This window comes from Gossypium raimondii, chromosome 2, assembly GCF_025698545.1.
Source record: "Gossypium raimondii isolate GPD5lz chromosome 2, ASM2569854v1, whole genome shotgun sequence".
In the NCBI taxonomy this organism is placed as follows: Eukaryota; Viridiplantae; Streptophyta; class Magnoliopsida; order Malvales; family Malvaceae; genus Gossypium; species Gossypium raimondii.
The window spans coordinates 46,244,571-46,365,508 of record NC_068566.1 but is presented as its reverse complement, the minus strand read 5'-3'; the positions used below and the strand labels follow the sequence as shown (position 1 = coordinate 46,365,508).

General features: G+C 32.5%; 12 protein-coding genes and 4 pseudogenes across 15 annotated transcripts; 11 read left to right on the top strand and 5 right to left on the bottom strand.

The window, feature by feature from the left end:
* The first annotated feature begins 1,236 nt into the window (after window positions 1–1,236).
* Window positions 1,237–3,128, top strand: LOC128039266 (protein DETOXIFICATION 56-like; annotated as a pseudogene).
* A 15-nt stretch (window positions 3,129–3,143) lies between these two features.
* On the bottom strand, window positions 3,144–5,746 carry LOC105789212 (ATP-dependent Clp protease ATP-binding subunit CLPT2, chloroplastic). Its single transcript, XM_012616491.2, has 5 exons — window positions 5,482–5,746; window positions 5,342–5,380; window positions 5,149–5,258; window positions 3,769–3,948; window positions 3,144–3,531 (listed from the first exon to the last, which is right to left on the bottom strand). Exons 1-5 carry the CDS (start codon window positions 5,703–5,705, stop codon window positions 3,377–3,379), a joined length of 708 nt encoding a protein of 235 aa, XP_012471945.1. The 5' UTR covers window positions 5,706–5,746; the 3' UTR covers window positions 3,144–3,376.
* Window positions 5,747–10,218: 4,472 nt separating this feature from the next.
* LOC128034593 (bZIP transcription factor 60-like) lies at window positions 10,219–11,104 on the top strand (annotated as a pseudogene).
* Window positions 11,105–18,626: 7,522 nt separating this feature from the next.
* On the top strand, window positions 18,627–21,226 carry LOC105789209 (ACT domain-containing protein ACR8). The gene is made up of 7 exons (XM_012616487.2): window positions 18,627–18,970; window positions 19,060–19,105; window positions 19,247–19,361; window positions 19,458–19,525; window positions 19,625–20,191; window positions 20,287–20,391; window positions 20,479–21,226. Exons 1-7 carry the CDS (start codon window positions 18,909–18,911, stop codon window positions 20,842–20,844), a joined length of 1,329 nt encoding a protein of 442 aa, XP_012471941.1. The 5' UTR covers window positions 18,627–18,908; the 3' UTR covers window positions 20,845–21,226.
* A 9,919-nt stretch (window positions 21,227–31,145) lies between these two features.
* On the top strand, window positions 31,146–33,770 carry LOC105789208 (AT-hook motif nuclear-localized protein 1). Its single transcript, XM_012616486.2, has 5 exons — window positions 31,146–31,709; window positions 32,516–32,583; window positions 32,734–32,865; window positions 32,981–33,142; window positions 33,233–33,770. The coding sequence occupies exons 1-5, from the start codon at window positions 31,319–31,321 to the stop codon at window positions 33,461–33,463; spliced, it is 984 nt and encodes a 327-aa protein (XP_012471940.1). The 5' UTR covers window positions 31,146–31,318; the 3' UTR covers window positions 33,464–33,770.
* A 1,563-nt stretch (window positions 33,771–35,333) lies between these two features.
* LOC105789206 (protein cornichon homolog 4) lies at window positions 35,334–38,731 on the bottom strand. 2 transcript variants are annotated; one of them, XR_001132245.2, is made up of 5 exons: window positions 38,202–38,731; window positions 36,853–37,034; window positions 36,368–36,490; window positions 36,164–36,278; window positions 35,334–35,915 (listed from the first exon to the last, which is right to left on the bottom strand). XR_001132245.2 is itself a non-coding variant. In XM_012616485.2 (4 exons), exons 1-4 carry the CDS (start codon window positions 38,271–38,273, stop codon window positions 36,242–36,244), a joined length of 414 nt encoding a protein of 137 aa, XP_012471939.1. In that variant the 5' UTR covers window positions 38,274–38,730; the 3' UTR covers window positions 36,076–36,241. The 2 variants fall into 2 exon arrangements, 1 of the variants encoding a protein (XP_012471939.1); XM_012616485.2 differs by lacking the exon at window positions 35,334–35,915 and having other exon boundaries at window positions 36,076–36,278; window positions 38,202–38,730.
* LOC105789742 (uncharacterized) lies at window positions 35,478–35,995 on the top strand. Its single transcript, XM_012617106.1, has 2 exons — window positions 35,478–35,508; window positions 35,562–35,995. The coding sequence occupies exons 1-2, from the start codon at window positions 35,478–35,480 to the stop codon at window positions 35,993–35,995; spliced, it is 465 nt and encodes a 154-aa protein (XP_012472560.1).
* Window positions 38,732–49,242: 10,511 nt separating the features above from the next.
* LOC105789205 (hypothetical protein) lies at window positions 49,243–52,368 on the top strand. Its single transcript, XM_012616484.2, has one exon. It carries the CDS (start codon window positions 49,398–49,400, stop codon window positions 51,837–51,839), a length of 2,442 nt encoding a protein of 813 aa, XP_012471938.1. The 5' UTR covers window positions 49,243–49,397; the 3' UTR covers window positions 51,840–52,368.
* Window positions 52,369–71,403: 19,035 nt separating this feature from the next.
* On the top strand, window positions 71,404–74,065 carry LOC105789204 (deoxyribodipyrimidine photo-lyase). 2 transcript variants are annotated; one of them, XR_008193783.1, is made up of 9 exons: window positions 71,404–71,841; window positions 72,020–72,363; window positions 72,444–72,684; window positions 72,781–72,938; window positions 73,011–73,047; window positions 73,140–73,198; window positions 73,277–73,401; window positions 73,469–73,540; window positions 73,651–73,728. XR_008193783.1 is itself a non-coding variant. In XM_012616483.2 (9 exons), exons 1-9 carry the CDS (start codon window positions 71,521–71,523, stop codon window positions 73,831–73,833), a joined length of 1,497 nt encoding a protein of 498 aa, XP_012471937.1. In that variant the 5' UTR covers window positions 71,407–71,520; the 3' UTR covers window positions 73,834–74,065. The 2 variants fall into 2 exon arrangements, 1 of the variants encoding a protein (XP_012471937.1); XM_012616483.2 differs by having other exon boundaries at window positions 71,407–71,841; window positions 73,320–73,401; window positions 73,651–74,065.
* Window positions 74,066–77,021: 2,956 nt separating this feature from the next.
* LOC105789203 (uncharacterized) lies at window positions 77,022–79,123 on the top strand. Its single transcript, XM_012616482.2, has 6 exons — window positions 77,022–77,228; window positions 77,453–78,021; window positions 78,100–78,180; window positions 78,249–78,324; window positions 78,440–78,532; window positions 78,624–79,123. The coding sequence occupies exons 2-6, from the start codon at window positions 77,473–77,475 to the stop codon at window positions 78,830–78,832; spliced, it is 1,008 nt and encodes a 335-aa protein (XP_012471936.1). The 5' UTR covers window positions 77,022–77,228; window positions 77,453–77,472; the 3' UTR covers window positions 78,833–79,123.
* A 782-nt stretch (window positions 79,124–79,905) lies between these two features.
* Window positions 79,906–82,554, top strand: LOC105789201 (uncharacterized). 2 transcript variants are annotated; one of them, XM_012616478.2, is made up of 7 exons: window positions 79,906–80,354; window positions 80,686–80,745; window positions 80,840–80,922; window positions 81,651–81,715; window positions 81,801–81,834; window positions 82,008–82,078; window positions 82,184–82,554. In XM_012616478.2, exons 1-7 carry the CDS (start codon window positions 80,063–80,065, stop codon window positions 82,272–82,274), a joined length of 696 nt encoding a protein of 231 aa, XP_012471932.1. In that variant the 5' UTR covers window positions 79,906–80,062; the 3' UTR covers window positions 82,275–82,554. The 2 variants fall into 2 exon arrangements, with proteins under 2 accessions (XP_012471932.1, XP_012471934.1); XM_012616480.2 differs by having other exon boundaries at window positions 80,093–80,354; window positions 80,634–80,745.
* Window positions 82,555–82,566: 12 nt separating this feature from the next.
* Window positions 82,567–83,579, bottom strand: LOC105789202 (hypothetical protein). Its single transcript, XM_052627674.1, has 2 exons — window positions 83,311–83,579; window positions 82,567–83,235 (listed from the first exon to the last, which is right to left on the bottom strand). The coding sequence occupies exons 1-2, from the start codon at window positions 83,368–83,370 to the stop codon at window positions 82,645–82,647; spliced, it is 651 nt and encodes a 216-aa protein (XP_052483634.1). The 5' UTR covers window positions 83,371–83,579; the 3' UTR covers window positions 82,567–82,644.
* Window positions 83,580–88,512: 4,933 nt separating this feature from the next.
* Window positions 88,513–90,731, top strand: LOC105789200 (putative transferase At4g12130, mitochondrial). The gene is made up of 5 exons (XM_012616475.2): window positions 88,513–89,124; window positions 89,435–89,688; window positions 89,820–89,918; window positions 90,035–90,193; window positions 90,271–90,731. The coding sequence occupies exons 1-5, from the start codon at window positions 88,754–88,756 to the stop codon at window positions 90,510–90,512; spliced, it is 1,125 nt and encodes a 374-aa protein (XP_012471929.1). The 5' UTR covers window positions 88,513–88,753; the 3' UTR covers window positions 90,513–90,731.
* A 116-nt stretch (window positions 90,732–90,847) lies between these two features.
* LOC105789199 (uncharacterized) lies at window positions 90,848–95,069 on the bottom strand. The gene is made up of 8 exons (XM_012616474.2): window positions 94,883–95,069; window positions 93,984–94,109; window positions 93,435–93,533; window positions 93,002–93,144; window positions 92,421–92,529; window positions 91,847–91,954; window positions 91,446–91,586; window positions 90,848–91,341 (listed from the first exon to the last, which is right to left on the bottom strand). Exons 1-8 carry the CDS (start codon window positions 94,952–94,954, stop codon window positions 90,943–90,945), a joined length of 1,197 nt encoding a protein of 398 aa, XP_012471928.1. The 5' UTR covers window positions 94,955–95,069; the 3' UTR covers window positions 90,848–90,942.
* Window positions 95,070–105,382: 10,313 nt separating this feature from the next.
* LOC105789195 (amine oxidase [copper-containing] gamma 1-like) lies at window positions 105,383–108,629 on the top strand (annotated as a pseudogene).
* Window positions 108,630–115,810: 7,181 nt separating this feature from the next.
* Window positions 115,811–117,636, bottom strand: LOC105789198 (ferruginol synthase-like; annotated as a pseudogene).
* Window positions 117,637–120,938: the final 3,302 nt, after the last annotated feature.

The following is a 120,938-nucleotide window of genomic DNA, read 5'->3' as shown; positions in this document are numbered from 1 at the left end:
TCCTTACAAAGAAAAGCCAACAGAAAGAAAACCAGGTGCCTCTTCCTTTTTAGGAAAAAGTACCCTTTTTTCTAATATTGGGAAGTGGTGCATAGTTCCTTGAAATCCCACTGATAGCATATCTTACAAAGTTGTATTCTTAGCCCCTTTTACTTCCACTATGATAAGATATGGTAATTGGGATCCTGTTTATCTCGAAAGGCTCAATGTTTTCTTCCCTCTCAGGCTACTAAATTAAGGCAATAACATATAATCTGTTAGTGAACAATATGGCTGAGAAAAAAATTTGAGAAAACCGAACGGAATCAAACCTCGGTGAAAAAGCCATTACTTTCTACAATGCTTCCGTTAAAGTAGCACTCCTTACATTCCTTCTACATGTGATTCCTAAGAATTTTTCACATAAAATACTATTGATTCCATTCGACATATACTCTAATTCCTCTTTTCCACAGATTAAGTAGCCATGTCTCTGCACTTATCTGTAAGAATACATGTAACTGATTTATTCAACCTCATATTCTCCTGCCTAATTGCACGATACAAATGTAGAGAAGTAAACTCAGTTGAATGTAAACTGAAGAAATATGAAGTGATAAGAATATTAAATAAACTATTATTTACTTTAGAAAATGAAAGCAAAAGCTTAGATATGGAGTGGCATAGCTACCCCACTTTTGGTTCCTTATAGCTTAGAATTTTAGTGAAACCCGATTCATCCTCAAAACGCAAAGCAGCTAACAGATGAAGGACCACCGCATTATTGCTTACGCCTTTTACACCAAATCTCCCACCTTCATTATATTAATCCTCCAATCATTTTACCCCTTAGAATTGCAATGCAATGTAAAGGGTAAATGAAAACCAGATGAAAACATGTTGTTTTTCTCTTGAATATTATGTGATAATGTTCTTTATTTAGTTTCCTCTTAAAACTTCTCACATGGAGATGATTTTTCAACTACCCTTGTTTCAATGCTATATTCGCCCTATATGAACAAAAGAAAGCATGCAAAGCGTCTGGTTGATTACCTTACAGGACAATCTTAGTTACTATTTAAGCAATGAATCAAGTGCTAAATAGAAAGGTTAGTTAGATAGTAAAACTATTCCAAAGCAGCAATAGTAAATATTCTAAGGAAAGAAAAAACCACTGAAACGAATATCTCACGAGATATAAAGGTGATTTGTCCTTTGGAACTTTGCCTTATCATCACGCACTTTAAATCAACAGCTCAACTCTCTTTTCATTAATTGGCTGTTACGAACTTGCAACAAATAGGCACCTTATTTGCTCCTTCAGAAACTGATATCCTCACAAAAAACTCGTGCACTAGCAAACACTAAGCCTTCAATTCATACTTATTTAAGAAACCAGATTTCCCATCTTATATATTCGGATTTTGAAGCAACCCCACCAATTTTCTTCCATAATGCCTGCAACTGCAACATCAAGAGTGGAAGAGATCCCAACTGACAAACCATCTCAGTCACCTTCAGTTTCATATCCCACCAAGAAATGGCCGGCCAACCTAATACAGATAATGCTTTCAGAGCTGAAAATACAGAGAGGACTAGCACTTCCTTTGGTGGCCATGAACTTAACCTGGTTTGTGAAGATCGCGGTGACTACAGCTTTTCTAGGCAGGCTAGGGGAGCTCCAGTTAGCTGGTGGCACACTCGGTTTCACCTTCGCTAATGTCACAGGTTTCTCCGTCCTCAATGGACTTTGTGGTGCCATGGAACCTATCTGTGGTCAAGCTTTTGGAGCTAAAAACTTCAGGCTCCTTCACAAGACACTTTTGATGACCATAATCTTGTTACTGTTAACTACACTGCCTCTTTCTTTCCTATGGCTTAATGTTGATAAAATTCTAATCCATTTTGGCCAAAAGAAGACATTTCAGCAGTTGCAAAGACATATCTTTTCTATCTTCTCCTGACTTGGTTGTCACTTCATTGCTATGCCCTCTCAAGGCCTATTTGAGCTCTCAAAGCATAACAATCCCCATTATGTTTAGCTCGGCTTTAGCGCTTGCTTTTCACATCCCCATCAATATCTTTCTTGCAAAAGCTAAGGGTCTTGAAGGGGTTTCAATGGCAATCTGGATAAGTGATCTCATAGCTGCAATCCTTCTAGTCTTGTATGTAGTGGTGAAAGAGATTAGAAAGGGAGGGAAATGGAATGAGGGAGGCTGGTGGGATCAACGTGTTGAAGACTGCCTTAGACTGCTCAAGCTTAGTGGACCATGTTGTCTTACCACCTGCCTTGAATGGTGGTGCTATGAGATTTTGGTCTTGCTTACCGGAAGGCTACGAAATGCCAAGCAGGCAGTCGGAGTGATTGCTATCGTTCTGAACTTCGACTACTTGCTCTACTCTGTGATGTTGTCACTAGCCACATGTGCATCCACTCGTGTATCAAATGAGCTCGGTGCAAATCAGCCTGTTGCAGCCTACCAGTCAGCATACGTATCACTTGCAGTGAGCACAATTTCTGGTTGCTTTGGGGCATTGGTAATGGTGGGTGCAAGAGGCGTTTGGGCTCCTCTATTTAGCCATGAAAAAGAGATCATAACAGGAGTGAAAAAGATGATGTTGCTAATGGCAGTGATTGAAGTTGTAAACTTCCCCTTAGCTGTTTGTGGAGGAATTGTTCGTGGAACAGCTCGACCATGGTTGGCGATGTATGCCAATCTTGGGGGCTTCTATCTCTTAGCTTTACCGTTGGGTGTTGTACTGGCCTTCAAAGCTGCACTTGGACTGAGCGGGTTATTGCTAGGATTTTTAGTTGGGATGGCAACATGTTTGGCATTGTTGTTGATGATGGTAGTGAGAATAAGGTGGCATGAAGAAGCCGATAAGGCACATATACTTGCCTCTGATGGGAATCTGGAAACAGTTAACAAGGTAAATGACAACGAAGTACGAACATCACACGATGATAGGATTGTTAGAGCTTCAAAGCAAGCCACACAGCATAACATAGACACTAACACCAATCTCCAATCTGCTTTCACCCATTAAGTGTAATACAGAGGAATTTTTAATCCTCGTGAATTATCATTCAGGCCTATTTTAATGAGCCTAAATTCTACATATGAAGAACTTGATATGATCTTGAAGAATGTTGCAAACAAATATTTGAAGAATTCAGCACCTTTCTTTAAATGCTGGAGAACGATGATCATGTTCATATGTCCATCCAGAATACAGCTCAAACAAACAAGCTAAACAGGGAAGCAAAATGCCAGGTTCTTTTTTTAACTTCTATGAGTGCATGGATAGGCATGACCGGCAACATCATTCGAAAGATGGATTCATCATTCGAATAACGAGAATAATTACATCTCACAATGAGTACCAAAGGCATGTACTACCCATCTACAGAGTCAGGTTCAGAACTCGAAGTGAGCTCCTTAGATTTGGCATCATTGAAGCCAAGAGCTGCCATTATCTTGTGACCAGGTGATTCCACTTCAGACCAAATGCCAAGAAGCAAATGAGTTGTTGTAATTTCCCCATCACCACCTGCAATTTGAAGAATAAACCACATCAAGTATGGAATAATGAAAACTGAGGAATTCATATTACTACTTTTTCTTCTTCAGTGTACTTTATGAAGTCATAATAAGAAATTAATAGAACCAGATACATCCTTATCCCATATCTTGTAATTGCTTAACTGATTCGTAAACTTGAGCACCTTAAAGAAAAACCAAATTCTGCTATAAAAAGACCTAAAAAAAAAAAAAAATTGAAACTTACCAGATTTTAGTTTCTCATCAACAGCCCAATCAAGTGCCCTTTGAGCATCTTCTGTCAAAGGAGGATGCTCGGGACTGAAAAAGAACATGTCACCCTTTCCTAATAATTTGACAGTCTCATCACGAACCTTGGAAAGAGTGATACCATTTGCACGCAAAAATTTTGCAGCCAGATTAGTTCCTGCCCAGCAAATGAACTTCAAATATGGCATGGTATAACATTTACAGAATTATGAGTTTTTAGAACATCTGATGAATATTTTTGCATTGCAAAGATGGATTCCAAAAGGACCCAAACTGTAACGTATGAGAAATACATGAACTTTGAACACGTGCATTATGCAACCCTGAATACAGCGGCCAAATCAAAATTAACAATTGCATATTCTTTCACTTTCACAATGTTCTCACAAACATGCCCTAATTTTCTTGTCACTTCACTAAAGGTACAGATATTGGTGAAGTACAGGGATTTTCCAACACAACTGATAATAAAATTGACAACAAAATGAAATCCAGCACTTGCTTCTCCCGTCTTTGAAAAACTTCTATTCTGTTCCACAAAAAGAAAACTAAAAACAATGATTTTGCAGAGAACCCATCTTGTACTGCCCCAGCCATGTACATACTATTACTTCTAACATGTAATTCACCATCTTTTTTTGGTACCCTCCATGTCCATTTTACGGTCTATGACCGGGATTGGAGGCTGCCCCTCCCAGTAATGTCATCTCCAAGATCTAAACCTACATTCTCTCCTAGGGAATGCAATGTGCCTTATCATTGCACTCAACACTTGTTGGTATATTATTCACCATTAACAGTACTACAATTGAACAAATATATTCCCATTCACAGAAAGGTTATACTTTTACTTCTAACAGGTTATTCAACATTAAGAGAAGGAAATTAATGACAAATTTGAAAACAATTAACAACATGAAAACTATCAAATACTACTCCCACAAGAAAGAGAAATAGTGCTGTTGCAGTGCATTACAGGGAAATACCAATCTTGTAACTAAATCAATGGGGCAGCTTCAAGCTGTAAAGAGAGAAAAGGTTTCGTATTTAATTGACCAACCAGAAGACAAAGATGTCTCAAAACTTTATACCCCAAAAGCGCTTGCTTATCATGCAAGTATGTTATTAGTACCTACAAAGGCAGTGCTAAAACGTAACATATTACACATTTGCTTGATGGAAACCATGCTAACAACAAGCTTTTGCATCCTATTGACCCACGGTAGCTCACTTCTCAATAACTCTGATTCTCATTTTCAATAATGACTAACATTATCAATTAACACACATTGCCCCTTCCCTGTTGGGACTATTACAAGAACTTTAAATGGAAATGGGTAGCAAAAAATGTGATTACCTTCAATCAATATGCCCATGAGCAACGACTCAGTTCCAGTAGTTGGATACTTGAGTTTCCTAGCTTCCAATTCAGCCATAGCAAATGACTTTATCGCTCTCCTTGACCATCTGTATTTTACTCATTATCTCAATAAAAACAAAAAGGTATGAATTTTATGTACACGGAAAAAAACCAAATGAGCCGAGCTTACTTGGGAACTTTCCCAGCTGAAGCAACCCTATCTGTTTTCCTAAAACCATAAAAATTACATTAGAAAAAACAGAACCCAAAAATAAAAAAGATATTGCAGCTTAGTTAATGAAGAAAAGATAAGGAAAATGAGGATTTTACGAAGTGGGGAGACTTAAGGAGATAGTTGCAGTGATGGTGCGATGGTTGGGCAAGTAGGGTCTGGTTTGTGATGGCTGAAAGGAAATTTTGAAGCCAAGCCAAGGACTTTGTAAACTGTGGGGCTTTAGAAATGAAGGAGGAGAAGTGGGTTTTGATTGGTTTCTGGATTGGGAAATTAGTGAGGTGGTGGAAGATGGATTTGAGAGAGACTGGGCAACTGCCATTTTTTTTCTTTGATCCAGAAACTGGAAAATGAGTGCCGAGTTTGGATAGGCAAGATTTAGTGGATTAAAAACAACTGAAACGGCATCGTTTCCATGCCCATCTATTTACCGAATTGGCAAAAAATAAAAGCAACTATTCAACTTGTACATCAATTTTAATATTTTACCACAGTTAAAATTATACATCAATTTGATTTAACGTACAATTATATATATAAACTTTAATTTGGTGCAGACACGTAAAATTTTAATTGTGATTTAAATATATACTTGAAAGTTTAATTACGATTCAATCGTGTACATTAAAGGAATAAATACATCAATTTATATGTACTTTTTATGTGTTATGTTTATTTTAATCAAAAGGCAAAAACAACTAAATTTCGATTAATTCTAATGAATTAACCGAAATATTTCGATTCATTTAATGGTTAAAATTTTTACATTTTGAATAGTTCGGTTAATAATAATTCGATTCGGTTACTATTTGAACACCCTTAATTATAAGCATGTGTAAAGTATTACTAATATTTATATAAATGTAAATACTTTAATAATTTGTGTTCTAATTTCTTTTTAGCCTAGGAAAGGGTCAAATAAATATCATACAAAAATGGATTTGAGCTGAGATTGGATCCTAAAAGAAAGCCCACAAACTATATTCTTTGGGCTTACTTGAGGATAGCCCATAGGTGTTAGCTTAAATAGCCGATTGGGCATGCTATCCACCTTAATGACTGATAACAATGATAAAACATGATCAAAAAACTTGGTATAGATGAGGATGGCAGAGACTTTGGGTGCTGTGTATTTCATGTGAGATTCATCGTTAGTAACTATATGTGTAAGTTTTAGGTTATTAGTTAGTGTTAATTTAGATTATTCCAATTCTCAGTATTAATTTATCTTAGTCTTAATCCGAGTTTCACCATATGTGGTTTTAGTTTGATTAGTTCGACTTAATTTGAATTATATCAATTCTTAGTATATTTGTGCCGTATACATTATTTGCAAGTGTCAAATTTTGGTGTGGGATTGTGGTGTGTGGGGATCCTCTTTCAGCCTGGGACACAGGCTTCGACCATTAATCGAGCAAATCATGCTCGTCTGACCACACCGAACGAAGAAAAAATGTGAACAATCAAGTGGTTCCCACTTTTATTTTCAGACCTGTTTGGTTTTAGAAGAAGACTAAAGAGGGTAGAAACTAGTGAGTCAATGTCTTTCTTTTGGGCGGTTCGAAACTAGTGAGTCAAAGGTCAAGAAAGAAAGAACCGAAATTTCTTTAGCTCACTAAACTAAGAAGATTTTGGAGCCCTATAGGATAGCAAAAGATCTGCTGCATGTGCACCACTAGATATCATATCTCCTAATGGGCCACCCTTTTCATTAGGGTGATTCCGGTTTGATTTCTTTCGGTTGAATTTTTTGAACTATTCGATTCGGTTTAATTTGATTACTAATTTTTTATATTATTTTTTTATTTTGTACTTTTTTACTTTTTTTAATTAAATCAATTTTGTTTTATGGTTCTATAAGAAAATGATGTAAGATATTTTACGGGTTAACATCGAATTAATCGACCAAACTAATCTATTTTGGTTAATCATTCGGTTAACCGATCTTGTTCGTTCGGAGGTCGGTTAAAATTTTTTTAAAATTTTGGTTAACGATTAATTCCGTTCGAAATTGGGTAATTAACCTAATTAACCGAATTTAATAAATAATATTACATATTATATGTATTAGGCTATTACTAGTTCGGTTAATTTGGTCAAATGAACATTATAAATTTATTTATTTTATAAGTTTTATACTTGTTTTAAACAAAAAAAACATATAAATTTCGGTTAATGGGTTAACCGGCCGAATTAACCGAAATATTTCGGTTTGGTTAATTTTTTTTGAAAAACTTCGATTCGATTAACGGTTAAAGGATTAAAAAGTTTGATTAATACTAGTTCGATTCGATTAACTATTTAAACAACCCTAATTTTAACATTGGTGAGAACAAAATATTATGAGAAAGTAAAAACACCATACTGAAAATGATATTATTATATAATTTGTTAATTTATCATAAGTAAATAATGTTTTATATTTAAAATAAAATTAAAAATTCTATAAAATAAAAAAGAAAATGTGATGGATATATTAAGAAATGTGATTTACATACTAGAAAACATATATATAACTTCATGAGCATATATTATGCAAATATGCGATTATTTAATAAATATAAAGGTAATTACGCATTTAAAAGTGTGTTTTACATGTAGTAAATATGTAATTTAATGAATGTAAATTAAAATTACATACTCAAATATATAATTATTTTTAAAACATTTTACTTCGTCCAAAAACAATACTTAACAAACTCTTATACTAGGAAGCTAATTTTGCAAGGATTTAAACATGTTAGCAAGAAAATACATACAAAAATGTCATTATCGAGCATGAAAATTAAGCAAAACATGTTAGCAAAACGTGTGTCTAATACTCATACCAGTAAATGAAATTAGTTGGACCTGTCTGCCTACCAATTTGTAATGAAAGCTAGAAACAAGAACCAAAACTACAAAACCACGTTCCAAAAATGTACACCAAATTAGGAACATAATTAGCTTTATTGTTAAATAAATCCAAATATGTACTCAGCATTCAAATAGTTTAATTTCTTTTAAATTAATTAAGCAGTAACTAATCACATTGTTTAAGGTAATAATTTATTAATTTTGCTCCTCCGTGGATAGGGCGAGAAAGCATGACCAAAGGACTGAATAAGTAGTTAGGTCATTTCTCTCATGTCACATTGCACCATAATATGATTTGATCCTATCAATCTAAAACTAAACTAGTAAAAAACAGTGGTTAACCAATTATTGCTTCAATTTTGCTCCAAAAAATAGGTATAGCTTAATAAAATCTAAAATTTGATTTTACATTATATAACAACGGGCTAAATATTAAATTTATATATAAATTTTATTTTAATATATCGTCTGTGTTATAATAAACGTCGACGATAGAATAATCGCGAAGCAATAAGAAAAGAAAAATAAGAATATATAGATTTTACGTGAAAACCCTTTTGAGAAAAAATCACGGGCAGAGGAGGAGAAAATTACTAATGATGATAAACGAATAGTTCATGAGGAATTTCAACTACATCTATTTAAGGGTTGAAAAACCCTACGATTCTCAGCCTTTCGCCCCTACAGATCCCCTTATTTTGCCATTGTATTTATTTCTTTAACAAGTGACAAGATTCGAGTCACACAATCTTTAACAGTTTTATATATGAACTTTTAATTGGTGTAATTATACACTTGAAACTTATATTGTTGTTCATATGTATGCATGAAACTTTGATTTTGGTTCAATTGTACACATTTAAAAAAATAAATACATACATTTATTTTTGTTATACCCTTTCCCCAATAAGGCCATGTGGCAGAACAATGAGTGGCTTGGTGAGAACCCAAATAGGTACCCACAAAGCCTCCAACTCCTCCAAGTCGAATACCCTTCAGGTTGAACCCCCTATTAGGCCAAACATGACTAGCCAACTGTGAATTCCACTTAAACCAATTGAGAGGACACTCGCTTTTGGCCTCCAAGAGGCACCATAGAAGGACCATCAAGGCATAATAACCTCATACAGCCTCAATAAGAAGAATGTCCAAGCAGGGCCACATGGTATTATACATGAAGACAATTAACATGTAACGGACCAGCAACCTAGTCGACCACATGAAAAGCCTACCATCCTTATTGTTGGTGACATGGCACCACATGACAAAGGGACCTCCTTATATATACCCCAACACATGAAGAACTAGGGATCTCCTTCTTCCCAAGCATTCATTTGTTACTTAGCATCCTATAGCCTCCTCCTTCATTCTCCCCTTCCTTAACTTCTAGCTTCGACTCTTGGCTTGTCTCAAGTGAATCGATCTCATTGTAACCACCACCTTTTTCTTTATTGATTTCTTCTTCTTATTTTTTGATACACCTCTTGTTGATTTCTTTTGCTAATTCGATAGTGTAGTTAATGATTTGTGAAAAATGAATCAAATTAAAATTTAATATATAAAACCACACAAAATCAAAATTTATGTACATTGCACATTACATCAAAGTTCATGTTTAATTTTAATATGTATCCCATTACGAGAGTCTAATTAGATTTATATTCTTCTATTTGTTTTTTTTAGGGTAAATTACACCAACAGTCACTCAACTTTGAGGTAGCTAACAAAATAGTCACCTTGGTTTCATTTCAGTCACTCAACTTTTAAAAAGTGACAAAATATTCCTTTTGTCATTTTTCGTTACAGACGTAACGGTAAAGTGACGTGGCAGATGATGGCTTGCTTGGTATCATTAACCTTCTAGCTGGCCGGTTAGCATCTATTTAAACAACCATATCAGTAGCAATTTAGGGTTTATACAATAAAATAATAAGAGAATAAGAAGATGAAGAAGAAGAAGAAGAATGAGAAGAGAAAAAATGGAGATGCTTAGAGATAAAACAGATGAAAAACATGTTCCCTCCTCTGTAAATTTTATTAGACTTCAATTTTTCTTTTCATAAATCTTTGGGTTTTCATGAAGGAAATCAATTGGGATACCCTTTTGCTCGAGGCTAATTTACCCAATTTTAAGGATATCTTAGATAATGAACCAGAATAGGTAACGAAACCTCCTCCTCAACCTTGTTTGACCCAGAATCCTGATGAAGAAACGGCGGTGTCTTTATGGATCGGAGAGATCAAGAAGGTTTTGACGGAGGATGATAATTTTGATCATATGGTTGAGACTCAACTTGTCCCTAATGATGATTTCTTGGCTGATTTACTGGTCACCTCTTTGTAACAGCGGCGATGTGGTTGGCATCGACGGTGGTGATTTGTATAAACAGAGCCAGGCCCACACCAACGTCGATAAATACGATCCGATTGCTAAGAAACAAAAAAGGTATAAATTCATATTCCCAATTTATCAGTCTTTGTTTATTGTTCTTTGAAACTTCATTTTGTTTCAATTTTGTTAGTTGCATGTCTAATTTGAGGTAAAGGTGTAATGGCTTACCTGAGGAACTCAATTTCAATCTAGTTTTACTTTTAAAGCTTGATTGATCTTCTCAATTTTCATACAAACCCAAGTATTTTGCAAATACCCAAAACTGAATATAATAAATGGTATTACTGCAATTGATGGATCTAAATGGTTTTTTTTTTTCAGATAGTTGAGAAACAAATGCAGTTGTGAGATCAAGGGAGATGAAGAAGATGTATGTCAAGGATCTTGAGATGAAGAGTAGGTATTTAGAAGGAGAATGTAGACGACTAAATCATGTGATTCAGTGCTTCATTGCTGAGAATCACACTCTTTAGATTTTCTTTTTCTCCTCCCCTTAATCACAACCAATTTCTATTGCTTTGCCCTAAACCAACCCAACCCTTCAAATTTTTTCCCTAAACCCACCTCAAACCTTGACCTATCATCTGCTTCACCAACGTCACAAGTTAACTGGCCACATCAGCTAGTTAGCAGTCCTGCTTGAAAAAATAATAGAATGTTGGCAATGACAATTTATCGCAAAGAAAAAAGAGAGAGAAAAATAAATAACACACAAATTTTACGTGAAAACTCTTTCGGGAAAAAACCACGGGCAAAGGAGAATAAAATTTACTATGTCAAATTCGAAATGATTACAAGAGGAATAGACTATGTCTATTTATAGGCTTGTAAAACCATATTCTAATAGGAGTGTAGTAAGATTGAAACACCTTATTCTAATCAATATCAAATAGATGGAGTTTAATAAGGTTTAAAAAACCTTATTCTAAAATAAAATAAAAGAAGCATAATTCTATAGGGATTTTACTTTTATTTTATTTTACCACTGTATTTTATTTAAATAAGGATTCAGGTCACTTAATTCTAACACTGCTAATGTCTTAACGGGAACTGTTAATCAGTGACTGCTTTGTCACTTTTTTATAACGTTAGTGACTGTTTTGTCATTTTTTTTAAATTTGAGTGGCTGAAATGAAACCAAAGGGACTGTTTTGTCAGCTAACCCAAAGTTGAGTGACTGTTGGTGTAATTTATCTTTTCTTTTCATACTTTGTAGATCAAATTTACAACTTATTTTGAAAAGGTGTAAAATTTTGCTATAGCACTTCTTTGTATAGGAAAGTATGGAAAGATTGATGATATAAGATTTAAGACATTAAAACTTATTTTTCGAGACACTTTTTGATATTTTAATTAATAGTTATCTAAGAGAATTAAAAGAGAGTTATTACTTACCTTTTACCCGATTCAATTCATTATTATTACATCAAATCAACCAATTCAAAAATCTCCATGACTAAGGATTGTCAAACACCTTTCAAATCACCCAATATAGCATAATCATTAAAAAAGAAGGTAAAAGATCAAGAAATTGTTGTTTGTTAGATGGAGCAATCGGAATGGAATTAATCAAGATTTGTCCTCAAATATTTTAAAGGAAGGGGCACATAATGAGTAGGTAATTTGGATTTGATGCCTACTCGAAGAGAACCAAATGACCCACATCCAAAGTCTACCTCCTAATTTGACTTCAAATTTGCTTCAATGGCTATAGTCTTTGACAATTTAGGGTTTTTCTTTTCTTTTCACAACAACCAGATTAAGGGTTTCCAGCTGGCTGGACTTGATGGAATAACTGCTAGCTATTTGCATTTACTTATTCTTTGTTGGAAAGCTCATTTTCATATGCTTCACAAGATTGTGGAAAATAATATGTTAAAATGTATTAATTTCGTTAGGTTTCATAAGTAAAGTGTATTAATTATTTATTGAGAAAAGTAGTAATTTATTTGAAAAAGAGAGTGGAAACTGATATTAATATAAATAAAATAGCGTTGTTGTCATATGCAAGTCGAGTTAATTGATTAAACTGGTTAACTTAAGAAATAATTATTAAATCAGTCAAAATAGTTAAAACCGATTAAAAATCTTTTGAATCAGGTTGAAATTAGTTTTAAGTATATAATAGCGTTGTTATTATTTATAAAATAAATTTTCAAGCTTCTATTTTTATTGTATTTTTGATTTTTATTTTGTCATGATTGAACTAAAATTAATAATCTAATTAATTCAACCATCGATCAAAATTTTATGGTATCGAACAAAAGTGAATGAGAATAAAATAGTTTTATGAACATAGAATTTTCAAGAATTTTAAGAGTTTAATGAAATTTTAAAAACAAATTGAGGTCTAATTAAAATTTATATTTTTTTAGATTAATGAAAATGTTCAAAATTTTAAGAGAACTTAATTACATTTTTTAAATAAAAGGGATAATGAGAAACTTCACGACTTTGAGGAGGCCTAATTAAAATTCTAGAAAAACTTCAAGGGAGAAACAAAATATTCCAAAACTTGTAGGGGGCTAATTAAATTTTTTTTAAAATTTCAATGGAGAAATCAAAATTTCTCGAAATTTGGAGGGGTACCAAGGCCCTATAGACCCCATAAGGATCTGTCTCTGAACCATAATTTAAGTTTCTCATGTACAAAACATCAAATTAAAACTTATATATTGAATTACATATTCAACTAAACTTCATATATAAAATTGGTATTAATCCCTAAACAAATTAACCATTTAATCACATTGTCAAAACATGAAATCCCCCATCATTTAATTAATCATTTAATTAAAGCTTCTCTCTAAACCCCAACCGCCCCTAAAGTGCTTCAACTCTAAGTAACCAAAAAGTGTTTGGTGTTAATTATTTTTAATTATTGTAAATGACATATTAACTATTTTTAAATACTATTTAGAAACACTTAAAAAAATTAAGGTCAATCAAGTAATCAAATGGTTTATTTTGAAAAACCAGCCTTGCAAGGTAAGCAATATCGTATAAATGGCTTTTTTTGTTGTTGTTGTTGGCTTTATGTTTACGTTTTATTTGTTAGCTCCACAGTCTCCCATTATCACTTGCTGTGAAGTAGAAATATTATCAGCCATTTGATTGAGATCTGACGGTCTGATAAGCAAAATCAGTTATATCTGAAATTGTGAATGCCTTATCGAGATAAGGAATTTTTTTTCAAAGACGTAAGAATATTCTCTACACGATTTAATAATGGAGATTTAGGTTACTAATGGGGAAGAAAGACTCATTTCTCATTACTATGGAGGATATCTATAGCGAAGATTTTCTTATTTGATAGTAGCGATTTGGAAAGTCGTTATCAATGTGTTGTTATCACGGAGTGTGTGGGGACATATGTAATAGGACCCATTTTGTTATTTCTTTGAAGCAGTTCGAAGTTGTCATGCTAATGTGAATCCTAGTGATTTAAATGTTTAAATTGAAAAGCTGGTGGCTTGAGGATGAATGATTAGCCGAATGCTATAAGGTAGGGGACTATTTGTGCGATCGCCAACTGAGAAGCAAACCAAATAATATCAAGTGATAAGCGAATGGATATCCACCCGTGAACATCTCTCAAAAGCCTTCACTTGATGTCACATGTTATTGCCATATTGATTTTTAATTGTAATATATATATGGGATTTAATTAAATTTCCTTTAAAAAAAAACATAGCAAGCCATAAAATCTTGTAAGTGATTGAAAAGTTTATATAAACCTCAATTTAGAAGAAAATAAAACGAGTAAATAAATGTCATTGTCTTTTGCTGTTGTGTCTATTTAAGAAAAGACGATCCAATAAATTCCACGTGTTTTGAAATATTTTTCATACTTTTATGAAAAACGATTTAGGAAATTATAATTTTATTTCAATCAATAATTTTTTTAAAAATGCCCACCATGATTGATTTGTAATTTAGTTTGTTTCTATATCGGATGACGTCATTTAATTGTTTAATTTGACATTGTAATTAATTTTGTAAAAAGAAATTTATGAGAAAAAAGCCATACTGTGTAATGGTGGGCAAAGCATATGAGTTGAGCACAGTGAATCACATGGCCAAGATCTTTTGGTTGAGAAGATTTTAGTATCTTTGACTACTAAACGTACAAATAACATGCAATGTGCTATAACGAGTCAAACTTAATTTTCGGAGAATCTTAAATTTTAATTTTTTTTAATTTAGTCCTTAAAATATATGTATTATATTAATCAAATTTCTCTATCAATTTAATTATATAAACTTGTTGAGTGTCTTGCTATGTGTCCTCTCGGTGAAGGGAATCGGTTATTGTTAATTGAAATGACATTTTAAGTAGGCTCCATACATGCCAACACGTATATCATTCTAGGCTTAATACGTGTTCAGCGAACCGCTCACTTGACTTCGCACCATTTTCCTGCGAATACTCAGGAACATGTGAACCTGGCTCGCGAGTTCTCCCCACGAGCCCTTGATGTCTCTAATTTTTGTGGCCCAAATTCCTCCGCATCTACTCTGGTTGTGGGTCAATAGTTCAATATTATATTTGGGCTTCGGGTCGAGAAATGCCATAACAAAACTTACCTATTAAATGTTAACTTAAATATGATATGAAATTTATTATAAATATGCCGATAAAATTTTAAATATATATAAACTTGAACTTCACATATTAAAAAGAAAAGTAACCAATTTAAAAAATTAAAAAAATTCCAAATAAATTCAACGAATGAACATGTTTAATCACGTAGGAGGAAAACATGATTGGAGTGTGTATCGGAGAGAAATGCGGCGCCGCTGTATTGAATCCTAGCCCACATCCTTTTGAACTCCCGCCCTTTTAAGTGTGAATAAAGCAGGTTTTCGAATTTGACGCCAAAATTAGTTGAATAACGGTAAAAAAGACAAAAGCCCCCGTTCCCGACCACCCAAAAATAAACAATTAATTTCGAAGTTAAATTAAATATAAAAATCTTAATTTCTTTTTTAAAGTTAAATTACTAAGTGACCCAGCTGCCGACTTGCTGAGCTGTCATTCACGTTTCGCTTTAGTTTCGCCCCGTACTTGACCCTTCGTTCCTCCAAATAGCCACCTAACTGTTCACTAAACTCGAATTATTTGGACAATATTATCCCAAATTAATAGATGTACAATTAATTTTTTTAAGAATTTTAAAATTAAAACATTCAACGATTCAATATTATGTAACAAAATATAAAAACCATTATAAATAATTAAAATATTGTGAAAATTTTTAAATGCTTTCTTTTTCCTGGTTGTGTGGACATGGCTATATGAGGGCTGATGTGACGCCACCATCGTGCTGGATTTGGTGGGAAAATTACCGCCATACCCAATCCGATGCTGATCCCTTTAGCTTTAGGGTTCCGATTTCTGAATGAAGATATGCCTCTAATTAAAAGTAGATAAGAACAAAATTTTGAATGTTAGGTAGAAAAAAAAACAATTTTTTTATTAATTATAAATAAAAATAATTTTTGAGATTAATGTAGTAATTATCACTTTAATTAGACTTTTTAAAAGGAAATAGGAGATCAAAGTAAAAGCATAATAAAGTTTAACCGCCAATAACTGTCGCTGTTAACAGATGCGAAGAGGTAAAAGGGAATTAAATGCTTTGATTGCCACGTGGCAGTCAGTTGTGTTTTCAAAGAAATGAGACGGCGGTTGCTGTTTCTCATGTTTTTTTTTTCCGTTGACAGTTAACTGTTGGAAACGGTCTAAGTAAACCGGAGAGAACGTGTTCACTGACAACCCAGCACGTGATCTACAGAAAATGGCAACAAGTGTGTGTGTTTATGACAGCATGTCGTAGGGCAATGACTTGTATAATGGACACGTTCGAGTACATCAGTCCAAAAGAATTTAAAAAATATATAAAAAAGAAAAAGGTTAAAATGTGCTGTTAGTCTCTGTATTTTGACAAAATTTGAATTCAGTACCCTTACTTTAAAAATTAAAAATTCAATCTAAAATATCAGTCCACTTAATAAAATCGTAAGTATTCTCTATCAATTTAGAATTTTGGTTAGACTGTGATTGATAAAAAATAAACATGTTAAATTAATAAAAATTATAAATGAAGTTAATGACTTGAACTAGATTTTTAAATTAAAAAAAAATAAGAGGTATAAGGACTAAAACTCAAATGTCATCAAAATACAGGGCTAACAACAGATTTTAACCAAAGGAAAAACACCTCACCACAGTTTAAGGAGTAAAAGACGTAATAAGTCCGAAAGCGTGCCTCCACGACTACGTCTAAACCCATGCGCGCTGCCTCCCGACCAATTAATGGCGTCCACGTGATTTTTTTCCTTTTTCCTTTTTTTTTAGCATTTACAATACTATTTTTAATAATAAGGATTATAGAAAGATAAAATTCAAAATTTAATTTCTAACTAAAAATCTTATAAAATACATTATCTCATTAGTAGATATTTTACCATCTCACAACTTTTTTTAATAAAAATAATAAATATTAAAAATAAATATAAATTACAAATATACATATGTCCGACCAATCACAATATAAAATTTAACCAACATAATACACAATGGATAATAATTCGAACTAATTCAAAATATTCAAACTTTAAAATTTCGAAACTTCAACCTTTACCGATAATACCCTAATCGGCTCTAATAATTTTATTTTACCATATTTGCCCTCTCATGTATCATGCCGTACTAAAAGGAATATGAATATGCTTAGCAATTACGCTCACTCCTTACCCTAATAACAAATCGGTCCAATAGTATAGGTCCGAATCTTCAATTTTACGTCCTTCCTTTTTCTAGATGCGATCGATCTAATATATTTTTTCTTTTTAAATGAAAAAAAGACAGATGTGCCCTTTATTAAAGTTAATCAATATGAAAAAGTTGAGGGTATAAAAGGTATTCGCATGGAATTATAAGCCAAAGTAAAGATCACAAAGATTAGATTACACAGAAAAAAACCGGCCGAGAAACCTGACAGAAGAAAAGCCGATTCGAGAGAGGATGTTGTCACGTGAGGGACGTCATAATTCCGGTCGGCAAAAGTTTAAAACTTAAATTTCAAGCCAAGATGGTCCCCGCTTTATCGACGTGGATAGATCCATGACCGTTGATCAGTGAATACTACTTTTAAAATATTGAGTCAAAGGAACGCAATAGTATCGTGTGGGCATAAGTACAGGTGGCATCCGAGCTGGACTTATGAACTACCAAGATTGGGGATCAAGCGACACGTGGAGTACTAAAAAGTTTGACGAGTGGGGAGTGTTATTGGGTCAGCGCGGGCAGACTTGTCGGGCAGGCGTTACTCACGCCATGTGACTCTCTCTCCTCTTTCAAATTCCGTCTCTTCATTTCCCATGGTCTAATTTTGTTTTTAGTCCCTCTACTATGTTAATATTTTTACAATGTTATTATCAAGCCCAAATTGATAATATTGTTTTTTGGTTTCATAAAAAACTTATATAAATTCATGATTAACTGAACATTATTGATTTTTATCTATTTAAATTTATATTAAGTTCTTGATTAAGTTGGTGTCATAAATTAATCGGGTTTCAATTCAGTTAAAAATTACTAAAACACCCTTTTATATATAAATTAAGTTATATTATTATTATGAGAGTATTTTTATCTTTTACATTTTTATCATATATCAAGCTTTGCCGTTTAAACCAGAACATCATTCATCTTTTGTATGAACTTTTAATAATACATTTGTTACGTAATTTTTACCCACGTCCAGGATGTACCATAAGCTAGTCAGTTTAGATTAACTAATAACACGATAGGAAAAGGACCCAGTTATATCAAATTAAACTTGAGATATTAAATTCTAAAGTTCAACATAATAGAAGGACCTAAATGAAAATTAAACCATTTCCCATCACCCTTTCCGTATAAAAAAATTTATTTATGAATCTTAAAAATACATATATAAGGGGAAGGTTAAGTCTTAATATAACAAAGGCGTGCTTTGCGCTTACAAAAAAAACTTCAATATTCTTTTCCCAGAGACAAAAACGAGGGAAGAAAAAAAAAAGTTTGGTGGGCAGTTGTTAATAGCGATTTAGTCGAAGAACAAAACACAAAGTGCAAGTGTTTTGAGCATAACTGGCATTTAGCCTTGTTTGATTCAGCCAACACCATTTTTGTTTTTCCCTTCTTTTCTACACATAAAAAGGCTTCCTTTTCCCTTTCAAGCTTCCATCTTTCTTGGGGTTCTTCAAAGAAACAACAATCTAAAAAAAATGGAGTGGCATGCCTGTCTTGATGAATATGAAAAGCTTGTTATAAGGATGAATACACCCAGGTTTGTGTTCTGTTTGTTTTTGATTCTGGGTTTTCTTATGTTTTTTTTCTGGGTTTTTTTTAATTTATGTTCTTGTCTGTTTCTTACAGGGTTGTGATCGACAATGGTGTTTGTCCTACTGCGACTCTGGTCAAGGTTAGCTTTTTACGAAACCTTCTTCAAATATTAACACACCGCCCAAAATTTTGACTTGTGGGTCTCATGTTTTTCTTTTGAATTTTCAAATTTTGACTCAATCAAGTTCCTGTTTTTTGGGTTTTTTTTTATTTTGATCAGGTTGATAGTGCTAGAAGACATGGAATTTTGCTGGATGCTGTTCAAGTTTTAACGGATCTGAATCTTTCAATTAAAAAGGCTTATATTTCATCTGATGGACAGTGGTTTATGGATGGTAAGCTGATATTTTTACTTGAAACAAAAATTGATTTTTAACATAAAGGTTTCTCTTTTAGTTTATTAATATTTCTGGGTTTTTTTTAATTTGCAGTTTTTCATGTGACTGATTTGAATGGAAACAAATTAACGGATGAGAGTGTTATTAGCTACATTGAACAGGTAATTTTTTCACAGTTCATTCCAATCACTGAATGCCCTTTTAATTTGCTATGAAACTGATTTTTTTTTGTTTGTTGTGTTTTTGTGTGGTTTATACAGTCCATTGAGACCACTCATTGTGATAGAAGCCATGGATTTAATGGTTTAACAGCCTTGGAATTAACCGGAACCGATAGAATCGGTCTTTTATCTGAAGTATTCGCGGTTTTAGCCGACTTGCAATGCGATGTGGTTGATGCTAAAGTATGGACTCATAACGGTCGAATTGCATCTTTGATTTTCGTTAAAGACTGTAATTCAGGGTCGCCAATCGAAGACTCGCAACAAATCGACAAAATTGAAGCACGTTTAAGGAATGTTTTGAAAGGAGATAACGATATTCGTAGCGCGAAAACCACGGTTTCTATGGCCGTAACTCATACCGAAAGAAGGTTGCATCAAATGATGTTTGCAGATCGTGATTACGAACGGAAACCGATTTTGGAACATAAGTCGGAGTTGTCGGCTGTCACCGTGCAAAACTGGGTGGAAAGGGGTTATTCTGTTGTGAATGTTCAATGCAAGGACCGAACTAAACTCCTGTTTGATGTTGTTTGCACATTGACAGATATGCAATATGTTGTGTTTCATGCCACTATCAAAACATCAGGCGATAAAGCATATTTGGTACTTTAAATTGTTTCATTGTTCATAAAGTAATGTTAACATTTTATTACATGGTTTCGGCTTGTGTACTTAAAACTAGTTTGTGTTTCTTACAGGAATTTTATATTAGGCACAGAGACGGAATACTGGTTAGTTCAGAACCCGAACGACATCGTTTAATCCAATGTTTACAAGCTGCAGTCGAAAGAAGAGCATCCGAGGTATAATTCTATTTCAAGAACGTATCTTATATTCGAAGATCGAATCTTTTGATTTCTAATGTTCATCTCTTTGTGATTTGATTTCAGGGTGTAAGGCTCGAGTTATGCACATCGGATAGACAATGTTTATTAGCCGACGTGACTAGAACGTTCAGAGAAAATGGTCTTAACGTGACGAGAGCTGAGATATCAACCACGAGCGATGTAGCTCTAAATGTTTTTTATGTAACCGACGCAACGGGAAACCTAGCCGATCCCAAAACCATCGAAGCAGTACGACAAAAGATCGGTTTAGGTAACTTAAAGGTCAAGGAACTACCTTCGGTTTACCATGAAAAAGCCGAACCCGAAGAGCAACAAGCTGTCGGGGTCGGTGGGGCGGTATTGTTATCACTTGGTAGCCTAGTGAGAAGGAATCTATACAACTTGGGGTTGATTAAATCCTATTCTTGAATGGAAAAATTGCAAAAAGAAAGATTTGTTTCATTGGTTGGCAAATTGGCATATTCTTTGCTTAAGAGTTGGGATTTGGGGCCCCTTTTGTGTAAATATGAAAAAAGTAGCTGCAAAAATTTGGTGATTGTTGTTGTTGTTGAGATTTTGGGTGGTTGAATGGATAGGGGAAATCATATAGCCAATGTTGAAAGGCAGCTCCACCATTTTTTTATATTTACCCCCCTAGTCTTGTTTGGGGTTTGTGAATTTATGCTATAGATTAGAGAAAAAAAAGAAGATTAGGTAGAAAAAAATATGGTTCATTATTATTACACAACATTTGTACATAAACCACCTTTTTAGTATTAATTAATTATAATGTTTGACTTGTTTTTATTTATTTATTAGTGTACCATTTTGCTTGGATATTGTTTTTGTCGTAAAAGTATTATGGAGATTTTATTAGAAATGAATGAAACTTTTATTAGAAAAATCGATTTATTCTTTAATGTAACATACAAAAGTTTCCATGGTACTTTACCTTCCTATCCAATGTGAAAATCCATTGAATCAAGCACATGGAAAGTGATAAATAAGCAAGTTGGAAATAATCAAAGGAGAAAAGATGAAAATAAAACTTATTTAATTTTCTTTTTCTTTTTGTTGTTAACATCTTGCTTTATATAAAAGTAAACCTAATCTACCCTAAAATTTGGGTAGCTATTAGCATATAGGAGGGGTAGTATTTTAAGTGTCAGCTTAATAAACCAAGCAATCTCTTTTTATGTTTAGCCCTAAATTCATCCAACTACTTTGAATTAAAATCAAGTGGCCTAAAATAACAAATTCAACATTAACTTTTTAACATTCATTTAAATGGGTAGTGAAGGTTAGGTGATTAGAAAAATCTAGCCTAACTTTTTAGATGTATAGAGTTATTATAAAGTCTTCAACAATCAATTAACCCACATACACAAGTAATCATGGTAGAAATTTATAGTGGAATTCCTTTTATTAGGGTTAGAGATAGGGATGAAAATTTAAGTTATATATTTTTATAATTGTTAAAATGTAATTTTGAAATTTTAGTATTTTTTGGGGTTAAATTATAATTTTATTATATATGAATTTAAAATTTTATAAATTTTGAAAGGTCTAAAGCAACAATTTCCCATTTTAGGGGTCTAGGGGCTATGTTAGCCCCTCTCCCTTCTCCCCTATTAATAATAAACACATCATCAACTTAGTTAGAGACGAATACAAGGGGCAGGTTGGGGTCTTGATCCCTCCTAAAAATAAAAGATCGCTTTTTAGTGTCCGTATAAACAACGAAATTAAAAGTTTATATATGGTAAAATCCTACTTTGGATGGATTTGAATGGACGGTGCGTTTACTTGCGGCTAGTGTAAAAACAGCGGTGACGGTGAGACTAGATACTATAGCGATATTGTAGCGTGAGACAAAAAGTAACTAAACGCACTGCACCGCAACCCACCGCCTATCTAAACCCACCCTTTGTCTCCCTCTAAATGAAAAGATTTTTATTTAGTCCCTTCAAAAATGATAAAATTGTAAGTTCATACATGATAAAGTTACAATTTATCTCTCAAAATTTATATAATTTGATTTTTTTCACCTTAAAAAAAATCATGAATTCATCCCTAGGTTTAGTTGAGAATTTAGGGTATAAATTGGTAAGACTTAATCTATGAGATTTTCATGCATAAATGAATGTGAAACAAATCAAATTGATATTATTAACGTTATGTATTTTGGCTAAAGCATCTCTATAGTAAACTAAAATAACTAGAAAACCATTGTTAAAGACCTTGTTCATGCATTGACATGAGCCCTAGCTTGTTGTTATTGTTGTCCTCATTGCTTTGTCTTTATATGAACAGGCAGAGCAGCCGATGATGTAGTAGATTATTGAAGGTCCCATATGAGATTATAAATTATAATTTATCTAATAAAATTGAACTTCAACGATTGGTCCAAAAGTTGGTGCCTATAGCTACTACTAACACTACTAGCTAGAGGGCTCTTCACTATTTTTGCTTTAAAAAAATAATTAATTAAATTGAATCAAATTGGCAATGAAAGTAGTCAAAAAGACAAGAGAAGCAAAAGTAAAAGTCGGCTGCTTGTCTTTACCATGTTTATTTTTATCTGCCTTTCCCGACAAGATCCTCTGTTGTCGAAAGGTTTAATTAATTGAAGGGTTATATAGGTTGTTTCGATTCACTCAACACATGCTGGTAAAAACCTCTCTAAACAGCTGTAAATAGCTGGTCTGTTTCAAAATTTACCCATTAATCTGTGGACTATGGGGGTGTCCCATTTCAAGAGAAAGAGGTAAAATTTCCATGGAACCTAGTGTATTACTAAAAAAATGAGTAATTTAATTTTTATATATTAGATTAAAGAGTAAATTATCCAGTTTATTAAAAAAATTATCTATTTTTACTATTAAAAATTGACATAGTTGATGGAATAACTATACAGTTACATATGGCGTGTCATGCGTGCCTCATGCTGATATATAAGAACTAATTTTTTAACAAAAAGGACTATTTTGTTCTTTAAATTTAACCTACAAAGACTAATTTACCTATTTTTTTAGTAGAGTGGCTAAAATATAATCCGACTATTGGTACGGGGGCTTTCATATTATTTTTACTAGAAAAAGATCTATCCGATCTCTCAATTTAAATATTGAGTAAATTAGTTTTTCTAAAATTCAGAGCTATTTAATCTTTGTAAATTTTAAAAGTGAACAATTAATAATAACATTAATGTTCTATCAATTGTACATATTTTTTATTGATATAGTAACAAATTTAGCACACAGTATTAACAAATTCTATCAACATTTATACAAAATATATAAATCTTAAGGGTTAAATTTATTATTATACCGATCAAAATTATGTATAATTAATGAAAAATATTAACATTATGATTAATTATTGTTCGCTATTCACTTTCAAAATGGGAAAATTTTGGGCGATTTGTATTGTAAGAGGTGGGAAACAACTAAGACATACTTTTGACCTTAAAAGACATGTAGCTGTAGGTATGCAGCACATAGAAATTTGAAGGGGGGGAGTTGAAAAACAGTTAACCGCGTGAGGTTTGGGGTGAGACTTTTAGGGCAGTCCTTGGCTCACATGCCGGCAAGTGCGCCGGTTATGGTGGGTTTGACGCTGACACTGATACTGCTGGAGGGTAGTGCACATGGTTTAAGGCTGAAGTTTGATGGATGATGGCCTGCACTGCAGTAGCTTAGTTTCTCTGATATCAATGGCTCTCCTTTTCATATTAGTTTTTGTTTTTCTGTTTTGTTGGTCTCCTCATCTACCTCTCTTTTCATTGCCTTTGGACTCCAAACAGTGGATACTGACGCTTTAATGCATTTTTTAAAGGGATGAAGTAACATTTAATCCGAAAATTTTGTATTCTTTCTAATTTGATCCTTAAAATTTTTTGCCTCATATTAGTCTTGGAATTTTGCAACTTTTTTCAGTTTTAATTTACGTGATGGCGTGAAACTTTGATATTGTACCATGCTATCACTTGAAAATTTTAGGTGATATCATAACTAAATTTTAGAGTGCCAAATCATCACAGGGATCAAAATTTAAAAGATTACAAAATTCAAAGATTAATGTGGACAAAAAAAATTCAATGATTAAGAAAAGTTGTTAAATTTAAAAACTAAATGTTGGTTTATCCTTTCTTACTTGTTAAGTCCAATGATAAAAATTATATAATTTTTATAAAATTTTTATTCAACTTTGGATTTAATAATCATAAAAAATATTATAAAACACCCAAGAGTTTGAAACTACGAAAAATAAAAACAAAACAAATATATAATAACATTTGAATGAAAAAATGTAAATTTTGAGATTTAAATTCTAAATCTATTAAACGTAATTACGAGTTAATATAATGGATCAATTATCTATCAATGTTTGAAAGTATCAATATTCAAGTCTCATCAGTAACGAAATCTATTACATGCTTAACTTTAAACTCGGATAACGTTTAAAAAAATTAATTAAAAGAATCAAAATTGCCAAACCCATCTTTTTAACTCCCATTGTCCCTACCCACTTTTATTCCAAAACATATTGTCATGGCTTCTAAAGCTTTTGCTCTTCAATTTTACCTAAAAAAAAGACCTCTCCCATGTGAATTTTACACCCAAAATGGAATGCCTCTCTCTAACAAATTATTCAAACTAGACTTAGCATAACTTAATTAGGCAACATTCATTATCCACCAAGAAAACTAAAAATTGGGTTTGGTTCATGAATCTCCCTCTTCACAATTGGAATATATAGGAGTGAATTTTATTTGATTTTTTTATATTATAATTGATCACACATATATATTTTTTATATTATTTTTGTTTTCTAAGAATGGAAATATTTTGTAGAGAGATTGTTTGCATATAAGTCTCTCTTTTATTCTTTGTATTAAGATTCTTTATGCTTTTAATTTTGTCTATGGCTTTTTCTTAGTTGGTGTTACTATTTGGCATAACTAGCTTTCAAACTTCTTGTTTACATCCCCCCACAATGTATACACCAAAAGCATTTTTTATTTCTCTAAAGGAGATTCTTGGCTTTACTTGTCAACCAACTCAAAATAGAATGCCACATTTCAATGATTTTCTAACCCAATTACTGCAAATTATCTCTTATTTTATTGATTATAATACAAAAACAGGAAGCCAACCATTGTTATCTCTCCTTTCTATGGGCTCCTATTTATTTGGCTTCTATATACTTCACCCAAGATTCCAATATTATTTAAATAAAAAGATATTATCAAGCTTAAAACTTCATTACATATTCTGATTATATCTACTTTTTTTTTTACATAATGTTTAAAACTATTCATAATCCCTCCCCAATTCGTAAATAGGAGGATAATGCGTTTCAGCGCACTCAAACCCACATCCTCTTAACAATAATGCCCATACCAATCGAGCTAAGACTCAATCTACGTAATTTAAACTCTATATGTATATTAATTGTTGTGAGTTGGAGTTGTCAACGTTTTGTAATGTGAAGTGATAATTCAATGTGCACTGTGTCCCACTAAAGTAAATATAATTAAGTGTTAATATTCTCCAACCCATCTCCCATTGTCCCAGCCAGCATATATTCCAAAACATACTGTGATATGGCTTCGTAAAGTTTTGCTTTGAATTTTCCTAAAACAAATAATTAATGGGATCAATTTTACAGCTAAATATGGGTGATGGATCGTTGGAACTATTTGAGTGGGAATCGGAGGGGACCAAATTGCATGGGTTGTTGGGTCAGAACTCCTCATTTGATCAAAGCCATGTCTGATAATTTAAAAAATGTGTGGTAACTTTCTAACTCTTTCAATCCGTTATCACTTGTCAAATAAAGAGAGAATAACCCTCAATGTTTGCAGCTTTAGAAATTCTTTAAGTTTTCCTTATTAAAATAATACGAAAAAATTAATTACGAAAATGAATCATTTTGAACAATAATAAATGATGTCGTCAACATGCCAAATTGTATCACTTATAAAAAATAACATTTTAATAAAAATAATATTTAATTTAAAAGGGTGTTGCTAAAAGAAGGCAGCACCCTTGTACATAGAGCTGCTCATGGGCCAGGCGGCCCGGCCCGACGGCGCACCCAAAATATGGGAGGGTTTGGGTAAAAATATAGGCCCGAAATATGAGCTTGGGCAAAAAAACGAGGCCGATTAAAAATGGGCAGACCTCAGCACCACTTTTTGGCCCTGCCCGGCCCGAATTTAATAATAAATATTTTATTTTTTTAATTTTAAAATACTTTTTTTAAATTTTTTTAATTTTAAAATATTTTTAAAATACTTTGTAAAATTTTTTTAATTTAAAAATATTTTTAAAATAATTTTTTTTAATTTGTAAAATAATTTTTTGGTATTTATTTAAAAAAACGGGCCGGGCCGGGCCGGGCCCGGGCTTATGAATTTTTTCCCGGGCCGAAATTTTTTTATGTGCCCGGCCCGGCCCATGAGCACCTCTACTTGTACAATCACCATTTTATTTTATTTTTATTTTATATTTTATAGTTGTTAGAGTTGTATGATTTAAATCCTATTTAATTCATACTTGTAATTTTAAAATTAACTTTTGTTTAAAATTAACGATGTTTGTCTTACATTCATACTTGTAATTTTAAAATTTCAAATTATTATTGTTTTGGTGCTATTTTGATGCAATCATTCTTACCATTTCTAGATTAAGTTGGTGTGACGATATAGTGAATATTAGAGATAATAAACATTATTATAATACTACTTTATAATTTTAATATTTTTAACTAAAATCTTTACACAAACAAGTAAAAATCACTATCTAAAATAATTTATCGTTAAACGATTGAACCCAAGTTTAATGAAATTTTATATATGTTGTATTATACGTTAATAATAGTAGTAGGAATGATCGCAAAGTAATAAGAAGAAAAATAAGAATACACAGATTTTATATGGAAAAAATTTTATCAAGAAAAACCACGGGTTTTTCTTTAACAAGCGAATTGCACCTCAAATTTTTCAGGCCAGATCAAATGGGATTCGGGTCACACAACTCTAACAATATATATACTCTTGATGAATAAATCTTTTGTATAATTTTATATAAAGTTTTTTCTTTTACCCACATTATTGGCGGTAACATAATCTAATTTTTATTATAAACCTAGCAGTCTACATTTACTCTTTAAATCCTAAATTCTTTGAATATATGATTTGATTTCTTTTTTACATAATGGCTAAAACTATTTATAGTTCCTTCCCAACCATTAAATAAGAGGATAATACGTTTCAGTGCACTCAAACCCATGTCCTCCTGTACTAACGACAATACCACTACCATTGACCAAAACTCACTAAATTTAAATAAATAAAAACAAGAACATTAGTATCAATAACTAGAATAATTAGATAATGGGGTTTTTCTTTTTGGTTAAGATAACACATTTATAGTGTTAGGGTGGCATTTGGTCAAACAAGTTTAAAGGCCCAAAAACCTTAAGGGCAGGCCTTATACGATAACCATCGACATGAAATAAGGATAATATTTTCTTTACAAAGTTCAATTCCCATTTGGGCTGAATATGAGATTATAAAATGTACTTGAATCAGTTAAATTATTGGTATGTGACTTAATTTGCCTAAAATTTTTTGAAGATTTGAATTTTCGATCCTTCAGCAGTTGTTTTGTTTGACCAGACTAAATATGTCGAAGTTATTTTCCATGTTGGGGGTCTTTGAGTTTAATCCCCTCCTCCTTCACCACATTGGAGACCAACAAAAAAAGAGTAGTATTGAGCATTTGACCTTTCAATGTCTAGATTGGACATGTATTGTTAAGTTGAAAAAGAAGAACCAAACTTAAAGTGAAAGAATGATAGTAGAAGAAGTCCAAACTAAAAAATGAAAGGTTGGAGAAGCAATGTCTCAAAAATCTCAAATGAAATTGACCTTTTACCATAAAAAGAGCAACTCCTAGATTCTTTCTTTGTCTCTTCTCTCCTTCACATTCACATCATGATAAAATAAGGTACACTCCTTTCCATTGCTCTTTCAATCCACACTTGTTCCATTTGGGCTTCCACATTTTTAAACCATTTCTTCTTTTTCATTTTTCTATTCTGATTTTTCTTTTATTTTTATATCTCATGTCATATAAAAAAATTAAATATACATACTATAATATCATTTAAAAAACATTTATGTTATTTATGTTTTAAAACGAAAAAAATATATAAAATTAGTAAAATAAAAACAAACATACCTTTTATAATATATATATATATATATATATATATAAGTGAGCTTATATGAATCATAAATGGTCCATGAAAATAGAGGTGTCCATTGGCTAAGTCGAGTTAAGGCTCGATTTTTCTAAGTTTGGGCTTGAACTTAGCCTGACCCAAACCGCCCCAAAATTCTTATTATCAATGTACTTGTACTTGTCGTGCATTTAAATTTTTGAATGGATCCGATACCTCTATCATATCAATCTAAAACATTGTCTCTGTTACTATGTATTTAACAGTTGAAAGTTTTTTACATAAAACAAATAGTTAAAATTTTTTAATTTATGCCAAATATGACATCCATGATCTACTTAAATGAAACATGAAATATGACGCTTAATTTATTAAAATATTGATCCTATAAAAAACTATAAAAAGATTGAAAACTACTTTAGTTTTAAACCAGTATAAATAGATCCCTTTCTATATTTTTTTTAATTAAATTTAAATAAACATATTTCTAAAATTATTTTTATTAAGATTCAAACCGGATTCAACTAACCCGTGAACAAAAACTTTATCCAAATCTAACCTCAACCGGACCCAACCAAGCCAATCACCCTTATACACAGCTACATGAAAGTAGTAATGATAAATTAAGTAGAAACTAAAACTTCATTGGAATGCCGGCAATTTAAATTTAATTATTAATTTTTAAAAATAATCAAATAATTTTTATTTAAAAAAAATATTAATTTTTAATAATATTGACATGATAATTTATGTACGCTTCTTATTATTATTTATGATACTATTTATCTTATATGATACGCCGACGAATAAATATTTAAATGAAACAAAATAGAATATTGGTAATATTATTTTCCAAAGTTTCAACCAGCTGACATAGACATGCAATAGGAGCACCACTTAGCTTAAATTTAACCTCAACTGTTATTTTTTATGGCGAAATAATTTAGAATTTATAAATAATTTATTCCAATTTTCTCCTTTCGAATGAGCTAGAAACCAAAAATTAAAAAATTAAAAATAATAAAAAGAGGTCTGATTAGTAAATTAAAGAAATTAAATGATGCTCGTGATTTCTACAATTAAATATTTAAATAATAATTGTCATTATTAATACAATTAAAAACAAATTAATATTCATCGGTTTCATCACCAATATTAATAAATAATAATTAAATAATTTGTGTTCTTATCTTACCCAAATTCTTTTAATATTATTTCTTTGTTTTTGGTAACTTGCTTTTCCAAAATTTGTTAATATTTTCTAGCATTTTGTTGGGTCAATGCTTGTGGTCCATCCCATTAACACATTAATTATTTATTATTTTTATGCAATTATATGATTACTTTCATTTTCCATTAAACTTTTTTTTAATTTTTAATATGACTAATATTTTTTCTTCCATTTTGCTTTAAAAATTGGATTTGGTTGGATTTGATTTCAATATTTCACATTAAAGGGTTTTCAATAATTTTACTTTTTTTAGTATTAAAAATCATTATTTTATTCGTATTTAATAAATATGTTACTTTTAAATAAAACTAAAAAGAAAAAGAATATTGAAAATGATGATTATGCTTTATATTTTATATAAAAGTAATTATTTCTCGTGAAGCCCAGATCTATCCTAGAAAAAGGGAAAATTGAAATAAACATATATAAAGTAAAATTATTTATTTAAATAATAAGATATTTGTTATATCATGTCTGTAAAAAGCACTTTTCACATGGGGTTTGGGTGGGAGTGATGTGTGTTTGGTGAGAGATTATATTTCATACTAAATTTATGAAGAGCTTCTTTTCTTGGGAAATTCTTAATTTTAATTTTATATAATATTCTTAATTTTTAAATAAAAAAGGGTTAAATTGCTAGTATTTGCTTGCCTTAACTCATTCCTCTAATTGTTTTTCCTTATTACACAATTTCTTCAAGTTTTGGCAACCTAATTTTACTTGTTATTCACTCCAAATAATAAAAAATAAATATTTATAAATATATACCCCACTTTCATTGTACTTTAAAAAATTTTGAAAAAGAAAAGGAAAAATCATCTGGCCACTTTCTAATTTTCATTTTAATATATAATTTTTAGTTATCAGATTCCAACCAAACACAAATACCAATATTTAATATAGTAAAATAATTAATCATTACAAAAAATAATAATATTTTTCATTAAAGCCCCATTTATTGAATAATTACCTTTCCCTCATTATTTTATTAAAAGGTTAGGAAGCAAATTAGCTAGCTCAACAATATATATCAATAATAATATAAAATCTTTCTTTTTTATATATCTCATACCATTTTCCTTTTTTTTAAGAAAAAAAATTTACAGAGAGCTCAAAATCATAATCTTTTTTCATTTTTATTTTCCTTCTCAAATCCCATACTTCAAAAAAAATTCAAAAATTTAGAAACCCTTCATAATTTTTCTGTAAAAACGAATTTTAAGTTCAAAACCCTATATTAGTACCATAAAAACTCAATTATTTTCCTGGTTTTGAACTTGGAAATTTGTACTTTTTTGGGGGTAAAAATTTGATCTTGGTTTTAGTTGTTTGAGCTAAAAATCCAAATGTGTTTTTGATAAAAAACCATTTTTGTATTTTGTATTTTTTTTTTTGTTGCAAAGGTGTAAGTTGTTAGCTATGGAGTCAAGAGAAATTGTAACTACAAATACTGCAACTGGTGGAGTTAAGGTGGTAGGATCCGATGCTCCATCGGATTATCATATAGCTCCAAGGTCCGAAAACCCGACCCAAAACCCAACTCCCGGATCCGCTCTACCGTCGCAGCCTCAACCACAGTCTGCAGCTCAACCCGTCCCACCACCGGTTTCGGTGGCGGGGATGCCGTTGAAGAAAAAAAGAGGAAGGCCAAGAAAATATGGACCGGACGGTTCAGTCACTATGGCACTCTCTCCAAAACCCATATCAACGGCAGCTCCGCCTCCGGTTATAGACTTCTCAGCCGCGAAAAGAGGAAAAGTGAAGTCTCCGACGCCGGTTTCAAAAGCTAAGTTCGAGGTGGAAAATATAGGTAAGAAAAAAACACTTAGCCATTTTTATAGATACCCTTTTTTGTTCCAAGTGATTTGGTACTTAAAAAAGTTGGGTTTCTTTGATGTTTTTATGGTGGATATTGTTGTTTCTAGTGTTGGGTTTTTTATGTATTGTGAAGTGGGACCTTAGAGCTGTTTTACTAGTTGCCCCTACTTGAAAGATCTCTTGATAATTGTGTATATGTGTGTATGTGGATAGTGTTTTTTGAAGGATAGTGAGAGTTTTTATGGGTTTGGTTTGGTATGTATAATATGTGAGAATGGTGGAATCTTCATTGTTATGAGTGTCCTTTGCCACTTGGCATCCTTTATACCAAGTGATGGTGAACAGACTTGGTTCTGCTAATTGTTGCCTGGTCCTTACTACCTGCTTTTATGCTCTCTGGGTCACTCAGCTTGTATTAATGTTCTTAGATGTTTGGTGGTATTTTGTGACTATATGTCTATTGTATGAGCTTTTAGAACTAGCAAATGATTCAAATCCTAGTTACTTAAATTTCCCAGTATGTTCCAAGTTCGAACCCTGGAGTCATAATTGATGAGAGTACTTCACCTAAATACCGCAATCTTTGTTGGATTTGAGCTAGGGAATGACCTTATAGGCCTCCATGTTTGTTGTTAGTTTGTTTTGAATCTTGGTTACAGTGTGCTTATCTCTGGGCAAACTTGCTATTTATGCATTTTAAGGACGTATTATCTCTGGGGGAACTTGCTATTTTGCACTCATTATGTCCTACATCGTTTTATCCGGTGGCTGATTTTGTAAGACTTTGTCTATTTGCAGGGGAATGGGTTGCATGCTCTGTTGGGGCTAATTTTACGCCGCATATCATCACAGTTAATGCCGGTGAGGTATGTTGGAAACACGACTGTTATCTTTGAAGTTATGTGTCGAGGTTGCGTGATACTTTTATTTGGCATGGATGCTAAAACTCCATAATTTGATTGCTGGATAAAAATATGATTTGCGTATGTTGGTGATTTTCTTTTTGATTGTTTTAGGATGTCACGATGAAGATTATTTCGTTTTCTCAACAAGGGCCTCGAGCTATATGCATTCTTTCTGCAAACGGGGTGATCTCGAGTGTCACTCTTCGTCAACCTGATTCTTCCGGGGGTACATTGACATATGAGGTAATGCTTTATGTCTAGGATTAGTTATGTTGAAAACTATTGCATGAACATGAAGCATAAGCAATTTGTTGGAGTTATGTCATGCACATCCCTTATCTATGTAAATTTCTTGCAGGGTCGTTTCGAGATACTGTCCTTATCCGGTTCTTTCATGCCAAATGACACTGGTGGAACAAGAAGCCGATCCGGTGGAATGAGTGTTTCATTAGCAAGTCCAGACGGGCGTGTTGTAGGCGGTGGAGTTGCCGGTCTCCTAGTAGCTGCTGGCCCCGTGCAGGTTCGATTTCAACATTTTTCTCCAGTTTTCTGGCTTTTCTCAACTTAAACCGAACATCTAAGTCCCTCACATTTGGCTGTTTCAAACCAGGTCGTAGTAGGCAGTTTCCTCGCAGGGAACCAACACGAACAGAACCCCAAGAAACAGAAATTTGAACCCGTATCTGCTGCCACAGTGATGGCCGCTATTCCCATTTCTTGTGCTGACCCAAAATCAAACATCTCCACATCCTTCCGCGGCAACAACGATACTTGGCCTACCATGCCATCAGATACAACGAATAAGCCTGCTGACATTAACGTATCGTTGCCCGGAATCTAATCTAAAATTCCCTTACGTTCGATACTGACAGCACTGGTAATCCAAAGTACACAATTGATGAAATATCATTCCCAGTCCCCACACATTTGATGTTGTTTTATTTATGTGTAAGCTCATCGATAATTCTCACAGGTACCACCAGCATGTTCATTTTCATTTTGGGTTTTTTTTTTTTTACCCTATTTATTTTCAAACAATAGTTTTTAGTTAGTGAGCTGATTAGAGATAGGGGTTTCCGCCATTGTTGTGTCATGTAGAATATTTTTAAATGTAATGTTTTATCAAAAGAATTGGCCTTTTCTTGGAATTGGTGAGCAATTTTTTCAGTTATTAATCAATGAATAAATTCACATTAAAAAATCCTCATCAATAGCATTTAATAGTATTAATAATTTAGATAAAAAATTCAATCTCAAATTTAAGCATTAGACTAAGAAATAAAAAAAAAAAAGTCAGATGCGAAAAACCCTAATCGAGCAATCAAGATCCATTTGTTTTCGATGTAAACTGAAAGCTATAAAGTATAAATCAATCACTAAGGAATGATTAGTTGCCATGGAAAATGACTTAATGGTTTTTTGGTAGGTTAGGCTTTATATATCAAATATTTTACTTGTTAACTTCAAATCAAATTATTTTATATCTCAGGAGAATGAAATTATTTAATATTGACCAAAATCTGCTTGGGTTTTGGATTTTATCTAATCTTATTTATATTTGCAAATGAATAATTCAAGTCTATTTAATTTGTCTCATGAATTTCGCAACTAAATTTATTTTGGTAATTGGCAACTCGATCCATTTTGATCCTTGAATCTGGATTCGGTTGAAATTTGATGATGTGACCAATGTTCTTGGAACATGAATGGATTGGTCAACCTGACTAATTGGATTGAAAATCGACCGGTATATTGGTCCAAATAAAAGGGTTGAAACATAAACCGATTGAATCGAAAATTGCTTAAAACTAGTAAAAATTGAAAATTAAAAAAAAAAGTAGTTGAATAGGTTGATTAGGTTTAATATTTTTTATGATTTTTAATTATGTATTTAATTATTGTTGGCCTAGTCATTGAATCGATCGAACCGATTGAATTTGGAACCAATAGTTTGACTAGTTCAACCACCGGTCCAATTACTAGAACATTATATATGACACTCTAAGATTGTGTCATATCATCATAATATCAACATGCCACTTTATCAAACTTTGATATTTTTCAAGTTCAAGGACCAAAATAAATCTAGTTGCCAAGCTTAGATACCAAACTAGACCCAAAAAAAATACAGGTACCAAAGTGGTCTAGTTGCAACGTTCAGGGGCCAAAAATTAATATTATCCCAAAAAATATCATAATAAAAACTTAAAAATAGACCAAATTAAACTAAATTCAAACTTTAAATATTCGGTCCAAACTTAACACATATTTTAAACTGATTTAATTTTCTTTCACAAAGAGCTTCATATGTCCAAATCCTTGGATAAATCTTCCAACATAGCCTACTAATAATCTGAATGCTGTCGTTGAATGTTGACTTCTTGATCACTTAATGATGTAATATATTTATATACAGCTTACGCGTAAAGCTTGGGTTTGACTTATAATTTAGTTTTGTACAAAGACATAGTACTTGGAAACTTGAACAGCAATCAATTACAAATCTTGATCTTAGATTCTTCTATATCCGCATCACATTCTTCAAATACCTGAAAAAGAACTAAACTCACAAGAAACCAAATCTAGATGGTCTGTCAGATTAGTTTAAGATTAAAAGTTACAGTTGACCATGTTTCATGTTGTACTTTTTTTACCTGTCTTAACAGACAACATAAACAAAACTTGCAGAGTAACTTCCTTAAGATCCTATCTTATGCTTCAAAGTCTTCATTACTTGAGAAAATAAATTAATAAACAAACCCCCATTACTTGTTCGGGGAAATCACCTCTTTTTTTTTTTTTTCCTTTTAAACTTCTATAAATTGTATCCCTCATAACAAAAGGGACAACCAACAATGAATACAGACACAGACAAATATATGTTCTGTTAGTAGACACTTGAATGAAGCTCTTTTGTTCATGTTTGATTCTCTTTGTAGTTTCCCTTTTGTTGTTGAGATCTTTGTCTACCCGCAATCTCGAGTTCTTGCATAATCCGGTTTCTTTGTTCGTGTTGTTTAACGCCATGCTTATATCTGTAACTTTTTCGAGTCATAAACAATCTACGAATGAAGTTGATGGAGAATTCACGTATTTGGGCTCGTCATGTGAAGTGGGGGCTTCCTTTGATGATACTCAACAGTGTGCAGATATGGTTGATGTATGCAGAGATGATACCGGTTGTTCCGACGGCTATTATGAAGATGATGATAGTGACAGTGATGACAATGATGGTTGGTTTGCTGAAGGAGACTACAGTGATGATTTGCAGCGAAGAATCGATGACTTCATAGCTAAGGTCAATAATGGATGGAGGGAAGAATGGTTAAATGAAAAAGATGATCCGATAACTGAATGGTCTGAGTCGAGTTAATTCAAATGAAATTCGAAACTACTATTTGTTTGAATAAGTAGTATAAACGACTTATATTTGATGTACTGACAAAAACCGGATGCTGAAAATATATTTTCATCTAAAATCAACTGAAAATCTCCCAATCTTACAACTTCGAAATTTATGGTTATATCAGTTGCAACTTACAACAGAAGAAGCTGAAACAAAGACATCAAATGTAAACAGCCGATGCACGTTCCGATTAAGAAAGCTGCCGGGGTCCGGTTAATCATCTTCGTATTCTAATGCAGAGAAGATAATCCTAAACAAATACATATACAAGTTCCTATGTTAGCAAGCGCATGTTTAGAGGGAAGAATTTTGTGTATTTGTAATAACAACAGAACTTACCAGAATAAGGAGATAAATAGGAGAATGACGAGGTAGGCGAGTTTATAGTAGCGTCGGTTCTTCTCCCTATTAAGTGAGTTAAATATCTCCGTGACATCGACCAGGTGTTGTTTCAACATGTAACTGATTACAACAGAAAGTTCGGGAAGACAACCATGAGCACGTACAATTAGAACAGCCCTCAGAAAATCATAAACCTTAACAGCACGATAGCGCCATGACTAACGCATGCAATAAGTTAATTTAACCTAATGCACGACGAGGGAGGATCGAAATACCAGCAAAGTGAAGGAATATAACACAAGTTCCATTGCTACCTATATCAATTGATGCATGTCTCTGTGCACAAATCTTTCGATTATTCACGGTATCAAACAAGTTCTTCGAACTAAAGAGAATTGATCAACCAGTCGGGGGCTTAACCGTGAACTGAAGGTAACAAAAACTATTATTCGAATTAGAAGCAGAGAGAAAAAAGAACTTACACTTTGACATTGTAGTATAAATATGGAGTGCATAACAGTGACATGACCCAATGTCCTGTTACTAGATAGAATAAGCATAAAAATCCTTGCACGAAGAATTCTGGCAAGACGACTTTGTTTATCCGAGATGAAGAGTCGTACGGATTGATGTAATCGAACTCTAAATCAGCCAAGCATGTGAGCTGCAGCAAAATTCATCAAAGCTTTTAAGTTTCATACTAAGTTCTTATATATATACACAGAACAATCAACCAATGAACATAGTTTAAACCGGACATTTTGCTCCATGACTAAAAAAATGGATAAATTAGTTCATCTATGTTAGATTAAAAAGCAAATTGATCATTTCTGTTAAAAATTTTAGCTAAAAAGACCTCTCCAATCCCTCTAAAAACAATTAGAACAATTTAATCCCTGTCAATTTCAAAAGTGACCAACTAAAGAGAATTAATCATGGCGTTAATGTGTTCTATCAATTGTACAAAATTTTGATTGACATAATAACAAATTTAACCTTCAATATTATCTATTTTGTCATTTTAGCCTTAATTCTAAAAATCCAGCCTCAACATTCACTCAAATATTGTCGGATAAATTTGTTAAATTGGCACCAATTTGATAGAATGTGTAAAATTTGAGGGCTAAATTATTATATCAATCAAAATCATGTACAATTGATGAAAAATATTAACGTCGTGATTAATTGTCCTTAATTGCTTACTTTCGAAATTGATAGGTATTAAATTGCTTTGATTTCTTTGAGAGGGATTGGAGAGGTCTTTTTACCAAAATTTTATCCATTTATACTATTAAAAACTTAGGATTGAACAACCCAACAGCAACACGGGACATGCTACATATACCTCAAGTTGAGGTATAGAGACTAATTTTTAATAGTAAAAATAGATGACTAATTTGCTATTTGATCTATTGTACTTATTTTTTGAGTGAAAGGGCCAAAATATAATTTAACTCTTAGTTCAGGGCCTCTATGCTATTAAGCCACAAAAGAAAGCCCCAAATTGGTTCTACAGATTTAACTTCAAACCCTAGATTCTTCTCAAATAAATTCACAAAAATATAAGCTTTTTAACAACAAAATTCAATACACCCAGACAAATACATCCCAAAAATACCATCTTTTGATCTTTTCTCTTTATCTCTGAACAGAAAGCACTAAACTTTGCGTTTATTTAAGTGATTTTGATGCAAATAAACAAAGAAATCAACTAAATAACAAATACCCACGAAGCTAATACCAAAGCATAATGTAAAATTCAAACAAAAAAGAAGCAAACCCAGGAAAGAAAAAAAGAAGAAAGATTGTAGGGTTTATAAAGGAAATTGACCTGATAAATGAGGAGAACAATAATGGCAATGATGATGAAGAAAGAAATAAGCCATATGAAGATATCTAACATGGCTCTCTTTTTCCCTTATTCCTGTCCTTGAAGATGAAGCTTAAACAGGATTTGAGTATGGTGGGTGATCAACAGGCAAGGGTTTGTTTGCTTAACTTGTCATTGACATTATTAGGAAGAAATAGAGAGGAAAGGTGTTCCGTTGGCTTTGCTTGTCTCAGAAACGATTGAAAGATTCGAAACCGATAGTAGTCAAAAGGAAAGTTAAGTGTCTGTCTTAAAGACTTAAAAGGTTGAGAGTAGAACAGTAAAACTTTCTGGTGTTTGTGCCGCCATGGATATAGTTGTTGCCCACCAACAATGCCATTCCTTGAAAAAAATGGTTATTATAACCTGGAAAAATGCAAGATTCGACATTAAAATAATATAAAATTATTTTATAATGCAATGAATGATAATCTTTCTCTGATCATCAAAGCTTTGGTTGAAATTCATCATCTTTGCTTGTCTCTTGATTGAGTTGAGTTTGAGAATTTTATAATGCAATGAATGATAATGTGAGTGGGTTGATTTTTGGATACGTTAATTTATTGAAATTATTTTATGGACTTTTTTAATTATTTAATAATATTTTAATAATTTTTCATGTTATTGACACATAATTTTAATTTTTTTTATTCTGAACAATAAACTCTAAACATTAAACTTGAATCTTGAACCTCGAACCTTGATTCGTGTTTAGGGTTTATGGTTTTATGTTCGAGGTTTAATGTTTATAGTTTAAAATTTAAGGTTCTAGGTTTAGGGTTTATGATTCAATATTTAGTGTAAAAAATTATCAAAATTACATATGAGCGACATGAAAAAATTGTTGAAGTGCTATTAAATAATTAGAAAAGGACCACAAATGATGTGATGAGAATGATTCATAAAATAATTTCTCTTTAACTTGGATTTTAAATTTTGAGGAGTTTAACTTGAAATCTAACATAATCCTATCGACTCCAATTCTATTCAATTTAAGTTTAAATACAGAATAATTTAAATTTAAATTATTTCAAATTCGAATGAGTTAAGTGAATTTCAATCGAGTACCTTTCAAGTTGATGTTGAAGGTGTATGACAAATTAACCTTAGACTCAAATCAGTTAGGTTAGATCAATAGACCAAACCTATACAAAGTAGATAGGTAACCTTGATTCAAAATCTATATGTTGGGCTAGAAAATCAAGCTTTTTGGGTCTAATATTTTCATAGCCCTAAAATTGGGTTTATTGGACTGAACAATGAGACAAGCAAAAAAATGAAAACTTTAGTATATAAAATTTGGTATAATTGTCCAATCTTGTTAACTTTAAGTGAGGTCCAGATGTAAGTAATCAAACCACAAGGATTTCACCAAAAAATAAAAAGGGGTGGGTCCAAATAAAATCATGTAGTTGATCAAAGCCAGCTGGTTCATAATTTTGCAAAAACAAGTTTCAGCTCTCAATAGGGTATTTGGGTCCCTATCTAATCCCCCACCTTTTATAAAGAGAGGGGAAGAGGGGGGAAATTGCTAATGACTTTTCTCATCATTTCCCAAACTTTATGCCATTCTTTTTCATAGCATCATTGTGTGGGGTGAAAAAGAATTGTTCATCCATAATTTCCACGTGGCATAAATCACTAGGTTAATCATGGACCCTTAGCTGAACAATGGGGTCACTGATAAAACAATTAGAACAAGAACAACCAAGTTTTGTTTCAATTTGGTCCACTTTGTTGATTTCCCGTAATGAATGAGACTTTGAGGAATGTGTTTTAATTTAATTAATTTTGGGGTGGGTTCTTTTTGGAGAAAGTATCTGCTAAGTCATTCTATTATAGGGATCGGATCGAATTAGTCCCTATATTATTAAATGTATCAATCTAATCCTTATACTGTTAAAACGACATAAAAATTATTATTATTTTTAATTTGAAGAACCATAAAAAGCTTTTAAAATTTTAACTTTGTTAATAGTAAATGACATTTTTTAAATAATTAATATTAACTCTATTGAAATTTGGACTTATTTGATTCTTTTTAATAGTACATGGTCTAAATTAATTCATTTAATCAACATATTTATTATTTAATTATTAAATGTAGTGTTTTATAAATAGTCCATTTGTGTTTTTTTTCAAAATTGATTACTACACATAAATTAGATGAAAATATATGTTTTCATGAAGTAATGATTTCATAAAATATTTATTATAGGCTGCAATGTTTACTTCTTCATTTTCAACAAGGGCTAAAATGAAAACAAAAACAAATACTATCTTCTTTATTTAATTCCTTTTAAATGAAATTTAAGGTTTGGAATTTTCATAATTCAATAATGACTCAAACATTGGAAGGAAGAAAGAAAAAAGGAAAAGAAATCTTTTTATAATTGACATCCCTAGAAGGCAAAACTTTGAAGGCAAAAACATAAACATTGGACTTAATTGAGTTTTTCTAATTTATACTAAAATCCATTTGAAAATTGAAAGCAATTGACATTTTCAAAATAAGATAGCAATTATACATATTATTTTCCATGATTATTTTAGTATTTTAATTTGCACAAAAATTTATATAGGTAATTATTTTATACACTGTCAATGAAATTAAAAAAAAAAACAAACGAATTTAGGATGTTATCGTGTGTTTTTTTTTGTCTTTTATTTTATTTTATAAGGAAACACGACAACATCCTAAATAGGGGTGAAGTAAAAATTTTATAATAAGAAAAATTGAATTGGGAAATTTTGAGAGTCCAAAAAGAAATTTTACTATTTAACTAATCATAATAATGTAAACTTAACGGTCTAAGAGACAATATCACTAAGGGTAGGTTTGGATAGACGATAGGTACAGTTTATAAAGCAAATCATTCAAGATTCACTTTAAAATCTAATATAAAGCAATCTTATATAAACATCATCTTAAGATGTTTCTTTGAAGGATATGGGATTATGAAAATCTTTGGATTCAAATCCTAATTGATGTCAAAAGAACCAAAAAATGACACAATAAACTATAGAAGTACCACAAAACTCTTGTATTATACCCTAAATTGAATTTTAGCTCTTTATTAAAAATTGTATTATACCCTAAATTGAATTGCCCCATGTATGTTAGATGAGTGAGCAATACAACCGTTCTACTAAAATTTGGTGTTTATCTATAAGGTATAATAATAAATTTAGCCCTCATTACGCATTTATTCAATTTGACCCTATTGTTTTATTGAAGTAAATTAGAAAATTTTGAAACTAATAAGGCTAAAGGATAAAAATGCCTTAGTAGCAAAATAAATAAAAACAATTAAGCCCATTTAAAATTTAAAATTATTAAAAATCATAAAAATTATAAGCAAAAGTTATTAAAAAAGTTATAAACATTTTAAAATTATAAATATTTAATTAAAAATAACAATATTGACCTATTAAAATCTAATGGTTATAATATATTTTTAAAAAATTGTCATCTACTCTTTTAATGAGTCGGTATTGTTATTTTTCAATTAAAAGTTCTAATTTTTAATTTTAAAAGGGCTTAGTTGATTTTTTTTATTTTGTTACTAATGCCTTTTGACCCTTTAGTCTTATTAGTTTCAAAATTTCTAATTTACTTCTAATAAAAGAGTATGGGTCAAATTGCATAAATGTGTAAAGGTTGATGGTTAAATTTGTTATTATTCCTTATATATAAACACCGAACAAACAGATACAATTTAATAGAAAGACTGTTTTGCTCACTCATCCGACGTACATGGGTTAATTTGTCTATTTTTCAATAGAAAAACTTAAAATACAATCTAGAATATAAAATAGGAGTTTTGGTACTTTTACCCGAATAAAGATGCTAAAGTAAATAAATATTATTTAATTGTTAAATGTAATATTTTATAAATACTTATTGTTTTCCTTCAAAATTGACTACAAGGCATGATTTAGATGAAGATAATGTATGTTGACATGAAATAATGGTTTCATAAAATATTTATTATAGACTAAGATGTTTACTTCTTCATTTTCAACAAGGGCTAGAAAGAAAATGTATATTAGATATTGTATTTAATTCCTTTTGAATAAAATATAAGGTTTTGAATTCAAATTTATAGTACGGAGTATGATGCTAATTTTTCATAATTCAACAACGAGTCAAACATTAAAAGGAAGAAAAAATAAAATTCTTTTTATGGGTGACATCCCTACAATGCAAAATTTGGAGGGGGAAAACATAAAACTTTGGACTTACTTGAATTTTGCTAATATATACTAAAACCCATTAAAAGCAATTGATGAGGAAAGTTTTGACATTTTCAAAATAAGATAGCAATTATACCCATTTTCCCCATAAAAGAACATATATGTTATACCCCTACCCAACTCGGACACATGGCATCACAATAATCTGTTTAAGAAATACTCATGAATGGCCCTTCATCTCATTCCTGTGGCAACCATCCGCATGCTTCACGAGAAGATCACCCGTCATTAGCTACCTGTTAATAGTGGATCCCCTATTAAACCACCTACGGTTAGTGAGTACACACTCATCAAAATAAGACCAACTAAGCAAAGGGAATGTCAAAGCCGTCCTACAATTGCCAACAACCAGCATATAACGACCTTGCCACTAGGCCAACCACACGTTTGCCATACATCGAGATTGTTGGTGTTGTGATATAATTGGAGAGGAGACTCCCTACCTATAAATACCCCAAGGCGCGATGAATGAGAGATCGACTCCTTTTAGCAACCCTAGTAGCATACCTAGCTCACGATTTCCCCTATTTCTCCTTCCACCTTTTCTCTCCTTGTTTACACTGGCTTTTCGCTTACCACAAGTGATTCGACTTTCTTATCTCTATTACTATCTCTTCCTTGTCTTGCCCTTGCTAATATCCAATATCAACAATATATATATATATATATATAGGATAATTATTTTATAAACAATTAGTGAAATTTAAAAAATAAATCACATCCTAAATAAGGGTAGTCAAAATTTTATAGCGAGGATCAAAATTGAATTATAAATTTTTGGGGATCAAAATAAAATTTTACTAAACATAACATTGTAAACTTTAAGTGTCTAAGAAAACAATACCACCCCTAATCCTAAATTATCTTGTAAAATTATTTTATTACATTAATTATTCATATATATACTTGTAAAGCAAACATATGCACATTTAAAACCCAAAAAATGGCTCCATATAGAAAGCTAAATGAAATGACAAAGGCTACATCAAGACCTATATGTATGTAGTTCAAAGTTGAAATTGATGTCAAAAGGAAAAAGAAAATAGACAGAATAATCATGATTAATTTTAAAAGAATTGAGGCCAAACATAATGATAATCTGTGCTTCAAACATTGTATTTTGCATTTGTTGAACATTAATGTAGTAGTGGGGTTTGGTAGTAGCTAGGAACATCAAGTATGAATGTGTAAGAACACTGCTAAGTTTGAGTTGATGGGTAAATATTGCCATCATTAATTAATTTTCTTTTTATGTAGATGGATTCGATCAACAATGTGTTGTTTTTTCTTTTGACTTTTTGCCCAATAAATAGATGAGTCGCTAATGGTTTTTATGTTGGGTTAAAATAAAAATAAGAAACTTTGAAAGGGTTAAAGTTATTAATTTTTTGGAGGACTAAAAATATATATTTTTCATTTACCCAAAATTAGAAAGATTAAATTGAACTATTAGTTTTAAGATGTATTAAAAGTGCAATTACACCATTTAATCAAGGGAACAAAGGGTCTTACCCTAAGCTTTGTCCTTGTTTTTTTTTTTCAGTACTATTATTCTCCTGGTTTTAAAGCATGCTTTATATTTCATAGTTATAAACATGAGAAAGAAAATGAAATAGGATTAAACATATGATATAAATGTCAAGAATACAATATTATTTTAAAATTTATATATTAAAAATATTTTATATCAAAATTTCTATAAATATAATACTCAAAACATGATCATTATATAAAAAATAAAAAGAAGATATTTGTTAATGCAAGTCACCAATAAGGAGGAGATGACGGTGGAGAGAAATGCAAATTCATCTGTAACAGGCGAAGAGCCAGAGTAAGGAGAAGAAGAAAGATTGTTGGGGTTGTTGTGTAGGGTTTTTTTAGAGTAAAATGAGTCAACCATTGGTCTCTCGTGCACTCAAGCTTATATAGGAGGTTACCCCCTGTCTTATAGTGTCATGTAGGCGACAGTATAGTGTCCTACATGGTTGTGCGTGTTGGTCAGATGGTAGAGTAATTAAGGCCAGTTGTCTTCATGGAGTGTAATGCGTGGTTATGCTTTGGCATTCTCATCCTTGGTGTTGTACAAGAGGTGCATAGCAAGTTGTCTCAAGGCTGCCCCATACAAATGGTTGATACGAATGGCTCCTTATTGAGAGTTGTATGTAGACTGTTCCTGATAGAAGATCATTTACGGACTGTCCAACAACTTGTCACATGTCACACTGAAATAAGGACATAACAACAATAAAGATGCATAGTTGATTGTAATGAAAATTTTGTTTTTATCAAATACTTAAATTTTTTTTTTAAAAATGGATATTTTTACATAAATGGATTTCCAATGATTTAGAAAGGAAATTATATTTATTATTCCATTGGTTAATACATTAACAAATTACAACCAAAAGTAGATAGAAAACATGTGAAAGTGTCACCAAATCTGCTAACTACTGAGGAGGTTTTCTCCATTAATAACAAGTCAATATTGAAAACACCCCACACATACAACTTTTACATAAAACTTAATTTATTTATAGATGGAAAAATTGATAATATTTCCTTTTGTAGGAAAGATAGTGAACAAAGGACAAATACCTCCAAACAAAGAATAAAAGTTTAGAAAACGACCACTTTTGAACCATTTTTTTTTAGGAAATTATTTAAGACTAATTTTTAGACTCCAGGAGTAAAGTGAAGGTCAGAATTAAATTATGGGTTTTGAGAAATTAAAGTATAATTTTTTCGTTTATGGACTTATAATTTCACTATTTTGAAGGAATGAAACATAAATTTTTCATTTTAATGGGCCAAAATATAATTTCATCATATACTAACTTCAATCTTTAAAAGTTTGAGGAACTAAAGGTCAAAAATTAAATATTTTTAAAAAATTATTATTTGACTGGTGGAAAGAAATTTCATTTTACAAATATCGTTAAAATAAGGACGCGTGTCTCTTAAGATATATTTAAGGTTTTAAAATAAATAATTTTAATACATACATCATCTTAATATTGCATGTGAATACTGTATTCAATACTAACCCTATTTTTATTAACTAAAAAATCCAACACTTTTTTCCCTAGTTTCCACATTTTTTTTCGTGAATAAATTTGATCATTTAGAAAATTAATTATGCTGTCATTTTATTATATAAAAACAAAAGGGTAAACTACACTTGTCTGTCTTATTTTGGTCACTTTAATTTTTCTCTCAATTTATCACTCCAAATAAGATAATTGTGTGAATTAGTCATTATCATTGAAATTTCCATTTTCTTTTAACGGATTGTTGACGTGACACATTGCTCGATTGTTAACTTTTGACTAAAGTTTAGGGAGAATAAGATTTGGACTAATTATAGGAAAGTCCCTAAACTTTAATCAAAAGTCAATAAAAAATGTCACGTGTCAATCACTCAATGTGCTAATGTGCCAAATTAGCAATCCGTTAAAAGAAAATGCAAAATAAGACATAAGTATAGTTTGCCTCATTTAAAAAGAATTGAAAAAGAAATTACAGTGACTAATTCACACAACTATCTTATTTAGAGTGACTAAATTGAAAAAGAATTTGAAGTGACCAAAATAAGACAAACCCTATTTTTAGAGGGACCATAAGTATAGTTTACCCAAAACAAAACTACCAATTAAATCATGGTATCTAAAAATTGTAAAGAATTCAAAATTGAAAAAAGGTGGATGACAGTTGGGTGACATATGGTTTTATTGTTTCAATGGAAATAAAAATTGACCTTTTCCTTCTCCTAATTAATGCCTTTTTATATAAAAAACAGCTTGCTCCATTTAAGGACCAACTAAACTTCATTTTAACAATTTAATCTTAGCCCTTTCCCATTAATTTTGGGTTTAATTAGTAACAACCTTTGTTTTAAAAAGATATGTTTTCTTACTTAATCTCCTCCCCCACACTAATGACAATACATTAGGGAAACAATTTCCATGTTTGGAAAGAAATTTTAACTTTGATTTTTCTTTTTCTTTTTCTTTTTACCTCAAACTTTAAATTTACTTGATCTAGAAATCTTAATGAAACTTTGGCATCTTTTTAGGTTTAAATATGCTATAAGGACATATATATATATATTCTTGCCAAATTTAAAATTTATTTTTACATCTTAAATGTAAGATGTTGAGTTATTTATTTTAAATTTTTCGGTTTAATAACTCTTTTGGTTAATGAGATTGGCATGATCAAGTGATATTAGAAAAATCTCGAGGGTTCGGAAATCTTGGTCACTTAAATCCTAATAAAGAATATTATGATAACAAATTTGGCTTTTAATACACTTTAGCCTTAACTCGTTTCTTTATTACTTTGTCTTTTAAGTTTTAAAATTTGGTTAAATTGTCTTTTTTAGATGAAAAAATGATTGGAATGTTGAAATTATAATAGCACGGACAAGGGAACGAGTATGTCAGTTCGCATGTACTTCATAAAATTAAAAAAAAACTCATGTAAAATCATTTAAAAACAGAACATGTAAAACTATTATGCATGCTACCATGTTAATGATGTTAAAATTTTAACAAATTCATAAAATTTTTCATTAAAATATGTAAATTAGCTAAAATTTGAAGGTAGATAGCCAAAGTGATCAAAAGAAGAACATAGAATTAAGACTCAAGTGACAAAATGAATAAACGTTAAGGCTTAAATTTTGTCTTATACCAACACATTCTAAGAACTAAGCTCAAAACAACATATTTTTGGAAATTAAAAAAAAAAGTTGTCATCTTTTTCCTTGCCAACTTACTATTTTTGTCTCGATTCAACCTCATTAATCGCAAAATAGGCAATATTAACAATTGGGCCAATGATGTTAAATTTCAAAAAAGTATAAAAATTCAATGTCTTAAAATTAATACAATGATTAAATTTTAAAATTTCTTAAAAGTACAAAGACTTTTGACATATTTAAACTTTTTAACAACTAATTTTTTTAAAAAGAAGTAAATCGTTAATATTAATCCTTTAAAGATTATAAAATATACAACATGACTCCTTTATTATTAATTTTACAATATAAAAATAAAGATTTCTCAAACCGGTCCCTAGATGACAAATCTTCCAAAATTTCGTTCCTTGAATATAAATAATCCAATTGGGGTATTTTGTACATGGAAAAGAAAATGAATATACAAATATTGATTTATTTTTAGATTACAATCTGAAATGCATGATTGTGTCTATGATGACATCACTTAATGTATTTGTGCCATGATTTAGCTTTATTACAAAAATTTAAGTTGAAAAAGAAAGTAAAAAGGTTATTGATGTGATTAAATAGCTAATTTGAAATTCTTAATTCTTTTGTTCTATTTTAATCAATTTACCTTTTTATTGATAAATGAAGGAGCCTCCCATCAAAATCAAATCAAATTTAATTTTCCCATTAAATTTCAGTCATGAGTGTATGACGAGGAATTAATTAGTAACCCATGTGTTTTGAAATTAAATATAAATAAAACCATAATTACTTGCTACATTATTTTTAATTTTAATTTTAAACAATATTTTTGAAAATTGGTGGTTGGATCCATCTATTTGATTGAATTATCTGGTTTAAATTAAATAAAATTTGGTTCAATTATTTTTTTTAACCTAGTTCAACTGATTTGTACCGATTCATAGGTCAATTAGTTTTTGCCTCTCTTCGGATTGATATCTCGACTGATTCTTGATCCAACGAATATTTGGTGTCAATGTACAATCATTTTAACTGAACCCAAAATGTTCCAATCAAATGATACAACCTCTTGTTTTGAATCGACATCCCAATTGTTCTCAATTCGATTCCCAAACCATGACTAAACATTTCAAGGTTCATGGGTGTTTCAATTAACATTATCATCTCAAAGATTTAAGCCTGAATTCTCTTTGGTAATGAAATATATCTTACTACTACACAAAACACTCATCCATTATCACGATGCAATATTATCATAACATGTAATAATATGATGAAAAATAATTAAAAAATACAATTAGTTAAATTTTATAATAAATTATTTAAAATAAAGAAAAATGAAAAAGTGAAAAATACCAAAGCTTGATTATATAGGGGTAGGGTGTTTGGTGGAACTTTTTCAAGGCCAAGTTTTGGTTAACTTTGGTCAACACTGTCCAAAACCAAGAAGGAAAAATGGTTGAAATTAGGGAAAAAAAATTTTCATTAAATTCCAAGGTTACCCTTTTTATGTCCATATTCTGTAATTAAAAAAACACATACATCAACACCAACAGGTAATAAAAGGAAACCCATTTTAACTCAATACTGCTATACTTTGTTTGCCCAAAAAGAAAGAAATATTTATTTATTTTTCAAATAATATATTAGCAAAAATAAAATAAAATAAAATAAAAAAGAAGACAAGGACAAACAAGACCCCAACAACACAAAAAAGAAAAAGAAAATAAAAAATAAAAAAAAGGGGGATGAAAAACATGAAAGTGATACCAAAACTAGAACCCTTTTAAAGCGCGTGAAGTATACTCTCCAATCACCTGTTGGTGACAACCAGTGTCAGGTAGTAAATGTTTTCGTACGTTTGGACTTTGGTGTTACTTTCATTACACCAGTTTACATCAAGACATCAACATCTATCCCTTCTTTCACTTGTTCCCCACGCTCATCTCGACGGCGCGTTGAAGCGCGTGGTTATATAATTCTTTCTCTCTGTTTCCCTCGTATTCTTTCCCTTTATTTTTTTTCTTCTCTTACCTTACCCTACGTCCCTACCCATTTCACCTCTCTTACTTTCTTTTTTTACTTTGAAATTTCAAAAAAAGAGAGAGAGAGACTCAATAACAAAAAACTGCATGGAAAGTCGCCGGGAAATCAAGATCCGGCCGTTGCCGGTGGATTTTCCCGGTTAAATGCAAGAACCCTTAAAATGTTGTCGTTTATATAATCAGAAGCGTTGCCAAAATTTCTTTGTTTTTGTTTTTCTCATTTCGAGTTTATTTGCAATGGCTGCCACGACTAATACGACAACTACTCCGCCGGACTCAGTGTCGGCCGATGAATTAGCTGCCAAGGCAGTACACAAGAGATACGAAGGGTTAGTCATGGTTCGAACCAAGGCAATAAAAGGTAAAGGAGCTTGGTATTGGGCTCATCTTGAGCCCATGCTTGTTCACAACACCGATACCGGACTTCCCAAAGCTGTGAAACTCCGGTGTTCTTTGTGCAACGCCGTTTTCTCAGCTTCCAATCCTTCAAGAACAGCTTCAGAACATTTAAAGCGAGGAACTTGTCCTAACTTTAACTCCCTTGCTAAACCCATTTCATCTGTTTCACCATCTCCGACAGCGATGATAACTCCAACAGCAACACAAAGTAATAGAAAACGAAGTTCATCTTCGGTTACAGTGACAGCCGCTGGTGGTGTCCTTGTTGCTTCGGGTTCTGGTTCTGTTTCAGGTTCAGGTTGTTCTTATCAAGCTACTCCTTTGGCTATTGTTGACCCATCAAGGTTTTGTGGGGAGTTAGCTTATTCACCCTCACCAGGGGCGGTTGTGATAGCAAGTGGTGGAACTGGAAACTTGTTACCACAACAACAACATTTGGTTTTGTCTGGTGGAAGAGAAGATTTAGGTGCTTTGGCTATGTTGGAAGATAGAGTGAAGAAGCTAAAAAGTCCTAAAGCATCACCTGGACCAACTTTAAGCAAATCCCAAATTGAGTGTGCTGTTGGTTTTTTAGCTGATTGGATGTATGAATGTTGTGGGTCGGTTTCATTTTCAAGTCTTGAACATCCAAAGTTCAGAGCTTTTCTTAACCAAGTTGGGTTACCACCAGTTTCAACAAGGGAGCTTGTTGGGTCTAGATTGGATGTTAAGTACGAGGAAGTGAAAGCTGAATCAGAAGCAAGGATTAGAGATGCCATGTTCTTTCAAATTGCAGCTGATGGATGGAAAGTTAAGAACTTTTCTAGTGGAGAAGAAAGCTTGGTGAATTTGACTGTGAATTTGCCTAATGGGACTAGTTTGTATAGAAAAGCAATTTTCTTTACTGGTTCAGTCCCTTCTAAATATGCAGAAGAGGTCTTGTTGGAGACATTAACAGGTATTTGTGGGAATGCTGTTCAACAATGTGCAGGGATTGTTGCTGATAAATTCAAGTCTAAAGCTTTAAGGAATTTAGAGAGTCAGCATCATTGGATGGTTAACCTTTCTTGTCAATTTCAAGGTTTCAACAGTTTAATGAAGGACTTCACCAAGGAACTTCCCTTGTTCAAGACAGTGACAGAGAATGCCTTGAAGGTTGCAAATTTCATAAACAGCACCAGTCAAATCCAAAGTAGTTTTCAAAAGTATCAATTGCAGGAGTGTGGGATTGCTAGGTTATTGAGAGTGCCTTTGCGTGATCACGAATTTGGACCGGTGTACACAATGGTTGAAGATATACTGAACTCTTCTCAAGCACTTCAGTTGGTTCTACTCGACGAAACGTATAAGTTGGTATCCATGGAAGATCCAGTTGCTAGGGAAGTCGCGGAGATGATTCGAGATATGGGGTTTTGGAACGATTTAGAGGCGGTGCATTCGTTGGTTAAATTGATCAAAGAAATGGCTCATGAGATTGAAACCGAAAGACCGCTTGTTGGACAATGTTTACCACTTTGGGATGAACTTAGAACCAAAGTGAAGGAATGGTGTTCAAAGTTTCAAATTCCAGAAGGTCCGGTAGAGAAAGTGATCGAAAGGCGGTTCAAGAAGAACTACCACCCAGCTTGGTCCGCCGCGTATATTCTCGATCCTCTTTATTTGATAAAAGACATGAGTGGAAAGTACCTTCCTCCATTCAAATGCTTGACACCAGAGCAAGAAAAAGATGTTGACAAGCTCATAACCAGGCTTGTATCAACGGAAGAAGCTCATATTGCACTTATGGAACTTATGAAATGGAGAACTGAAGGGCTTGATCCGGTATATGCGCGAGCAGTACAAATGAAGGAGCGAGATCCCATCACTGGGAAAATGAAAATTGTTAACCCGCAAAGCAGTAGGCTCGTATGGGAAACGTATCTAACCGAGTTCAAGTTCCTCGGAAAAGTTGCAGCTAGGCTTATATTCCTACACGCAACTTCATGTGGATTCAAATGCAACTGGTCCATGTTAAGATGGATAGCAGCTCATGGACATTCAAGGGTAAGCATTGAAAAAGCTCAAAAGTTGATATTTATCGCAGCACATAACAAGCTCGAGCGGCGCGATTTTTCCAGCGAAGAAGAGAAGGATGCACAGCTTTTCGCATTAGCAAACAATGAGGATGATGTGCTAAATGAGGTTCTTGTTGAAACATCCTCAGTGTGACCTTTTTTTTCACCATTTTAGAAATTTGATAAAAAAATTAGGATTTTTTGAAATTCTTTTTACTAGTTTTACTTATTTTAGAAGATTTTAAGAGAGTCAAGTGGGAAGGAAAAAAGGGACTGATTGTGAACTAAACATTGTATATTTCCCACCACTGTTGAGCTTGATTTTGGGGCTTTTGGATTTGCAAAAAAAAAAAGTCTTCTTGTTTATTAAGAAACACAAATGCTGCTTGAATATACAAGTTCAAGAACAGGAAGAACATTTGTAAATTCTTTTCCTCTTTGCATTTTTGATTAAACAAAATAATATCTATAAAGGGGAAAGATTTATTTCGGTATGAACGCGAAAAAGTGGTTCCTCGTCTTGGCGGATTCGCCATTTTATTGTGTTCTTTGATGTAGTAATCAATCTTTTGAAGACAAATGACCTTTCTGTCTGAAAAAGGCTTTTCTTTATTTAGATGAACTGAAACTTTTTATAATTGATATAATGGAAACATAACTGGTCCCTTGTTCTTTCTTTTCAATATTTATTTGAAATTTGTGGGTGCTTTGTATGATTGATCATCTCATTTCCTTTAGCTTGATCCACACTCTTTGTTTATACAAATTTCACACATGTCCGATTTCGTTATCATTTGCCCTTTTGAGTGTATGGTAAAATGATTGGGAGGAAGACTAATTCTAGTCTTTGGTACTAGAAATTTTGCTGCTTAATGGTCCATTACATGTGATATTTAGACAGGTTCCAAGCTTAGGTTCGTTCTTGCACCAAAGACAGGTCATTTGCCTGGACCACGCTCGTATCAGTCCAGCAGATACCCGAATTCCATAAGGTTTCTGCCTTTTGTATGTCAAGGTGTGTTTAGTTTCTATGACTTGTGATGCAAGTAAGCATTTTTTGTTAGGTTTTCATTTCTTCTTTGAATGCACTTAGTATAAGGGCTTCCATGATATTTTTACTCCCAAATGTCTCTTTTGGTTTGGCCGAAGCATGTGACTTAAGATATTGTCAGGCCGGAGACACCACCGAAGACGGTTGCTTTTGGGCAGAAAGAAGTATATGTTTGCCCATGAACCGGTTGGGTGGACACTGCAAAGGCGACGTGGGACAGGCAACCTCAGAAGGACACCGAAGACCAGACCATTCTAGCTGGAGAACCACTTCTAACTGTTTCCATCTTATCATACAAATCTCCTGTTTTTTTGTCTTTGGGGGAGATTAGATTGTCCCACCATGGAAGAAGTGGAAGTCTTTTTCTAAGCTTTGGTTTGTTCCCCCCCACCCCCCCTTTTTTTTACAGATCAAATCATCTTTGAGGGGTAACTTGTCTTTTAAACATTCCAAACCTCATAATGTACATGCAATGTTATTGGTTAATGCCATCACCCCATGATTGCAAGAAAGGTCTTAAAAGAGGACCCTCCAAAACACCACCATGGAGAAGAGATCCTACATTGGTTCCTCCATTACTTAAGCCATTTTTACCATATCGTCACTGTAAAAAAGTTGGGTCAGTGAGAAAGCTGTGGAAGAGGTTACAACAGGTAGTTTTTTGTGTCAAAAAAAGGGAAAAAGAAAAGCAAGCTCAAAAGAGTAAAGGGCATTGAGTTGCAGAGCAGATATATATATATATATATATATATATATATATATATATATATATATATATATTGTAGATATTAAAGGAGGCAGATAAGGAGTGAATTGAAAATGGCAGGTTATCAACCAAGTTGCACTTTCTTCTAATTATAGTAAGCTAACACTGTTCAATGTTGGAACCCTTCATGCAAACCAAATATGGATTGTTCAAGAAACTATCCAGCTTTCCCTTTTTTTTTTATAATGTGAAATTTAGCCTTTAATATTTATATATTATCAATTTAGTCCTTATTTTTAAGCTAAATTTAGTCTTTTTTCTCACTACTAACTTTTTAAATATATTTTAAACAGAAATATTGATTAATACATTAAATTTTAAAACACAATAAGTTTGCATGACAATTTGTGTACTTCATGCTATTTTTATAATTTTATTTTTAAATTATTTGTTGACTTGACATAAAAAACAAATAGTAATATGCCACGCTACTATAATTAAAAAATCAATATTTTAGTAAATATTTTCGTTAAAAACGATTTCACTTTAAAATGTTAATTACTAAATTTAATTAAAAACTAAAGATTAAATTAAGAGAAATTTTTTGAAAACTCTCCCTCTTGGTGCATAATGCTTCCACAGAATTGGATTCACCCCCCACCCATCCACAGTTAAAAAAGCAAATATGGTAAAAAAAAAGTGAAGTAAATTTATGTTAATTACTGTTCTATTTTACCATAAAATATATACAGATATTGTTGTCGGCAAGAATTGTTTAATGCTGACTGCTCACCAAACTCATCTACTAATCTTTTCTTTTTCTCATCGTATGGTATGCTTTACTCCACTCGTTTTTTTTTTCTTTCTGTTTGGTTAAAAAGAAAAGAAAAGAGAAGAAAAGAAAAGGAAAGAAAATATAATGATTAGTATAGGACGACAGACACTTTTCTTTATACAAAGAATCTTTGCATCTACCAATGCTTAATAATCATCATACAACACCCTCTCTTTATATATATTTGCACTTTATTCTTGGTTTTACTCATTGAAGTGCTCATTATTCTCTTTTGAAATTTTCTCAGCTGCCCATTAGCTACCTCCATTAAAATTGTCTCAGCTTGGTCAGTTTTTTGTCTGCTGCGTCTTCTTTTATTTTGGTGCTCTAATATAAATCGGTTGATTAAATTTGAAGTAGAGTGGAATCGAATTTTTAAGTAGAGAAAATCTTTTCGATATTATTTTTCTATTCATAAACTCAAAGTTAAGATTATGTTTAAAGGATATTGAGTTCTTTACCACTCGACTTAACAAATGTTTAGGGTACTAAAATAAATCCTAAACAATAAACTTTAAACCTTAATCCTTGAATCCTGTACATAAAATACATTACTTTTGTTATACAAATTCGAGATCATGTTTAAGGGTACCCAAAAAAACCCTAAACCTCAAACTGTATATATAAAAAGGCATTTCTTTTACTATACAAATTCGAAATCATGTTTGAGGGTACCAAAATAAACCCTAAAACTTAAACACTATGCATAAAAAGACACTACTTTTACAATACAAATTCAAGATCATGTGTACGGGACATCGAAATAAACCCTAAATGCCGTATACATAAAAAGACATTCCTTTTACTATACAAAGTTGAGATCATGTTCAAGAGGCATCGAATAAGTCCTAAAACTTTATACGTCCAAACAAAATCATACAAAATTAAGGTCATGTTTACGAACACTAAAATAAATCCTAAACTCTAAATCATAAACTTTAAATTCTATACTATACAAATTCGGGACACTGAAAATAACTCTAACTTTTAAATCCTAAACCTTACTTGTCTTATATAAATTCAAGATCATATTTAAATGGATTCAAACTTTAAACTTTATACCTAAAAAAAAAAAAAAACCTTACTTTTATTATACAGGATTGAGAGGGCATTGAGTTGTTTATCAATGTGCCTCATACTTGAGTTATTTTCAGTGACTGTTCCCTCACATGGGGATATTAGACATATAATAATAAGCCATTGTTTTGAGTAAAATTAGATTGTTTGATATTAGATTTTTACATACTGCCAAAAAGCCTTACCTCTTTATGTTTCTTTTACCTGCACCCTCAGTTGAGTTAATTATTTATGTCTTCATCTGTCTAAGATATGAACATTTTTTAAAAAAATTTATGTACTTTTTTGCAATGTGGTCCTATGCCTATAGATCCCATAATTCATGTATATAAAAAATCATGATTACTTCTATATTTTGGATGTTTTTATTATTGTTTAAGAAATGTTGATTTCAAATTGAATTCCTACCATTAATTCATAAAAAATTATCAAAATATTTGTAAAAATAGGATGCAAGTCGAACCTTTGAAAAATCAAATTAAATTAGTATGAATTTCTATATTAATTAATTAAAAATTATTATGATTTTTATTTTCATAATTACAGCTCAAACTCTTTAAAACAAAATTAATTAGAGTCAACTGTTTAGATCGCAATTCTCCAATTAGAATCACTTTTACATTTAAGAATTTTTCAATACTTACGCGTTAAAATAATGATGTGTCACATCATTAAAATAATTAATTAATTAATTAATAAAAATGGGGGTTAATAATGATATGGGTGTGTGTTACATATAATTCGACGGCACGTGTCATAATCATGTGCTTTGTATGATGGTTATGTTACCGTACGGTAGGGGTCCATGTGAAAGAAATCATCATGATGGGTTCATTTTTAGCCCCAACTTTGATGAGCTACGATACGCATCAGAGCCGTCTATACCTCTGGAGAGGGACCACGTGTACGGCCCTGATGGTTTTATAAAAATTATTTTCAGATGTTGACTGTCGGCACACAAAGAGCTCTCAATTTAAAATTAGGCCCCCCACCTCACCGCAAACAAAGGTATAATAAATTCAGTTTTTATTAAATTTGTTATTTAAATATTTTTATTCCATCAACCACATCTTGGCATTGTTGGCAAAATATATAAACTCGAGTTTTTCATACCTAATTGTTATGTATGAATTTTCAATTTCACTATGTACATTTGCTAGTACGATGTGTGAATTGTATTGAGATATACGTAATTTGGTGTAACTTTTATGATCATATCTACTTTTCTTAGACAATACTCATAGCTTCTTCTTAACCAATAAATAGAAGGATAATGCGTGTTAGTGCACTTGAACCTATGTCCTCCTGCATTGAAAACAATGATCATACTAATCGAGCTAGAACTCAATCGACTAAATTTTAAGTTTTAAAATGAAAGAAAAAGCATAATTACTCTCATTTAATTAAATTTACTTTTTTTTATAATATGAGAACAAGTAACTCATAAACAAATCGATTCAAATAGAGAAAATTTGGTTCGTTTTTCTTTTCAATTTAATAAAGTAAACATTTATCTTAAAATTGGACAAAATTTCTCATCTTAATTTCTCAACCTTTTTGGGTTTACATTAGACATGGAATTTAGCAACTAAATTTAATTTTGGTTCATCTGATGATATGATATTTTGACATTCACTTGATGGATTTAGAGACTAAGTTGAAAAATTACAAAGTTGAGGGGCTAAACGTTGTTTTACCCATTTTAATAATAGGTTATATAATTTGGGGCGTAGTGCGTTTGGGAAAAGTAACAAAAGGAAGAGGGGAAACCTTGACGCAACTAAAAAAAGACTAGAGTATATAATAAAATTGAGAATAGTCACGTGGTCAACTACTGTGGGGGATGATGATTCATGGGATTTGGATCTTATTGGTCAATCTCCGTACCATCCACGCCACCCTCTTTTCCACACCTTACGTCACTTTTTTTTTATGAGATGTTTTTTAATTCGATATTGCACGTTTTATTATTTATATTATTAGAATCCATTCTAGTTGGATGACTTGGATCTGCTTATTCATTCGCTACACATAAAACAAATCCTTCCATTTTTATTCAATTATAAACCATTTGATTAAATCGATAATTAATGATGATTGTTGATCTTGGGAGAAAAAAAATCGATTAAGTTTTAGCTCAGTTGGTCGATTGAGTCTCAGCACAGTTGGTATGTATATTATTATTGATGCATGAGGGGTTATGGATTTGGGAGGAGTTATAGGTAGTTCTAAACATTATATAAAAAAACAGAACCTATAATGAAATTATTAAAAAGAAAAACCCGGACCCGTTTTCGTTTATGTATGATGTATGACCCCTCAGAACAAAATGTATGATGTATGATGATGGGTGAGGAATAATAATACCTTACTCAATGCCGTCAATTTAGTGTAAAAGTTACAACTTTCAAATCATGTGCTACTAACATTTAAGGCAAAAAATTGGCAATCAATGCATGGTCTCTCATATGTTGTTGGAATTATTTCGGATAGGTTCCTAGTTTAGATATCAAACAAGGGAGAAGTTAAAAATTCTTTTAGGAGGTTAAAATTTTCATCATGTGTTTTTATAATTTTTAAAAGATTAAATTAAACTTTTATCATTTTAGGGAGTCAAAGTGTAATTTTACTTTTATAAGTTTAAAATTTTAAAAATTTTAAAGGACTTAAATGGAAAATATAGCCAGCTCCTAGTTTTGTCCCTAATATCAAATATGGTTTAGATTATAAATAAAATGAAAACATTTAAAACAAATTTATTAGGGAAAACTTATTTTCTCAATCAAATTTGATTTGAAAATTTATCGAGAAAAAATGAGTCATAAATTTTTTAATTAAAATAAATATTAAGTATAATAAAGCAAGTTTTATAAAATTTAGGTGACTTAATAATTAGTCGTTGACTTTGTCAATGCATCCATTTCTTGAAATGATTTTAATTAGGTGGATGATATTAGATTTTATATGCATCTTGACTCGAGTTTAGAGATAAGTTATGTTATTTACTTGAATTTTTGTTGTTAATGTTTGTTTTGGTGATTTAATTTTCAAAATTTCAATTATGATTTAGGAATAATAATGTTAATATTTTAATTGAATTTAGAATGTTTAATTTATGTTTATATCATTATTGTTATTTATTTGTGTTTATAGTTTTTCTTAAAAGATTTTTTTTTCTATTTTCTGATTATTTTTTTAATTATTTTGGATGATTGAAGTGGCGGTCTAACTGGTTCGATCACCTATTGAGTTCTAAAAACATTGTCGTCTCCTATTGAATTTAAATAGAATAATAGTTTATCTAAATTTAACCATATTTAAATGAATTGTTCTTTTATTTTATGGATAAACCATACCAATCATATTTGAAGATGACCATTTAAGTCACTCTTCTATTAACTTGCTAATGGACGTCAACGTGGGCCGTTAATTTACTTTTCCACGTATCCACTACTATTCAATAATCACTAACTCAACTATTCCTCGAAAGAGGTTGGCTTGGAAGTTGCTTGTTGGGATCTAAGGATCGATTTCATGCAAAATGAAGGGTAAACAATGGGGGTGCTATAGCTTTTTCTTTGGGACTCTTTTCGATGCTTAATTTAGGGGAGGAAGATGATGGAAATAAGGAGTAACTGTAAGGTTAAAGAGATGATGAAGGTGAATGAAAGCATACTAAAATCATTTTTAGGATAGGATTTTTGGGATTAAGGTGTAATTTTACTATTGTATTACATAGAAACTTTACAATTTTTATAAGGATTAAATGAGAATATACCCTTTTTTTGGCAGCAAAGGCCCTTGCCTTTCCCTTTAGCATCGTCCTTGATCATTGCATGTGATTAATTGGAGTAGACATCCCCAGTGAGACAGGACTGTGCCTAAAGCGTTTTTGTTGGTCCCGTTTTCTAATTTGTGAGGTATTTTTTTATATTATAATTAATTATAATATATGATAAAGATCGACTGGATAAACAACGAGATAGTAAAAATGAAAAAGAATTAATATAAACATTTTACGTGAAAAACTCCTCTAAAGAGGAGAAAAATCACGAGCAAAGAAAGTTTTGATTTTTCACTAATTGAGTAAACAAATAAGAGTACACTATACAGAAAATAAACCTAAATGTACATTACCCAAAACCTCGAATAAAAAACTCAAAATTTTAAGGAGCAAACCGGTAAATAAAACCCTAAATTTCATAAGACACTCACAAAAGGGGTATAAAATATTCTCCATAATTATCACGAAAACTCTCACCAAAACTTATCTGCGACTATATCTTGTCGCCTAAAAAAGAAAGCCCTATAGTTGATTGGCGTGTCTAAACAAGGAGACAACAGCTCCTTCAAATAGGCTTAGATTAGACTTCTAATCATCCTAAAATATTTCTGGAATAATCAGAGTCCAATTTGGAGAAGAAATTCTGTTTGAAGTCTAAAACGTGGTTACCAAATAGGAGAACACGTTGTGACTTCACAACATCTCATTCTTCTCGTCATGTCGTCCTGACATCAGGCTTGTTTTGACATTTCTTCGAATGCTCGTCGACTCTAGTCCAAATACTTGCAATGTGTCTAATAAATACGAGTCACACTCCACAATATATATCATCGTAAAAAGAAACTGATATTTGAGTCTCTAATAAAGTATATATATTGTAAAGTAATTTAACAATTATTATAATAATTATATCAAACATTCTTAAATAATTGCACCCATGTGACCGTCCGGGGAATTTCGAGACAGACTCAATATGTTGCAACAAAGAGTCATACATCATCACAAGAAAAAGTATCTTCTTTATTACTTTAATTAAAACAATTTTTTAAAAAAATAAAAAATTAAAATCATTTTTCAATAGAATAAAATTTCAATCATAATAAAGTAATAAAAACCTTCTTTTTTGAAGCTTAGCTTTCAATTATAACCAACCAACCATATTTTATTTTCACTTAATCTCATAACTAATTTGTTTTACTTATTATTTTAATTACAATGATTAAACAAATTTTTAAGCTATTTTTTTAGTTATAGTTTTACCAAATTTAATGTTATAGTAGATTGGTTCACTAACTGTCCATAAATATTCAAATAAAAATTGGAGTTTAATAGGTTAAAATATATTTCTTTTTGATAATCGGGCTTTATGGTTGTACCTCTCAACAATGTCGTTTTCAAGGTTTGAAATTAGATATTTGTTTTCGAAGTACAATGTGCTTTACCATTACACTCAACCACTTCTTAGTGGTTAAAATATATTTTAAGTCTTTGGGTTCTTTATACATTTGGAATTTATTTTATTTTTATTTTAAGGAATGTAATCTCTTTATTTTTTAGATTTAAAAATTTAAGTCCAGTTGTTAATTCTAGTTATTTTTTTTTGTTAAATTCAAGTTTATTAAAATATATATTATATTAAATGGCTTCTATTTTTTTGTCATTTCTTAAGGTATCTATTGGAGCAAGTCCAGTAACTAATCATCCGCATTCTGTAGACCCATTAAGGGAGTAGATGTTGGTCACGAGTTTTAAAGCTGCTTCATACCCAGGGCGAGGATCGAACCCTGGACCACTGGTTAAGGTAGGAAGTATTATTTTATTTTAAATTGTCACACCAACTAATTTAATAAAAGAATGTGAAAAATATGAGGATTAAATTTTGAAAAATAAAAATAAAAAGTAAATATCACAAAATGAGGTTAATTTTTAGGAGGAAAGTGGGATTCAATGACTTGTTTACTGGGGTGTGTTGAAAAAGTCCTTGGTCTCCAATTAACATTATTTGATTGACCAAAAATTCAAAATCCCATATTTTACTTTTTACTTTATTTTTTAAAGAAATTCTAATTGTCAATCTTGGTTGATTTTATTATTATTTCTTTATGAGTACAATTATTTTAGTGGGTCCACAAGTATAGTAACATTAGGGGTAGGATTTGGTAACCCATTATTTTCATCAACTTAGAAGTTAGACCTATATATCCCCTAATATTTAACATTACAAAATCTTAAAATGTCCTCTACTTCCTAGGTTGAAATTCTTTCCACAATGGTATTTTCGTCATTTCCAAAAGAAAAAGGTTTTTGAGAATAAAAATATTTATTGGTACTGCTAACTTATTAGCCAGGCTTAGAAAATGTTGGTAATGCTGACTTATTAGGGGCAAAATGTGAATTTTTGTTATACTAATTTATAATATTATAAAATTTAAAGGGATAACATAACAATTTCCCATTTTTTAAGGCCAAGCAAAGGAGGCATCCTATAAAAAGGTAAATTACTTAGTTCATCACCTAAGTTTTTGAACACTTTTATTTTAGTCACCTAAATGAAAAAACTATTGCCATTTCAATAATTAATCGTTTTAATCACCCAACCATTTTCTTATTAATGATGTTTGATGTGGAATTACACTTCATGTCCACAAAAGCACTCCTTGCTGGTAAATAGTTTCCAAGTAATCATGTAATTTTTTTAAAATTCATTTTATTTCACCTATTTTTATCGTAAAAAACCATAACCTAGAAAATATTTTTTCCATAAGGTTCATTGTCTGCCTCGTGGGAAAATAGGGAAATGAAATTAAAGCTTCAATGACAACAAATTGGTTTACCCAATGCTATCCCAATGTGCTATTGTGGCTTGCCAACTTCCTTACTCATAGCTGGGGCCATATATGCATATTCAGCCCCTAACATAAAGTTTTTGCCTTTCTTGTTCTAATGAATGATCACAAAGAAAACGAAGCAATTTTAGATCTCACAAGAGCACTAGCTTGCAAGCCAGACCACATTTTTGAGTTGCTTTCCATGACTCGAAGGGTGATCATGCATCCGTAGTTAGAGACTATGAAGCAGCCTTATGTCTTGAACCCAACCACTTTGATACTCTTAAGCTATATTGTAACATCCTCGTTATGCCTCGGAGTTAGGAACAATATTAAGTTGGGTCAAGAATATTAGAGAATTTTATAAAATAGATAAAATAGGAATTTCGAGTAATAGTATAGAAAGTAGTTAAAGCTGATAGAAAATTAGAAATACTTTCGAGATGAGAAAAATTAATTCAAGGTATTGACTTAATTGTAGGAGAATGGAAAGTGTTGGGGTAAAAGTAAGAAAATCAAAAGTTTAAAATGATTACATTGAATTAGAGGAAAAGGGAGGAAGAACCAGAAATGAAATATTTACCAAAGTAAAGTATGAATCATGCATGGTATTGTAGAGAAAGTTGAAGGACTAAATGATAATTACTTAATTACTTTTGGCATGTACATAGGTAATGTTGGTTATAAATGAAATGTTTTAATGGACCTAAATGTAGAACTTGGATACTTTTTTTAATCTTAAAAGTTTAGCCTTAACCAAAAGAGTTTATGATGAATTATATGATTATTGAAATTGAAATTGAAATTGAGCTTATGTGGTTGAATTGTGAATTGGATTGGTTGAATTTTGAGTTTAGTGCAAGGACTTAAGTGATATAGATCTGAAACTTAGGCAAAATTTTCCCTTAATTTTTCAAACATCGAACCATAAAATGGTATCAATACTGTCAGGGGTATCAATACTTTGAGGGAGGTATCGATACTATGACAAGGGTATCGATACTTTTGATTTTTGCTAAATTTTTCCAGACATCGATGCTTAATTTGATATCGATACTTGGGCTAGGGGTATCTTTACCCTATAAAAAAGTACTGATACTTTGATTCCAAAAAGTAGCTTTATACTTAATAAAATTATTTGAAACAAATTGTTACTCGAAATTTTACCGGAATGAATTCAATATAGAAGATTAATTGAGAAGTCTAAGTTTGTTACATCGCAATATTCATTAAATAAATCTAGAGGAACAAAATACATCTGTTGTTGCTTTGACAACAAATGTAGCATCCTGATACCTTGACCTAGTGGCCGGATCGGGCAAGTAGGTCAAAGAGCAATAGTGAGAAAATCATATCCCCATAAATCATTTCCTCTCTTCATTGTTCATTGCAGGCAACCTGATATTTGCCATCCTTTTTCTTTTTTTGTTCGATTACCAAAAATGGGACACCGTTATTTGTGGACATGTCCTTGGAAAATTTAGAAGCATCGCCATTATTTTTGGATGAGGTGACTGGTCGGTTGTCACACTATTGATCGTGAAGTTTCATGAAAAGATTCGAGTAACGAGATTTCATTTTGCTAGGTCAAGCTCCTTGAAAGCTGAAGAATTCGAAGAGATGTAACAACATTGATGAAGTAGAAATGCCTCGTCTTAAACCCTTGTCGAGTATATATATTTGTTGCTGCTGAGGCTTCAATTTCGTTCCCCTATTCTCTCACGAGGTAGACAATGAACCTTATCAGGAAAAAAAAAAACAAATTTGAGTTTAGGATTCTTACTTTACAGTAAAAATAGGAGAAATAAAATGGATTAAAAAATACATAATAACAGAGAAATTATTTACCAACAAGGAGTGCTTATATGGACATGAAGTGTAATGCCACATCAAATGTCATTGGTGAAAAAACGATTGAGTGACTAAAACGATTAATTATTGTAACACCAATGATTAAATTGAAAGCTTTTTATTTTGGGTGACCAAAATAAAAATACCCCAAAAGTTAGGTGACCCACTAAGTAATTTACCCTTAAAAAGATGTCCTTATTTAAAGACGTAATAAAATAAAGATATGTCATTATTTTTAAAGACGTAAAATATATCTATATAAAATTAGCTCTCTAACTCAATTTAACTAAAATTAAATTATTTTGAGAATAAAAAATTAAAATTTTCAAAAATAAGAGACGAAGGTTGAAACTTAAGGTTTATTGAAAAGAAAATGATAAATATTAAAACTATATATGCAATTTGATCCAATGTGCATTGTCATATATGAACATTGATTTTGTGCGATTTTATACATAAAATTTTAATTTGGTTCAATTTTCATAAATCACTAACGATATTATGAAATTAGCACCATTTTATGTTGATATATTTATACACAAACAATTATATTCATTCAATGTGAAATAAATTTATGTATTCATTTTTTAAATGTATACAATTGAATCAAAATTAAATTTTCATGTACACATATAAACCACAATTTAAGTTTTACGTGTATAGTTAGATTAAATCAAAGTTCATGTATCAAATTGCACATTAAATTGAAGTTCATATATAAATTCTCAAAATTATTTTCATCAATTCTTTACCCAATGAAGAACAAGGAATTAATTTAATTAATTGTAAGGATTTTTTTCTTTTCTTTTAGCTTAGCTTGGAAGATTCGAGATTATATAATCAAAATAAATTTAAGTTTAGAGACTATTATTAAATATGGGTTATTTGATATTGATTTCATTAAGGATAATTTGGAAACATCAGTCATTAAGGATAATCAAGTCAAGCTAAGTTTGAGTTTGGATAATTTTCTAGAATCGAAACATCAGTCGGCCAAATTTTTAAATATCTCTATTTCAAAAATTCAGATTTTTCAAGTTCAGATGTTATGAGTTTGAATCAATTTCAAGTTACTCATACAAATCATATGAGGTCGGATTAAATATATTCGAATGATTGAGTAATTATCATGAAATCAAATTGATACATATTAATCAAATTAAGTTTTTGGGTCCGGATTCGAATTTGGAATTTAGATGTCCAACCATTGCCACAACTGAGTAGCTTATGGGTTGCTCAATTTGTCAGCATAGGGTTGCATAATTTTCTTGTTGAAAATTGTGTCCTCCTTTTGCTATCTTTTACTTTTTAAGTTGTTGGGATAGGGTCACAATGACTCACAAACCTTGACTTTCTAGCTGAGAGATAATATATCAGTCTTTTCTTGCTAAAGTTTTTAGATCTTATTTCTGTACCAATCACATATCAAGTTTTGGTTAAAATATGCTTATAGTCCCTCTACTTGTATTTCTAAGAATTTAGTCCCCTTTACTTTTTAGATTTCAAAATTTAGGCCTAACTGTTAATATTGTTAATGTTTTTTTAGTTACAACATCTTTTTTTTTTCATCGCATGGCTGTTAAGTGAGTAGTGTTTTTTATTTCAAAATAATACAGCACCAAATTTAACAAAAAAAAAAAAGTGTTAATAATTAAACTTGAATTTTAAAATCCAAAAGCGAGAGACTAAATTCAGTTCTTAGTCTACATCTACCGAAATTAATATATATGTTCAAATTCAGCATTAAAATGTTTGGTCATGGTAAAAACATATTTTCATCTCTTTAAAATTATAGATCAATAAAATGATACTATTATATTTTGACCCTCCAGATTTATAATTTAATCCGTGATCTCAAATAAAAATTTTTCCTTGATATTATCTACCACATGAACCACTTCAAGACTATTAAGAGACACACATATATAGTCTTTCTCTATCAAACTATATTATTTTATTTGTAGAAGCAAATTCAAAATAAACTAAACTACAAATTATTTGAATTCAAAGCAATTCGAACTCGAAAAACTTAAAGCACCTTGCATTTGAAGTAACCAAAGTTTGAAATGATTTAAATACATAATAATTTAACTTGAAATTTTTGAAAGTCAAAGATCTGAAATTCATATGCAATACCAAAAAAAAAAAAAACAAACAAACAAACAAAATGAACCTAAAATAATAGCGTAGCCAACGTTTTTGACTTGTAATGTTGTAATTATTTAACGTAGGGAGGTTGCTTGTCTAGGCTTATTTCAAGTTTCAACAGATTTGGTGATGTGGTATTGGGTGTTTACGAGTGCCTAGTCTCTTAAAATGAAAAATTTTCTCTTTAAATTCTCTAAAATTTTATAAGTTTTAAGTTAATATATGAAAATTACATTTTAACCTCAAGAATGATAAAATTATAACTTAATTTTATAAAAACAATAATAAAATTATATTTTTAACTCTAATAAATTTTTAATAAATTTAATTTTCTCCAAAAGTTTATGGTTTTGCCCTCTATATATTTATTACTTAACGATTCAACATATATGTGTATATATATAGCTTTTGACTGTTTACCAATGTTTTAGAATTGAATCAGTGTTGAATTAGTCAAATTATTAGTTTTGGTCCATTTAGTTCAAATTAAATAATTATTAATTTTCTATAAGAAATTTAAAAATTATAAAATTTAATTTAACCTTCACAAATAAACTTTTTTCACCTCTCTTTAAAAAGATACCTTAATTTTTGATCCAATTAATCCAACTAACCAATATAATCCATTTTAAGCAACTGGGAAAACATGGAATGATAAAATTAACTTTGTCAATAAGCACATTATGAACTAAATCAAGATTCTCAAGTTATAGATTAAACGAAAACCGACAATGATTTGATTAAACAGATAAAAAAACAAACAAAACCCAACAGAAACTAACTGAAAGGGTTTTGTAAAAAAAAGTTTAAGTAAGGGATGAAATAAAAAAACATTAATTTCATATCATAGTAATGATTCTAAATAGTTTTCCACCAAATCATGATTTCGTTTCATAGAAGAAAAAAAGAACCCTAAAGCCCCTGATAGCTTTACAAAACCGACCAAGAAGAACACAAATGTCTAAAAGTGTGAAAGATTTTCTAGCTGTAATGAAAGTGACAGAAACCTAAATGGAACATGGAATTTACTGCAGATTTCAGGCACCCGACTTAATAAAAGTGTATGATGTTTTGAAGTAGATATAGCAAAAGTTGAAATCTTTAAAGCAAACTGGATGTGTATGATAACGACATAGTGACAGACAACATTGAAAACAAGGAGCAAAGCAGCAAATTTAGTCATGCTTTATGTCGGATTCTGATTAAATGCTGTATGATCTTCAGCTGAGCTTGCAAGCAAAAGCGACGGGAAATTATGTGATAGGTCGAAATAATTTTATTTTTTTTTAATTTTGAAGGTTGAAGTTAATTAATAAGTTGTATCAAAATGATTTAAATTGAAAATTTCGTTGACACTGAAAAAGGTAATTTTTTTATTAATGAAGAAGGCAAGAGATTGTATTAAATTATTATTTAAAAGGATTAAAATTATAATTATACCACGAGAAAAGCATGTTTTGCGATTGTAAAGCTGTGCTTAGATTAAAATAAAATAAAATAATTAAGATAAAGAGTTAATGTGAAAGAGATCCTTTGATCATGATGGCACAACTACTATCACAAAATTTAGAAAAACAAAATGCATAACTTGGAATTTACAACCCAACTTTCGATTCAATTTTAATTTAGTCAACATTATTGTTATTGTAAGGTTGGAATGTGTTTAAATAAATTTTTTTCTAATTTAAAGGTTGAAAAATTATGTGTAAAAGTAAGTATTGTATCAAAACTTGATTTCATATTTTCTCGGTACTCATTTAAATGAATTTAAATAATAAGATTATTTGGTATTAAACTTTATAAATAGGATTATGTTGTGGATCAACCCATATAAACAAAAAAATAATAAAAGTGGAGAAAAACGAATATAAATATTTTACATGAAAAACCCTCAAAGAGGGAAAAACTAGGAGCAAATGAGGCATTGGCTTATCATTAATGGAGTAAGTAAAATGAGAGTACAATGAGAATACTAAAACCCAAACCTCGAATACAAATCTCACACCCAAAGCTCTGACAAAAGAGGTTTCACAAAATTCTCTTAAAGTTGCCACGAAAACTCTTATCAAAACTCATCGGCTACTACATCTTGTCGCCCGCAAAAGAAAATCTCTGTAGTACTACATCTTTAATTATCTCTTAATTGGTCTCTTTTAAATAGGCTTAGATTAGATTTCTAATCATACTAAAATATCACTGGAATAATCAGAGTTTGCTTGGGAGAAGAAGTCCTGCTTGGAGTCTAAAATGTGGCTACATAACTTAAAGAAATCGTCGTGACGTCCCATGTATGCTCGTCACGACGTTGCCGCCACGTTCATTTGGAGTTTCGTCACAACGTCGCTTGTCTTCTCGTTGCGATGTCACCTTTATTTTACCTCTTTTTTGGTAAATCGTCGAATGTCTTCCTAAGTGTCTGCAAAACTTCTAATAAATGCGAAATACATCCCATATATTAGAAGGGTAACACATATAAATTTTGTAGTAAAAAATAAAAAAGAAATAACACGTGATAATTTTTTAATTTGTGAATTTAAAAATTTTATTGTGATTAAATCAAGTCACATTATCAATTAAAATATACACAAAACAATTTCTTTACTTGTAAATTTATATAAATTTATAATACATTAAGTGCATAAAACAATACACATAAATTTTAGGCTTAGCTACTATTAGTGTCATACATTATAAATATTATTTTTAAAAGTTATAGATTTTATTTTTATATGTTATAAATTATAAAAAGATGTTAAGTTTATAATATAACATCACTCCTATATTAACCCTCTAATAAAAATTAGGATAAACTAAATTAATAGTCTTTCAATTATGTATTAATTTTCATTTTCATCACTCAAGTAAAAAATAATAATTTTATCATTAATATTTTTGAGATTATTTTTATATCACTTGACGGTTAAGTGATTAACAAAATGATGACATTAAATTTTTTAACTAATAAAATAATAAATTTAGTTTTTAACTTTTATACTTTTGTGAATTTGACTCTAATTTAATATAAAAATTATAAAAAATAAGATTCTTTAAAAGTTAGAGATTTCTATATATATATATATATATATATATATAGAAAATTATGAAATACAAAAATAATAAATCTCAAAACTATATACAAGCTTTGATCAAATATGTAATTTGATACATGAACTTTGATTTGGTACAATTGTATACATGATATTTTTTTTGGTACAAGAAGAAGGATAAAAACTATAACTAGGCAAGGCGAGGCCAAGCTATTCTAGAGCAATCATCCTGTAGCGGTTGAAGAACTTCATCTGGCAGTTGTATGTAGATATACTACTCGGAGGTCTTGAGGATGCCATTGATGCTAAACCATCGGCTACCCGGTTATCCTTTCTAAATACATGTGTAACTCGAACCATCCAAGATAGTTGGAATAGATCTTTAATAACTCGTAACACAGCTGGGCAATGCTGTTCTATTGAAGTTGCTTGAATCAAATGAATAGTTGCAGTACTATCCATCTCAAGCACTACCCTTTTTAGCTCTAGATTCCAAGTTACTTGTAGTCCCTCAAAAGCACCCCAAAGCTCGGCATTGAGTACAGAACAACAACCAATATTTTTAGAAAAACTAGCAATCCAATTGCCATGTTGGTCATAGATTAAACCACTAGTTGAAGCATTCCTAAGCACATTACTAACAGCACCATTGGCATTCACCTTATGTCATCCATCCTTAAGTGGAATCCACTTAACTAATCTGCAAATTTTAGTTTGTCTTTTCTTCAAAGAACTCGCCATCTCATGATTAGAATCAAGATAAACATCTCTCTGTAGCTCTTCTCCAAGACACTATCACATTCAATGAAGAAAAACAAAATTGTTTCTTCTAATCTATTTTTACAAATTGCAATTTTGATCCCTCTTCTTTGTTCACATTTAGGATTTAATTTTTATATTTTACTTTAACATAATTTGTTCATCTATTTTTACAATGACATTAGTTAATCCATATAGTTAATATCCTTAACAATTATAGTTAAAATATTGACGTCAAATTTTCTTTAAAATATCTTTCTAGCACACATGAAAAATTATTTCATCATGATAAGTTTGAATTAGTATTTTCTTTAAAAAATCTACCTTAATATTTTGACCAAAATAATTAAGGGTGTCATATATTTGGATTAACTAATAATATTATAAAAGTAGAGGAATCAAATTATGTCAAATTAAAGTATAACTATTAAAATTTAAATTTAAACATAATAAAGGGACCATAACCATAATTTAACCTAGAACAATTTGTACTCGCAATAATTTGTCATTTGATTTGATATTTTTAAAAGTATTTTTAATCAATAAAAATATTTTCACCCATTATGATTAGATTTAATTGCACAAACATCCCCAAATTATGACCCTCATTTTAAATTGGTCTTTAAATGACATCCCCAAACTATGATTAGAGTCATTCTAATTACAACTCAAGCTATCAGGGTTATATCATTTAGGTCCCTAGACTACTAAAAATCGTTAATTTAACCATTAAATGGCATGCTAGATCTTATGTGTCATAATATTAAATGAAAACTTAAAAAATGAAAATTGTAAAATGATGTTTTAAAACCTTAATTTTACGGTTTGAAACTTTATAGAAACTTTATCGTTCACTTTTTTCCCGTTTTGCTTTGTTTTTAGTTTTAAAGTTATACACCAACATTCTATTTCTACAAAATTTTTATTTTAAAGTCAATTTGCATAAGATTTTACGTGTCATTTAATGGTTTTAATAACAAAATACCTAATTAATATAACATTGATAGTTTAGGATGTAATTAGAATGTTTTGAAGTTTATAAATTTAAAATAATTATTTCAATAATTATATATTAAAATTTTAATAAACATATGATATATAATTATAGGTTAAAATATGTCATAAGTCTCTATACTTTCAAAATTAGAAGTTTAGTCCAAATACTTCTATTTCATGGAATTTAGTCCTTTAATTTTTAGTTTTTAAAAGTCAGGTCCAATTGTTAACAGTGATATTTTTTTGTTAAATTTGCTACTATGACATTTTAAAATAATAAACATACTCACTTGGTAGTCATGTAATTAAAAATAACTTTGTAATTAACTTGAATTTAACCAAAAAAATTAATAGTGTTAACAGTAGGACCTGAATTTTGAAATGTGAAAAGTAAAGGACTAAATTCCATGAAATAAATGTACAGGGACTAAATTATTAATTTCCAAACGTACAGGGACTTGTGGCAAATTTTAACTATAATTATATATTAAAAAACAGTTGAAGCCTATAGTTCGCGGGTAAAGTTAATAACCAAATTAAGTCTATTTCGTGACTAAGTACCACGTGTCAGATTTCTATCTTATCCACGTATATCGTTTCAAAACCACAACTTCAAACGGTATCTGGTTGCCAGCTTCCCTCCAATTTCTCTTCATCCTCAATCAATCCCCCCCGCCTTGCTAAACTACGCCCTCCACCCTACTGGCGCACTTTAGCAAACGCCCTTCGCTTCCCTCCCTCTTTATCCTCTCCATGGCTTCTCTACCTTCAGCTTCAACCAAACCAACCTCCGTACAACTGGGTCGGATTCATGTCCTTAAGGAAGGGTCTCATCCACCGCAAAATGGTCCCGTTGTGTACTGGATGTTTAGAGATCAACGGTTGAACGACAACTGGGCTTTGATCCACGCCGTTGATCAAGCCAACAAGGCCAATGTGCCCGTCGCTATAGCTTTCAATCTTTTTGATCAATTCTTAGGGGCTAAAGCAAGGCAATTAGGGTTCATGCTTAAGGGTTTACGTCAATTACAGAAAAGTATTGAACATACCCAGATTCCATTCTTCTTGTTTCAAGTAAGTGTTTTTATGGTTTTTTTTAATTAAACCCATTTTTTGTTTTAGGGTTTTGGCAATTATAGTCCAAAGTGTTTCACCAATTTGTTTTGAATGTTCAAGTAAATTATGTATTAAGTGAATGGCTTTATTAGCATTGTTCATGTAAAAGGTTGTGAATTATGTGTTTATTCTTTAGGGAACAGCTGAAGAAACAATACCAAAGTTTCTTGGAGAATGTAAAGCTTCACTTTTAGTTACAGATTTCTCACCATTAAGGCAGATTCGAAAATGTAAAGATGAAATTTGTAAAAGAGTGAGTGATTCAGTGACTATACATGAGGTTGATGCTCATAATGTAGTTCCTGTTTGGCTTGCATCGGATAAGCTGGAGTATAGTGCTAAGACAATTAGGGGTAAGATAAATAAACTGATTCCTGAGTACTTAATCGATTTTCCGACTCTGCAACCACCGAATAAGAAATGGGACAATGCAACGGATCGGTTTTTAGATTGGGATGGTCTCATTGCCGATGTTTTGAGGTTAGAAATTTGTACATTTGGGTGGAGTTGAGATGAGAGTAACTTTTGGGTTGATAATGCTGGTGTTTTTTTATGGCCAGGAATGGGGCTGAAGTACCTGAAATTGAATGGTGCGAACCCGGAGAAATTGCAGCAATGGAAGTATTGATGGGAAATAAAGATGGTTTCTTGACAAAAAGGTTGAAGAGTTATAGTATGGACCGGAATAATCCTTTAAAACCGCGAGCTCTCTCTTGTTTGTCTCCTTATCTACATTTTGGTCAGATATCTGCACAGAGATGTGCCTTAGAGGCACGTAGTTTTCGGAAACATAATGCTCAGGTTTGTAGCAATTGATTCTCTAATCATTCTATAGCTTGCTTTTTTTAATGTCTGATCCATGGTGTTCATTGTTTCATCTTACTTGCTACGCTGAAGGCAGTTGATACGTTTTTAGAAGAGTTGATTGTGCGCAGAGAACTTGCCGATAACTTTTGCTATTATCAGCCGAATTATGATACTATGCAGGGGGCATGGGAATGGGCACGAAAGACATTGATGGACCATGCCTCTGATAAACGAGAACATACTTACACGTGAGTGGTTTTCTGTTGTCTTGATCATTCACTTTGTTTCGAGTGAATTGCAAATAACTCTTGAATTTGTAGGATGGAGCAATTGGAGAAGGCACAAACGGCTGATCCCGTAAGCAAACTGTTGACTTTCATTGTGTTCTTTGCTATGCCGAGGGTTTTTGTTTTCGCTCTAAGTTTTTATTATTCTGCCCCTACTTTCAGCTTTGGAATGCTTCACAGCTTGAGATGGTTCATTATGGGAAAATGCACGGCTTTATGCGGCAAGTGACTTCTCGATAAACTCTACTTTTTTCTTTTTTATTGCAAGTTGAGAATGTAGTTTGCATATCTCTTCTCAGTTATTCGGGATGCGCTTGTTCTAAATTTCAAAACCATATACAGCATGTATTGGGCAAAAAAGATTCTGGAGTGGACAAAGGGACCTAAAGAGGCACTTGAAATATGCATATATCTAAATGACAAGGTAAGTAATGATGCATTTTCCTTCCTTTGATATCAATGCAAAAGTGACATGAAACTCTTCGTTGCAGTACGAAATTGATGGGAGGGATCCAAATGGTTACGTTGGTTGCATGTGGTCAATATGCGGCGTGCACGACCAGGTTTGTCTTTGTTGTTTTAGTTTCTGTCTTATGGTTTGATTCATGACAATGCCTCTTGTTGCCTTCTCATTCGTGCTATCCTACATTTGTTTCACTGGCAATTAAATTAGGGATGGCGAGAGAGACCCGTTTTCGGGAAAATACGATACATGAACTATGCTGGATGCAGAAGGAAATTCAATGTTGACGGATACATATCTTACGTCAAGAGACTAGTTGGTGAAATCAAGAAGAGAAAAGCAGAAAGCCCGGTGGGTCAAAAGACAAAGCAGCCGCGCAACGAACAACATTAACATCTCGCTGCCTGTCTGTTGTGAAACTCTTTTATCTAAACTCCATGGTTGTAGTACCACTAACCATATTGTGTTAGAAATGACAATGACATGCTAGGCTTTGTTGGTTTGGTAGGAAGTGAAAATCATTATTAGTTCATGAAATGTATGATTTAGTTATGATTTTTCATTTGATGTACTGAATTTTGGAATAGTTTGGGGTTAAGCTAATTTGAAATGACTTTTCCTTTAATTAAGACTAGTAAATATCTGTGATTTATAAATATTTGTACATGAAATGTCATGGTGTGTTGGTGTAGTTAAAGATCTTGCATGTGGTTATTAGTGTTTATTATTTATAGTGGTAATAGGTAAATAAACACGGGAGTTACGTGAAATGGTGAGGTCTCTCTTATTTTAACCGGTGGTTGAGGGTTTAATTTTCACCTTGCAGTAACTTCAAAACTCATGGTTAGCGTTTACCCCCTTAATGAGCCTACTGAATGTGAAACTCCAATACCTCGGTCAACTAAAAAAAAAAGAAATCAATGATTTATGAATAATTTTGGCTAATATGCTAAAAGTTCCCTTAGACTAGTTTGTTTTATTCATGTAAGGTCCTTAAACTAGTCCCTATTTTAATTTTCAAGGACAGAGCAAACTATCAATAAATTTGCTAGGGAGAAGAATTTGGAGAAAAAAGGAGGCAAAGAACCTTGATGTACACATGTTCATGGGCTCGATGGCCCGCTCGCTTCGGCCATATTGGGCAATAATTTTAAAATATTTTTATTTAAATTTAAAAATAAAATATATAAATATTAATATAAAAGTTTAAATTTAATATCAGTCTTGGGAACTTTAATTCAATCAATTTCAGTCGGTATAATTTTTAAAAATTGAAATTTTAGTTTTGACGCAAATCACCGTCATTAATCGATTAATTAGATTTTCAATGAGTAGTATGTAGAATTAATAAAGTAACATGATATTACACATATGCTAATATATTTGCCGTATCAAAATTTGAAAATAACATAACTTAATGATTTAACTATTATTATTTGGTGATGACCAACATTTTAAAATTTGAAACGTCTGAAGATTAAAAATATCAAATTAAAGTACACGAACTAATTCCACAACTTTTATAAAGTACAAGAATTCATAGTAGAATATAACCTAATATAAAATTAATTTATTATTATTTTTAAATAATGAAATAGGTCATTTTGACTGATCAAACTGGATCAAGCTCAAGTTAAGACCTAAAATTTTTAAGGATTGGACCCCAACTTGATCCATTAACATCTCTACTTTAACTCTCTTTTTTTTTAATGTTTTTAAAATTGAATCGCTTGTCCGATTAAAAAACATTAAGAATTTCAAAAAATGAAAAAAATAAAAAAGCTCAATTCAACTGATTCGTGTCAACTCTCAATTTATCTGATTTAAAATCATTCTTCAAACAAATACTTAAACTGATTTCCAATCTTACCCATCTAACTAACCGATCTAGGCAAATTCAAACATCCTTAATTTTTTTTCTTACATAAACATCCTTTCTTATGATAGTTATGATAGTGAAACTCCATGGTTTTGTGTTTTTTTCTTTAATTAGCATGAACTAAATTTATTTTTCTAGGGCTACAATGGATGTTGGCATTTCGCTTAAATTTTATGTAATCTTTGATCTATTTTCTTAATGAATTTGAGATTTTTGTTGATTTTAAACTTTATGTATCTAAATTCACCATCTTTTTAGATTGAATTAAGATAAGTAATTCTTGAAAAATAAAATCGAAGAGACAAGATGAAGTTGTTGTTAATCAGAGGTATACATGATATGGACCAGCTTGTGAACCATGTATTCATGGGAGAAGGCTGAACAATCATGTAGTCCTAAGTTAGGAAAAATATTATGCTCCAATCATGTAGTCTTATTTTTGAGGCAATGCCTAAAACTATCGATAATGTGCTTTTGTACACTCAAACGTTGATAATGTGCTTCAGTACACTCGAACGCATGTCCTCTTATATTGACAACAATACCCATACCAATTGAGTTAATACTCAATCGATCATTACCATCATTATTATTGAGAGTCTACTAACTTAAGTTATTGTATATCTTATAGGTTAAAATCTAAATGGTTAGTTTATAGCATCACTAAGCTTGGGGAGTTATTGACTAGATTGTTCGATAAGGACCAGCCACAGAGGTAGAGTTAGGAGGCCGGCCTAAAATGAAAAATTTTACTTTTAATCTTTTTATAATTTATACAAATTTAAATTAGTATACGGTAAAAATAATAAAAAATTCATTTAATCATAAATTATTAAAATAGTAAAATTACATTTATGCTATCGTACATATATACAACTTAATTTCGCCCAAAAAAAAATCTACTTCTCTCAAACCAATTAATATCCCATTATGGTATTTCTTAATGTTTTCACTGACCTATTTATCTCCTAGAGTAACTAATAATTATGATCTCAAATAATTGATCTAGTTATTAGCCTTAATCTGGTTTTATCCTATTTCAATTATTAAACAATTTTACTATGATCTAGTTTATGCTTAATGCTTTTATTATCATTATTTTGCATTAATGGTTGAATCCATAGTTTAAATTCATAATTGAGTGTATAAAGGAGGATTACTGAGTTGGTAAATCCTTAATTGAATTGCTGAGATTGTTTTCAACATCAGTTTTAAATTGTCAAAATAATAACACCTATTTTATTTAGGTCCTCCTATTCTTCTTACCAAATCTATTTGGACCTTAAATACAATTTCAAAATTTAACCATATTTTTACAATTGACAAAAAGAAATTATAGTATAAAAATAGAAGGTGCATCATGAATAAAAATAGGGTTTACATCTCCCATATTTAATTATCAATTTTAGTAATGGAATAAATTTTTATTATAGGAATAAAATTTTATTATCCTAGATACAATTCAAATATTAATTTATTACTTAATCATGAGATATGATGCACCGGGTGTTCACCTTATCTCTTAATCGGGTAATTAGAGGTTTGATACTCCTTTATGAGAATGAAATTAGGGGCAAAATTAGTAAATTTTTTAGGTCAAAATTAAATTGTATATTTCTACAATAATAAAAATATAATTTTATCATTTTAATAATATATATGGCTTCACACGTGGGCATCGAGGTGTTAATTATTCGGGAGAACTCGGCCATCTACTAGAACTTTCCTTCCATCTCTTTCGTACAAAATCAGAGAAACCATAAACATATATTTCTAAAAAAAATCCTCAAAATAATCCATACAAATAAATAGACACTTAAAACCACATTTCGATCATTCATCCTAGCACTTTGGGTTTTCGATCATCTCCCCAAATTTGCCTGAATTTCCCCGCTTTTTCATTTCAAAGGTACCATCTTTCTCTATTTCTTTTTGGGTTTAATTTTCGTATATGTTACGATGATCACGTTGTTTCTTGTTAATTATGTATTATCTTTCAGTGATTTTTTGCGTGAAAATGTTCCTTTAAATGGTTGGTTTTTGTGGTTTTTGAACGAAATTATCGTTTCTGGAATGGGGTACATGATCGCTTCATCTTTTTGTATGTAAAAAAGTTTTTAAATTCCGTTGCAGAGTTTAGAAGATAAAAGAAAATGCAGGGCGGCAGAGGCGGAAGGGATCCATTCTTTGAATTTGGTGGTGATCCCTTTGGTGGTTTTGGGGGTCATAAAAGTTTACTATCCAATTTCTTTAATGGAAGGGACCCTTTTGATGATCCTTTCTTCACACGTCCTTTTGATAGAATGTTTGAATCAAGCTTCTTTGGCCCTGGTCATAATCCTTTCCCTGATATGCACCCATCTGGGTTCATTGAACAACAAGCCCCAGAGCCAAAACGACCAAGCGGTCCTATTATCCAAGAATTAGATTCTGATGATGAAAAAGAGATGAAAGAAAATTCCAGAAAACATGGTAGGTCTAAGGATGAACCTCATGTCGAGGTACCAGATGATGAAACTGAACAATCTGAGAGAAGGAATGGGCATTTGCAGTATATGAATGGCTATAATGGTTCATATCAACGACAGCAGCAACCACCTCAAACTCGTAGCTTTACGTTTCAAAGCTCCACCGTTACGTATGGTGGTGCTAATGGGGCTTACTATACTTCATCCAAAACAAGGAGGAGTGGAAGTGATGGGGTAAGTATTTAATGATATGTTCATTTATAAGCCCTTGAATTTGTTTTATGTGTTTTGCATTACATTGTTGTGGTGTAGATTACCTTTGAAGAAAGCAAAGAAGCTAACACAGCTACAGGTCAAGCAAGCCACCGGGTTTCAAGGGGACTTCATGACAAGGTACCTCTCAAAATGTTATTGGCTATTAGTGTGATTGTAGAGTTAATTTATGAGACTTTTCGATGTAGGGTCATTCGGTTACGAGAAAGCTGAATTCGGATGGTAGGGTGGAAACAATGCAGGCCTTGCACAATTTGAATGAAGGTAAGATAAGAACAGTTATATGTGACAGTCGGGTATGTTATACTTGTTTGTAGAGGCATGTATACTTGTCCAGGGCAGTTAATGTATATGATCCGAATCTGTGAATGTTACACAGATGAGCTTTCTGGTTTTGAAGAAGCTTGGAATGGAAATGCTAGAAAGCATTTGCCTGGCTGGTCTGGAAGTTCTAATGTCCATGATGCAACAGGTAAGATTCGTCTTCGAATGCATTAAGCATGCTCATTTTCGTGTTACCTAGACTTTGTGATTGATTTAACCATCTTGAAATATTGTCTCAGGGACAAGTTGGGGTCAGAATGGGCAAGCAAGTCATGGAGGATGGGCACTTCCTTCTACCGAGCGTTCTCAGCAGTCGGGAAAAGCAATGATGGATGCCAAAGACAGTGCAGGGCCATCACGCGGCCAGAATTCTACAAAGGCGAAAGGTTTGGGAGCCCTTAAAGATAAGATTTCTCAGACACTAGGGAAGAAAAAGAACCAAGTTTGAACTTTGAAGCACTGAGTTGATCATCTAGAGAGTTTATATTGTGTTCTCTCATATAACATATCAACATGCCCTTTTTTGGACATAACTACCTATCTAGTTCTTCAGTTTTCAGACCATCGATAGCATATCTTGGTCATGTGTCTGTTTCTGTAGTACAAGACCTTTTGGTGTTGTGGTGGTTAATGCAGAGAGGTATAGACAATTTCTGCAAATGGACACCCTTTTAGGTTGTGTATGGATATTACAACATTATAATATGGATTTTTTAATGCATAAAACTTTGCCTTTTCATGGTTTCTTCCTTGTGCATTTGTGTTGAATATTAATGTGATCCTGTTGTTGAAAGCTTAAATGGGTTAATTGAATTGAATTGGAAACTTAACCTGTGCATAAATTTTAAATATTACACTAATCTCAAAATAAATTGAATCTAGGATGAATTATATGAATACTTGAATCTAATACCGCATATGAGGTATCGGTACATTAGCTCACGTATTGGAACATGTACCCGCGCGATTAAATGTTTGAATTTTGGCACTTAAGGTATTGCAATTTGCCCTTCGTTTTGGTTAAATTCTCTCATTATTTGAGTAATTTAATTCTTGTATTTTTATTTACTTTTTAAAATTCTTTTATTTTTAAATACTAAAATTTCAGTTCGATTTTTATCAAATGATAATTATTAAATTTATTAAATAAATTTGTGTTATTTTTAAAATTTGATGTGTCAAACATTTTATTTTATTATATGTGTAGTGTTATGTTAACTTATTAATTTTATATATTTAATATTAAAATTTTAAAATTTAAAAATTATAAGAATTTAGATAATCAAATAGGAGAAAATAAACTAAATTTATAATCAGAAACATAATATAAGATTAATAATTAGAATAATGAAATGATAACAAAACACAATTGTAATTTTTTCTTCTCATAAATTTGGGTCAAGTTAAACCCGAGATAAAAAATTTACATGAGGTCCAATCTATTTAAAAAATAAATTTCATTTTTTGTTTAATCCTAATTTTTGAACCTACAATTTTACACAAATCCTTTCATTTTTCAAGCTTACCACTGACTGAGTTCACTCAAATACTCCCTAAAAATAAACCCGAACCCCAAAATTCCACAAAACCCAAACCAGAAACAACTGCTGTGCAGAAGCATTTTGGACCACAAACTCTCAAGTTTTCAAAGACAAAAGTGCCATTTCTAGAGTTCCAAATGTCAGTTATTAGGACAAGTGCTAACATGATTATGAAACAACTCCTCCATCACCCGCCGTTATCTTTCATCTCATTCTCCGGTCGGCCGCTACTTCCCTGTTCCCGTAACCCCATCATCCGACTGACGCCCAATCGTGGAATCAGTTTTAGTCCCATTCGTTGCGCCGCACCCGACGCCGATGCCGACAGAAAAGTCTCCGCTCGTCTCTCGCAAATGCAGCAGCTCCTTCAGGAAGCGGAAGAGCGAGCCAGCTCCGCCGGGAATGAGCCCACTCCTCAAATCACTTTGGGTAACTAATGATATTCGATATGCTTTACTGTTATAGGGTTTATTTCTGTCAGAGGAGAAGTCGGGATTTTTTTTTGGATGGCCGAAATTAAATTAAAAATTTGAATGGACCTGAAGTTTATTTATTTTTATTGTAAGCTTTAACCTTTATAATCTTTAGAAAGGCTAAAATCACAATTTTATCATTTTAGGAGCTAGAGGTTGAACTGCAATTTTATCATGTATGAATTCGTAACTTTTTAGATTTTAGAGGGGCTAAAACTTCAATTTTTCATTTTAGGGCAGTTACAAAGAGCCAAAAAACATTTATGGTGCTGAATTCTTGTTTACAGATCATGTTACGGTGAGTTTTGCAAGGAGTGGTGGCCCTGGTGGTCAAAATGTAAACAAGGGTATATTGTATATATCTTCTTCATGTTTGAGAATCTATGTCATCTCTTGTTGCTAAGATTTATAGTGGATTTACTTTTGTTGCTACATGTGCAGTTAACACCAAGGTGGACATGCGGTTCAATGTAAAACAGGCTTATTGGCTTAGTGACAGGATTAGAGAGAGGATTATGCAAATGGTTTGTCACTGCCATCTATTATCTTTTAAAGAATTTATGATATTGCTAATCGTTTGCCTTCGAGATAAGAACTGAAATGAAGCTGATTTGTACTTGTGCATTGATTTTACTTTTACAACCCTGTGATTTTATACTTGATTCTCACATAATCGAGAAAAGCTCCAAGGTATCGTGCCATGGCTGTAAATGAGAAGGCTTTAAGCAATGTTTTGCCAAGACTAGCAGAAGCAAGCAACTATTACTTCTTTTTCTTTCTCTTCTATTTATAGCTTGTCCTGTTCGTGGAGTTATGGTATTATCATCAAGCAATGTAGCTTTTATACAGTAGTAATTTAGAACTGTTTGCTGAGATCATAGCTAAACCAACATAATAGTAGTTATGTGAAGTCCGTGGCTAGTTCAGGATTGTTTAAGGGAACTTAAATGGTACTTTTGGTTAAGTCTGCTGGGAATTTGCGTAAGGTAGAAGAAAAAGCGTGACGATATGGTCAGAGGTCATAAAAGTGGCAAGAAGAAAATCACGCTATACGGACGAACGTGCAAATGAACTGTAAACAGCATCAACATGGATGAAAGTGCTTGAATTTGGAGTGCTAACAGTGCTTTGTTGGTTTCAGAGATATGACCTCGATTGTACTAATTCACATTTGCTTGCAGTTTAGATTTCCTTTCATCTGGTTATGTCCAGGAATTCTCATTTTTCAATAACCTAAACTCACTATGAACAGGAAAAGAACCGTATAAACAAGGATGGAGAAATCGTGATATCATCAACCAAGACTAGGACGCAAAAGTTTGTTTCTCTCTTGTTTATTTTTGTTGTTCTGTTTCCTTTTAGTGCGATATGTATGTATTCATTTGAATTGAACTTTGTTCAGGGGAAACATCGATGATGCTTTGGCAAAACTACAGGTTCGTTAACAGTCTTTCTAATGCGTAGCATTTGGTTGTTATCCATCAAAGATGCAATTGAATTGAACGTAGTGTGAGATATTGGCAGTTGTATGATTTGCTGTTGATCTTTTGGTTTCTGAATATGGTGATGACGTGATCATATTTTCGTCCATTTTGCTTGAACCAAACAGGCAATCATTGATGCTGCTGCTTATGTGCCACCACCTCCATCGGAAGAACAAAAGAAGAAAATCGCAAAGATGTATGATTTCATTGCATTTACAAGTGCACATGCGCAGCTGTTTTACCTGTTTGGCAATACCTGTGCCAATTGCGAATTTATTTTGTGTTTCCATGCTTCTTGCAGGGCTGCAATTGGGGAGCAAAAACGCCTTAAAAGCAAGAAGGTCCTTTCAGACAAGAAAGCATTTCGAAGAAGCCGGGACAGTTGGGACTAAAATGTGGTGTCACAACTCTTCAAGTTCATAGTGTCTGAAGATCATTGAATCTCAGCCGAGAAGTAGACGGCTGGAATGGAGCCTGAAGGAGTATTTTGTCCTTAAAGTTATTCATGGTTAGGCAAAAGAGCTACCATCTCTTGATGTAATATAACCATATATCCAACATAGGCTACCGAGACACATCATTGTGTTATAGACATTACACACCAAATTTTTTGCATGGAAACCATTAGTGATTTATTCAATGAAGTTAATATGAATGTTCTAAGGTCTAAAATCTCTCATCATGTTAAGAATCAAGAATCTAAATACAATTCAACAAGTAAATGAATGATCTCCTTTTCAAGAGGAGTAATTGGACATTATTTTACTTTCGTATGGCAAATTCTTCCCCCGTTCGTCGATTGACATGCTTGATCCACCTCCTTTTACCTTCTCTTGAACTCGAATTTCCAGCACAGCTCCCTACATGTGCTATATCCAATCCTTCCCCTACCGGAAGAAAGATGGAACGTATGAGCCAATGCGATCCATCATTGACAACATTTCTCCAACTGAAACTTGAGGCACTTCTGGAATTAGTGTTCTTGCATACCATAACTGCCCCCTTGTTACTAAGCTTTGCTAGCTTTAATACCCTGGAAAAGCGATTCTGCTGACTATCCACCACCAGGAAATCTATGCCGTTTAATCCACTCATTAACTCCTCAGGCTCGCCAACAATCACTTCCGGTGACATGCCGGCCACTTCCAGGACTTTAACGTATTCTAATCTCGATCTTTCATCAGGAACTATACATACGTGTCTTCCATTCGTGTGTCTACAAGCAACAGTTAAACCGATGCTTGTCGCGGTACCTCCACCGTGCGACCACGCCTCCACAATGAAGCTCGCATTCCACCCAGCAGCCATTGATGAAACAAGCTCCGCTATACCAGAATCATTACAAACACCACACTGCAAAACAAAAACAATTAACCAGGCATGAATGAAATAAAAAATTTCAGAAAATTGCTTAAATTAAATGCTTACAAGTTCAACAGTATCAATATAAGCCTTGGCTGCTGTCTCGGGACACCAAACCAGCTTCATTTCTTCAACGATTTTCAAGATAAATCCGAAAATGAAAAGAACAGTAAGGTGTCAGGTTTTATATTGGAGACAAAACAAAATTTTATCAAAACTGATACGTGTTGAGCCGTTTAAAACAAAACAAGACAAAGACAAACCCAACGTGTAGATTGTTTCCACCATGACTGATGTGAAACAACCTGGTTATTTCATGACCTTTGAAATTGTCTGTTTCAATAGTGCATTCATTGCAGATAACCCAAATGATCAACGGATATTTCGAAGCAACATTACTCGGTGCTGGGCCTTGATTCTTGGCAACTTGGGTTAATTAAAATTGATTATTCAAAAGAGATGAAAGGGAAGTATTTACGCGGCTTAGCCTACTTCGAGTAAAATATTTAAAGTTGGAAGTTAATGCTAGCCTGTTTAGCAATGGATTAATTAGTGTTTTATACGTACAATCTTGCTTGCTGCTTGTTTTCATGTTTATTAGCCGCTGTCTAGATACTTTTACATGCATAATTTTCATTATATTGATGTCCTTTTCTTTATGTTATCATTCCATAACCTAATTCGGTATATATAGTAAGTCGTCTAACTTTCACTCTTTCACACTGTATTATCTATATATTCAATTATTTTTTTTATGATTAATATTTTAGTAATTTAACGGTTGATATTTTTATTTATCATGCATTAAAATTTTTGAATTTATTCATGATCTTTATCATATTAATTTAAAAAAAACATCTATATTAATATATATTTAACGGTTGAAATTTTTATATAAAATAAATAGTTAGAAAATTTTAATTTACTCTAAACTTGACATGCATAATTTATATGAATGAAACCTGAAATATGACGATTAAATTATTAAAATATTAATAGTATAAAAAATTTTAAAGTGCGTAAAACTATTCTATATATATAAAAGAATATTGAATATTGTCATCATGTAAAAGTAATTGTCTAAGCCAAATCAAAGTTTTCTACTTAAATATACAAAGATATTTTACTTCGATGAGTTAATTCAGATTTTAACAATTTTAGATCATTTTAGTTTAAGTTAATTTTGAGTTAGGGTCAATTTGAGTTTTAACCATTTTAGGTATATATCATTTTGATTTACTTGTTTAAATCATTTAGATCCGGATCATCATATTTAAGGGTGAAGTCAAAAATTTTGAGGGATAAATTAAGTTATATATTTGTATAAAAGCTAAAATATAATTGCACATTTTTAATAGTTTATATCTTCGAAAGATCAAATTTTTACGAGTTTGGATTGATAATTAGAAAGGTGTAGGTAGACAGCAATAAGGCATATGTAGGGATGTGATTTTGCTTCCATGTGAATGTGATGTGAAGATGATGGCAGCCCATTTATTGGTAGTGTGAATGTTGGATTTTATTTTTGGCACGCAAAATAAATAGAAAGAAAATATCTATTGAATCATCTTCACTTAATTTAATCATAGTCTTCGTCATCCCAAAGCAATAAAAATTCCATAAATTAATAATAATTAAATATAAATTAATTTAATACTACCATATCAACAATGTGTTATTGTATGTTTTAATTAAATTAATGTTACGTGTCAATTAAATAATAATTAAAAAATATTACTTTATAAATTAAAGTATATCATTTTTATTTTTATATAATTTGTAAAAAATAATATTGATCCCTTATTTATTTTTATATTAAGTATTTGTTAAAATGATTTAATGTAATTTAATTAGTTCCCTAGTGGAGGCGAAACAATGAATTTAATGATTAAGTTTTTGACAAATATTAAGGGCTAGTTTGGCCATGCTTTTGAAAAGTGCTGTGGAAAAGTGCTTTTGAGAAATGTTTTTGAAAAATTTAAGTGTTTGTAGCATTGCTGTCAAAAAGTGCTTTTAAGAAATAAAATGTCCATTTTAGACATAATATTATAAAGTAACAAATATGTATTTAAATAATGTTTAAATTAGTTAATATTATGATATTTTAGTAAAAATATAAAAAATAATTTATTATAACTTATTGTTAATATTTTAATATATAATATTAATTTTAAATATTTCTAAGTAATTAATATTAATTATTTATTAAATTTAATTAGAATATATAAACTATATTTAAATATTTAAATATAATAATTAAATATTTCATAAAATCAAACAATCAAAAAATAACTAAATACTAAAGCATAATGATCAATTAAAGAGAAGAAGAAGAGAAGAAAAAGATAAACTCACCGGTGGAGAAGAGGAACAAAGAACCAGAGGAAAAAGTAAAGTTCAAACAAAAGAGAAAAGGGAAAAAAGAGAGTCTTCTAACGTCTATTTGGAAGAAGAAATAGTAAGGTTAAAAAAATAAAATACTAGCCAAAAGCACTTTTGGGCTGAAAAAAGTTAAAAATTTCTACTTTTTCATCTGTGAAAAAGCATGTAAATAAGTTAAAATTTTCTACAATGACGTCGTTCTTTATTGTTTTTTAGAAAAAAATACTTTTTAATAGAAAAACTCATCTATGAAACATTGGAGAACACAACCTAAGTCTTTGTTATTTACCAGTAAACTATAGAAAAAGATTAAAAAATAGCGGTTGAAGTTGAGTATATAATATGTGGTCGTTTTCAGTGTTGATATTAAGTACAAAAAAAAAATGAATTTTAATGATCATGAATTGGATAAAGCCTGAATTTCACTAAGCTCCAAAAACTAAACGATTTAGCTTTGAATACCTTGCTTGAATAAGCTTTGCCAAGTCAAATGTTCTTAATTATTGGATAATATTTCTAAATTTGATGTTTATCACCACAAATGTTGAAAGGATTTCTTATTTAAATATGCTAGAATAAATTGTTTTGGAGAATATTTCGGTATTTATAAATGTCAAAGTTTATTTAATGTAAGATCTCTTTTTAATTTTTTGTTGTGGACACTTAAAAGAGTCGAAATCTTTGTATAATTTTTTAAAAAACTTAACCTGATCTATTAAGATTTAGTTTGAATTGAATTTTTTTTAAAATATTTAAAGTTACTCAGCACTCATGATTGTCGAGATTTCTTTAAAAACTTAAAGAAACTCCCAAACCTTAATTGGTCTTTTAAAATAAAAGAAAATCTCATAAATTTAAAACAACCTCACCAGTCGTGGGTGTTGAAATCTTATCCCAATTGTTTCTTTTCTATACAAAATCCTAAAATCCTTTATACATCTTCTATACTATCTTGTACACCTTAAATTTTCTACATTTGATTCTTAAAGTTGTATAATGGTTGCTTCTTATTGAAATTGGAACAACATGTCGCTTACCATGCAACCATAATGGAAAGATATTTAGTGTCTTGATATCGTAGTTAATTTTCGACTCAATATTAGTACTTAAGAGGTGGTAATTTTCATCACGTTAGTCAAGTTAGGAGATTTTACTTTCGTTTTAGCATTTATTTTTGTTTAGATTGAACGATAGACTTGAGATCCATACGTTTTCTCTATAATAACGCTGGAAGATGTAGTGTTATTGATGAGTTTTTTAGTCAATGAGCTACTATTAACGGGAAAGTTTGATAATAATTTGGCAACTATACTAGTTGAAGTGTTCAGAAGGGTACTGACTATAAGTTCAACTCCAATGGTTTTACATGGTTAAGGAGGTACTTCAACCAGCTCCCACAACATCCAACTCCTTTTAATATTGAGCGTCTTGCTAGAGCTTACATCCTCCCATTGATTGGAGGTGTGATGCTGCCATAAAAGTTTAATAAAGTTCATTCAACATAGCTCCCATCTTTAGCTAATTTCCTAACAGTTGGAACATACAATTGGAAGGAAGTCTACGATTCTGACATGCCTTTTATCAGTATCATGGTAATTGGATTTGCTATGGATACAGAGAAAAGAGGAGCGCAATTTGTTGTATGTTTCGGGCCAATTGCCTTGGGCATATCTCAGAGGTTGTAGAAGATGATAATTTTGCACCATACTCAATTTAGGCTTACGGTAATCCATATCTATATCGACTGAAAGATCTTCCTCACTTTCCAAGAATTCATGCAATCTCATGGCATCGAAAGAAGAACATGAAAGTGTGTGGTGAAGCTGCCAAAGTTGGCCACTTGATGAACGAAGAAATCTGTGACGTCGTGATTAAGGCAGAGGCCATGCTGCTTAAATTGCTTAAGCTCTCGTACTTGGTGAACTTACCCAAGCTACACAACTTGTGCAACTCCTAATATAATAAGGATGTCTATGCTTGATTTGTCAAGCATCGATCTTGAATTTGTGTAGTTCAAACACCTGTAGATGTTAAGGTCATGCTATATCTGTTTAGAATCTATATCAACTAAGTATAAGAATTCAAAAAAGAATCCTAAAAACTGACCTCGATATTCAAATAAGATCATCTCATTAACAACAAATTATCCAAATACAAATTTGGCTATGAGTTTAAAAAAAAAACTCCTCTTCCATTTTAAACATATTTTTAAAAGTAAATTAAAAAACCTATTTAAAAAAATATTTTTTGACGATATTGAAATAAAATGCAATGTACGTTTGAATAAATAAACTTAGTTGACGTGACAATATAATATATGGGTAAATTACACAATTGGCAAGGGCGAATCCAATTTTTTAAGGGTTAAAATTGGATTACAAATTTTGAGATGTCAAATATATATTTTATTATTTTTGAAAGGATTAAATAGAATATTTTTCAATTTTAGGGGCCAAAATATAATTTTCTCTTATATTAATTTATAATTTGATATTTTATAGGAGATAAGATTGCAATTTTCTAAATTTTTTGGGAGGGCCTAAAAGTTTGCAATTTAAGCATTGTCGTTACACATTTTATTATTTTAATTATCGTCATTACATAAATTTATCATTTTAATCAATCCGTTGTTAATTTACCATTAAATACACTCATTTTGGTCACTTAATTTTTAAAATTAATTTTAGTTTAAAAAACTAAAATTTTATAAGGAATAAATCAAATTCTTGTAAAACCCAAGTCTTCTTTTGAAAAAATAAACTTAAATCTAAACAAAAAAAAAATTTAGTGGCCAACTAAAATGAATGTATTTAATGACAAATTAAGGAAGAACGAATAAAATGATAAAAATATATAACAACAGTTTCTAAATTGTAATTTTTTTATTTTTGGTTCCAAAAACTTATCATCTATGTACTTTACCCTAATATATGCCCCAAATCCAAACATTTCCAAATCTCATTCAGGAAATTCGTCGAACATCTGTTGTGTGTGTACTTCGTAGTAATCTTGCTCCAAACGTGTTTATGTCACGATCCTAAAACTTGAACGAAGGCTACGTGTGAACCTACATACCAACTTATAACAAATATTACGAACCAAATCTTCATCCCAAAACGACTTCAAAATGAACCGTTTCATGCCTTGTCTTCTCATCCACCATCGTCACCTTCACCAACTTCAAAATGCCGGTCCTCTTTGCTCTCACTTAAAGTCCCGGTCCGTAATACGATTCTCGGGACCCGACACCATCAAATTCCTTCAGGGTCTTTTATCCAACGATGTACGGAGGTTCGGTGAATCCCCAAATGAAGATAACTCGCCCGTAGTTCCGCCTATGTATGCAGCTCTTTTGACTCCTCAAGGAAGGTTTTTGTATGACTTCTTCTTGTATAGACAATCCCGGCCGGAGGAGAAGCTGGACAGGAATGGGTTGGTGGAGATTTTGGCCGATGTTGATGGGTCGGTCTTGGATGAGTTGTTGGCTACTCTTAAGAAGTGGGTAGTTTTAGTTTTTCTTAAAGATTGTTTATTTATTTATTTATAATTTTGATTGAATTTAGATTTTCAAAGAACAATTTTTTTTTTTTGTTGTTGTTTAAAGAAGATAAGTAATTAGTATGTTCTTGTTTTTTTAACTCACAATCAGCATGAATTCTATATTGTTTGTTGAATTAAATCTAAACTTTTCTTGTATCTTTTAAGGCATTGATCATTATACCAACTAGTGTGATGTGTGCTTGTCTTTTATAGTAATAGGAACTCTAAAATTGCTGTTATTGCTTGTTGCATTTACTTAATGTTGCAGATACCGGTTGAGGTCTAAAGTTGATATTGAGAATGTGGCAGAAGACTTCTATTGCTGGCAGAGGTATGGTCGGGGTCTGTCTGAAAAGACCCCATCCGTTGAAGAACCAGTGGCAGCTTCAGTTGGTTGGAGGGGTGGCGACGATCGTTCTGGCAGTTCAGCTTCAAATGGAAATGATGTTGGATGGCAATGGTTTAAGGATCCTAGATTGGATTGTCTCGGTTTTAGGGGAATTTTCCCATCTGGTACCACGCGTGAGTTCACCGAACTTTCATCATTGGCTTTGAGATGACAATCAGTTTTAAGATATGTTGTTTCGTAAGAGTCACACCGCTCATGCATGCTACCTATTTGTCGCTTATATGTATTATTTTCTCTGTTGCAGCACCTTTAGTTGAGTCCGATAAAGAAACGGATGAAGAGAAATACCTTTTGTGGAGATTAGAAAAGGGAGTTGCAGAAGGCTCAACTGAAATTCCAAAAGGTGCTTGTTTGATTTTCTGCTAATGGTATACTTAAGTTTCTCGAATATTTCTCGCATGTTTCAACTTCGATTTTATAGTTTGCATCTGTTTGTGACATTGTTATTATGTTGTTTAGGGGAGGCAATTCCACTTGAATACAATTTTGCAGGCCTAAATGCAATCAGCTTCGATAAAGGGTGCTATGTCGGGCAAGAGCTTATAGCTCGTACACACCACAGGGGGGTTATTCGCAAACGTTTGCTTCCTTTAAAGTTTCTTGATAATAACGGAAAAGGTAATCTCCCTTGGGTAGGATTTGACAAAGTTAATTATCTTTGTGACAACACGGCTAACACCTTTCTGTTATTTCAGAGGTAGAAAGGAAAGTTACTGCTGGTTCGGAGGTGATTAACACTGCCTCCGGTAAGAAAACAGGGAGTGTGACCACTGCATTTGGTTTTTGTGGAATGGGTGTCTTGCGGCTAGAAGAAGCCTTCAAAGGGTCTGATTCATTGACAATACTGGGACAGGAAGATATAAAGGTTGAAGCAATTAGAGCATCATGGTGGCCCTCAGAATGGTTTCGAGATCAGCAACATACAGCAGTCGCATAGACTGCCTTACATGCATTGATAAGTTAACCAGGTTTTCGGCCTGGCTTGGCAGTTCACATGGTACAAGACACCGGAACAAGGGACTCCTCCATGTGTCCGTGCTTCATAGATTATAAATTCTTCTGGAAGAGAGCTTGATGCCATTTTGTTTGAATTTCAGTTTAGCTGTAACTTCAAGAAATAGAAATGAAGGCAAGAAGAAAGTAGAACATTTGCAAATGCAAATCTATTTTTCATTGAATTAAAATAATGTTTAAATATAAATTTCAACCACCATAACCTCGGATTAAGTAATTATATTACACGTGATTTCATGATCAATAAACTCTTAAAAATTATCAACTCAGTTAACAATACTCAAATAGCTAAAAAAAAATGAGAAAAATCAGTGAACAACAACGAGAAAGAAACTTATAAGTTATGTTCTATTTTACACCAGTTTTCTGAATTTCCAAACATTATTTTGAGTAATGTACAATGAACAAACATAAATGGGAAGCAATGAGAAGATAAAGAACTCCCAAGTCAACTGAAGGAGGACTCCGATGGCTAAAATGTGTTGATCCCTCATCAATGTTGAATCTTCGCGACCTATTGAAATGACTTTTGCACTACTGAGTCGCTGATCATATAGGCCGTGATATTCTGAACTTTCAGGAGCCGGAGGTGACTGGCTTTCTTTGGAAGTACTTTCGGGATTGCCCCCATTGCCGTTTGGTTGGTCATCATGATCCTTCTTTTCATCATTCTCCTTGCCAGGGCTCCCACCAGAGCCATCTTTTGGAACCAAATCTGGCTTAGCTTCTACTCCAACTCGTCTAAGGTGCAGCTGCCACGTTTAACACACCAGTAGAAATAACAGGCTTCTGAATATACTGACAGTACTAAACATTATGAGACAAGTCATGTATTTAAGCATTACACGTTATGTACCTGAAGATGTAGGTTAACTTCATCAGGGCGGGAAAGAAATGGGAAATCCCCGCCTGTTTTCAGATAAGCTCGCCTAGCAGCGGGATACCTCTCACCGAGCTGATCTTTGAGTTCTTGAGGAATTGAAGAGTAGTCATTTGTCTACAAGACCACATAGTCAATGTTAATAATAGAGCCATCAGCTAAAGCTTATTTTAAGCATCCAAGTAACAATGAAGAACTCAACAAAAATTTATTATAAAATCACACTTAAAAGGAATTACAATATATATTTCATTCACTTTTAAAGGAAAAAAGGCTAATGATGTACGTAGGAAATAACCCTTGTTTCCTATAAAAGCATGAATACTTGAAATATGTTTGTGTACAAACCCATGAAAAGTGAGTTTCAGACAACTTACATCCATTATGGTAATGAATGAATCTGAAAGTAGAAGAGGTCCAACTGAAGCATTATCAACTGTGAAAGCCAACCTGGATGCTAAGTCATCTCTCGAGAGAGTTTCGATCTGAAATGGTTGTCATATATGGCCTCAGATAGCAAGAGCATGATACATAATGCAGACTTATAACTGAAAAGGCAATAGCCTATAGTAAAGTAAAAGCGTTCAGAATTTCACTGAACATAAAGATGATACACGGAGTGAGATCCACCTTACCTGATTACATTTCTAAATTGATAGAACAAAGTTAAAAATCTAGCAAAACTGTGCTAGTATTACATCTAGCTTACGGAAACAAGAACTTTTTCTTGCTAGGACGACCAATTCTAACAGCAGAAGAGGATGTGAAATGCATTGTACATTTATAAACTACCAAGCGGAAGACTAAAAATGCATTGTACATTTATAAACTTGACGCAAGATTGCTTCAAGATCTCATGTGAAAACTATATGAAAGCAACACGTGCCTCACACAAAATGACGGTCACAATAAACCAAAAAAGAAAACTGGTCTATGTTCCTAGAAATTTACCTGTGAAACAACGAAATCTACAGAATCAGCGATGAAAGGTTCTTGAGGTCCATTGTGTATTCCTGTTAAGATGTATCGTTTCAACAAAAAAGATGGGGCCCAACCAACACTGCATGTGACAAGGTAATATTTTAGGAACACTCATTTTTACAAGAAACAAGTAATAAAGATCATGAAAGGAGAAAAAACTGAGCAGAAACTAAAAATTATTGATTAAACTTAATAGTTAATATACACCTACGTATAGCAATAGGTAAACCTATATCACAGGCAATACTAGCTCATATAGAAAAAAAAATATGTAAAAGCAGAGTGAATACACTTTTTCATTCACCCAATAAATGCACGCGTAAAAGCAGGTGGTCAATTTACAGGAATTGACTCATTGCAAGGAAAATTGTCCTTTACTTGATGCCACACTAAACTGCACATGAATAGTTATTTGTTTTCAAAATGCCAATAAATTTAAAGCACGCTACGAGGCAAACCTTATGAAATGATCACTGCATGCACAATCCAACAAATAAAACAACTATAATATAATCCAGCCTAGAGTTGATAAGAAGAAAGTAGAGACATACATAGGTGCCCAACGCATTGCCGCTGAAAAACTGCTTGTCTCCAAAAATGCATTTGATAGAATTAAGGATTTAACCCGTCTAGGACGATGTTGGGCAAAAAGTTGAGCTAGGAGGCCTCCAAGAGATGTGCCATATAAATGTATCTGTAAAAGATATGTTACTCAGTTTACTACGCAAATGCTAGACTTCAAATTAACAGCTGCTGCCATAAACCAGCAAATTGGGATAAGATTGCGATTTTAGAACCATGAAACGAACTTACTATGAAAGTCATTGAGTAAAATATTGTGTCACTTTATGTAGGCAGCCTATTCTTCATTCCGAAAGATATAAAACGAATAATAAATATCAAATATCCGCAGAAAAGGGAAAAACAGATGCTGTAGGCAGGGAAGGAATGAAGGATATGCCATAAAATTAAATAAGTTCTTACATGGTGAACATCAATGGCATCCAAGAACTTTTCGAAACTTTGAATCCACTCTTGATGATTCCAAACACATGGAATATCAACAGAAATTACCCGATAACCCTGAACATTTGTGAAATTTAAACTATTAGACGAAACAAGTAAAAATACATCACCGTCATAAACATAATGTTTGGTAAGAGACCATATAGTTATTTGAAAATCCATCTACAAGAAACAAGTAAAATGTTTCCACCAACCAACAAATGAAATGGGAGCCTTTCAGGCTGGCAGTGGTTATAAGGAATTAGGAACCAACTCTCCAACACAAAACAGAAGTTACAGAACTACAAAACATCCAGTATATCTTAATACTAACAGCAATAAGGAGACAAGTATAGCAGCCATAAAAAAGAACTGATAGCCCATGAAGGTTTCCTTCTATTGTTCTTGTGGGTTTAGAGAGATAAAACAGCCTATCTCAGCTCCCAAAGGAATTCTTCCAAGAACTAAAACAAGGGGAAAAAAAGTACCAAGATATTATCAAAGAGATTATAATAAATATCTTACAACCTTCATGGACAAGGACATGATCTGTTTGTAGTAGACATCTGCTGTCCCAGCAGTTCCAGGAAGACATATAAGTGGAGGAACTACTTTGGGACCAAAATCATAATATCGCCACTGCTTTGTGCCAATCTGTGAAAACAATATGAAACTTCAAAAATAAGTATAAGAAGTAATAGCAGAGACGTGCTGTGTGTCTCCTTTCGAGACACATGCTAAGCAATATAAAAACCAAGAAGGACTGGTCAACTATCCTAGACTTGAAAAAAAAAGCATAATACTTATCAGAAATCAAAATGTACCTTATATGACCAACCATATACTTAAAAACAGCTGCCAAGTTACACCATAGAGAAGATAAGGAATCCAAAATCATAAGCATAGAAGTTTAAAAATAATAACAAAACTTCAGCAGCATTAAGGAAAACCAGACAACTACAAACTGGTTAATAACTTCTCATAGAATCAAAATACATTCTTCCCCAGTGAAATAACAATGTCAACTAGTAAACCTGGGCAGATAAAAATTCAATAATTTACATAATCCAAAACCAACCCTTCAGATATTAAATTGAAATCCCTTAAAAAAAAATTTCTCAATGGGGAAATCAAAGTTCATATGGATCAATGGCTTAATAAAGAAAAGCACATTCACAGATGAAACAAAATTAATACAACAGCTTGAATTATAAATTTATAAAAGTAAAACATAGAATTAAACAAATTATAGGACAAGCTCGAACAACACTTGGCAATTCCGCAATCGAAATTATCACCAACATGACAACCACACAATAGACCATAGCTAAAACAAAAACATACCCAGTACCACAGTAAGCGTAAACCATTAAACCCATGATCAAAATTTTATAAAAATTACAAAAAACGAAATAAAAAAAAATTACAGGGATCTTGTGAAGAGGGACTTGGGACTTGAAGTGGATATAATCTCCGGGCGCCGAGTAGACGCCTTTCATTGTTGAATCCACTGACTCTTACATTAATTCCATTCGATTCTGTTGTTTTGAATCAATCAATTAAATCGATATTCGATAGACGATCCCCCCGTTTTTATTTATTTATTTGTCCCTTTTATTATTGTTTTCTAACTTTCTGAGTATTAGCTGTTCTTTCCAATTAGGTTAAACTATTAAAATAGTCACTTTTATTTGCCTTAGGTTACATTTTAGTCATTTATGTTTGAAATGTTACGTTTTAGTCACTTACGTTATCGTGTTATAACATTTTAGTCACTAAGTCGTTAATTATCGACAATGGTGTAACGGTAAGTTGATATAGCACGTTAAATCATCATTTCAGACGAAAATTTTAGGTTAAATTCTACAATTGGTCCTTGTATTTTTTCATTTTTAACAATTTAAAATTTTTCTTTTATGATCTTCTAATTTTTTTTTTCCATTCTCTTATGCTTCTCCCTCTATTTTCCTCCCTTCTTCATTTCTTTTAACATAGTTTTTCTATGCTTTCCATTTGTAACTAGTCCACAAGCTCGCCTCACTCGAAAAATTTAACTTGTTCAAAAAAATAAAACATAGAAAAACTTCGTTGGAAGAAATGGAGAAGGGAGGAAAACAAAGGGAGAAGCATAAGAGACTGGAAAAGAAAGAAAGTTAAAAAACATAAAAGAAAAAAAATTAAATTGCTCCAAACGAAAAAATATGGGAACCGATTGTATAAATTAACCTACAATTTTTGTTTGAAATGATGATTTAACATGCCACATGTAATAGCCCGATTTCAGGTCTAGTTGGAACAGTGGTTTCAGAACCACAAATTCGATGAGAAAAAAATTATTTTAAAATTATGACATGGGTTGCATTATGATAGGAAGGTTGCATGAAAATACTGATATGAAAATTTTATCGATTTAGTGATTTATTAAGGAAAGAACCTATTCGTATAAAATATAGAATTTGAATTCTAGAAGCTAGAAGGGTTAACTAGCTATGAAATTGTAATATCCCAAAAATTTCTACAATGAGAAAGTAAGATAATATCCCGATATGGAAAAATAAGGAAATAATGTGATAAAAGGGCAATTGATTTATGTCAACATTGGGAAGTATATTATGACATATTAATTCAAGAAAGGATTAAATTGCAAAAGTGAGAAGATTTGTTACCCAAGAGTAAATACTCAAAAGTTTAGGGGTTAAAGTGTAAATATGAAAAGTTTAAGGACCAATAGTGTAAATATTTTAAGGGTAGAATAATCTAGAAACTAAGGAAAATGGATGAATTGAGACCAAATTGAATAGATGAAGAATTATGAGAGACTAAATTATAATTTTACCAAATTAAGTGATGACTCAAGGATAGAATTTTAAAAGATCTAAACGGCAAAATGGTCAATTAGAAGAAAGAGAAATCTAGAAAATAATGATGATGTTGGAGATATTTTAGATTAAATAAATAAATAAATATTAGTTTATTAATATTTTAATTAGATTTTTAAATGATATTTTATTATTTTATTATTAATTTATTTAGTATATATATATGGAAGAAAAGATGAAGAATCATCTTCTTCCCCATGCAACTAACGTATGAAGAGAAAAGAAGAGAGAAACTTTCTTTTCTTTACAATTTGGTCCTTTACCAAAAATTCACCATTTTCACTTAGAAATCAAAAGAATTTTCATATCCATCAAGAAAGAAAGATAACAAGGAGACTATGAGGAGCTAGAATATCAAGTTAGATTCAAGAAATAGAAGCTGGAGGAGGAGAAAAATCAAGTTAAATATTGAAATCAATGGCATAAGGTAAGAACATCAAGATTTTTATATACTTTTGAGTTTGATATTATTGAAAAAGTAGAAAATTAATGTTAAGGAAGAGTTTCATTATATAAGGTTCTATATTCTTGTTATGTTTTTAAAGGAAATAAGAGAAAGTGATGGAAAATATTGAAGAGAAAGGAAAGGAAAGTGTTATAAATTTAGTTATCAACATTTTACACTAAAATAGTTTTGAGACAGCAGCAGTAGTCTGACTTTGAAAATCTACTAAAAATCCTATAAATTGAATTAGAGGTGAAAAAATATGAAATTAAAGCTTATTAAGTCTAGTTTCTTATAAAAGAAATGGTGTAAGAAATAGAATTTTATATTATAAGATATAATAGATTTTGTGAGACAAGGTCAGAATGATTTCGGGTTCCCCTGTATTGACTTTGGAAAATCATCAAAATTGGATAAAAATAATTAGAGGCTTAAATTTATATGTTTAAATACTTAATAAGTCTATTTTCAATATAAATAAACGGTAACATCATTCTAATTCTGTACGAGGAGATAATTAATTTTTAGTAAAAATGGGTCAGAACTGTCAGATAGCAGAACAGGTATGACTTTAAAGAATAAACTGTACTTATTCGCCAAACCAAAAATTCTGAAAATTTTATAGTAAGAAGATATGTGAGTCTAGTTTCAGATAAAATTAGCGGATCTTAATTTTGAGTTCTGCAGCTCAAGATATAAATAATTTAGTGACTACGACTCAAGTAGACAGCTTTGAATGAATATATAAGTAAATGGTGAAATTATAGATAATGTTACCTATAAGCATGTTATATACATTAAGGATGTGGAATGGAGAGGAGGAGGAGGAAAATATATGATTATTCAACTAGCATGAGTTTTCATTAAAAATGACCAATTTACATGTTTTAGGTTCAGGGACTAAATTGAACAAGTGTGAAACTTTAAGGGTAAATTTGTAAAAAATGTCAAAAAGTGACCAAATTATATGAAATGAATTTTTATTATTTAAATTAGTACATTGAATGAAATATTAATTTAGATCATGATTGGGTGGAAATTGAGAAAAATAGAAATTTTTCAAAATATAACTAGATTTTGGTATTTACGCAATTTAGCGGTTAAATTCATATGAACTATATTTTGTATAATTTTAATTGAAGTGAATGCTATTTGGTAATGAATATTATATATATGTGTGTGTTTTATTATTGGAATTGAATTATTATTGGTAATATGTATAATTATTAGATGTTTTGAAATAATTATCGGAAACTCGATTGGATTGGAAGCTTGTTGGAGATATATCACATTATCCATTGGTTCTATCTGTAATTTTGGATGATTTGATTCTGGTTATAATGGCATGTACAAGTTAAATTGGTTAACATTAGCTCATTAATGTTTTGATTTTGATGGGTTATAAATATGAATGCTAGATAAAAATGCAATGTCTGCAAATTAATTAGTAAACTCCGGTAATGCCTCGTACCCTATTTCGGTGTCGAATACGGGTAAGCGATGTTACACCACATCAGTTTACTGTTACATCGTTAACAGAAACTAACGGCTCAGTGACTAAAATGTTACAACGTGATAACATAAGTGATTAAAACGTAACATTTCAAACATAAGTGACTAAAATGTAACCTGAGCCAAAAAAAAATGACTATTTTAGTAGTTTACCCTTCCAATTATTATTCCTTTAATTTTTTTTCACTTGGCTTAATCTCTGATTTGACGCTTAAGTTTCTCATTTTTTTCTAATTTAGTACTTATATTTTTAGTTTAATCTGTTACTTGTATTAAATTTATATATTTTGGTCCGGGCATAACAACGGGCTGGCAGGGGCCCCTAAAATGAAAAATTTTCTATTTAAGCTCTTTAAAATTTTTAAAATTTTAAATTAATAAAGGTAAAATTTCACTTTGACCCCCTTAAAAATGATAAAATTTTGATTTAATCATTTAAAAAATTTAAAGATATAAACTATTAAAATGGAGAAATTACATTTTTACTATGCAAAAATTATAATTTAATTTCGACTTTCTTTGCATTCAGAGCCCAATTGTTTTCTTGTTTTGAGAAAAAAACGGGTCATATATCCATGAAGGTGATTCATACAAATGATACACATTGAGTAGTACATTCACGAAAGCTGAAAGACTCTAGCAAAGTAAGAAAAACCAAATAAAAAACAACAATCAATGACCCCAAACATGACAAAAATCCCTACAAAAACTATGAATATTTCCGCTTAGCGTGCGAGACACAATAGGTTGAATGAGTTTCGCATTAAAAATGGTATCTATATTATTTTATATAAAAACAAATAAGCTCAACTTAGTTGAAAGTTGATCGACTACGATGACTGATCTTGGCTTGTTAGTGTTGGTTTACTTGCTGTGGGGTCTAAAGGAGGATCCCATGTGCCTCTGATCTCGGGTTGTTCGTTCCTCTGCTTCTTGGGATGTGTTTCGCCATTATTGGCTATGAATGATTCCAAGTGTGGGGAGTCTGTCCTTTGGTCTGCTTGTTTTCTCTCTAATTTTCACGTTGCTTGTCCCAATGTTATCTCCTAGTTTAGCCACTTTCTGATTATCTATTTTTTGGTGGTAACTATCCTCGGAGATTTTAGTCTTTTTGGTTTTGCAAATTTACTTAATTAGTATTCCCTTACTAAAGATGCAATATATTATTTCTCTGCATGCTATCTTTTTTCAAAATAAATTGTTCATCATGGAACAGATACATTCACTGTTAAAAGTTTTAATAATTGGAAAAAAACTTAATAATAGAAAAAGGTGGGCTTTCTTGAATCATATTGGCCAAGATCCATGCTCTTCACATAATAATGCTTAGAAAAATTGTCAAGATTTTTTAAATCAATCTCAGTACATTGGCAAGGTTATCGATGCACAAAGTTTAGATAAAAAAAAGGTAACTGCTTACAAGTCAAGACTTCAATTGATGTTGTTCAATGGTTAACTTTGCAATGATGTGCTTTTAGAGGTCATGATGAAACTTCTAATTCAAGAAATCGAGGTAATTTTGTTGAATTAATTACACTGTTAGCTTCCTATATTAATAAAGTTTCCAAAGTTGTTTTGGACAATGCTCTAAAAAATGCAAAATGTACTTCTCATATGATCCAAAAGGAGATTTTACATATTCTTGCAAATAAAGTGCGTCATAAAATTCGTGAAGGCATTGGAAATTCTAATTTTTTTATCATTATCAATGAGGCACATGATGAATCTAAAAGGGAGCAAATGGCTATTATTTTGAGATATGTTGATGAGAAATGATTTATAAAAGAACATTTTTTTTTTTGATATTGTACATGTCCAAGATATTGCACCAATAACTTAGAAAGAGGAAGTATGTGTTATTCTTTCTCGGCATTGTCTTGATGTTCAAAATATCTGAGGTCAAGGATATGATGGTGCTAGCAACATGCAGGGTGAATAGAACAGTTTGCGAGCATTGTTTTTAAATGATTGTCCCTATGCATATTATGTTCATTGCTTGGCTCATCGACTCTAGTTGGCACTAGTTGCTCCTTTCGAGAGGTAATTCCTATTCATAATATTTTCTATAATTTGAACTTTATTATTAATATAATTAGTGCATCTTGCAAATGCCATGATCAATTACAAGTTGCCCAAGCAATTGAAATTGCAAATATGTTGGCAATTTATGAACTTGAAATTGGTAAAGGACTTAACCAAATTGGCACTGTGAAACGAGCTACAGAAACCCGTTGGAGCTCTCATTTTAGTTATGTTTGTAGCTTGATAACAATGTTTGATGCGACTTGTTCTGTTCTAGAAAATATTATTGAAAGTGGCTTTAATTATTCTATCCGTGGGGATTCAGCTGTAGCATATAAGAAGATTACATCTTTTGATTTCATTTTTATCTTATATCTAGTGTCACATCCCAAAAACCGAGTTAGTTAAAGCTGGGTTAATGAACCAAGAATGGTCACATCCAAATTTTTTTAGATGACCTTATTACATTTGATAATAAATATCGATTATAGTGATTGAATAGTGGTGGAGCTGTCTTTGATGATCTGAGTTCAAATCCCTTCCCCCTCGTTAATTTCTATTTAGTGCAAATTTGTTTTAAACCTTTAGCAAAGGTCATCCCATGCTTTTAAATATTTTTTTTTGTTAAAATGATAACAAGCAAGTGAGTGGTCAAGTCGTTAAGAGCTTAATTAATTTCCTAAAGGTTCTATGTTCAATTCTAGATTCTTTCCTTGTATGTGAGTTAACTTTCACTCCCATGATCCCCTTTTTGCTCATTTGTCCCCTCAACATACCACTCTCTTCACCTTTACCTTGTGTGATTCATTAAACCTAGACAAGATGAAGAACACCCTTTTGTTCCATCTTTTCATTCTTTTCCTTTTCATTGCCATTCATCTTCTTTGCTCTTCTATTTTCTCTCTTCCTCCCCTTTTGCACCACCTTGAACCACCATTATTTTGATTTTGGTTTCATTTTTTCCACTATTAGCCACCACCTTTCGACCTCAAAATCACTCACTCCATCACCCAACCTCGTCTTCTCTTCTTCTTTTTGTTCCACCATCGCCCTTAGTGTTAGCCTCCACCACTATGGCAACCCCTACGCAACTCCTCTCTTTTTCTTATTTTTCTCTGTTCTCATTTCTCCTCTTTTAAGTGAGTGACCGAACCCATATTCTTTTCTTCTCCTCAGTTGAACTCCCACCTCCGTCTCCGGACCACCACAGTTGTCGCCGCTGTAGCACCACCGCTGATGATTATGTAAAAAAAATCCTGCACTATTTATTTCACTTATTTTCTTATATTCTAAGTGTTTATTTCATAAACTTACTCTTAATCAACCCCTTTTTTTAGATCGTTCAATTTTTATTGATCGAAATCAAGACGATCCATCGATCTCTCTTTTTCGACCGAGATAGAGTAAGTACAAGGGTTGAATGAGAACCACTCCTCCCTCACTATTTCTCTCTTGACTGAATATTCATAAGAGTTATTGTGAGTTTTTTCCTTGTTTATTAACTTTTAGTTATGATGTCTTTTTGAAGGGCTAATCAACATCAACACGAAAAATTGTCAAACTCGTAAAAGGAATCACGATTCTTAATTCACAAGGGTAAGTGTCAAATGGGAGATTCGTTTAATAAACTTATCTCTTATGATGATCATGGTAAACTTTAACGAAGGACTATCGTTTGTGTGACTAGGTGATCCATTGGATAGATCCAAGTGTAGGCGTTTTAGGGAGTTGTAACACATCAGATTTACAATCAGGTGTGGGTTCTACATTAATTAAAAAAAATATGAAACTATGTTTCATGTTGTTGAAATTTTATTAGTATTATTAAATGGTGCTTATTAAGAATACTCTATGTATTCGAAAAGAGGAATAAAAACCCATCGAATTGGAATATCCAAGTAAGTGAGACTAAATTGTTGCTTTTTGTGATTTGTATGATGTGTGATCTTGATTATTATTATTGATATAAAATGTATGAAAATCTCACTCTCATGTTATGTGATGTTATGGCATATGTGAGTTTCATATGATTTATAAAATGTGAAATATTGATATATATATATATATATTGTGTAAATATGTGATCAGCATGTTAAGCATGCCTATGTGATTTTAAGTGATAAGTGATATAATGAGCATGTCTCACATGCCAAAGTGAAAAAGTGATTTTTGTGGTCATATCACATGCATGGTGTGGGATATGTGAAAGGATGAAGAAGTGACAGTTTATCTAAAAAGTGGTGGCTTGTCCACAATATTATAAAGTGGCAGTTTATTTGCATAAGTGGTGGCTTGTACACAATATTATTAAGTGGCAGTTTATCTGCATTACTGTGACACTATTCACAAATTGGAGTGTTTGGATGGACGAGTTCTGGGGAACTCGATTGTGGTGTGTACCGATGATGGGTAGGATGTTTTAAATAAAATTACGTAAATATTTTATAAAACAACATAACTATGGTCATATGCATAAAGTGAAATATTTACTTGATTGAACATTATGTGTTTAATTACATTTATTTGTTAAAAGACCCACACTGGGCTTTAAAAGCTCACCCTTTTAGTGCTATAACCTTTTAATACTCGGACATGGAGCTTGGATTTAGCATTCGGTGGGGCCTCTCGAATGGTTTATTTTATGGATTTTTAAACTATGTGGTTTCTGTTTGTGGACTTTGGACACTTCTTTTATTTTGGGTTGTTCGTTATTTTATAACTTAGAACTGCTATGCATGCATAAAAAAATTTATACGATTTCAAGTATTTTAAAATATGGAGTTCATTTAAACTATTTACGATTTTACGTGGTTTAAAACAAAATTATAATCCGTAATTTTCTAAGTAGTTTTATGAAAGTCCGCTGCGAAAGATTTTTACCCAAAACCTTTTTAATAAATAATTATAATACAAAATATTTATTTTCAAATGACTTAAAATGACATTATAATATAATGTTGCACTTTACTATTTTTTTCAAAGAAAAAAATCATTAAGTATTTAAATTTTTAAGTTTTCAGAAAACACCTCAACCCTAGTCAATTTCAAAAAGTAAATAATTTCAAGTATTGTTAATGTAACTTCCGAGATTTGGCCATAACGTCTAGGCCGAATTTAGGGCGTTACATCTAATGAAAGAGATAATGAGTATTACAGATATTCTTTGTCAACATCTATAACAAAAATCCCTAGATATAGTAAATGTTATGCATTTAGTCTCAAACACCAAAACTTTGAAACAAAAGTTGAGAGAAGATGGTTGGGACAATTTGTTGGAAGTTGTGAAAACATTTTGTGAAAAGTACAATATTGAGGTTCTTGATATAGATTCTCCATATGTGGTAAAACATGGTTGTCACCAACATATTGATTTTAATATTATAAATTCTCACTTCTTGAGCTAAATAGTAAATTTAATGAACGGACAATTGATCTTCTTACCCTTAGCTCTACTTTGGATCCTAAGGATGCTTATAAATCCTTCAGTATGGGTTATATTTGCTGTATTGTGAAAAATATTATCCTTTTATTTCTCTGAGTAAGAGAAAGTAATCTTCAAGTATCAGCTGCAACATTATAAGTAAAATGTTTCAAATCATCTCAAATTGTAAAATTTGTCCACAATTTCTAATCTTTGTGAAGGATTAGCAGAGACACATATATCAAAGGTATATTTTCTTGTTGATAGATTAATTCGTCTTTTGTGGACTCTTCCTGATTCAACTGCAACTACAGAAAGAGCATTTTCAGTGATGACAATTGTCAAAATAAAGTTTCACAACAAAATGAAGGAAGAGTTTCTTATAGATAATTTTGTTGTTTATATTGAGAGAGAGATTACTGAAACTTTTGATTCAGTCTTTATACTTAGTGATTTTATTTCCTTGAAAGAACGTCGTGTACATTTTTAAGTAATGATATGTTATTTCTTTTTAATTTTTGGAATATTGATTCTTTTGAATTGATTTTTTACATTTAAATCGATTGTCATGTTGGAATACTGCTTTTTTGAATCGATTTTTTATATGTTTAATTCGATTGTTATGTTGGAATATTGTTTCTTTTGAATCAATTGTCGATTATTACATAACACGTCTAATTTTAGCTCCCCCCCAAGATTAACATCCTGGCTCCGCCATTGCCCACATCTTTTGCATAATACAATTCAATAAACACATAATAATTGAAATCTAAATCATGCAATTAGAGTAAAACAATGAATTTAACATACCTTTTCTTGCAATAAAGATTTCTTTTAAATCAAAATTTGACAAGGTCACTAACCTTGATGCAACTACATTTGCCAATATCCGTCCTCAAGGTACCATGCTTGTACTGGCATGTGAATACGTGGTGACAGACAAGTCTTTTTTAATTTCTCATAAAATGTGAAAATAAAACCTTAAAATTGTTGGCGTGTGAAGATAAAAATAAACTTATAAGAAATTAACGAATACTTCAAGGCGTGTATCAATGTCACTTTCTTTAATGTTCTATTCACCCCCACCTATATTATGGTGTGCAAAAGAGTTACTGACAAATAAATCTCAAGGATACAATGAAGCCCAATGACTGTCTAAGTTTTACACTAATAGAAGCAGTCCACTGAGCATTGAGCAGAGCATAGCAACGATATTAATTTCTATAAAGAATTTTTGCAGTAAGTCTTTATAGAACAATATATGAATGCAAAAGAAGGTGGCAGAAATAGAAAAAAACTTTATTTCTATATTTTTAGGTATCTCATACAAATGAAAGTTGACTCTTATTTATAAAAGATCTTATTTCTCTTCATAGAGACATTATTACCTAAGTGGACAGTTATATCTTAAATAATAAATATAATTATTTAATAGATATCTAAGGAATAATTATGAATAATTATTAATAATTAAAAACATAACTTTTGAATTAAAAAAATAACTATCACTATAAATAATAGTAATTTTTAGTTAATAACCAAATTATAACTTCTTATTTGAATCACTGCATATAATTACAACAGGTACCGACGATGATAAATGACAAGTTCTGTTAGTTAAGGCCACATAATCATGTGGCCTTGGAAATTTCGTTTTTCATATCACAACCGAAGCAACAATAAAGGCTTTGCCACTCTGATCTGAATTACCTTTAGCTTTTAGGGGAAATTATGGAGAAAACTTCATGTCTTCATTTCTGTTTCATTTCATGCTTGGTTTTATTCATTATTGTAGGTTCATGGTACCGTTCTAGCATTTCATCGTTGCCTGGTTACTCACTGCAAACTCAAAAACCGATAGATCACTCAGCTAAGACCCCTTACCATCCACTTGATCCTCTTACTGTGAAAGAAATCAACAGGGTCCGGACCATCCTCTCATCGTATGAACCCTTTTCATTTACCTTCCCTACTATTCATACTATACTGCTCGATGAACCAGACAAGGTACAGGTTCTGAAGTGGAGAAAAGGTGACCCATTTCCACCACGAAAAGCACAAGTTTTGGCTCTGCTGAATGGCCAGTCCCATGTGCTTAATGTGGACTTGGATTCTAGACGTGTCACTGGCCATGCCATCAATCCAAGCTCAGGCTATCCGGTGCTATCTATGGACGATATTTCGGCGGCGTCTAAAGCACCTTTTTCTAATGCGGAATTCAACAAATCCATTGCTGCCCGTTGGGTGTCATCATCAGAGTTGATATGCTTACCGCCTTCGGCAGGCTGGTTTGGGCCAAATGAAGAAGGCAAAAGAGTTGTAAAGGTCCTGTGTTTCTCTAACCAAGGCACACCCAATTTCTACATGAGACCCATTGAAGGGCTCGTCATGACGGTGGACTTGGATACGTTGGAGGTGCTGAAATTCTCTGATACGGGCCGAGATATCCCCATTCCAAAAAGTGCCGACACAGATTACAGGTACACAGCTCAAAAGAAGGAACAAAAAATGGAACCATTGAACCCAATTTCCATAGAACAACCAAAAGGACGAAGTTTTAGAGTTGAAGATGGGCATATAGTGAAGTGGGCCAACTGGGTGTTTCACCTCAAGGCTGACCACCGCGCTGGTTTGGTGATTTCAAGAGTCATGGTACGGGACTCGGAGAATGGTGAGCTGAGGGATGTGATGTACAGAGGGTTCGCTTCAGAATTTTTTGTACCATACATGGACCTTGATGAGTCCTGGTATTTTAAGTCGTATATGGATGCTGGTGAGTATGGTTTAGGGATGTCAGCCCTTCCACTTGTGCCACTAAATGATTGTCCAAGGCACTCTTATTACATGGACGGCATTTTTGCTACTCCCGATGGAAACCCATTTGTTCAACCCAACATGATTTGCCTGTTTGAGCGCTATGCCGGCGACATCAGTTGGCGACATTCAGACGGCCTACTCACTGATTTCCAGGTAATAATAACTCCAACAATAGTAACAATAATAAACCCTGGTACTTTTAAAATAAGCTTAACTACGCGAAATAGGCCCACAAATTATATTATTCTTTCCACTTAAGTACTAAAGTTGTTCGGGGGAAAATGTACTTAAATAATAATTCCTCTCGTGTTGTCTACAACATCCAATTAAAAACGTGTCATATATTGTATGCTTATTGCTTGATATGAATTTGAGTAAATGGCAAAATAATTGATAGTATAGAAAACACTTTTTACCAAAAAAAAACTTTTAAGAACGAGAGCCTTGCGACATGTTTCAAAAGTTGGTTTCTATCTACTTTTAATGTTTAATTAAGATATAAAATAATCTAAACTTAACACGATTCTATTTAATCTAATAAAGGTGAAACTTTTATTTTAACATCGTTATAGCTCTATAATCATACCAACTTCATAAGAATAATATGAATTTAACACAATCCTATTTAATTTAATAGAGGTGAAACTTTTATTCTAGCGTCGTTGTAGCTCTATAATCATACCAACTTTATAAATAATCATTTTAAAGTAAAAAAATTAAGAGAACTTGATTTTAGCTTTTCAAATACAGAGAGTAGATTGCAAACATTATAAAATTATAATAAATGAAAACATATTTTAATTTGTTTTTCTATTTCCATTATTGTACTTGTAGATTAGGGAGGCAAGACCAAAAGTAACTCTCGTTGCTCGTATGGCAGCATCAGTTGGGAACTACGATTACATCTTTGATTGGGAGTTTCAAACAGATGGTTTAATAAATGTTAAGGTCATTCCCTTATGCCATTAATTTTCATCAACTTCTTCCTCAGCAATAGTGTTTGCCATTCATTTTGTATGATTTAACTTTGTACAGGTAGGGCTTTCAGGAATGCTAATGGTGAAAGGCAGTCCTTACCATCAAGCGCCTAACCAAGATGCCATGTCGGGTCCTCTCATTTCCGAGAATCTTATCGGAGTAGTTCACGATCACTTTGTTACCTTTCACCTCGACATGGATATCGATGGGGCGAACAATTCGTTTGTTAATGTTAATCTTGTTAAGGAACGGAGTTTACCAGGGGAATCCCTAGGAAGAGCTACTTGAAAGCTAAGAGAAAAATAGCTAAAACTGAAAAAGATGCACAAATTAAGCTTATATTGTATGATCCCTCAGAGTTGCATATGATTAATCCTTCTAAAAGGTCTAGGCTAGGAAATCCAACAGGATACAAGATTGTTCCTGGAGGAACTGCAGCTAGTTTGCTTGATCATGATGATCCTCCACAACTAAGAAGCGCCTTCACCAACAACCAGGTAAAACCCTTTTATCCTTTTTTTGCTCTTGAGTTAATGATTTTGCACTCTTTATTGAGCTCTTTTTTTGAATAGATATGGGTGACCCCTTATAACAAGAGTGAACAATGGGCTGGTGGGCTTCTAACTTATCAAAGTAGGGGAGATGACACTCTTGCTGTGTGGTCTGAAAGGTATAAAACTCGATAAATGAATCAATTGTTGTAATGCATACGTTCTACCCTGATTTTCTGCTTTAATCCATCGAGAACAGGGATCGTTCTATTGAAAATAAGGATATCGTGTTGTGGTACACATTGGGATTCCATCACATTCCATGCCAAGAAGATTTCCCTGTAATGCCAACAGTGACATCAGGGTTTGAGCTAAAGCCTGTCAATTTCTTTGAAAGCAATCCAATTCTTCGAGCTGCCCCAGCTTTTGAGAAAGACTTACCTGTTTGCAGGTCTAGTGCTTCCTCTTGAAATCTTGATTACCACTTGAAAATCCCTTTCTCTCTAACCATATCATCCTAGTTCATGCCTGGAGGAGGATACTTGTGGGTGTTAAAGAACAAAGAAAGAAAGCAAAACAGAGAATTAGCAGTATATCGAGTCTGCTCTATATTTCATTTTTTCAAACTTTACAATATATATGAATGATTTTACAAGAGTACATAAAATAAATTAACCAAATATGTGAATCATTACTTAAACACATAAAAAAATCTACCAACTAAGGTTGATTTTATCTAAAACAAACACGCACTCATCACTGGTAGCGTGCACCAAAACAACTTCATTCTAACTGCGGATACAGTCCGCAGGCACATTTCACGAATATACTCCACATTTCTTCAATCCCGTCATACAGATTGCAGCTTCATGTGTCCGCAAATTTGTTCTCACTTGACAGTCCGCCAGACTTGTATCATATAGATTGTCTACATAATGTCAGTCCACGAGACAGTTCGTTAAATAACAATCCGCTAAGTGATTCGCATTTAAACTGTTCGCCATTTGTACGAGCTATTGCATGATTGGCCATCTCACAACAATGCTGCAGACAATTAATTTATCTCCCAGAAAGAAAAAAAATCGTATTATTATCAAGATCAAATGTATTATAGTAATATATTATTGTCTGGAAATTACATACATATGGAATTATAGTTTTTTTAAAATATATTTATTTCCCTAAAAGAAAAGGATCATATTTTTTTTCTTTCTCAACAACAAAAGTGAAATGCATTTATCAAATACTTTATATTAATTTTAAAATCAAATTTCACGAATGTAATTTTTAAGAAAAATTTAAGGTAACATTTTAAGGTAAAATATGATGTAAAATGAAATGTTATATTATCAATCAACCGAATTATATTTTCATATCTCTACAAATTTAGATCATGAGCTTGTGAATTGAATTGGTAGATAGCATGGCATCCAATCGAAGAGACCTATTCCCCCGAGGTTTGGTACAAATTGGGAATCAATTGGGTGATAAGCCAAGTAGAGCACTCTTTGGTAAGTCGGGTTGGACAATTATTCAATGGGAGGAACAATTATCAAAAGCTAATTATTATTGTAGCAATTTGGGCAATTTAGCTCTCAAGGAATAGGTTGGTGCATGAAAGCAAACAGCAAACAAGTTTTGAGACTTTTACCTTTGTATTGGGTTATGCTAGAGAATTAGAAACATTGGGTTATGCTAGAGAATTAGAAACACTAACAAGGGAACAGTTAAAGCTTAAGCCAACAAAGTCAATAGGGTGGCGACCTCCTTTGGAGCCTTTTGTTCGGGTAAACTTCGATGTAAGCTTCAACAAGGATCTGGAAGGATTAAGGACATGTATTATCATAAAAAAAAAAACGAAGGATTTATTATGGACACAACTTGTTTATGGAATCGTTACACACTTGATGTTCTAACTGCAGAGGCCTTAGCAAGTACGTACCTAAGCAATCAGAATCACTCAGGAGATGGGTTTCCGGTTTGTGGAAGTAGAAGGCGACTCCTTGGCGGTAATAAAGAAGCTTAAAGCGACATGCATAGACAAATTGGTGACTAGTAATTTCATCTGGGAAGCGAAACAAATTTCTGCGAGCTTTAAAAGAATCAAGTTCTAACATATAAAGAGGGGGAAATCGAGTAGCCCACCTACTGGCCAAGGAAGGATTTCGGCGAAAACATGATTGTTGAAAGCTGGACTGCAATGCAACATGGAGCCAGAAGCATGCTACTATCGAGATCGTGACTATCGAGCTCAATTTCATTTTGCTTGGTGCGCACGAATGGTTTTGGACCAAATGAAGCAACCGGCATTCTTGTTTTGTTTTGTTGTAATTTAGTTCGGTTTAATTGCAACTAGCTTTAATAGTTAGTAAGATTAAGTTAGTGATTAGATAGTTGATGTAAAAGCGATATGTCACTCATTTTGTATTTGACTTAAGCTTACATTGGTTGTAAATTAGTGGAGGCGAGTTAGATTAGTAGGTAGCGTCAAATGAACAAATTGTAACTCCTTTTATTTCAAATTTTGAATGAAAAATGTAATGTTCGATTACAACTTTCTTTGAGTATTCAATTTTGTTCATTTTGCTTTGCTTTGCTTTTTCTTTGCTTGATTCTTGTTGCTTGATCTTGCAAACACCGTATTGTAACTTTGTTTGATGTTTGTCACTGCCATTGTTCCTACAAATGGTATCATGAGCCGAATCTTTGAGAGGCCATTTTTGTACTTTGTTGAGTTTAAATCAAAACCATCAGCAAAGCTTAAAATCAGAAAGGATCGAAGCACTTAAAATCAGTTTAGCAGAATGAGTTTCACTCCACCACCTCCACCAGTGTTCACTGGTGAAAACTATCACATTTGGATAGTTAAAATGAAGACTTATCTCCAGGCACATGATCTTTGGAGTGTGATCGAGAATGATGCTGAACCACCTCCATTAAGAGCCAATCCCACCATTGCACAGATGAGGCAACATACTGAGGAGCGAGCCAAGAAGCATAAGGCTATGGCCTGCTTGCAAAATGGAGTCTCTGATGTGATTTTTACTCGCATCATGGCCTGTGACTCACCAAAGCAGGCTTGGGAGAAGCTGAAGGAGGAGTTCATGGGGACTGATAAGACAAGGCAACAGCAAGTGATTAACCTCAGGAGAGACTTTGAGAATTTGAGGATGAAGGAGTCTGAGACCATCAAGCAGTACTCAGACAGGATAATGGCCATTGTCAACAGCATTAGGCTCCTGGGAGTGGACTTCACAGAGAGCAGAGTTGTTGAAAAGGTCATTACAACTCTCCCTGAGAAATTTGAGTCAAAAATCTCTTCACTCGAGGGACTTATCAGCCATTTCATTGTCTGAACTGATAAACTCCCTGTATGCACTTGAGCAAAGGAGGGCAAATAGGCAGGAGGAGAATCCTGAAGCTGCTTTCCAGGCTAAAGCCAGTGAAGGCTCGAGTGTGAGTGCAAAAGGCAAGAAGCCTGGCATAATAGAAGGGTCAAGTCGGAAAAGATGAAGCAAAAGGGTGTTCCCACCATGTGTTCATTGCAAGAAGACAACACATTCGAGAAAAGTATTCTTTGGTTTAGGCGGATATTGATGTAGAAAGTGCAAGCGGTTTGGCCATGTGGAGAAGGTGTGCAAGGGCAAACCAATGAAGGCGCTCTGCAACAAGCTAGACTGCTTGAGGACATTCAAGCTCGGGAGGAGCATGTGTTCACAAACAACTTGCTTTGTTGGCACAACCAAGGCCGCAATGATTGGCTACTAGGCGGTGGTTGCTCACACCATATGGCGGCAGGCGAGAAGGTCGTTCAAGGGCCTGAGATGTAAGCTTCCACTCGAGGATTAGAATTGGAGATGGCAAGTGATTGAGGCTAAGGGCAAGGGGGCGGTGTCTTTGGTTAGCTCGGTTCGAGTAACAAGTCGATCACGGATGTGCTTTTGTACCGATTTAGACCGAATTTGCTTAGTGTAGGCCAATTAGTTGAAAAGGGCTATACATTAGTTTTCAAGGATGGTTGTTGTCTTGTTCAAGACATGAATGGTCTAGAGTTAATCTCGGTCTCTATGGTGATAGATGCTTCATGTTGGATGTTAGCCAAGTAGAAAGAAAGGCATACACCTTTTACGATAACACCGATTTGTGGCATAAGAGACTAGGCCATGCCAATTTTAGATCTCTTGATTTGCTACATAGGCTGAATTTAGTTGATGACATTTCAAAATTGAGGTTAGTGGGAATGTTTGTGAGGTTTGTCGACTTGGTAAGCAAGCTAGACTACCTTTTCTCACGACAGTGCTTGGAGAGCTCAAAACAAGCTCAATTGGTGCACTCGATGTTTGTGGCCCTATGAGAACACCTCAATCGGTGAGAACAGTACTTTGCCTGTTTATAGATGATTTAACAAGGTTGTCTGGGTCTACTTCTTGAAGCTAAAGTCGAAGTGTTTGAAGCCTTCGCAAATTCAAGGCTTATCTTTGAAAATCGGTCAGTTGCAAAATTAGAGCCTTGAGGATGATAATGGCTCTGAATATGTGTCGAGAGATTTGAAGCTTTGTGTGATCTTGGGATTCACCATCACCACAATATCTATACTCCTCAACAGAATGGAGTCTGTGAGAGAAAGAATAGGACTGTGCTGAACATGGCCAGATGCCTCTTGTTTCAAGGCAAGCTTGAAGCAGTTTTGGTGAGGCGATCAACACCTCAGCAGTATCTGCTCAGCAGATCGCCAACTCGAGCAGTCAAGGATAAAACTCCTTTTGAAGCTTGGCATGGAGTCAAACCTGTGGTAACACACTTAAAAGTGTTTGGCTGTGTATGTTATGCACTTATTCCAGTAGAGAAAAGGACCAAGCTTGAGAGCAGAGCAACTCCAGGAATCTTTGTTGGCTACAGCAGCAACAAGAAGGGCTATAGAGTGTATGATCCTACAGCAAAGAAGGTCTTAGTCAACAGGGATGTAAAGTTTGATGAGGAAAAAGTGTGGAATTGGAATGGTGTTGAAGCTGACATGTCTGAAATGGACCAGTTGGACTTGGTTGCTGAACCCATAGAAGAGGGACCAGGAGAAGATGTTGTAGATGACATACCAGTGAGGGGCACTAGAACTTTGGCTGATGTCTATCAGAGGTGCAATGTTCTTTGTGATTGAACCTTCAGACTTTGAAGAGGTGCTAAGAATGAAGTGGATGAAAGCTATGGAAGTCGAGTTGGAAATGATCAACAAAAATCGACTTGGGAGTTGGTGAGCGCACGAACACAAGAGGGTCATAGGAGTTAAATGGGTGTACGGGCCAAGTACAATCTTGATGGCTCATCGAACAAGCACAAGGCCGGGCTTGTGGTGAAGGGCTACTGATCAAGAATATGGTGTTGACTACCTAGAGACTTTTGCTCCAGTGGCAAGACTGGATACAATTAAGCTGCTGTTTGCTTTAGCAGCTCAGAAGCAGTGGAGAGTTCACCAATTGGATGTCAAATCAGCATTTCTGAATGGTTTTCTCAAGGAAGAGATCTTCATCGAGCAACCTGAAGGTTTTGAAGTTGTTGGACATGAAGACAAAGTGTACAAGTTGAGAAAGGCCCTCTATGGTCTGAAACAGGCACCAAGGGCCTGGTATGACAGAGTTGATGCTTACCTGACCAATCTTGGATTTGTGAAGAGTCTTAGTGAACCTACCCTGTATGTTAAAAGGTCAGAACATGAAACCTTGCTGATTGTCTCCTTGTATGTAGATGATTTACTTGTGACAGGAGCAAAGTTGAGCTCATTGATGAGTTCAAGGTCCAAATCGACAAGTGTTTGAGATGACAGATTTGGGGATCATGACTTACTTCCTTGGCATGGAAGTGCACCAGTCTGATCGAGGTATCTTCATCAGCCAACACTCATTTGCTTTGAAGATCCTAGACAAATTTTGCATGCATAACTGTAAAGCAGTCAGCACACTAGTGGCTCAAGGAGAAAAGCTGACTAGCAGTAGTGATAAGTAGAGGGTTGATGAGAGGCACTATCGAAGCCTAGTTGGTTGTCTGTTGTATCTAACAGCAACCAGGCCAGACATCATGTTTGGTGTCAGCCTGTTATCGAGATTCATGCATTGTTGCAATGAAGCACATTTGAAAGCAGCAAAGAGGGTCCTTAGATACATCAAGGGCACTGCTAGTTTTGGTGTAATGTTTGAAAGTGGGAACCAACTGAAACTAGAAGGTTACTCTGACAGTGACTGGGCAGGATCCCTTGATGACATGAAGAGTACCTCAAGATACTTCTTTACACTTGGATCGGGGTGTTTTCTTTGGAGTTCAAAAGCAAGAAGCTGTTGCTCGATCCACGGTGAAGCGAGTACATTCTGCAGCGAGGAGCGATTAATCGAGCCATTTGGCTAAAGAAGCTGCTTCATGACCTTAATGAAACTCAAGATGAAGCAACTGAAATTTGGGTGGATAATCAGTCTGCAGTTGCAATAGCCAAGAACCCTGTGTTCCATGGTAAGACTAAGCATTTTAAAATCAAACTGCATTTTGTTAGAGAGTCTGAACAAGCAAAGGAAGTCAGCCTTGTGCATTGCGACTCGAGGGCACAATTGGTCGACATAATGACCAAGCCCTTAGAGGTCTTTCGATTTGAATCTTTGAGAAGTGCAATTGGAATGTGTTGCATCTGGTCCAAGGAGGAGTGTTGAAAGTCGGATCGCAATGCAACATGGAGCCGAAGCATGCTACTATCGAGATCGTGACTATCGAGCTCACTCATTTTGCTTGGTGCGCACGAATGGTTTTGGACCAAATGAAGCAACCGGCATTCTTGTTTTGTTTTGTTGTAATTTAGTTCGGTTTAATTGCAACTAGCTTTAATAGTTAGTAAGATTAAGTTAGTGATTAGATAGGTGATGTAAAAGCGATATGTCACTCATTTTGTATTTGACTTAAGCTTACATTGGTTGTAAATTAGTGGAGGCGATTAGATTAGTAGGTAATCTGTCAAATGAACAAATTGTAACTCCTTTTATTTCAAATTTTGAATGAAAATGTAATGTTCGATTACAACTTTCTTTGAGTATTCAATTTTGTTCATTTTTGCTTTGCTTTGCTTTTTCTTTGCTTCGATTCTTGTTGCTTCAGTCTTGCAAACACTGTATTGTAACTTTGTTTGATGTTTGCTGCTGCCATTGTTCCTACAATGATGTCTGGTGGATCGAAGAAGCTCCGACGGTGGTTCAAGAGGTTGTGGGGACAGAGGCAAAACATCCATCATCCTAGCTGAGTGTCATGAAACAGATGTCTTGAGCAGCTATAAGGTCTTATTCATTCTCTAGTAGATGAGTGATTGTCTTAGATTTGATCTAGTTTATCATTTTAATATGTGATCTGAGATTTCGTACTGGCATGGAGAGGTCCCTAATGTAGAGAAGAGGAAAGGATTTGGTTTTCTTTAATTGTAACTGTGGTTAAACCTTATAAACTCCTTTCACTTCTCTTTTGAGGTAAGAAAGCATCCAGTAACTTTCCATAGCTTTGACATTTACCACGAAACCACCTCCAGTTCACGTTCGCCTGTAGGTTTTCGATGCACACTGAGATCACCATCACGCCTGTCCTTTATAGGGCAACTAGCTGAGAACTTATGAGGATATGGGCAATTTAGATATTGTACCTAATTTTCTGTAATCGAGCTGAATAGTAAGAATTTAAGCAAATTCAAAATCTTGAGCACAAAAATGCATTTTAGAATAAAAGATTTGTTGATTTCACTTAATACACAGTATCATTGTATTGCTGTAGCGTCGGGAAAGAGCTCATTGCTTATGATGTATAATAAACACATTATTCTTCACCATATAGCCAAACTTATTACTTAGAATTGTTGCCTAAACATGACAAAGAGGAAATAAAGTGGTATAAAAGAAATACAATAGTAAAGTTACTTCATATAGTGCTGGAGATTTGATGGTCTTGGTGTAGGAACAAGAATTAAAGGCTTCTTTTTCTTCATAATAATTCCAAATAAGCCAATCAAGTCATTTTCTTCACCGTCGGCCAACTTCCAATCATAAGCATGGATCATTGCCGCCAAGGAGGAATACAACATCTTTTCACCGAGAGATACTCCGGCACACATTCTCCTTCCAGAACCAAACGGCATGTAACGGGAATCGTTTCCTAAATAATCGAGCTTCTCATGATCAGTCAAGAACCTCTCAGGCTTGAATTCTAAAGGATTTTCCCAAAGCTGTGGATCCCTCTGAATACACCAAATGTTTAAGAAGACCCTGGTGCCCTTTGGTACGCTATAGCCACCAACGTTGCTTAAGTCGCCCGGGCAACGGGGTACAAGGAGTGGCAACGGTGGGTGCAATCGGAAGGCCTCCTTTACTGCAGTATCTAGATAGCGCAACTTAGGCAAGTGAGTCTCATCGACGGCGGCATCCGAACCGACAACATCGTCTATTTCTTGCTTCACCTTTTTCATTGCTTCAGGATTTGCAATTAGTTCAGCCATTGTCCATTCCATCATGGTTGATGTTGTATCAGTTCCACCCACCACAATGTCCTGATTAAAAAAAAACTTATTAGCATCCCAAGAAAATAAGGTAATAAAAAAGAAAGATGATCTATGCAGTATGATAGATGAAGAAGCTTACCAAGAGCAAGGCCTTGACTTAATTCATTGTTATCGATATTCCGCTATCGTTCTTCTGCTTGAGGTCCAAAAGAAGCTGCAAGAAGTCTTTTGCTTCAGTGTTTCCATCTTCTTTGCACAATTTGTTGCTAAAGTTCTCTCTTTCTTCAATCATAGAGTTGAAAAGCTTATCGAAAGAATTAACGATTTTAGTCATCTCCTTCTCCAATCCCTGTATGTCAAACCTTGCAAGCACCGGGAAAATATCAGAAACGTTTGGTTTTCCAAGTATCACCATTATTTCGGTTATGAGATCTCGAAATTGGCCCCAAACGTCGGCCCTTTTCGCTCTCCTCCTGTTTGCCACCCCACAAAGATGCTCATCATCGCATTGATTGATGTTAAAATGCCGTTTCACCAAAATCAAGCGGCTTGCCAAAGACTTTGAGCAACATTTTGTACGCCTTTAAGCACTTGTTCCTCCTTAGACCATAACAAGCTTTAATGCTACTATGGCTAAGCATTTCACGTATCAAAGCACTTTTCTCTTCATTCTCCAACTGACTCTGTAAGAATCAAATACAATATCATTGAGGCCAAAGGTAATAATCTTTGCACAAACGGAGGATCCTCTCCGAAAATGTGATGTCGTTGTCACGAACCACTTCTTTCGCTAGTGGTGCCGAGCTAATGACTACACATAATTTGTTTCGAGCCAAAGCTTGTAGATGGGACCGTAAGTCGCAGCCAAATCAGTAAACACTAAGTGAAGATTATCGGTTCAAGATATGGAAGATATCCCACTATTGGCAACCCACGGGGACCCGTGGTAATGGGGCGATGTCTTTCTTTGGCTTTCTTATGGTCCATCGTGCCACAATGAAATGCCCAATATGGCTACCAAAATGACAAAGCTACGGGAACAACATTCCATCTTTCGGTGGCTAGCAATCAATGACCATGAATCGAAATGAAAGCTATTTGCAACATCTTCTTCCTTCTTGAGGAAAACCAAGAAATTTTAAGTTGAAAACACGAGGTAACCAACCGAGAACGCAATAATATTCTTTGTGAAGTGGCCATAATTTATAGTACTCCTACTACGACGTAGTACGAGCCAATGGTCTACTTTTCTAAAATAATGAAGTTAAAGCACGTAGTTGTAGACTTGTAACTTGCTGAAATTCAAGTCCAACGAGAGAGCTAACCACGAGCATACACTACACCAGAACATGTTTTTAGCGGCGTTTTTTTAGGCCTTTAGCGGCGCTTCTTAACGCCACTAAAGGCATTTGCGGCACTTGAAGAAGCGCCACAAAAAATGCCGTTAACGACAACGTCGCTAACTTTTGCGGCGCTTACAGAAAAAAAACGCCGCTAAAGATCATGTTCTTTAGCGGCGCTAAGGAAATAAACGCCGTTAAAGATTATTTTCTTTAGCGGCGCTTATTAAAAAATGCAGCTAAATATCATGTTCTTTAGCGGCGCTTAGGAAAAAAGCCGCTAAAGATCATGTTCTTTAGCGGCGCTTAGGAAGAAAACGCTGCTAAAAGTAATGTTCTATAGCGGCGCTTGGTCAAAAACACCGCTAAAAGTAGTATTCTTTAGCGGCGCTTATTTCACAAACGCCACTATTTGATATGACTTTTAGCGGCGCTTTTTTAAAAAACGCCACTAATTTTGGGATTTTTTTAAAATAAAATTTTACATTTTTTCACCCTCCGCAACAACAAATCAAAACAACCAGATCTAAACTAACCAAAAACAATAAATTTATATAATATTTCAAATTAAATGACAAATAATATTAATTGATATAAATAAAAGTGAATTCATACTTTTCTTTACAAAAACGTTAAAAGTTAAAATGATAAAAATATTTATGCAACATACACTATGACGACAGGAGTTGCGACTGCTGAAACATCTTCATCATAATCTGAAGCTGTTGTTGAAGTTCGTCGTACTTTTTGCTCTGCTCTGCTTCTCTCGATGCCATATCTTTTTGAAGTCGTAGCTATAGTTCTTCATATTTCTTTTGAACCTCTGCTTCTATCGCTGCTTCTCTCGCTGCTTCTCTTGCTGCAACCTCTGCTTCTCTCGCTGTAGCCTTTGCTTCCCTCGCTGCCGCCTCTGTTTTAAGTTGCTGAAGTTCTTCATATTTCCTTTGAACCTCAAATGTGGTTGCTTGTATCTGAGCCATCTGGTCTTTTAACCTCTGAACTTCAACTTGAGATTGACTCCTCGAAGCCATGTATTGGTGCGAGCTGGATCCAAAATATTGGGTTGGGTTGATAAAAGATCCTTGAAATCGAACTCGACCATACTTTTCAGGACCCAAAACTTCAGTAATAATCCAGTTATCAATGTCTTCAAGATGAACAGAACTATCACTAGAAGCAATCACTTCGTACTCCGTCTTTTGTTCCTTTAGTTTTTCCTAAAAGAACGCAATATATATTAAAAAAAACAAATGCAATATAACAATAGTCGCATTACAAGCAATGAATTAAACCATTAGAAAATAAACACTATAAATAACTAAAACAAGTCAAATCGTATTAAGTAAACGTACCATAATTTCACCAGCTTCAGGAGTCATAGCAGATCCATCTTTCTTCTTATGTGTAATTTCAAAAAGTTGAAGGCGTCCAACTTTTTGACCGGACGACCGTTCCTACAATATAGTAGTAAAAATATTATTTAATAGAAAGTTATACATATTTGAGAATATTAAAAATTAAAATACCTCCGCCTCACTACACATGCAAAACTTCTCGACCTACTGTGTGTGAGTGAATTTTTGTTCTTTGCCATTGCTTTTTCCAACTCGTTCATGATCCTACGTTATAAAATTTTTAGTACGTAAATAGTAAATACTATAAACTAAAATAATTACAATAGTTTGGAAGTACGTCATACCTCGCCTTTCTCAGAATGCCAAAATCTAACCGCATCTTCCCATTGGTACCTCAACATACCCGGCGGGACATTTTGCAATTTCTCATCGAGGGTTGTTTTTGTCTTATAATAATTTTTCTTCAAAGTACTTTTATTGTCTCTCCATCTTTTTCCCAATGCCTTCTTTACATAAGCATCCGAGACCTCTAAAGCAAACCTCGCCTACAAAAAACACAAGTTAATAAAGTAAATATAAATGAAACTATTTCCCAAGCATTACAGATGACATTAACATTTTGTTACCTTAATATTATCGAGGGCTTGGTTTTTGTTGCTATCGGGCATTTGACGCCATGACTCGTAGTTGATAGGCAACATATTCACATTTCGTGCTAAAATGCCCATGTATCCTGCTAAAAGTCGAGCTTCAGATCCAACAGGCTGACCAAAACTGTTTCTGCATACCTTGACATGCTCGACTGGATCTAACTTGTATAACTCTCTAAGTAGCGTACGTCCTCGACCTCTACGCGTCCAACCATTTTCACCTACAAATGGTATATTATAATATAAGAATTTAAAAAAAAATCAATTATAAGTCAACACGCATGTAAATTAAATGTAAAATTACTTTGAACTTCCGTAGGATCCTCAGGTATAATCGGAACATTCGAAGATCCAATTCTTTGTCACATTATTCAAGACTATTTGTTTCATCGAGTTTGGATCATTTTGAACAATGCTTTCCCTTATAATTTTTCTTCTAGGCATTTTATCTGCAATACACATAAAATGTAATTAAACTTAATAACTAATTACAACAATAACAACACATATAAAATAGTTGAAATATATAATAAGACCAAGATTTAATACTAATGTAAGTTATATAAGTTTAAAAAATCGTAAAATCTTACTACATCATTATTCGTAAATATCTTCATCGGTATCCTGACGAACCCATTGAAATTGTGCACTAGTACTAGGGATATTATCGTTTAAGTTTTGCTCTGGAAAGGGCAAAGTTTCTGATCTGTCGTCGATGTTATCTCTACTTCCACTGCCCATGTCAAACAAGTCTCTAGGGATGTTACGGAGTACAACATACCAACCCTCATCAATTGGATCTTTTGAGTAAAAAACTTGTTTGACTTGAGATGAGAATACATACGGCTCATCTATCAGTTGTTGTCCTGTGTGAATCAATCGGTCAAAGTTCACCATTGTAAAACCAAATTGATCTTGCTTAATTCCACGAATTTGTATTAACATCGCCCAATCACCCGAAATAAGATAACTTTCCATTTGCCGTAGTAATCCAACTCAATTATGTCAGTAAGATGTCCGAAATATTCCACATTTCCCTCGACAGGATTATTGTCCCTAGCACT

What these genes read in the sequence shown, in the direction of transcription:
- LOC105789212 (XM_012616491.2), bottom strand. Translation starts at nt 5,705, where the DNA reads ATGGCAGTTGCCCAGTCTCTCTCAAATCCATCTTCCACCACCTCACTA. An exon ending in TCCTTAAGTCTCCCCACTTC is followed by an intron (nt 5,381 to 5,481) that starts GTAAAATCCTCA and finishes TTATGGTTTTAG; the next exon opens with GAAAACAGATAGGGTTGCTT. An exon ending in TCAGCTGGGAAAGTTCCCAA is followed by an intron (nt 5,259 to 5,341) that starts GTAAGCTCGGCT and finishes AGTAAAATACAG; the next exon opens with ATGGTCAAGGAGAGCGATAA.
- LOC105789209 (XM_012616487.2), top strand. Translation starts at nt 18,909, where the DNA reads ATGGAGTGGCATGCCTGTCTTGATGAATATGAAAAGCTTGTTATAAGG. An exon ending in ATAAGGATGAATACACCCAG is followed by an intron (nt 18,971 to 19,059) that starts GTTTGTGTTCTG and finishes TGTTTCTTACAG; the next exon opens with GGTTGTGATCGACAATGGTG. An exon ending in TGGACAGTGGTTTATGGATG is followed by an intron (nt 19,362 to 19,457) that starts GTAAGCTGATAT and finishes TTTAATTTGCAG; the next exon opens with TTTTTCATGTGACTGATTTG.
- LOC105789208 (XM_012616486.2), top strand. Translation starts at nt 31,319, where the DNA reads ATGGAGTCAAGAGAAATTGTAACTACAAATACTGCAACTGGTGGAGTT. An exon ending in GTTCGAGGTGGAAAATATAG is followed by an intron (nt 31,710 to 32,515) that starts GTAAGAAAAAAA and finishes GTCTATTTGCAG; the next exon opens with GGGAATGGGTTGCATGCTCT. An exon ending in GGGGTACATTGACATATGAG is followed by an intron (nt 32,866 to 32,980) that starts GTAATGCTTTAT and finishes AATTTCTTGCAG; the next exon opens with GGTCGTTTCGAGATACTGTC.
- LOC105789742 (XM_012617106.1), top strand. Translation starts at nt 35,478, where the DNA reads ATGAATACAGACACAGACAAATATATGTTCT. An exon ending in CACAGACAAATATATGTTCT is followed by an intron (nt 35,509 to 35,561) that starts GTTAGTAGACAC and finishes TTCTCTTTGTAG; the next exon opens with TTTCCCTTTTGTTGTTGAGA.
- LOC105789206 (XM_012616485.2), bottom strand. Translation starts at nt 38,273, where the DNA reads ATGTTAGATATCTTCATATGGCTTATTTCTTTCTTCATCATCATTGCC. An exon ending in TTATACTACAATGTCAAAGT is followed by an intron (nt 36,491 to 36,852) that starts GTAAGTTCTTTT and finishes TGTTGTAATCAG; the next exon opens with TTACATGTTGAAACAACACC. An exon ending in CTATTTATCTCCTTATTCTG is followed by an intron (nt 36,279 to 36,367) that starts GTAAGTTCTGTT and finishes GTATTTGTTTAG; the next exon opens with GATTATCTTCTCTGCATTAG.
- LOC105789205 (XM_012616484.2), top strand. Translation starts at nt 49,398, where the DNA reads ATGCAAGAACCCTTAAAATGTTGTCGTTTATATAATCAGAAGCGTTGC.
- LOC105789204 (XM_012616483.2), top strand. Translation starts at nt 71,521, where the DNA reads ATGGCTTCTCTACCTTCAGCTTCAACCAAACCAACCTCCGTACAACTG. An exon ending in AGGCACAAACGGCTGATCCC is followed by an intron (nt 73,048 to 73,139) that starts GTAAGCAAACTG and finishes CCCTACTTTCAG; the next exon opens with CTTTGGAATGCTTCACAGCT. An exon ending in AAAATGCACGGCTTTATGCG is followed by an intron (nt 73,199 to 73,319) that starts GCAAGTGACTTC and finishes AACCATATACAG; the next exon opens with CATGTATTGGGCAAAAAAGA.
- LOC105789203 (XM_012616482.2), top strand. Translation starts at nt 77,473, where the DNA reads ATGCAGGGCGGCAGAGGCGGAAGGGATCCATTCTTTGAATTTGGTGGT. An exon ending in CAAGGGGACTTCATGACAAG is followed by an intron (nt 78,181 to 78,248) that starts GTACCTCTCAAA and finishes TTTTCGATGTAG; the next exon opens with GGTCATTCGGTTACGAGAAA. An exon ending in CTTGCACAATTTGAATGAAG is followed by an intron (nt 78,325 to 78,439) that starts GTAAGATAAGAA and finishes AATGTTACACAG; the next exon opens with ATGAGCTTTCTGGTTTTGAA.
- LOC105789201 (XM_012616478.2), top strand. Translation starts at nt 80,063, where the DNA reads ATGTCAGTTATTAGGACAAGTGCTAACATGATTATGAAACAACTCCTC. An exon ending in GAGAGAGGATTATGCAAATG is followed by an intron (nt 80,923 to 81,650) that starts GTTTGTCACTGC and finishes CACTATGAACAG; the next exon opens with GAAAAGAACCGTATAAACAA. An exon ending in ATGCTTTGGCAAAACTACAG is followed by an intron (nt 81,835 to 82,007) that starts GTTCGTTAACAG and finishes TGAACCAAACAG; the next exon opens with GCAATCATTGATGCTGCTGC.
- LOC105789202 (XM_052627674.1), bottom strand. Translation starts at nt 83,370, where the DNA reads ATGAAGCTGGTTTGGTGTCCCGAGACAGCAGCCAAGGCTTATATTGAT. An exon ending in ATATTGATACTGTTGAACTT is followed by an intron (nt 83,236 to 83,310) that starts GTAAGCATTTAA and finishes TTTGTTTTGCAG; the next exon opens with TGTGGTGTTTGTAATGATTC.
- LOC105789200 (XM_012616475.2), top strand. Translation starts at nt 88,754, where the DNA reads ATGAACCGTTTCATGCCTTGTCTTCTCATCCACCATCGTCACCTTCAC. An exon ending in TTGTTGGCTACTCTTAAGAA is followed by an intron (nt 89,125 to 89,434) that starts GTGGGTAGTTTT and finishes TTAATGTTGCAG; the next exon opens with ATACCGGTTGAGGTCTAAAG. An exon ending in CTCAACTGAAATTCCAAAAG is followed by an intron (nt 89,919 to 90,034) that starts GTGCTTGTTTGA and finishes TATGTTGTTTAG; the next exon opens with GGGAGGCAATTCCACTTGAA.
- LOC105789199 (XM_012616474.2), bottom strand. Translation starts at nt 94,954, where the DNA reads ATGAAAGGCGTCTACTCGGCGCCCGGAGATTATATCCACTTCAAGTCC. An exon ending in GCAATGCGTTGGGCACCTAT is followed by an intron (nt 92,530 to 93,001) that starts GTATGTCTCTAC and finishes TGTCACATGCAG; the next exon opens with TGTTGGTTGGGCCCCATCTT. An exon ending in TAGATTTCGTTGTTTCACAG is followed by an intron (nt 91,955 to 92,420) that starts GTAAATTTCTAG and finishes CAACCATTTCAG; the next exon opens with ATCGAAACTCTCTCGAGAGA.